Below are 125153 nucleotides of genomic sequence, written 5' to 3'. Positions count from 1 at the left end.
GTAAAATACATTATTATATAATATCAGCTATTGTTCTGATCTTCACATTAATTCAGGTGTGAAAGAGATGCATTTTCATGATTAAGAATCAAATAGGTAGTCCTCCTAAAAGAAATAACAGAGAAAGCTATATCATCTTTGATACGTAATTATTTTGACAACTAACTAACTAGAATTGCCTAATTCCATTTGAGAATTATTTAAAAGCTAAAATTATTGTGATTAAATTTAATATTTTAATTTGTTTTCTCACATAAGATTAAAAAGTAGATCTCCATAGCAGCAGGCAATTTTTTGCTTCCATTTTCAGACTGGCTAACAGTTCTGAGACACTCTTCTTGTAACCACTTTCTACTTGATGTTGTGCACAGAAAGGACAAGAAGACCTCTCCACTTTTTCTTACCATTAAAGAACAGGAAGAGGCAAAGTCAGGCACTACAGAAAAACAATGAAGGGCATAATGAGACAATATCAACTATCTCAAGCCACAAGCATCCACAGCAATTGTCATTTATCATGATCATTTTTGGGGCAAATATTATGACAAAGAAGCTTTTGAAAGATTTTTAAATTGCCTGAGGTATCTTGAGAAGACATTCAAGTGCAAGGTGAAGAACAGGAGAGAGAAGAATAGTTCCTTCTCAGAGAACTGGAAGACAAGAACTTCAGTGTGGTGGAGGAAAGGGAGCCAAGAAATATACACAGAGAAAAGAGACAATTAATACAGGCAAAGCTGTAATCTGTGTATCTGTCCCCTGAATGGGAGCAAATGTTGTTGTCTTTACTAGCAAAAGAAAAATTAAACAAAAATGCCAGTTACATAATGGATCCAATACAACCACTGAATGATGTATGTGGATAGGAGAGAACCTACACAATGCATCAGCACATTCAGATCCAGTGTGGATGCAAGAATCTATTTCCGAAGCCAGGGTGACAGAGAGGATGGATCTAAAAAATAAAAAAAAAAAAGTACATCTCTTGGAAGAATGATTAAAAGCCTTCTTTTGGTATTAACAGATATGAAACATCTGGACATCAGTGCTATTACATCAGAACTACAATTTGGTTAGAAGTAGTCTGCTTTAGCACAGAAGGATAAAAGCCTTAAATTATTAGTATGAAGGAAACAGTTGAATGTGTTCAGTAGTGCAAGACTACTGCAAAATAAACTATGAGAGAAGAAAAAGAGGAAAGCAAGAGTGGGGATAGTAATTGTAACAGATAATGTATGTGGCAAAAAGAACAAGGATATGAGAAGATAAAAGTGACATACAGCTGGTATTGTACAGCCTCCAGCCCTGTTCTAACACTGCATACCTAATGCAACTTGTACATCACTTCTGCTCTTACTGGTGGAAGAAGTGTTTTTTAGAGGTGTGCTGGAGTGCTGCTAGGGCAGAGCAGAGGCTGCTGAGTCACAGGGTCACCTGTGGTAGGGCACAAAGCACTTGTGCTCCTCCTATGACATACTGTCTGTACAGCTTTAACTCCCATCTCTGCTTTTTCAAATTTTTCAGACAAATGTTTTTCTATGAAACTTCATTAACAAAGATTGCTTAGTGGATCCATAAATGCCTCTCACCAAATAACTGATACACAAAATTAAATCCTACTTGATTTGAACTAATCGGTAGTTTCTTGATGTATATTTTTCTGTTTATCCTGTCACAGCCACACAGAATCTCTAACAATTCAGAACCAGGCCTCCTCTTGAATTCTGCCAATAGCTTTCAATAATAACAGATGTTACTGACAGCTGAAATGTATGAGGGTCTCAACACTGGGCATAGGATCCTAAACAGCATCTTACTCTGTTCCTTTGCCCATATATTCCTTAGGATCAAGGCTTAATTAATCTGTAACCTGCACAGTGAGCTTTTGGTAGAAAATGTATTTTACAGGTCTGTACCACTAAACCTTTGCACTAACACAGCAAAGCAGGAGGCGAGTGATGTAACATGACCATAAATGTCCTGAGCATCTCCATAGACATTCATAGCACTGCTGGTCACTCACCTATTAGTACTTATTTTTCTAACTCCACATATGGGACAGAGTTGAACATTTTCCTATCTTGTGCATTTTACTTTCCTAATTCCTATCTCACCATTTTCAGAATGCCATTTTTTGCTAATACCTGTGAAAACTGCCTTTATATGAAATTACGACATCTCTCCGTAACTGCTCTCAAATCATGTTAACTACTTACTCCAGAAGAAATTTGAAATGACCAGGTGTTTGCTGGGGCAGAGATGAACATGGAGTTATAACAGTTTCTCATCACAGATAAGTGCCAATTCATTCAATATTAAAAAACGGAAGAGGAAGCCAGAAAAACTTTTGAGAATTGAAACCATTTTGAAAAGTAGGAGTAATTAAGGTCTGTAATTTTCAGCCAATTGAAAAGGAGTGCTCTGAAGTAGAGATCACCCATAATCTGCAGCTGAAACAGAGACCTTTGTATTTTCTACTTATCAGAAAATTTAGAAAAACCTTTCTCTCTGCATATAAATTTCTCCCATTGAATTTATTGAAATTGATGGGATTGATGCAGCACAAACAGTGCAAGGGTAAGATGAGTATCAATTTACTTTGATGCTGTCATACAGTTCTGACTTTAAATTCTAAAGAGAGCTCATTTTAGAATTGTGGTATGTTTTAGTAAAATAAACATATATCCAGTTGGGTCTTAAAAACCCATAGGGACTGCACAATCTCTCCTCTGGGGATATGCAGAAAGGAAATAATCCTTTCCCTTGATTCACCAGCTGTGCTGCCATCACTGCAGTGTGTGGTGCTGCTGCCTTCTGGCTACCAGGGCACACTGCTGAGCAGGGCTCTGCCTTTCCAGCAGAGCTGCCCTCCAGCCCCTTCCTCCCTTCCCTCCCACTTCTGGTTCAGCAGAAGTAGCCAGTACTGCTGGCCATAAATTGGAAAGCACCACTCTCAGAACCCAGTATTACTAAAGATGGAATAATTTTGCTGTTTAATTAAGTTTGAAAATTACATTTTTCTCCCTCCTTTCAAATAACATTTATAGTTTTATTGCCCCAGAACAAGAGCTTATACTTTGCATACTGTAGGAAACGTTTATGAATGGTTAGTAGCATCAGTAATTCCAGTAAATTAAGCATGCCAAGCTACAAAGTGAAGACAAAGATGAATAGTTTTTAGGGTTTGGGGTTTTTTTTTTGTTTGTTTGGGTTTTTTTGTTGTTGGGTTGTTTTTTTTGTTGTTGTTGTTGTTTTGTTTTCTTTTTTTTCCCCTGAGAAGCATAGCACAAACTATAGGAAACACTGTAGGGAAAAAAAAGTAACCAGCTAGCAAATTTTCACTGTTTAGTCAATGTTTTGATACATTGAAGCAATAATCTGTAAAAAGGGCTAGAAGATAAGGCTGGGAAATAAAATGCCACCTCTTAGATTGGCTAACTATTTCTAGATCAGTGCTTTCATTGCCCTGCCTGCCAAAGAGGTTTCTGCGTGCAGGAAGTCCCAAGAACAGCTGAGCTGCAGTCAGACCAGGCCTATATTTAGCCTAGAACACCTTGGATAGCAGCTAAAAATGAAAATAATTTGCAAAATAGCTCTGGGGAAAACTGCAGTACATCTTTCTCTACAGCCTGAACCTGCCTTGGCAACCAGAGTATAAGGTTACATTTCACAAAGGGAAACCTCTTCCTTTCACTTCTTCCTGTTCTCAGGCAAGAGGGCAGGGTGGTTGCTGTCCCACACTGCCCCAGGCTTATCTCCTTCTGTCTTTTATGGGGGTTTGGCAATCCTAATTCTAAAAGGAGGGGAAACACGACAGAGGCAGACAAGGCCAAACCCACAGTCCATGTGCTGCTTTACCCCAACACACTGCTTCCAGCTTGAACTGCTCAGTGTTCTCCATATGGGAAAAGATCATAGGACTTAGGAACTCCTCCCTCCTTTGTGGAAGGTGGGTGGGAGAGGAGCTTTCATGTCTGCTGTTATGACGTTTAGGGTAGTTTGGGGTTTTAAGTTTGTGTAGCATTTTGCTCTTTTTTCAGAAGCTGCTGCCAAACTAGATCTGGAGCCGTAAGAATCTTTAAGCTAGGGCCTTGAAAATACTAGATGTGTCTTAACTATTCTCCCTCTGCTTAGTTCTGCTTACAGCCCAAGATATCACTAGTCCCCAGAGGCACACAGGAAGAGACCAAGGATCTGTTCCTCCCTTGCCCACAAAGCAGCTTCATACCTGATCAATACAGGCACATTTCAGTACCGGGAGACAAGGACACGGTATTCCTCTAGCGGCATCAGTCATTCCTTGAGCCATTTACTGTCAGTCACAGGCAGCAGAGTATGCAATGCTCCCCATTCTGCTGTACCAACAGGCATCAACCTTCTGATCAAGCACTGCCTGTGCAGCTTGTGCTGCAGCACTGGGCTGGGGTGACCACTCCTACTCTTGGGGCAACCACATAGACTCCCCTGAGAAAAGCTCCTAAAAACACAACACCCTGGGGGAGATATGGCACACTGGGAACACAGAGTGGGAAGTTCCTGCAGGATCACAGGAAGAAGTCACATAGCACAGATGTCTTCCAGATCAAGCAACCAAGAGACCAGCAAAGGAAAGTAGGAGAAAGACAGGGCATACCCTTAAAAAGCTCAACTATTGGCAGGTAACTCCCCCTTCAAATTTCAGCATTTCCAGAATCCATTTCAGGAAAGGCTTTTCATTTTTCTCCATTCTGCCAACATCTTAAGCTATAGTAAAGTTTCAGCGTGGGAATTCATATTGGAACCATGGCACTCTATCATGTCAGGTATGCCCATATTTGCTGCCCCTGCAGAGTAAAGGCTGCTCAGGGCATGGGAACTGGCACTACTCATGTGAAAGATAGGGGGGCCAGGGCCCAGAAACTCCACAGATGACAGACCTACCTCCAGCAGGGGCCAGAAGAGAGAGCACAAGTGTCACAGGCACCCAGAATGTCACCAGTCCCTGCCCTTAGGCACCCATCTTCTCACAGAGGAGAGCTCAGTAAGGGAAAGGAGATAGAAGAAAATAAAACACACGGTTGAAGGGAAAGAAGGACAAAACCTGGACAATTCAATTATGCAGTCTGCATATGGAAATATGAGTATCTGATTAAGCTTGTCAGTGGCCATGGGGGCTTCACACATCATCAGAATTGTTGTGCACCTTCCTAGAGGACATGAAGAAACACTGTAACTAATTCATGGCAGATGGAATGCTAAAGTGTTCCCTAAACAAGAGATTTTGGTAAAAAGCCAACATCTAACAACAACAACAATATTGCACAGGTTCCATCGCAGTTATCAGTGCCTGGATGGCCCTTTCATTCATGAATGATTTTTTTGCTGCTCTTGTTAATACAGAAGGACATGAAACTCATCCAAAACAGTAACTGGTGTTATCTAAAACCCATTGAACTTGCCCTATTAAAAAAAGGACCTATTTTAAAAGGTAAGACTTCTGGTTGTACCTTTTATTATACCTTATAAAGGTATACAAAGCAGTGCAGTAATATGATGACTACAAACACCCATGGATTGATTTTGGTAAACTTTTTTCTTAATCCAAAATTCCTGAAAATGAGGAATCCTTAAGATGTCACACCACCCCTCCACTCTTTCTGAACTACACTTAGCTAAACATACTTGTTCACAGGTCAGTACCGCAGTCATGCAAAATGTGACTTTTCCATTTACTCTTGCAATTTACTATCTTTACCTTTTAAGCCAGACTGCTCTTTTAATATGCTAAAAGCTGCCCTTGGTAGGAAAGAAGGAAGTGTCACACAAAAGGGTTTATTTTGCTTTTCAGGCAAACTAAAATCTTAGTCTGTGCTGAAAATGACAGCCAGAAAAACCAAAATCACATCACCACAGGTACTTGTTTTCGCCTTCCTTTTTAAACAGGCAACCAACCTACTTTCCCACTGAAACAGTTACACAAACAGTTACACTATCAAATCTGAAAGCTCCTCAAAATTTCCAAGTCAATGAAAGCCAGATTCTAGAGGGAGACAACATGGGTAAAAAAAGTATCAATACACATGATATTTTAATACAAAATATTAGCTTTTTTCTTTTTTTTTTTACACAAGTCAGTTTTTTTAAAATATAGAACCTTAAAAAATGAACAAATTGCTATCCACACACTATAAACACTTGTTTGTGCTCAGTTTGATCAAGTTATCAGAACAATTTAAACACCAGTCCATAGTTTAAACACTGCCTTGAAGTTGGACGCAAACTATGCCGCACTGCGCGCTACCATTATTGTATGTACAGGGTGAAGCGCCTTCGGTCGGGTTTAATACGGTAATAAAAAACTGTTCAGTTATCAGGTTCTTTGTGCAAGGATTTCACATTCTACTCATGCTCATGACAGGTCTGTATTACATTTCAGTGGCACTGGTCTGAGCAAGCACAGGAATTCTGTGAATGTTCACCGGAAGAATGTCCGTTACGTGTTCTGGAAGTACGAGTTCTTCAGCTGGATGAAAAGAAAACTTGTTAGTTTAGGGGAAATACCTAGCCTGATTGGCCAGAATTTAACAGTTTAACTGAAAGGTATTTTGATTTCTCAAAGTTGAATAAAAGTAATTATCGTATTTTCATAAAGATTATCTATGTAGCAGGTACATCTCAGGAATATCTGTAATTGCCCGTTTTTTGAACGCATAGAAAAGAAAAAAATTTCCCTCAAAGTTGGAGGTGTTAAAGGTCTTGTTTTAGTAGTAAATCATCCACAAGTTGCAGGTTGTTAGCCAAGTAGATTTAGGATGATTTACTTGCATTACAGTAATTTACACAATTGAGCTTTAGGCATACAGTACAAAACTATGAACAAAAAGGTGAAGCAAACTTTTTTATTTATATTCAGGTAAAAACATTAACCTGATGAAGTAAATTATTGCAGATTTGAGAAATCAGCACATAAAACAATTGGACAGAGCATTGCTTACAGGTGCTTTATCTGTGTCAAAAGACAAAGGCTGAACTGCTTGTTCCAAGCTAGCACTGGGGGAAAGGAAAAAAAAAAAAAGGAGAAAAAACCTACAAAATTAGCCAGGAACTTAGATCAAGAACAGGAAAACTGTTTACTCAAACAGGGAATGAAACGACTAATTTGTCTTTTAAAAAACTTTACATCAATTCAAAATGCTCTGGGCCTTACCACAATACACACTGGCCAGCCCAAGCTGTTGGACTTCAACTGGATGAAAGAAATAATTCGTCCTTGCCTCCAGTAGGAGGCTGTTGCTGCCTGAATCACTGTGTAAACAGCTCTGGAGATCTCTGGTAACGACTGTCGCCATTATATCCTACCACTACAGTAAAACTATGCTATAAGAAAGGTTCTACCTAGTTACAAAGGCTGAATTATATTGACAATATATATTTGATTTCAGTAAAATTTAAATTATCTTAATCAGAGAAAGAGGCATGGAGCAGTTAAATGTCCATGCTAACCAAAACATAACAATTGTTGAATGTTGCACACAAAAAGAACCAAGTGAATTGCACATCAGACAATACATGAGGATGGGCAAAATTAGAGGCAGGTGAGGGTACACAGAACTAGTCTACTAAACTAGATTTGTCAAATACATGGTGTATTTTAATTTCTGTACTTATGTACAAAAGTTGTCTTTGGAGGAAAAACTTCAGACTTAGCTAGATGGATACACACAGCCCGGTATTAAACTGCACAGCGACATTTATTGTTCCAGCCTGGAAAAACATCCCTTTTTAAATTTCACACAGCAAAGCAAGTTAAAAACTTCACTCATCAAATAAATGATAATTTAAACAAGAACTTGCTAAAGAAACCTTGTCACAACAACTTTTAGGGCCTGATCACTTTAAGTCCATAGGGGCTTTTAATGAATATCAACCAAGTGTCTTTGTTTATAATCTGCAAGCCGTTTTTCTACAACAAGAAGGCGTAACACGTTTCCTTGACTCAGGTGATATATTTAGAAAAGAATCATGAGTTTCTCTTTTGCTGTAACAGGCAGACATTGCATTTTTCATTGTGATCAGGAAAGATGGAATGACTGCTGCCCTTCTCTTGCAGCTATCAAGAGTTTTTCACGCATTATCTCAATAGTTGAATAGTCCGGCAATTTGAGATAGTTCACACAAGTCATTACTGAGGGTAAGAAATCATCAGGATTCTCTGTGGACTCAAATGTCTTCCGTACAATCGTCAAGGGAGGATTCAAACTTCGAAAACCTAGTAATGAGAAAAGACACTCAGAATAAGGCTGCTCCTCCTGAACACCCACAGCTGACTGCAGACATGCCCAGTGACAGAAGCACGCATCACACAGCTGACTTCTTGGACACCTCCAGAAGTTCAGAACATGGCTTTATAAAGGTTGTATGTGTAACAATTCTATTCCAATCATAAGAATTTTAAGTTTGTTGGCTTCACACATTTTGTAAGATTCTCAGGAATAATCTATGATGCTAGACCTGATTATTCTTACTCCAGCTATTGATTCTATACTCCTAACACTCAAGTGTGTCCACACCATGTCTCCTTAGAAGAGCTCCCCAAATATGCTTAGAAAAGAATAATCAAGTCTTTCCCCCAAATCCCAAAGAATGTAGATATTGTAACAGGTGCATGAATTCTGTTTTGACCTGCAAAGGACTCAGCTGAGAATACAGCAAAATGTATTCTACAGTAGTCCCTAGCAAAGACAGCAACTTTCTGTTTACTGCCCTGTCTCTAAAGGCTGAAATTCAGAAGGGGGAGAAATTAAAGATGAATACTATCTTAAGTATTGTCTCATTTCTAGAAAGGAGACTACTGTTTTCAGATTACAATGCATCATTTTGTTGCCATAACTTAATGCACCTTTAGCTAAAAAACACAGTGTTAGGAGCTTTCAGTTTTATTTAGATTTTGAACTCTTGCCCTCTGACAGATTTTCTGGCAAAAACTCAAACCTGGAGAGTCAACTTTAGGAAGTGTCATGAGATCAACATAAAGGTTATGAGAATTATACCTGAAGTCTGCCCAGCCACCTCTGAAATTAGAAATGTAAAACTAGCATGAACCTCTCAAATACACAAATTCAGGAATTTCTTCCTATGCTGAAGTAATAGTCTTAGTCAGAAATACATCAATAACCATGATTTCATGCACAGCAATATGCAATAAGGAAAACCTACCTCCTACAGGCAGTCTGGGGCTGCCTGTCACAAACTGAAGAAACAGTCTTTGCTGCTCACTATCAAAACTACTGAGGATTTCAAAGAGATACTTCACTGCTCGACTGAGGAAGGAAAAGAACCAAGAGAATATTATTTTCTTTATAGTTAAAATAATTGCATCAGATTCATATTCAGCATAGCATGAACACTTTCAAAGAAATGTCATGTAATTCCTTTAGCTTAAGTAACAACGTATGAAGATTTCAAGAAAGTATTTTCTACTGCTTTGGTTTTTTGCTTGTTTAACAAGACCAACATGATATTACCTGTCATGTGTGTAACCGTGATCAGGCCTGCAACATTCCATTAAAGTCTTTGCATCCCAAGTGTCTGTCTTGCTGCCACACAAGAGCTGCTCCAACTGCAAAATTAAACAAGGAATAAATGTTTCCCTTTGCCTTGCAAAGCACCAGGAACACCACAAAGGCTTGGCTAACACACTGTTCCAAAGTGTGCTTTAATATTTGTTCTTAAAGTCAAAAAGTCTGAGTTCATAAAGATGAACAAACCCCTCAAAGTACAGTCTTCAAAAAGACTCTCTCTTGAAGAATAAAACATTCTCTCTTCTGGTCCAGAGAACCGTAACTGTGACTCAATTCAGTCCACTTAAGAATGCTGAGCATTTTACAAGGAAATTGATATGGTGGTGAGAATAAAGCAAGACCAACTATCCTTATTCTTTACCCTTTCATCTGAATCTCTCCTGTCTGCAGCTTTGCTGAAGAGCTGACTACTTGTTTTATTGTTTTAACAGAAGATCCAGGTAGCATCCACATCTATCTACAGCTATTCAGAGGACTTAAGAACACAAGGAATTAAGAGTGCCCATACACCATAGAGAAATTAAACACTTCTTAGAAAAGCTGATTACACACAATTTAAAGAAAATGGAGCAGTTCATAATAAAAGCATTGAATAAGTGACTACTGAACATAGAAATCTTTAAGAGTTAAGTGTGGAATTTCAGGGACACTCAGTTTTTTACTAACTTGCACCAGAAATGCAATGTCAGACTGTTGCAAGAGTGCCCTGCTCACAGATTAAGACTGCCCATACATGCACATAAAGGTATAAAAGCAGCAGCTAAAACACTTTCACCAACCTCCTCAGGATAGAAGTACTGAAGATGACTAAGGGGGAACACCGACTCAAAACCATCTCTGAAGGAGTCAAACTGTCTGGCAACACCTTCATTTAGTGCCCAGAATATAACCAACTGCAGGGAAAGAAAAACAAAAATGAAAAAAGCAATTTGAACAAAGGAAACATGCTATCACTACTGTGCCAAACTCCAGCAGCCCAGCCATACTCTCACCGGAGTTACCACAGGGTACACCACTGATTCATGGAGCTGCTCTACAGCAGTGCCTCATTCTGCCTTAATTCATAATTAATAGATTACCCTTATCATGAACACTTTGCAGAATTTAAACAACTTATTTGCCTTTACTTTTCAACAAAGCAAATAGAACTCAGAGTAGCTCATTAAACTGAACCTATTTAAAAGACTAATTTAAAATAAATCTGAACATTTGTTATTTTTAGAAGCCCTACCTAGGTGTTCTCTCTACACCACTTAAAATGCAGCACCTGAAGCAGAAATCCACAGGGCATCATTAGCAGCATCATCTTAATTTCCCCCATGGAAATATATGGGTCCCTATTCCAATATTAAGTTTAAAAAAAGCAATTCTAGCCTGTTTGCTATATTAAGTAGATTAATACCAAAGAACACACAGGAACAAAAGAAGTAACTTCATTTCAAGTTACTGGAACATGGTTAAGAATCATAATGCAAAAGACAGTAAGACACTAATCTAGGCATTTTGAGAGTAATTTTTAGTTTGTTTTGGTTTTGTATCAACATAAGTTAACTTCCAAAGTGGGCAGCACATACTGAAACAACAGTCAGTGGGGAGGGAGGAAGGGAGTATGACCCAAATGAGACCAGAGTTCTTTTGAATAAATCTCCTGCAGCCAGTATTTCTCACTAAATTAAGGTATTTTTACATGGCAGACAGCAGGCAAAGTTCAGATTCTTTTGTCATTCAGTGCTATTGATGACTACACATGCCTTGGATATCCTGAACTCCACCTGGTTGGAAAGGATGTGTTGTCAACACAGAACCACTAGTTTAAAATGTCTTAAAAGCTCTGGCCTGTGGTGCTGATTAAAGCCATCTATGGATGCACCTGAATAGGATTAAAAAGTTCATGGGTCCTGCTGGAGTCCTGAAGCAAGTATTTAACCCTAACCAAATAACTGAAGAGTTACTAATTCCAGAAAACTCTCAGGATACAAAAGCTCATTAGGATCTGCTGATAAAGTTTTCCAAGAGAATAGTCAGGAATGGAATTTCATGTGAGATACATTGCGCTACTTTCACAAACCAGTTTTAATACTGAAGAGGAAGGTAGCAAGCACCAGCAGCACAAAAAACTCTTCTACAACACAATAGTCTATGGCTACTCCAGAGCTGCTTACCTACAATTGTGATTACTTTTTATCATCAAGAGCATGTGGCATAATTGAGCTGCACTGTGTTCTTGCAGATTCAAAGAGAAGATCAAATTGCTAGAAAAAAATCTACACTACTGAACCTTTTTGTTCACAAATTTAGACTAAGTAAGGTGGCCTCTTTATAACACAGGGGAGAAGAGCAAAAAAACAAAAAGAGTCTTTCACTGGTAATTGAAGCAGTTCTACTTTCTGATAAAGGTAGCTCCTGTGGGAACAGTCTTTGGGGGGAAAACAGGGAGGTAGAGGGAAGAATGACGATAGCAGAAGAGGCATGAAAAGCAACAGCAGGATATTCCAGCTTTATAAACTACTTTTAATGTTAATCCTCACACAAGATTTTAATGAAAATAACATGTTCAAGAGCTGGGTAGCTGACCAAAGAGGTGCTGTACAAGCCAGCTGATCAATTAAACATTGTTTCTGAAATGCAATTCATCATACTTGTGATGGAGAACATTCCAAAATCTTCTCTATTTCTTTCATATCAAGTCTATAAAGCTATAAAGACAAAGATAAGAAAAACTGCACAGAGATCCTTTAAGAAAATAGTTCCAAAAGTTTTTAGAAGGACAACAGCAAGTCTTCTGTTGTCATCTCCTTTTCCTTTACAATGCCAGCAGCCTGCAGCAAGACAGCTACAGGACATCTGAGCCATTACTCAGTAAACAGAGACTGCAAATACAATTTCTAATGTACTGTAAAGTTTGTATTGCTCCTCTGTTAGGTTTAAAAGAGCTTTAAATCCACATATATTTAATTCTGTAAGTGATTCTTGATTAGCAGAATTTACTTTTAACAAATAAATACATGAGAAATGGATAGGTAACAGTTTGGCACTACAAGGTGAATAGAAACTGCTCAGTATTCACTTCTAAGGATTATGGAACACCTTTGCAAAATTTTTCAGTTGACAGGCAGGGATTTAAATGACCCTTATTAAATTGTTTCTACCAAAACATCAGATGTGTTTCTCATCAGTGCTTCAAAACTTAATACTCAGAGTGAAACTGGCAGTACCTAACCTGTCAGGAAATGCATTATTTGGTAACTGGAACAGAGTGATCCTCCCCTCCATCCCACTCAACTTCATGTGATATTGCATTCTTCCTTTCATCCTCTCTTTTCCAGGCTGTTTTTAAGCAATTCCCTTTATCAATTCTGTAGACAGAAACAGCTTCCCACCTTCGTTCAGCAATATCAACCTTCTGTTTTCCTATGTCCCTTTTGACATAGCAATGAATCAATACACAGGTGTACTGTCAATTTATTCTGGCAATGTTTTATCTTTTCCTTCTTTATTCTTTTTAAGGTTTGGGGGTTTTCCCCATGTGTTTGCGGTTCTTTGGTTGACCAGCTTGGTTTTCCTTGGGTTTTTTGTTGGTTTGGTTTTGGCTTTCTGGACAAAAAAAACCCCTAATGTCTTAATTTTGACTTAACTGCTGATATTTTTCTTAAGTCTGAGTCCAAAAAAATTACGCTACTCTGAGAGCAGGTTAAAGGCCACAGGGTAGCAGATGCTGTATCAGTATTGCTAAATGATCTGCTGAATCACTTCCTAAAAAATTCATTATCATAACAACTTACAATATTTTTTCTCCAAGAAGCCAAGATTCTGATGATTTCATTACATATGAACCAGACTTTCTGCAGCATACAATTTTCAAGTCAGGTGTAATTAAATTCTAACAGTTTTACTGCAGTAACAAACTAGTAGAGATGAGAAGTCGTAAGTAGAAAAATGGTCTTGCCTAGCTCATTAGAATGAACTGAAATCAATAGAGAAATGAACTACATGGGAGCAAGAAAAAAGAATTTTAGTCATAGGTTTGCTTTTACATACTCTGAGATACTCCTCTAAATTGTGGATAGTGACCGGTGTATCTTTTCCCCCTTTTTTCAGCTCTATATTGGGAAACCCAGGAAGTGTGAAGTCCAGCCCTAGATCTTCCACTGAGCAGCCATTCATAGTCAGAGCCTCCAATGCATACTGTAGACTTTCTTTGGTCTAAAAAATTGGAAGTGAAAACCAATGAGAACAATTAATTCAAATAAACTTATCCATAAGTTATGACTTCTAAAGCAGCTTTGACTAATCAGACATTTCTGTAAGAGTATCACCATTCAAACTGTTACAGCTCTCCTTGCTTCCCTTCTGGAGTTTTCATACATAACAGAAAACCAAGAGAAAGCAGATAAAGAAGCTCAATGGATAAACTGGAAAGATCACAAGTCTACAGTTTTTTTCTAGCAGTTTTGGAATTGCGTAATATACCAGAAGACAAACTACCTAGAAAGTACTACTGCAAGAAAAGGAAATGTGAAATATGCTATGGCTCAGAGGCAGTTTTTTTTCCTTAGAACATTTAACAGCATTCATAACTGGCATGCATACTGACATTTTTCAGCTTTTATCCACCAGGTTTTTCAAATTCTTGGGAAATTAAAAGCTGTGACCAAGGAGAGAGAGACAATAAGGCAAAGAGGAACAAAGACCCATAAGCTTGCAATACTTTCACTCATAACAAAGCAGATGTATTAAGAGCATAAATTAGGTTACTACTTCCTGCCATCTATTAACATTGGATGTTAGAAAAATCATGTGTGCCAAAGACCTTTTATCACTAGTGCCACAGTAAACTGTGGTATTTTCAGCTAAGAGTAGATATCCTTGAAAAACTAATGTATGTCTGAAAGAACCTGTATGCTCATGCATGATGACAGTCCACCTCAATTCTGTGTACAGCTCTAAAGGCACTTCCAAAATAAAAGGCACTTCCATGCAAATATCTAATTTTGATTAAACCAACTAGTAAAAAAGCCAAATTTTTGACTATTCAAGAAGCAAGGATAGATATTTTTTCCCTCTGATATTTAAATCGGTTTGCCTAACTACATTTGGTTCACTTTAAAAAGACTAACATCTGGCCGTTTTAGACATTCCTAGACTGTGTTTAATCACACAGAAGAATCCCATAAGGAATTTCTCGTGCTAGACTTCAAAAAGACTATTTTATAATTACCAGCCACTGATCTAATAACATTAAAACTACTTTGTGTGAGAACAAAGCAATTAACACTACTGCATTCAATTTCTAGCCCTACGATACGTTTTGAATTACTGCGATTTCAAAAAATCCAAACATGTAAAGATGCACTCTTACGTTCTTAGGGTTACTTTCCCACCTGAGTTTTATCCTGTTCAAGTCTTTTCTTTTGTCTTACAATATCTTCAAGGTGATATATTGATTTGGCTACTACTGGGTCAATACTGAACAAGTCATGTGATGTCAAGGAAGTTTCCTGTCGTAGCATCCACTTATAAAAAGGAAGTCCAAGAGGAAGGTCCACCTGGAAACCAAAGCATTGAACTGTTTAGTACTGAACTGTCTTCCAAAAGTATCTCTTACTACTTCATCTCTTGACCAGACCTACGGTACTATCTCAGAGTTCTGGCACACACCAAAACACCATGTCCTAGTGTTTTTGCCTCAAACTTACAGTCAAGAAAACCCAAGTGACTGCCTAGTGCATATACATTAAAGCAATCAGCAAGTGGAGGAACAATGAGCCCAAAACATTCTTGAAAGAACAGTGGAAAGAGATTGCAACACATAGAAGATAATTGCTTTTCTTTTCTACTCGACGGTCTCAAAAGCCACTGTAAAGATCCTGAACATCTATTATCCTTTTCCCCCATGGAAGTTCAGCTGCATGCTTATCCTCCTCCGTACCCTGCCTCAGACTTCCCTTACTTCTAGAGCTGAAAGTAATACCAACACCATTTAACTCTTAATGCTTTTGTCCCAACAGTCAGAATTAGTATTTTTATGTAACCCCTCCAGAATAGATTTTCTACTTCATTCTCACCAGTCTGAAGTCCATGATTGCCTTGGCCATTAGTTTTCCCAGAAAGCGGAACTTCATTTTAACTTTTGCAATGTGAGCTGGCTTGGCTGTTCTTCCAAAAGGAAGTGCAAAAAGGCCTTGAAGGTTATGAATGTACTTGGTACCTTCCTGGCTTCCTGTTGAGGAAGAAAGAAGGAAAAAAGAATGAGTTCAGTATTTATTCTGCTAGTTTCTTGCACTATGCAAGTGGCATTCAGATAACCTTAACCTAAGCTTCTTAAAAAAAAAATTAAAAAACCACAAAAAAACACACAACCAAATCACACACAGACAAAAACCCCAACAAAACCCATGAAGATCCACACATCACACACATCATCCACACCATCAGACACATTATCAGAACACAAACTGAGGTGCTCTTTACATAACTAAAGTCAACTTAGAATCAAATTAACCTTTATAGATTAGGTAGTAGAGCAATTACCTTTTGGATTGGCTAAAGTCACTTCTTCTCCCCTCCAAAGGCCTAAGTCTGCTCTCTGTAGTTCCTGAGATACAAGTGCATAGAACTCTAGTGTAGGACCTAGGCCTGTGCCAACCTTCAGGGGATGGAGGGTGAGGGGAGAAGAGGGAGAATGGGATAGATAAGTCCATTAGATCAGTATGAATATAAAAATCTTGACTTAGTCTGAGAAATATTATACATTATTTTCTATCAAAAAAAAAGACTGCATGGCAAAAAGCATCTAGGGAACCTAACTACAGGAACATTTACAACGTGACAGGGGCAGCCTGGAAAGACCACATAGCAGAGGAAGTAACAGTGGAGCAAAAGTATTAACCACCCAATGACCATATCATAGGGGAAACACATACAGCTGTTTGCTTAAGAGAAAAAAAAATGAGCTCTGCTTACTACAATTGCTTATGAAATTGAGATCAGAAACAGCTTCTCTTAGCAACTAAAAATCACTACCAAGTGGATTAGGGATAATTAAAGGATATAATTCTTCAGCACCAAGCAATGTGAAAGACAAAAGGTCTGATCAAGACATTTTAGGAAAGCTGCAGCTATTTTGCATTAATCTCCAGTAAAAAGGGGTTAAATTAAGACTGCATTGATATTACTTACTTCATTCTCATACTGGATTTCCAACATGGCTCTTGAACTGCCTAGATCCTGCATCACAGATTCTGCCTGTTTCAACAGCTCATCTCTGTTCACAGTGCGCTACACATTAGAAAAGTTTTATGTAGTGAAATTACAGCTTTAAGTTACGGCTCCCAAAGCAGTTACAAGAGATAAAAATCAGTTATGCATGTTTTTCCACCCCATGGCAATAGTTCCACAGTTTGGATCAACAATTTGTAAGCTTATGCTTTGATATAGTAATTCTTGCTTCCATATGAAAACTGTTTAGAATGAATGTGTTCAATATAAAATGAAAAAACAATGCCTTACATTTACATCTGTAGAACTAATAAGTACTATTCTTGCCAAGAATATGGCAATAGGACTATGATATAGCAAAGTACTGTCATGTGACATTACATAGCTCAAACTAATGTGTAGAGAAGAAAATAAAGATGCTGAAGCCCAAACAAAAACCCCAAATGCACTGGGATTCCTACATGTGGGCAGTCATATTCTTTTTGAACTTGATTCTCACTGCTGTCTCCTGCTGGTTTTTCCCACAGGTATTCAAGATCATATAGTGTATACAAGAGATCTTATTTTAAGAAAATATATCTCCAGATTAAAGGCAGACATTGAAGACTCCGCCAAATTTAAAACAGTCACAGCTTACTTTTATTGTGTTGTGACAGATGATTTACCTTCCCCAAAGACAAGGACAGTATTTTTGTTTATTAAGGGTCTAAATCCCATTACCTGAATTCTTCTGAGAATAAAGCAAACAGTTCTCTAAGGCAGTATGTGGAAATACCACTAATGCTGCCTGAAACTCTTGTGTTCACTGCTGGAGTTTAGTTTCAGTAATTATGTCAGGGTGCCCCTCCTGCCCTCATGTGGCCAGCATGGAGAAGGCACTGTACTTTCTGCTGGGGGACACAGCAGGAACAAAACCCACCTCCCCTTCTTCACTACACCATCAAAACACCAAGTTCTACAAATAAGCCTTACCCACAGTGATACTCTTAAAGACAATATAAAAAAAAAAAATAGATCCTTCATTCCATTTTAAACAACATGTACTTACTTTTTTCCTGTCCAGCCGTGGTGCCACTCTGCTATCCTGAGAATCTGACTGATTGATTTCTGGATTAGTATCCAGCAGCCTTTGCATGGCTCGATCACGATCAAAGGCCGTTACATAAAACAGCATTTGGCGGGTATCAAACGGAAAGAAAAACGGGCTGGAAGAGCATTGGATTAGTCAGCTGTGTTCCAAGCAGCATCTCTGACTTGCATTTGGTTTCAAACACAACAAATACAGTGTATCTGAAAACAGTGCTTTATTACATTCTGTGGTGAAAGCAGCCTCCAAAGCAAGCCCTCCAGAACACACTTCAGTTTCAGTTACAGTGCTTAGGACCAAGAGTTTGAGAAATGCAATGTATGAAGGAGACAAAAACTTCCAGAAACTTTTGACACTTCTTGAAAAGCAACTCAAAACACTTGAATGCCTTGACTGTGCAAAGTCTACATCAGAAAATAAAATTCCTTGTTCACTACTGTTCTACAATTAATAAATCCAACAGACTGAAGATTTAAGCTCAAGATCCCATATCTGACAGCAGAAATATACGAGAACCTGCCTAGAGCAGCACCACTATTCTACCTTCCACCATTTGCAAAAAATACTTTAAATAATCTGTGAAAAACTACCAGAGAAACTCTTTAATTTATCACTTCCACTATTCTCAAAGGCATTTGTATGTTAACAGTGTGGTCCTCCATTGGCATTAAGTGAAAAGGCAGTTATACTGAGCAAATAATGCTACAGATGTTTAAGAATATACATTTGTGCTCATCATCTGTTATTTGGACTGATTATGAAGTTAGAGATCTTATTTTTAAAATGAGAAGCCAGAGTTCCTCAGAGTATGCATTTCTGTAGTCATCACCAGTATTGCTGCAATTAACACACCTGAAAAATCCAATCAACTCTGATTTCTCATTCTTTCAGGTGCAAGAGCTTTACAGCTTGTACTCTGTATCAAGATGCTACAAAGTACTATGTATAAAGCTTCATAAAAATTATCAGTATAGTTTATAAAGGTATCCTTTGTATCATACAGAATATGGCAAGATAAATACAGTGATATGGTAAGAATGCTATTAAGCAGTTTAACCTGAATAATCAAAGTATCAATGGAAAACCTTCAGATTGCTCAGCAATTCCTGTAAGAAGTGGTTCAAGCTCTGCACACAATCTACCCCTCAGACTGCGATTTAAATGAAGCAATGTAGGTGTGAACATCCATTCAAGTGTCACTATGTAACTTGGCAAGACCTCTGTGACCACCTTTTGCACTCCCAAGAGCCCTGTAAGGATGATGCACTGTGCTGCCCAGCCAAGATTCCTACTGAACTGGAATTAGAAACACTAAACAGCAAATTGCTCATACCATGTTTTTCCAAGTTCTGTCAGCCAAGTCGGGATGTTTCCTGTCATAATTACCAAAGGATCCTGAAGCTGCCTGTTTGCTTTTGCTGTCAGTTTACTGTTGATAAACTCCGAGGTTGGAATTATCTCCTTACAGACTGCATTCTGTGTTAAATAAAAGCAATGTGTGTCTAGTTAGAGAAATGCTGAAAGAAACAAAGTTTTTGTTAAAAAAGATTTTTAATGCTTCTAATTTGCTTATCATGGAAAGTAAAAAAAATTTCAGTGCCATTTTGTTCATCCAGAGTCCCAGACATGAAAGAAGGATTGAGTAGATGTTTACTACCGATTTCCTTTTCAGGAATAGCACTGGTCTTTGAACTTAAGGAAGGACAAAGCACGGATATTGTGTTCAACACAGTACAAAGAAAATATTACTGACTGACTAAGAATATACAGCCTTCATCTTCTCAGAAGTTAGAGAAACATGTAGGGGAAGATGGCAGTATTTGCATTATTCTGTCTTCTTGAGGGGCAGTGGACAGGGGGAAAATGTTATTTAAAATGTTACAGATGGTTCTGTCCCAAACCAAGTATCAGATTAATTTTAAAAGTGCTCTACTCACATCATACAAGTAATACCAGTATCGACTGATAGCATGTAAAACTCTCAAAAGAAGAATAACATCTAATGAGGGGTCTTCAAATGTTATATTTTCAGGTGGAGTAGATATGAGGTAAATTTCCAGAGGATTTAACACCGAAGGGCATACACCATCTAGCAGGGGAAAAAAAACATGTTAGCAAAACAATTCAATTAGAAGTTTTCTCAAGTTTTAATTATTAGGCAGTATTAGCCATGGCATTCACTTAACTGTAACAGTTCAGTTAAACAATTCAGTAAGTATCTTACTTTTGGTTTTAACATACACCTAAAAATACAGGCTTACTATTTTTATACTATGCCTGCTTTTACAGAAACACCAGTAGCAGTAAACACTGTGAAAGTTCTGAAATGACTGAGAAGAAATCTAACACTACGGCAAAGCACCATACTCACCATGCCACAATTCATCATGTTTTTTAGAATTTCTAGGGGAGGTTTTGGTGGGAGCAGTTTGTGCTCTTCCTCTTTTACCCCCAACACAGTCCTTATTACCATCTTCATCCTCTCGCACAGGTTTGTACCTAAAAAGTAAACAGAAGTGAAAAATATGTTTTGAAATGCTAACTTACAGGGAAACAAAAGCACTTTTAAAGGTGGTATTTCTCAGATTTCCAGAACTTTACTTGAATGACAGTTAAAAGCAGAAAGACAGAACACTGTACTGGGATATGGTCCAGCCTCTGAAGCAAAGTGTTTCACAGGGGAGAAAAAACAGGGACCTTCAGCTCCATGAACTGGAAGGAGAGAAAGTGAATGGATATAAACAAAACACCAAAGTGATTGAAGTTAACGTTAGGTTTAGGTTTTGGCATTTTCTGGTTGTCGTTTTATGGGTTTTTATTTGCTTGTTTTTTCTTTAGCATATTTAAGTGTTAAAAAAGAAAGTCTACTGAACATTAAGATGTTCAGCATAGTCACGTGTCAATGTTTCTTGCCAAGTATGGCCAAAGAACATATTTGCTTTCACAGCAATCAACTGGGGAAATTAGTATGAAGTTGACCATTAGTTGTATACTGCACATTCTGTTTGTGGTTAGCTACCTAACACTAAGAATGGTTTCTCCCCATCTAGCAGGTGTCATTTACAATTCCCCATTTCCTGTTCACCAGCTTTATTTAAGTGCTAGCAATGAATTCTTACTAAATATCTCAAGCACATCAGGGAAGTCAAAGCTCCACAGTTTTCGAGGGGATGGAAAGTAGACAGACATATAGTCCAAATTTCCTGATGTATATACATTTGGTAAACTGGAGAAGCTATTTCTGGATTTCTCTAGGAAACTTACCAAATAGTGTGCGTTTTTGTCCAAATCCCTGCTCTTCCCAGTGGGTTGCTTTCATCATCTGTAGACTCCCTCTCTTCCTCAGCTTGTAAACTGTACTGCCTGACTGCTTGGTACACAGTCATATTGTATGGCAGCAAGTGATCTCCAATGTAAAACTGCAATCTATGTCTCACATTCCCTGAATTTAAGAATTGAGCAGCCTGAACAAAAAATAAACACAACCATACAAGTTAGGAAACTTGCAGCATAGCTTTTCTTTAAGGCCCTCCCCACACTCCCATAGCAAAAGCTTACCAAAGATTCATCTATTTCTTCATCTGACCCATCATCATCACTATCTTCATCATCTTCTCTAACTCTTCCATAGCCTGAGGCAAGAGAGAAGTAAGACATACTAATTTGTTGGTTTGGTTTTGTTTTGTTTTTCACCAAAGGTAACAATGCTTTGGTACTCTGTAACTACTTAAACTTTAAAACCCTTCCAAAATGTATCAATTAAAAACAGTAAGATTCAGAACTACTAGAACAAATTTCAGTATCAACATCTAGCATCAAAACTGCCAAGCTACAGCCAGTGTGAAAGTAAAGCAGTAATACTTCTGTTAGTATTTTGACTGAACTGTTTATCACAGGAAACTGTCTGACCCAGAAAAGGAAGATTTTCTACAGCTTTAACATCCTCCTTTGTGAGCAAGGTATCTTCACAGGTACCTTCCATTTGTCTTCAGCATAATCCTCACAGGTTTTTACAGACTGACAGCAGGAACTATTCAAAAAAAGAAAACAAGTGACTGTATAATATATAAATACCTCTAACTACAAGGTATCTTTCAATGGCTTGTACCAAAGCCAGAGGATCAATCTTCACAGGTCCACCTTTCCACTGTTTCACATTAGCACAGTCTGGATGTCTTTGCAGTTGGCATTTTAATTGATGTGTATTGAAGAATTTTAAAGCTTGGGATCCTCTGTTAAGAGAAAAACTCAAAATAATTTGTGAAAAAAGTTGCTACACAAAGAATCTAATAACCATAATTGCATTAGAAATGCAGTAAAATAGGCTTATACATGCATTTACTATTTCACTTGTTCAGAGTATTATTTGTCAGACTATTTCTCTAAAAATAAGCTACTATGGTTTGGATAAATAGATTAGCAGTTTTCTTCTAGAAGAACACCAGAACCCAAGATGAACAAGATCTGGAAGCTACATGAATTGAGAGAAAGCCCAGTCTGAGGTCTGTTTACAACATGGCCTATACTGACCATCTTTGAAATATGAACAAGTTCAGTGGTCAGCTGATGGCACAGGAGATTTAGAGCTGTGTTTATGTGCAGTGCAACAAGGATCAGAAATGCGCATGGAAAACACAAATATTCATTTAAATGGGTTTTTTTCCAGTAAGGACCTAAAGAAAACCTGAAAGCTCCATTTTTTTCTTGCCAAGAATAGCTTATATATACATTCCACCTCACTAAACTATCAATACTCAAGCCAACTGGTTTTATACAGCAAGCCTCTTATCTTGGGCTGCTTCTATTTCCAGGTGCTAGTAAAAGACTACCAAAACTTAATGCCTCAAAATCCTCATTGACATAATCCACAGTAAAACTTGCAGTCAAACAATGCTACATGACTCTGGCTTCCTGTGTTGCATTTGCTATCAAAAAGAACAGCAGGATTTTGCTCCTATAATTAGCAGCCTTTTAGTTTTGGTAGTCATCCCACTTTTTACAAATATAATATAGGTAGAGGAAGCATTCTGAAATTACAGAGCTCATACTATTTGCAAAACCCAGTATAGAGACACTAATTTCTTCTAATAAGAAATCTGTGTACTGCATTAATTCCCACTGATTTTAAGTTTCATAAAAAACAAGCACTGAATTTTAATGTTGGTTAGCTTAATGCTATAATGTGACACTCCAATACAGCAAATTAAATGGATGTTGTGTCACCATTAATGAAAAAAAAACCCTCTCCTCACTACCTGGCATTTCTAACTTTAAAGAAAAGTCTTCAAAAATTCACTTCTAATGCTCCTCCTCTCATGCTGAGCTTTTAGTCAGCACCAAAAAAATACTTTCAAAACATATGCAGCACTACTGAAACAGATTCACTGCTATATAATAAATAAAAACTAGTGTTGATTTTTCAAAGTATAGAAAATAAATTGTAGAAACAGGTCTTTAGTCACTTAGATTTTCTTATTTTAAACACAACTAACAAGTTGGACTCCAAGTTTATTCTGTATCTTAAGACTCAGGGCAGGTCTACAGCTATTTTAAACCCTACTGACAGGCAAGACTTTCCACTTAATCCACTATCGTCCTAGAGAACAGAACGTATATGAATAACCAAGATGAGCACTGTAATACATTCTCTGAAATTTAATTACTCTGCTAAAAAACATCAGTATCCAAGCAATAAATAGATTGCTTCCTTCCAGTGTTTGTTACATTGGGACAAGGAAGACATTTGGACTTTTAAAGGGTAAACTTAGAGACTGTGTTTAAAGTTTATCACTCCCAATTTAAGTGAGACAAGTTTTAAGATGGCAAGCAAACATTTAGTAAAAAACTTAATCTTCCACTGACTAAAAAAAAAAAAAAAAAAAAAAAAAAAAAAACACAACCAAAAAAAAACCAAAACACCCTGCAATTGCTTTTGTCTTTAACATGGTCAGAAGTTTCCACTACCTCTTCTTGTAATTCTACTTCTACTTTTAGTGTAGTTTGAAACAAGTTTCAGAAAACAAAAGCTTCCAACAAAACTGTTACCTGAGCATTAATCCTTACCTGCTCCCTGTTCCATTTCCACTAGGAAAGTCATGCACTTTAACAGGAAACTGTTCCATCTGACTGAGGCAGTTGTTCATTTTATGGACTAATGCCAACAAAGGTGCATTTTCTAATGGCTCTAATCTTCCAAGGGGCTCTTCTCCAGGAAGCTGAAATACAGTCCAGTCTTTAGTTGCCTGCTTGAATTAAACCATGCTGAACAAGTTAAACCATAAATTAACAATCCCTGCTCTCACTGAAAGTAGCAGCAGTATCAGGATGAGTAAACGACACAGGTTTATGACAGACTTGTTTCAAAGAATGTACTTTTCTGTCCTGGTTTCAACTGAATAGTCCAACAGATTTTAAGCATTCACCCTTAACCATGAGCAACAAGCTTTTTGGAACTTTTAGTTATCTGCTTTCCTCTCTTCCACTTCTAACTTCTTCCTTTAAATAGAGCACTAGTTTCTTGCAGTGTTTAGTCCTAAGTGATAATAGTACTATCCAAACTCTTTCCGTATCAACTTCTAAAAAGACAGAAATAACTTTTAAGTTGTTCAAGACTCAGACAATTGGCCATTGCAGCATTTTTCCACTGCTGTGTGGAATTTCCTATAATTACACGGTATTCAAAAAAGCTCATGACCTATAAAGAAATGGAACAATGTGAAACATGCAGCATTACACAACTTCGACATAAACATTTTTTTCTGTATTTCACCTTTAAGATAAGGTAAATACAGAACCTCCCAGATGGTTTTTTGAGAAAGAAAATTTGAGAGAAAGACAACTAAGAATGCCGAAAAAATAAACAAGAAAACTTACTGGAGAAGAAAAAAATACATGAAGAAATCTTTTCAATCTGATATCCCTGCTTACAGCATCTTTTTCACTTTTAGATGTCAAATAGAGCAGCAGTTGTTTAACAAATCCACTATGCTGGATTTCAAATGAGGAGACGTCAGATTCCGAGACAATGCTACGGATTTCTACAAGGCACTCTGTTCCACCATCCACCTGAAAAACAGGAAGAGAGTGCTTTACTACCCAGAGATTAAGGGCTTCAGAAATTCTAGTTTTATTTCCAGTGCATGGAATAGCTCTAAAGGAAGGGTGGGAAAAAAAGGGAAAGTTTGGAATGTCTAGTAACTCAACAGAAGCAGCAACACGGGGCAAGTAGTGTGAGGATAAGCATGTCTCTGTTCAAGCGAAGACATTAGACAACTTCCACATTTCCTCTACTTTGAGAAATACAAGGTCCCATTTCTGTCTTATGCAAGGTAAAGATAAGCTCCAAGCAGGAGTGCTTTCTGTTTAAAAAAAAAAAAAAAAAAAAAAAAACACTAACAAAACCCCCACAACTCAGATTGATGTATGTTTTACGTGACCTCTGTGTGGGAGTAAGGAGGAGAGGAAGTTTCATATTTTAATGGTTGCTCAGATCAAAGCATTCAATACAGGCTCAGCTCTTGTGCTGGTTTACAAGTCACATGTTTGGACTACGTATCAAGGACCACAACTGTCTAAAAAGCAAAGCTGGAGTTCTTGACATGCTACCACATTTACCCCGATCTGCATTTCTTCTATCATTTTAACAAAATGCTGCTTCCCTCTCATTCTCCCTCCAGTCTCAAAGTTCTCACTACAAAAGGCATTGCTCTTTAAGAAGAAAGTCAAACCCTGACACTTAACTGTTGAACTTCTGAATTTGAATTAAAATGCAATGCAAATGACATATTACTAGGAGTGGTCTTTTATCGTAAGTGGTGTGTGTCAGACTCATTCTAAAAAATTACTCCAAGTCATAATGACTCATAAGTCAAGCCAAGAAATTACTCCCCCTCCCCTCCCCAACCCCACCATAAGTTTGTCACTTCTAACCTGGAGGTTGAGTTGTTCAGTTGCAGTGCAAAGTCTCTGTAATACATTTAGTGCAGGATTGCTTCCGTCCATGTTTTCAGAACTAAAGTAATGTTCTACAAATTTATGGGCTTGCTCCTTAATCCAGCCCTTAATTTTTTCTCTGTAAAGAAGCACACAAAAGGCATTTAGCATTTGCATACACCAATACTGCAAGTAAATACAACCTGAGTATAATTCTCTCCAGGTTAAACAGCAGTCACAGAAAACCCTTTGCTTTTATTCCAACACAGACAAGTACTTTTCCCTACAGATCACTTCCTGCGGTTTTACTCAGTCCAATTTTTCCCTACCAATCAACTTTAAGCTACTCAGGTATTTTCTCTACCTTAATTTCTTGATTCTTTTTCCCGATTTTTTTTTAACTGTAGTTAAGCTCCAACTCCTCTGTAGCTGCTATTTAATCACCAGATCATAGTCAACATCATGTTACAAGTATTGTGATTTTTCTCTGCGTGTACCTGTTATTGGAAATGGTATCCTTGGAAGCAGCCCTTGCAAGACCACTTACTCCTGCTGTTCGTGCTGGTTCAATATTATTACTGTTGGACTGTGTGCTTAATCTTCCCCATGTTTTAGGATTTAAACTTGCCAAGAAAGAAGATTTAGGAGACTGAGTAGTTGTAGGGCTTTTAGCTGGAGGAAGTAAAGACAAAATTTAAGAGAATCAACAGGTTTATTACAGCTAGCTATTTCTGCAGTTTATAAGCTTATTTCAAGAGGAGATAAAAGCATCATACTTTAAGAATTATTTACCTTGATTGTCTACTTTGTCATCATCTCTTGGAGGGGAGTACTTTGGTCTCCTTGGCCCTCGTTTTGGCAGTCTTTTTCTCTTCAGAACATCACTCAGTCGTCTGTCCAATTTTAAAATTAAAGTTATTTATTTCCACCCATGAATATATACTCATGCACACACCCCTCCCTCAGTTTAAGATGCATCTGCCAACTACTTCCTTGAGAATTAAAGAACAGGTTCCATCCCATAACAAGGGTATTCCCTGATCTAGGAGGAGGGTCCTCAACTCTATAATTGACAGGACAAACCCCATCCAAAAAGAAAGGGCTTTTATGGCTGTCATCTTTCTATTATGAGCAGCCAAATACAGCCAGAGGTGACACTAAACAGAGGTTTCTCATGATTTTCATGCTTTAATTTGTCTAACTATTTGTTCACTCATTCATTTGAATACACTTTAAATGAAAAAAAAAAAAAATTCCACAAATTTCTACTGAATGAACACCATCCAACACTGGATATTTGACATGCCTCCCCTACAAAAGCCCAGAAAACACTTCTTCAACCATTCGTGGCATTTCTACTCATCAATCACTACACTTCACAAGTTCATATATTTCAAATCTTGTTTAAGGTGACAAATATTTGACCTTTAAAGTAAGAGTAAACTAGTAATTTATTCCTACACTGTATTTTAATTCTACAAGTGTTCAAAATTACTGCCTTCCAACAAAACTTGAAGGATAATTTCTTTTTTCTCCAGTCTCCAGCAGAAAGGAACCATGCCCCATAGCTCTGAAAGAATCACTGTCCTCAACATTTAGATGAGACTACAGGCTGTTGCTCTCTACATTCTCCCAAAATGGAAAATTATTTAATATGATTATGACCTAACTATCAGAACACTGCTTTTATTCCTCTTTTAAACATTTAATACAAAATGAATCAAAGTTACCCATTAAAAAATTCAACACCATTCCAATTTAGTTCTTTAGAGAATACCACAGCAAAATGCAGATGATAATGTGGGCAGCCCATGTCACTCTAGACTTTTTTTCCAAAAAAATAAGATTAAAAAACCCAAAACCCCACAAGAAAGCAGCACAGCCAGAACAAACAGATGATTTTTCAAGAAGTGCACTTACCCCTGTGGGCTCAGATCCAAGGAATCCTCCCGGCTGTGCTGTAAGCTGGGAGAGCCCAAATCTGCAGTGGCGTTGCTGGCAGCAGTGGCTGTCCCAGTACTTATGGTTGTAGTGGTTCCCAGCATTCCTGAACCATTAGTGCATACTTTTGGGGGGCTTGTTAGCAAAGCCTCAGACTCTGCCAAGTTTTTCACTTGGTGCATCACTCCTTCGAGAAAGAAGAGATCTTTGTTTGGTGGGTTGGTCTGGGGCAGGGGGAGATGAGGGGGTGGTAGAATGTGGTGGCAGGAACAAGGGTGTTTGAAAATGCAGAACTGAGTGTTACTTGAACCTCTGCTTTGACTATGGCAGTATTTGCTCACCCCACCCATCAATACTAAGCTTTAAAAGCAGTTCAACCTTTTCTTCAAAAAGTTAACCTACGAAGTTTAAAAACAAAGTATTTGAGCAGTATGAACAGTAGCTAAAGAAACCCCCAAGCACAAAGACTTCCTGCCAAAGATTCATCAGTTTCATCAGTCTCACTAAGAATTCCCACATAATTTCAGTGGGCCCTCTTCAGCCTAAGTGAGTTCACTAGTATCTAATAAACCCCTACAAACTTGCTTCAGATTCTGAAAACACAAGCTCATTCTCCTCCAGAGTGTGGGTCAGCTCCTCCCTAGTAATATAAGGACAGCTTGCATAGATCTGCCTTTATTATTCAAGAACAATATTCAATTTTACACCTCGGGGAGAGTGGATACACATCTTCAAAACACTACATAAAGAGGTGAAGAGATTAAAAAAAAAGAAATCAGGATTTACCTTCTCTTCTGAAGTAAACACTAAAAATGTCAGGTAACTTTTGCATTAAAATCTCTGCCATCTGCAGGGCTCCAACTACTATCTTAAGGTCTTGACTCGACAGCATGGAGGCAATATGACTAAAACAGATAATTTATTAGAATTAGCTTTCTGGATTTTTTGTTTGTTTTTTTTTTTTTTAATCAAGTCAGTTCATCTTGCACACAGCACTGGAGACTGAAAACAAAAATTCTGTAGCGCTTTTATAGAGCTATGAATAAAAGGACAAACAGCTCTCCTCCTACCTATATTACTTTTACCACGTTTTAACATGGCTTAAAGGAGAGAGTCATTTATAAACACAGTGTTCTGGAACTCTGATGTCACAGAAAAACTATTTGGTTTATTTTCCAGTTGCATCCTCAGATCCCCAACTTTATGTGTAACATGTAGGAGAGGTTTCATGAATAAAACTTGCCAGTTGAATACTATTAGTGTCTGCTATTGTTCACATTGTATTACCTCAAAAGTCATCTTGCCCTCAGAGAATTTCATAGGCAAGTTTTAGAAATCAAAAAAAAAAAAAATCAATAAAGGGCAATATTAGACACTCCTAGTAGACACAGCCAGAGGCCACCTAAATTTCCAGTAAGAATATCTAGCATTGGCAACTACTGCAAAATCTATGATGCAAATAAATTCCTGCAGAGCTGGCAGCCTCAGAGTCTGGAAAATAAGTAAGACTTTAAAAGTATCATTTTGCCCCGGAAAAGATGATTCAAAAAACGTAATCACAAGTTTGAGCTGTAAGCTCAGAATTAATTAAATCTGCAGTAGTTAATGAGCCCACCTTGAAACAGCATGGTTTTTCAGCACATCCTTCAGAAGTTCAGCATCAGCAAAATAAATTATCCTAAGAATTGCTCTAAGGCACTTGTGTCTAACAGCAGGTCCAGCTGAAGAACTATATACTTCATAAAGAACACCAAACAGTGTTTTGATAAAGGATTTTGCCAGTTCTGGGTCCTCTTTCATTAACTGTGCTCGAGCATCATCCTTCTTCAATTCCGAATGTCCACCTGTGAGAAAGCACACAAGAAATCACTGGGCAGATCTTTGCATCTCTGCTCTGATGTTTACTTTCTTCTGTTAAAATTGATTTAATTCAGCTCTCAAATTGAAGATATAAAATTCGAGAACCACAAATCAAAGTAAGTAGGTAAAAAAATCTCCTCCTTCGGGAAATTTAGGGTTTTTTCTTCAGTTTTCTTACACATTTCTGCACAATAATAAGAAGTCCTCACAGAGTCTTTGTTAAATAAAAGAGCTATATGAATAGAACTATTTCAGAAATCCCAAGCCAGGAACACCCCCAGCTCCCTCCCAGTTCAATACACTTTCAGGTCCCAGGAGGAGTTCACACATTAAAAGGCATACAGTAAAATGTCAACAGTACGAGTTTTGTTATGAAGCTTTCTTCATTCATGTACATCAGAACACTGATGTTCCACAGAAGCCTTAAGAAATTTATTAGTTAAGCAGTAAACTGCTGCACAACCCAGCATAAATTAGCCACAGCTGGAGAGCCCAGGTGTTTCCTGAGCTGTACTTACTAGTGTTTGTATTGGCTAAAGGGTTTGGTTTTCGCTGAATGGCACGAGCTGTTCCAGTATCCTCATTTATTTGCTGCATAGAGTTAAAATCAATAGTATAGACACGCCCAAGCGTAGACAGGCTTATCTCATCCTCACCAACCTGATGAGCTGCCTAAAATCAAAGAAGAGTTTGAAGTTAAGAAAACCCTAACAAAGAGAAAACTAAATGACAGGTGAAGAGAGGGGTAACACAGCAGGAAAAACAGTGACAGAAACAGAGTAAAGAACAGTGATTATATCATTTGGTATGGCTGAACACCAAAACAGTGCAGTATTACAGCAGGATGTTTGAGAAAACTTGTGTTTCTTACTCAGAAAGATAAAGAGTGATATTTTTAAAGACAGAGAAAGCACTCAATTCCCTATACAACCGCACGCAGATTTGAAAAGCATCACCACACAAATGTGTGGAATTACTACCTCTATTATTCGACTATCAATCCTGTTATAGGGATGCCAGAGACCCCTGTCATCTCGCCATTGCCATATTGCACCATCTGTATTTTGTGCATTTCCTTTCTTTAGCATAGTATCAACAGCAAAGATTCCCTCTTTTGGCAGGCAAGGCATCAGTTCACTGTAAAGAACATTAAAACAGTATTTTACTAGAAGTATACAATCAAGTCCATCTAAGCTGAAAACTGTTTGCCTTATTCTAGTGAACTTAAGGATTTTAACATACCAATCATGCCCAAAATCCACGACTTCAAGACTTACCAGATAAGAGAAGTAAGTTCATAAAGTTCTTGAGGACTTCGTGGAACAAGGTCAATTTGTTCTTGACAACCCCCATTTGAGGCTCCACAAAGGAGGAAGTGAAGCGTTTCTGCAATATCTATAAAAATTATTATTCATGAGACTGCCTGTATCAGAGATGGATTCCATTTTCTGTTGAACACCACACAGAAGAGATAACTACTGCCTAAAGCAAACAGAGTGTGGACTGTAGGACAAAAGTGTTTCTTTGAACACTAAGAAATGTGCTTGTTCTCAGATCTGGAGTTCGTGGCTTTTGTGGGTTTGTGGTTTTTTTCCTTTAAGAGACAACTAGGGGAGAGATACCATTAAATATACAAGACACAGAAGAAAACCGAGAAAGATACAGTGGAAGCAGTCAGTCAAAATTTGTGAGATGGAACAAAGAAAACAAGTGACAACTAAGACAGCTCTATAGCAGTTACTTTTGTTAATGTTTTCCCATAGAAGTAGTAGTTAAAGCACAGGGTTCCCCCACAGGGAAAAAACTAGAAAAATAGTTATTCAGCTTGTATTGGAATGAAGGTAGCTTGTGCAGCCAATACAGATTCAAAATTAAGTGAGTACTGCAATGACAACAGCTGGAACTAGGAAAAAGAATAAAAACCCCTCTGGATAAAAGCTTTCAACAAGTTTACTTAAAACTTTTTATCCCAGGGGAAAATAGCAAGAGAAAAAATAGAAGAACAGAATATTTATATAATCAAGTGCAGAGATCCATACTGACTGTAGGCATTAATGTGAACAGTGCCCCTAGAACATGGAAGAGTAAGAACTCACTTTGCTTCATCAGCTGGACTGCAAGTGTGGGGCAGTTGGAGCACATCAGGGAGAACATGCGCACCACCATGATGAACATTCCTGAGCTCAGGATAGGAGGTGTCACAACCAAGAGCTGCTGGATATTTGTTAACAAGTCCTTGGAAGCAACCTGCTGCAGTAAGTTCTTCAGGAGGGAATAACAAAATGGGAAACGTTAGTCTTTCAAAGGTGAGCCCTCAAGAGAAACGGGGTGGGTGGAAAAGAAAGTAAAAATGCACCCCCCATCCACACTCTCACCTCTTCATGCTGGAAGTTGTCCACTAGCCGTGCAAAACACAGACAAGTGCTTTCAACAGACTTTTTGTCCTGTTATGAAAAAAGTTGTGTTTAAATTGAAATATTTTAACTTGCATTAGAACATCCTGTCATTTTGAGGTGTTCATAAAATTCCTGCAGAAGGGCCAGTCTAATCACATTTTACAGAGCACCACACCTCTTAAATTCACTGACAGTCTAAACTGACCTAACGATACAGCTGTGCATCCTACATATTCCCTGGGAAACACCCCCCCACTTGCAACACAAATACTTTCAGGGACCTTTAGAGATTAATAAATTGATCTCTAGTATTCTTTTTGGATTCTGCAAGGAGGAAACAATAGGGAAGAAAGCTACAAAACCAAAGTAACAGGAGTCATAGACAATAAGCAGGAGTGAAAGCTAGTGTTCTACAAACTACATGAAAACTGACTTTGGTATTATGCAGTACAGACAACACAGCAAATTCAAAGACACAAGTAAAGACTGCCCTGAAATTAGCTCTAGTTAAAAGTTGAATTAAATGCTCAAAAAATTTCACCTGAACACAATCAAACATTAACTGTAAGGATGGCTGAGCACTGGAAGAGGTTAGCCTGAGAGATTAACTCTTCATCCTTGGAGATATGTAAAAACAGAGAAAAACCCAAAACATCTGGATATGCTCCTGAGCAATCTGCTCTAGCTCACCTTGCAAGGGAGTTAGGACTAGGTAAGAGTTCTCTTCCAACCTCAACTATTCTGTAAAGAGCTAACTCAAGATTCTTTTCCAGAAAACTTCCACTTCCAACTTTCTTGAAATCTTACTTTGGTGGGATGTAGCTTCTCTTCCAAGATCAGGATCAGTACTTGTCCCTACTATTGGTGAGAATGTACTCTAGAAACAGGAAGTACCAATCTAAAGCTGTCATTTGGCTTCTTAGAAGCTGCCTCAAAGATTCAAGTAGTCTTTCAGCAAGATGATGTAGGCAAAATTAAGAATAGCACAAGAGTACACAAAACCATGACCTGGAAGCTTCCAGCTAGTTGCATTTGTTAACAAACAAAATATTTCTCCTTTTACATCTTTTTAACAGGGATCTGCCAGCTGAGCAGATCACGAAAAAATCTCTTGGGTGCACCAGTAATTGTAAGTGCTCATTTATGAACACAGTCGCACTGCAGGATATGTAGCCCTTAGGAGCCCCTTGATTTCAGATTCATCACTTCAAACTATAGTACAAAACCAGGAAATTTTTTAAAATGCCATGACCCCCCAACCCCCCCAAAAAAATAGCTAAAGCACAAAAAACCCTCAAAGATTGGAACTGAGTGTGTTCTGAATTTAAAGGGGGAGAGAATGTTGCAATCATCTGTTAAGAAAAAAATAAAACCAGTAATGCTACTGGACTTCCTCTTACTGATGCCTTTATTCTTACAAGGACTACGGTACTATTACTCTTGCTTTAAGTACCTTACTTGTCTTGTTTTATAAAATGTCACGTTTACAGAACCACAAAAGGTCCATATGTACATTGGTATATCAACTTGACAGTATAGAAACTTCAAGTCAATTATCACCCTGCAAAGGCAAATAACACACAGCAAAGAACCAGGTATCTGGAGACATCTTTGAGCTGCTTTTAAAATCAAAAGCTTTCATTTCTTGACAACTTCTTACCTGATGGGTTAACCTTTGTGTTAGCAGTGGCAAAGAGTCTGCCACAAAGTGAAACTCATCAGGTGTTATACTCTGGCAGCAGTTGGCAGCAATAGCTAGTGCATTCCTTTGTGCATTTATACTGAAGAATTCCAGATATAGCAAACAGTCTGCCAACCCACCCTGTAACAAAACAAATGAATATTTTTACTCGCAGCACTGCTGAAGTTGCAGAAAGTTGTTTTCTTGTTTCATCTTGACAGAGGATCACCAAGATGTAGAGCTGGCAGAGGCAAACTGCCTTTTCTTGGATTTACTTACTGCCTGCAGAATGGCTTTACTGTGCCTGCGTGACAACATCTCCAGGGCTGTAAGTGCCTGCTCTGCCACATCAATGCACTGGATAACTTGCAGCTACAAGAAAAGAAAAAACCTCGTACATCAATTTCTAAACTGATCTGCAAAAATAATCATCTTGATTAACACTCGGACATACAGCCTCTACTAAGACAAATATGCTAATGAAGCCAGCTCTGACCAAGCCTGCCAGTTTAAAGCTACCTCAGCCATGGAGCTCCTCCAAGAGGCAACAGCTTACTTAATTACACATTTTGTATGTTTGCAACACCAATCCAACAAAAAGTTCTCAGTGAAGGAGAGCACTTTCCAGTAAGGGTGGGAACCTGGCTTTAGAAGATTCTCACAGATTTTATATTATCTTGTAAGCCATGGAAAGAAGCCACCATCTTAATGTCATTTCCTAAAGCTAAAACAAAAGACAAAATCCCCTCAAGATAAAATCCCCTCATGCTGATTTATCACTGTTTTGATTTCGTTTTACCTTTTCCAAGAAGACAGGAATTGCATCTACCACTACAGCAGATGATCTGGGAAGTGCTTCCATCATGTATGTTAAGGCCCGACATGCATGATTCATCTATTAAACATACAGATATTTGATTTTAAGTTCAGATAGCATTTTTATATTTCAAAAGCTTCTTAAATATTACAAACTACTTACAATGTCAAAGTTGTGCTCCATCTGCAGCAGTGTTATCTGTTTAAAAAAAAAGTATTGTTTGTTTAGAAGAATCTATCTAGATATCATCATAAAAAGGGTACAAATCACTACTGGTAGCTTTTGACTCAGGATTCTGAAAGTTAGCAAGAACTCCAAAAGAATCACTACCTATCCTTCAGCTATTAAAAAGCTAATTGGACTATCAAAATTTAGCAAAACATCCTCTCAAAGCCAAATAATAAGGAAGATACACATACACACACTTAGAAGTGAGACAATATAAATTATGATGATTTAATTTAAGCAAGACATTGTGTGAAATATTATATCCTCCAATAGAAATCTGAGACTAAAACTTTACCAAAGCTGGTACAACACTCTTGACTGGAAATCCTCCTAATGTTTCTTCATTTCCCATAACCAACAGCTGGCACATCTCAATCACTGCCTGTAGTTGCTGACTTTCATCAGTGGCTTGGAGACCTTGTAAAAGCTGTTGAGCTTTAGAACCTAGATATCCAGAAAAAAATTCAGGAGAAAAGGTATTAGAAAGTGTTCAAGGGAACTGTTGTGATATACTTCTGCCAGAGTGGAAGACCAGAGATAGTTTGTTTTCCTCTGTATTTGTAGTTTCATTTCCTTTCCCTGTCATAAAAAGGGGAAATAGGGACGGGAGACAAAATCTCACTCTTGGCTGCCTTTCCAGTGCAGACTGGTCAGCACAGGGAGTCCGCCACACTGCTCAGCACAGCCATCTTGCCAACCTACAGCAGGTGCCAGAACCCAAACCATCCCACCTCTGTGCAGTAAAGGACTTGGCAACACCCCCCAGATAATACAGCACATAGAGCACCCATGAGACCCCATCCTCTTCTTGACATGCAGTGTAGCAGGCTGCCTCTGGCTCTCCTGGGAAGCCAGACTTGGACTGAAAGGTGCACATCTCATCTGGCTGCATAGTGCAGACTTGGTGCAACAAGTCTAAGAACCCACATCCTCACTGACACAACATCTAAAGGAAATTCATTCTGTCCAAAACCTAAGACACTTTTGAAACTAAAACCAACATAACTTAGAACTGACATCTACTAATTGTTTTAAAGCTAGCTTAAGCATTTGTTTAAAGCTAGCAAAAAACCCAATGGGGTTGGAGAGGTATTTCGTTAAGCAGCCCATCATGCAAAAGAAAAAGATAAGGAGGGGTGAAAAGGCAAGAACCCTCCCTTCCCCACCTAGAAGGGAACACTAAGATGCCCCAAAAAAGAAAAGCAAAGAAATACAGCTAAGGCAAATTTTTCTTCCTTAAAGGAAGACAAATTAAAATTGTTGACAAGTAGTCTAGCACTACCACGACATACAAGTCTCCAACACGTAAAATACTATATTAAACTATGACGCTAATACAAATATTAGGTTTACTATTGGCTGAATTCTACTAGTCTGGAAGTGGAAAGAATTAAGTCAAATTAGACAAACTTTGCTTACTAGCTCCACTTCCAATTGTCCTGTGGAAGAGCTGCGACATCCGAGGACCAAGAGGGCCAAACAGGTGAGGAGGAAGACCCCTAGCCTCTAATAGAGCTAAAAGCAAACAGAGGATAACAGCCATTGTCAAAGCTTCTATGTATATTTTTAAAAGCTTAAATTCCGTGATGTTATCATTTAAGACTACTAGAATTTTGATACTTTAAGAGTTAGGATTAGATGATTGCAGCTACCTCAATTTTGAAAAAACACCAAAAAGATGACCTTAAAGGAACAAGTAACTAAACTAACTTTTGTTTCTATCAGAGCATTAAGGTCCTTTACAAAGTCACCCGCTGAGTTTCCACAGCTGTGTATTTCACAAAAGTAATCTAACCTATTAAACTCTTAGAAGCCTAGAGCCAGAGGAACAGATGTATCAGGCTGCAATTTCAAATCTGAACTCAAACTGTACAGGATAGGCTAAGCTTATCTTCATGTTTCCAGGACCTGCAGGCACTACTCTGAAAAAAATGACACTGAAAAACAGGTTCAACAGCTTCATTTGCTGATGAGCAGGAGAGGGAAGAACTCTGCTACATTTTAGCGGGTTTATTTTTTGATTGATTTCCAACACTTTACAGTACTGTTACTTAAGCTAAACTAAGTGGGTGATTCTGATTTTTATCATAGCAACCATGACTAGTCCTGATCAATAAAACAATCATAATAGTGAAAACCAAATTAGCCCAATATTTCTAATGCATACCTATACTTACTGAAAACTCTAAAGCAAGTGAACTGATACCGACAGCACTCACTTCCACAGTAAATACCCAGATTAACAAAAAGCTGTCATTTGCAGGGAGATCATGATCTCAGAACTCCCCGCAATGTAGTAGCAAAATCATTAGACCAGTTGCAGAACATGTAAACTGAGTTTATACCTGTCATACTCTCTGGTTTTGAGAAACCAGACTCCTTTAGCCCAAGCACAAAAGCAAGCTTTTTAAGAACTTTCAGATTTTTTTTGTCAAAGCTTACAGCAACATGGGTATCAATGACAAGCACAAAAAAAAAAAAAAAAAAAATGTTATCCAGAAGCAGGCAGATTATAGTAGGCCTAACCTGGCCTCTAACCTTAAAACATGCTTGCAAAGAATATTTTCATAATTGAGTTTACACACTTAATAGGACTGAGTTCTCAGGTCTCCCTCCCCCCCACCTCAACCTTGAAAAACATTAGCAGGGTATTACACAGTATTTAAACAAATGAAGTCACTAACCCACCCTCCTAAAGACATCCTTGCACCTTTTCTGAATTAAGGCTTGTAAATCCCTACTTCAGAATTACTGTAAGCAAAACCACATTCACAGACAGTGAAACAAAATACAGACTTCGCAGTTGAATGTCATACAGAATTTGTGTAGGTATGGTGATTTATAGGCTGCTAACAACCAAAAAGGTGAATTAGTAACAACTTTTATACCTTGTAGTCTTCCCATCTCAGAATCATCTGACTCACTTTCTCCAGAAGTTGTCATACCTACAGCTCCAGCAACAGAACTAGAAGCTAAAGAAGCAATAAGAGATTAATACAAGTTAGTGTCTTTAAAGCCACAAAACTCACATAAAAAAAAGGCTCTGCCATCAAAAGCATGCTTGGCATTTAACACTGCCAGCAGCAAACTCCTGTAAACCTTCAATTTCAAAACAGACCAGTCTAGAGGACTAATACTTTCCAAAAGCTGAAGAGAATAGCTTTATCAGCATAAGATAATGAAAAAAAAATACAGCTAAGTCCATAAAATTATGTTTCAGACAGATTTACCTGTATCCTTAATATATACTTTTCTTAATTAAGAATTATGTAGTACTTAATTTCCATTATTTCTTTTTGCACTGATGTAGCCAGCTCTAAGCATAGAATGTTCAATGCTTTCTACCATTCAACATAACTACTGCACAGCCCCTTTGAGCTCACTAGGACCAGACAGTAAAATTACCATCTAATAGAACTGTGCAAGTAACAGTGCTCAACTTGGCCACAAATTTCTCCAGTACAGACATGCTTGCAATTTCAACAGAAAATCCGTAGAATATTTACGAGTAGTTTTAGCAGAGCTTTTACAGGTAATGCATGCTTTCTGTATTCTGAGCACTTTGATGTCTTTTCAGTTGGTGGTATTTATGTAGTATCAGCTGAAGTTACTCTTTTGAAAGTAGCAGAAGCTTACAAACTAGCATCTGCATTACAAGATATAGTTTGGCTACTACAAAAAAAAGCAAAACTGAAACATGCCAAATAGCCAAAGAATCATAATCAAATGTAAGGGTCCCTCTCACTCACAAACCTTCCAGCATTATTTTCCAGCTTAAATAATTTCTCTCCATAACTTAATCGATTTAGCTGTTTTTAAATGCAAAGAATTTTATAGTAACAACCATGCTAAAAACTCTTCAGCTGGAATTCCTTCTTACCTGCTGCCCCCTGGGGAGGGTCATCTGTCCGTGCAGCTGAAGAGTTAACTCCATCCTGGTTGTTGTCAGGATCAGCCATCTTCTCCTGTCGGCGAGCTTCAGCTGCTCCTCTTTTGCCCAGGCCAGAGCCTCGCCGACTAAAGGTTCAAAAAACATAATTTCAGACCTTATTAAATAAGGTAAGAGATTTAGTAATGTAAGCCTACTCAAGGCTACATAATATTTATGCAACATCACTGCCACAGCACTGCACAAACGAGTGACTTGTAGGAGAATCAATCTCCCCCAAATTATCCAATCCCTCTGTACACTCCCTGCCCTGCATCATGGCAGTGATTTGTTTCCACTAAGGCATCACAGACAGGTCCTTACATTATACATTTCAATACCAGGCAGTCTACTAAAATATAACAGCAAAAATGAGCAAGCGTAAAGTAACTAAGTTATAAATCATATTTGAGAAGGCCAATGATAGAGTAATCATCTTCAGAGGAAGTTCTGAACTACTGAAAGCAGGAAGAGAACTCTGACATTCATCTTGGTTTTCAGTGTCAGAACAAGTTTGAAAGGATGAGCCTATTTAGATTTGCAGTTTTAAACACTACAGCCTTCACCACTACAAATACATAAGCCTTCAAAGTAAACAGTAAAATTCAAATACACACTTAGCAAAATAAAGACTTCAGAAGTGTTTTTTTAATGGTGTGGAATAAGAAGAGGATGTGCTAGAAGTGCTACGCAGTCTAGGCATAAGAACAAAAATAAACCTTGTTAAGCTTTCTACGTTTAGTCCCACAAAATATGCAACTACAGAAGTTGATTGCATCACAGGATACATTAACTGTCCCTTCCCACTTAATCTACCAGCTGTTTAAAATTACTAAATCAGGACTACTTCTCCTCTGCACCAGGAAGTACATTCAATACAGTTCAGATGAAATTGCTGACAAGCTGAGTCAGGTTAACAGTGCCCCCTATTAAAACCGACTGTAGCACAAAGTCTTATTTTTCAAAACAATTACCTATTTCACTATTCATGATGGACAGTAATTAAACACTACCATCTGTCTTCTCAAACACCTTTCTAAGGACATGATTACTTAAGTTGGTGATACTGGCTTTGGCGGTTTCTCTTCCTTCACCGCCACAGCTGAGGGACTTACTGTAAGTCTGATGGTGACAAATCCTGTGTGCTATCCATGACACCCCTGTACAGAGTAATCCAGCAGGCCTGAAAAGCTACAGCTACTTTTACAACAGCCAAGTCAGAGATAGACAAGGCCAATTTTCATGCATGAAATGACATGAATACCAATTCACAGTAGCAATCAAGTTTCATTTCCCTAAGTTTTACCTGGTGCTAGCACAGGAGCCCGTGGTCTTTTGCCGTGTGCTCCGCCGTAAGCTGGGGAGCTCAGCAGGTGGTGATTCACTGCGCTTCTTCGTAGATTTTCTTAGACCTATGCAATATGTAAAGAATCGAGAGTAAATCAGTCTTTAAATACACAGCAGTTCTATGAAGAAATTAAGATTTTTGTGTACAGGAAACCTCCACGTAGAACGGCTCCTACATAAGAACCACAATAAGCCCATATCAATTTTAGTCAGCTTATACTGAACTGCTGTACCCGTAAAAGAAAGGTCCAGACATTTACTTGACTCACTGAGTTAAGTAATACTGAACTAAACCAAGTTTTTATGCAGGCACCTTCTACTAAACTATAACTATATGCTACAGCTACAGCTGATCTTTCTCATGCTAAACAGGTATCAGAACATGGGATACAAGTGTATTCTATGTTCAAACAATTAAAAGAAGCTGCTTCAGCCTTAAACAAACAAAAAAAAAAGTAATTACATTTCAAGAGAGAAGGCAGTGGTGGTTGCAATCTCAACTTTTAGTCAGTTTTACTCACATTAATATGGCTAAAAAGTAACTGTCTTCAATCAGAACCACACTCAGCCCTCCAGGAGCCAAGCACTCTCAGTGCTGAGACTTATCCCATGTATTATTTGTGCTCCTATTTGAACTTCAGCCCCTCTTACTGTCATAAGGCCATCTTAGATGTAAATAAGCATCCTCACAGCTTTGAAAACAGAGTTCCAGTGTTTAATTCACAAGTACTTGCACTGCTGAAAACTGACCCAATTGATAACAATTTGCTCTAAGTGACAAAGCCATTGTTCAAGTAACATCCCACCACAGAACCAGGTTAAACACACAAAAACCCCATGCAATATAACATTCTCAGATAATTCTCAGCAAGCTTACAATCAGGTTGAACTATCCAGTGGCAGCTTCCAAAGCAAAAACCCTGATAATTTAGGATAAAAATCAAAAATTTTTATCAGGCCCAGTTTGACATTGCAGTGACCCCATCCACACCCCTCCAAAAAATAAATATAATAGAAGAGAACATCAAAACACTGAATTCTGACATTTTACTAGAATAGATGAAAACAATTCTGAAAAGTAAGTTAGATCACTGCTCCCTCTTCTGGCAACAAAGGAGAAATAGAACTTAAACATGCAATGCATTTGAGTTCAGAAGTTATCAAACTAGCTCCTATTTCCTTAATCCTAAAACATTCCAGGAATGCAGAGCTGTGGTACTGAGGGATGAAATGACAACTATGCAGCTTCTCACTGAGTATTTAACAGAGAAGGAAAAGTGATCTATGAAACTACTACTCATCCGCCCAGAGCGTGTCCTTTCAAACACCACAGCATATTTGACCCAGAAACACAATGCCATGTGCAGTTGAGGTCTATGCAGATGAAGGTTAACCTAATATTCATGTTTTTACCACACACTTGGCTTAGCAACTCGAGAAATTTGGCAACCTTAAGAACAACAACATTCTATATTTAAAAGCCACCAAGCACTGAACTGAAGCAGGCACTTGAATGTCCACATGGTTTGTACATATAGAACACACATAACTTTTTTGAATATTCAAAAAGTAGTGGCATTTTTACTTCATATGCTTTGAAACCAAAACTGTAAGTTGAAGTTCCCACAACACAATGACTCAAACCCTACTTACATACATTATATGTAATACTTGGGGGGGGACAGGTGTGACAGGAGAAAACATATCATGAGGTAGAGATTCAAGACAAAACTCATTTGAATGGTTGCAGCAGGATCCCATGCCATAGCTACACTTCTCAAGTAGTCAGAAGTACAATGAAACATCAAAATTTCCCTCAGAGCTGGTTGTAGAAAATGCATTCTTCAACAGGCACTAGATACTACTCCACAGGTAACATGTGTTTGCCCCACAGAGTTTAGATACACTTTCTCATATATAACACATATAGAAAACTAGGTTACTCAGTACCTATAACACCATGGTGAAATTATAAGTGAAATGCCCTTTTGCTTTACATTAGAAGAATAAATTCATCACCTTCAAACAGTAGAGTTCACTCAGGGAAAAAAAGGCACATTTTCATCCTATATGTCAGCACACCATTTACTACTTCAAATCTGTGGGTAGTCATTTTCAAGTAGTCAAACCTAAATTAGGTAACTTCATATCAGCTTAGTAATAGGCTATCGATGAGACACCACACATCCACTGTAAGTGAAGACTGACTTAATTTGTATCAAAACAGGATTTCTGCTAAGAGCAAGAGTTTAACAAAGCAGAAGAGCCAGTTTAACAGCTTACTGTTGTTTAGAAGTATGGCTCATCCATCTCTTCTTTTCCACAAATCAATCCCAAGACGTGCAAAGTACACATCTGACACACACTTTCCTGTTTTAGTATTCTGCCAGCTTGGTGAGCTAAGATTGCTTAGGGGTCAGATGAGCACAGACACCATCAAGCAGTAGGGCAAAGATGCATTATATAAAATGGCTTGTCCTTTTCCACAAGTGGCATTAAATTAACTGAGCCATCTCTTTAAACTGAATTACCTCAGAGGGTTGTAGAGAATGTACAGTTACCCAGTTACTGCTTGGTGGTGAGCTGCCAAATACACCACACCCTGAGCACCCAGAAGAGCTGAGCACATTTTCTCCTGATGCTCAAGAACATTCTATTTGTCAGGTCTTTCTATGTGCTTTTTTTCCGTCTCTGAGCATCTACTGGGGTACAATTAAGCTTCAACCTCCTTCTATTAATTCTGAAGGCTAAAAGAGAAAGTGAAGAAAGTCTTCTCACAGCATGTTCCCTTCCTGCTGGTCAATGCCACTATGCCCTTAAGCCTTCTTAATCAACCTTAAGTCTATCTTACCACCTGCATCTTTTGCACATCTGCCAAGTCTTCCCAACACACGAACTTCAGGACTGCTCATTTTTTCAGACTGAGCCTTCTTCCTTTCACTCACATTGTCATTAAAATTTGGGATAGCCAGCACAGCCTCCAAATTGAAGGTTAGTCCTGTGTATTTAGGAGTTGCAGGAGGCTGAAAGTGGCAAACATTCACCAGTAAATAGAGCACAGCCAGTGTTCAGGAAAATGAGATTAAAGATGCCCTGTGTATGCCTGATGGAGGAAAACACCAGTCACACTGTCACAGACAGACAGCAAGGGCTCTCAGAGGAATTGGTCTGATGTTCATCCCCTGGAGTTGTTTATTCAGCACTATTTCTGTAATACACAGAGCAATTGTCACAGACTCAAAGAAAGGTTGAAGCTGAAACGACCTTCAGAGATCACCCAACCCCTCTGCTACAGCAGGTTCACTGGTCATGTCCAGGCATGTTTGGAGTAACTCCAGAAAAGCAGATAGCACTGTCTCTCTAGGCAGCCTGTTCTACTGCTCTGCCACCCTCAAAGAGGTTTTTCTTCTTATTCAGTGGAACTTCCTGTATTCAGTCCGTGTCCTCTGCTGCTTGTCACCATTGGGGGGGAAAAAAAAAAAAAAAGAAAGAAAAAAAAAAAAGAAAAAAAAGAGTCTGGCCCCAGTCTCTCAACAACCAGCCCTGAAATATTTGTATGCACTGGTAAGTAATCTTTTCTCCAGGCTAAAAAGGCACAGATGTCTCAGCCTTTCCTCATGTGAGATGCTCCAGTCCCCTCATTACCTTCACAGCCCTCCACTGGACTTTTTCAGTGTTTCCTGGTCTTCCTTGAACTGGGGAGACCAGAATTGGATGCAGCACTCCAGGTGGGGCCTCACCAAGGCAGAGTAGAGGAGCAGGATCAACTCCATTGATCTGGTAGCAGTGCTCTTCCCAATGCACCCCAGGATTTTGTTGGTGTACTTAGCCACAAGGGCTCTGCTGGCTCATGCACCACCTGTTCTTCACCAGGGCCCCCAGGTCCTTCTCCACAGAGCTGCTTTCCAGCAGATCAGCTCCTAACCTGGACCAGTGTGTGAAATTATACCTCTCCAGGTGCAGGACCCTGCACTTGCCTTTGAACATCATTAGGTTCCTCTCCACCCAACTCTGCAGCTTGTCCAGGTGTAACTGAATGGCAGCACAGCCTCTGCTGTATCAGCCACACCTCTCACTTCTGTATTATCAGACTTGCCAAGGGTGCACTCTGTCCCTTAATCCAGGTCATTGATGAACCAGTAGAACAGGACTGAGTCCAGTACTGACTGCTGGGGAACTCTGCCAGCTACAGGCCTCCAAACTGGACACTGTGTTGCTGATAACCTCTGAACTCTACCACTCAGTCAGTTCTCAACCCAGCCCATTGACATTCACCTCACCCACACTTCCTGAGCTGTGAGGATGCTACAGGAGACAGAGACAAAAGCCTTGCTGAAGTCAAGACAGACAACATCCACTGCTCTCCCCTCATCTACTCAGCCAGCCATTCCATCACAGGAGACTATCAGCCTAGACAAGCATTATTTCCCCTCACTGCATCCATGCTGACTATTACTGATAATCTTTTACTTCACATGCTTAGAGATAACAATGCAGCCTAAGTTCTTCCATCATCTTTCCAGGGATGGAGGTGAGACTGACCAGCCTGTAGTTCCCTGGGTCCTCTTCCCTGCCCTTTCTGAAGTGACACTGGCTTTCCTCAGGCATCTCTGCTGTTCTTCATGAGCCTTCAAAGATGATGGAGAGTGGCTTAGCAGTAACATCTGCCAGCTCCCTCAACACCTGTAGGTTCATCCCATCAGGGCCCACAGATTTGTGGATGTCAAACTTACCTAAATGATCTCTAATTCAAAGCCCTCAAAGACAATCAGGTTTAAGCATCTTATTTGCACCTGCAAAAACTTCAGAAGTAAATTTCAGAATAAAGCAGAAGCACAGGCTTTCTTTCTTATGGCAAACATATATTGCTTATGCCCTGACATCATCCTATTTTGCATGCCAAGCACTCATGTTTATGAGTCAGAAGGAAAATACATCCAAACAGGCTAAACCTGATATAGCACAGCCTAACAAATCAAACTTAAAAAAAAAATCTTAACTTCACATGTAAGTGTGTTTGTCAGCATTTTTTAAGGAAGATGTTGTGCAAAAAAAAGTTTTGAATGCAGCTGTACTGCAATCACTTATTAAGTCTGAATGTATTAGCCAAGTCAAAACAAAGTTAGACAAACTTTCACAGTTCATAACCTAGAAGGCCCTTCATCTGCAGTTCAGAAAGGCAACCAGGAGTGATTGACTTGTTAGGAGTGGAATTTCAGACTTCATATTGGCTCCTGTGTGAAGCTGCTCTTCTCACTAATTAGAAAGATAGGGTAAAAAGAGCTGTAGCAGGGGAAGGCAAGATAGCTTCATGTCATTCTAATATTCCACTATTACCCTCCCTCAGTACCAAGCCAGACATCCCCAGATCCTATTAGAGCCCCAAACAGTCTGTCACCACAACTAAACATCTCCAAGCTAGCCATCTTATACCTCAATCCCAAGTCTCCAACGACCATCACCCAAGTCAGCACTGTACCCACAATCCCAAATAAACTAGTTCAGAGTTATTTTCTGACTTTTCTCCCTCACCTATGCAAATTCCCTCAAAGCCAAGAGCTACATACCATTCACACTCCATCTTTAAGTCCACATGGGTTTTCAGTGCATAAACCAATAACCTCCCTAATCCCCCAAATCTCCAAGTAGAGACTTCCCAGGCAGGGACAGCTATCCTAAGTCACCCTGCTCTCAGCACTGTCCCAGCCACTGTTGCCAGTTTCTTCCTACTTAAGGGTCACAAGGTAATACACAAAGGACAGCAAAGATTTCCCCAATAATGGAACCATAATTAAGCTTGATTTTATACTGTTATACAATCAGTAACACGACCTGATTTGCAATGCTTAAAAGGCCCCTACAACAGATACAGCCTGAAGGGGATGTGAAAATACTCAAATCACAAGAAAATGAGAAACCTGCTTTCTCTTCTTCTCTTCCCCTTTTCCCCTGTGAAGAAATATTAAACTAATCAAGTAGATGTGAAGAACTTTAGTCTAGCCTGTTTTTATTAATCCAGCATATTCCTGAGTTGCTATTCAGTGATGTCACTGCTCTGTTACGGAGACTGCTGTGTAGAGCTTAACATTCTCAAAGTCACCTGGACTGGATTTAACACCCAATTTAGCTACCCAGGAGGACCGAACAAGAAACCTCAGGGTATTCTCATTCTCCCTCCAGCACATGAAAAACGTCTGCAAAGATGGCAGCCATGTTTCTTCCCATTCTTCTCTTCAGTAGAGTAAGTCAGATCAGCTGCTCTTATTTTTTATTCAAAGATCACAACCCCTAACAATGATTCTTGTACTCCTTAGGAGTGCATCATCTCCAAAAGGGAACAGCATTGCATTTATATAGATGTGACCGACCAGATGGGGCTCTGAGAACCTGGTGTGAAAGGTGGCCCTGCCTGTGGCAGAGGGTTTAGAATGAGATGATCTTTAAGTTCCCTTGCAACCATACCATTCTATGATTTTATGTTAGCCTAAATAATGGCCCCTCTCCTCCTACCTGTTTTCCCAGAACCACTTCCACCTATCATTTTCCTGAAGTTTTTGCAGTTATGTTCGCTTTTTTGTTTATCTCCCACTAATTCCATAAGCCCTATTTCAGACTTCTCTAAATGTGTTTCGTAATATACACCTGTATAAAAGCCTACCAAGTTTAATTTTCTAGTTTCTACACAAAATGACTCCTAAGGACTTGTTTCCAGGTAGAAGGGTGTACACCTCAATTTCATCTAGATCACTCTGCCTTCCTGCTTTAGAAAGACCCAGGGTGCTAATATTTGTATAAGACATCACTTTCTTCTGCTCCCTTATCCTCTAAGGCTACTGGTCTGCTACAGAAAAAAATTTGAACTTACCCTGGTGGTTTATTTTCTTCGTATTTTCATAAGACTTCTCAGCATTATGCAAAATGTGCGTCTTGTTAAAATACTTCATATTTGTCCAAACAGTTTGGAAATGTATGTCACACAACCTTTCCCTTTTTCAAAAGCTAAGCTAACAGTAGATATTATTGATTCCAAGATCCCCTCAACCTGTTGTCTGAGAGCACTATTAGAAAGGCTGAGACTGAAAATATCATAGTTTAAGACTTCTGTTCTAAGTTGGGCTCTTATAGTGATACTTGGTGATCAATGATATTTATTGGAATAAATTTTGCTATAACCTACTGTAAAGAGGCATTAGACATTTTAGACTTCCTACTATTACCTGTTAGTACTTTCAAATTGAAATGTCATCCATAGAATATAACTTTGCTCTCTATCACATGTAGAAACATCTCTCACCTTTGTGCCTCTTAGCAGTGACGTTTTATACACACGCCTACAGTTCCTACCAACTTGTTTTTGTCACATATATTTGAGCATCACATTTTCTATCAAAAGACCTTTAGCTCTTCTACAACCTGAAAGTTTAATCAAAGTATCTTAGTTCAGTCTTCACAATAACAGTTTAGGCTCATATTCTCAATGCTGTTTTTCAAAGTACACATACACAGCCCTTTACATTGCGCTATTCCACCCTTCCCCTTCTCAATCCTTCAAGAAGTTTTGTAACTTATCACATGAATTACTCTCTGCCTTCATCTTCTTGTGCACTTGGAGGTAAATCTCTTTGCTCTTCCTGTTGCCTTTCTTCATTGCCTGTAGCCTGACTTATCTCAGATTTTGCTGGTCATTCCCATTGTTCCCTGACTGCTACTCACTTCCCCCTCCTTCCACCCCATGTAAATTCAGCATTTTGATTCTGGAGTTCATCATCTGGTAGCCTTGACTCACAGAGCAGATAGGAAAAAAATTTTGCTGTAAAGCAAGTAACTCCTCTCTCCTTTCCAAATCCCATTCTTCTGTTAGATTAGGTATTTCCAGAATCAGTATTCCAGTCCTGCACGTTAGCCATAACACCTGTTGAATTTAATTGACCCATTTGATCATACAGAAAGATACCCAGTTGCTTTTGATTACTTCACCTATTTCCAGCATTAGTATAAGCCATGGATGTGTCCCAGTTGGGACAAGCTACTCATTATCATGCCTAAGTAAAGGAATAACAGTAAGCAAGTTTAGGAATCCAACCTCTTACATCCAGTTTTAGAGAATGCATGCAGTAAATAAATCATTCAGTACACAAAGGCAGCAAAACACATTTAAAAAAACGTTCAAGACAACAGAGTTACAAGTATATCTGCATACTAGCAAGCAGGTATTCTGCTTGGAAATGGCCTACATTTCTCAGTGATCATGTTCAGGAACAGTAGCTGCTACTCAAACTCAGCACCAGACAGTTTCAGTCACAGCTCTACTTAACTGAGCAGAAAATACTAAGTTAATTTTTCTAGAAAGACCACAAGCAGATTGAAAAAAACTGAAATATTTGTTCAGAAGGCTTGATTTTAAAACATATGTATTTATTCTTCCAGAAAATGATTACTTACTTGCTAGCTTAGCCTGTAGTCCTGAAGGTCCAGGTTTTGATGTCTCTGACTTGGAAGAGCCTGGTAGAGACAGTTTTGTTTTAGGGAGACTGACTTTTGGGCTGAATCGAGCAGCCCAGTCAAACTTTGAAGAGCCACCTGTTTTACTCGGTTCTTTGTCCCTGCTACTCCTTCTTGGACTGGGGCTTGATGCAGAACGGGAACGTCTAGCCTTACTCTGGTCCTTTCCCTGTTTCACTCTGGCACCCTGAGGAACAGTAGAAGAAGCGGAGGCAACAGCAGAAGAGGAGGAGGAGGTGGAAGCTGAAGAAGAAGAATCGGTGATGGTGCTACACCCAGCTTTGGCTGAGGTCACCGATTTTGAAGCCAGCTTGGATACTTTTGCTGACTTTTCTTCAGTGCCAGTTGATTCAACTGATGACCCACTCTTTACACAAGACAGATTCTCTGTCCTTTTCCTTTTCTGACTTCTGGAGCTACCAGCAGCTCCACCCTTTCTGGTGTGAGCCTTGCTTGTTGATGGCAATTGTGTAGACTTGGGCTGCTCTTGGTCTGAGTGTCTTCTCTTAGATTTAGTATGTGGCTTGCTAGTTTCTGAGGAAGTTTCAGTGTGTTGAAGTGCTTTGGGTTTTTTAGCAGAGCTAGGAGAATTGGTCCTCCTGTAATCTGGACTAGCACTGCGTTTAACTCCTCGAGAATTGTCTTTCTTAGGCACTTGCCCCGTTTTTTGCTTTTCTGAAGTACTGACTCTCTCTGGATCTTCTTGTTGTGGTACTAGAACAGCAGATGAACTACAGCCTCTGTAGAAGTAAGCAGGAATAGCATTAGAGTCGAATTCAAGATGCCTCACAGTTGTAAGAGCTTTGAATGATAAATGTCAGAATTCTTTAATAATAAAGGATACTGCATATAAGAAACATTGTTAAGTTTACACTGAAGCAAACACCCCCACATGCTTGTATGACAACAGTCATATCACACATATTTGCTAGCATAAAACCTAAGTAGGTTGTAAAATAAAAGCTTAATATACTACTTCTTTAAAAAGGAAGTTTAACTTTAATTGATTTTACTTACACACATACATATATAGGTCAAATTCATTAAAAACAAACAAAAAAAAAAAATCAAGCCATGAAGCTATTAACTGAATATTTGAGAATTTAAGTTCCACAAGAGAGTAAGGAGTGTTCAGTAATGCATAACTAGTCATAACTGGATTCTCATTCAAGAAAGGCTCTTAAAGAAAGGATAGTTTCTCATCAATCTTTAAATTGATGTAGTGAAACACATATGAAAATGGCAAAATTCCCTTCTATGTGACAGAAAACTGTTCCAGTGTATATATAGCAGAAGCATACAATGAGCAGAAAAGCAGTATCAAGATGATTATCCTGAACATAGGCCTATTTTAGATTATTGCACATTTCAATTCATATTGGACATTGCTCTAAACTCCTTGGACAATCTTCCCCCAACATGAAGCAGATGAAGGGGACAAAGACCTTGCAAGTATTCCAGGACTAGTTATGCAGAAATCATTTCCTCCCCACCACTGATGGAATGCTCTTAGTTGGTGAATTAGAAAAAGAAAAAACAAAGAATTGGAAACACTGAAATATATCCAGTGAATGCAATACCTAGATTAGTTAAATATCCATTAGTCGGACATTTTATTAGAACTCTGTATAACTCAATAATTATACAAATGTTTGAAGTGCAGATAACACTGGTTAACACATGAATATGAAGCACAATTACCTTTTAGAAAAGTGTCCCTTGGACTGCTCAGAAGTAGTATTAGACTGCACTTTGGGTGTCTTTGAAATAGATTTTCTACTCTCAGGAGGGCTATGTGCCTTATGTTTTGCCTGCCCTAAATGTGACCTGTCAGTAGAAAGTCAAAACAGAAAGCTATCAGGATTTCAAGATACAGATACAGACCTGTAGGAATATTGTTTATTTTTGGAGCATTTACACATAGTAATGTACAGCTACAAGTTTTCCCATATCAGCTCCTAATATTAAAGCAGCATTTCAAAAGAACCACCTGATGCAGTTACAAATCACTACCAGTGTAACTGTTTGGCAAAGCACACAATTATTTAGTCATTTTAAATGAATAAAACATCTTACATTTGAGTTTTGCAGGTAAGTACAGATCTTTCTGGTGTGCAAGATTACTGAATTATTCACTTAAGCATTAAGCTAGCACAGTAAAGCACAAGACTAGAGCATCTGTCAAAGATCTCTTCTCAAAAATGGATACATACTCATCTACCTCCAGATTCCAGGCATTAGGACTTCATACAGTTATGATTATTTACATCTTCGCTCTTCAGTTTAAAAAATCTCAAGTGCCCAGAATGGGAATGCAGCCAGTTCCACTTGGTAGGAAAGCTCAACCATACCAGTTATTTTCTGGCTGCAAGATCTACCAGTTCAAAGGATTGAGAGCAGTTTGGTAACAGCTGAAGTAAGAGAAATGAAGAAATGCACACCACCAATGAAGGCAGTCAAATGAGACAGGAAACTTGTGATGCCAGAGACAGGAATGAGTTTCACATAGATAAGCTGTAAGAGGTCTTCTAAGCAGTTTTCAGCTGCATAAAAAAATTGTTTTTTGTATGAGCTGTGACTGAAGGACAAAGACAAATTTTATCCATGGTGTATAGTATTAAGACTTAAGTTACATCATATATTCCACATTTACTTTGAAACACACTCAGAATTACCATCTGCAAGACTCAGAAGAGAGTGCTCATCAGCATTTAAAACAGGACAGTATAAATAATTGCTAAGGCAAGAGACATCTCACTTGCCTGGATAAAATGCACTTTGGACTCAGCTGGCACCAGGAAAACTGCTGCACATATCCTACCTATACAGAAGCCCCAAGAACCAGTAACCTTTGCAAAACCTCAAACTAGTCTAGTATTAATGGTGAAAGAAGCAATGTTTCAAAGTTGAAGAACTGCTGATTACATGGTCATATGCTTTTAACCCAGGCCTAGACAGCTTTCAATTTGAGCTCTGCAAACATCCATGGAGGATGGGGAGGGATATGGACTTTCCATTTAAGTGTCCTGCTTCAACCCATGACTCAGATATCACAAAGTTTAGGCCAACAGACTAAGTGGAAGTGGTAAGAGCTCCATAAGCTTTAAAAAACAGCTTCTTCCAATGAAATGTCAGAAGTCTAGTAGTAAAGGCAGAGCTAAGTATAGTACCAGAAAGCTTCCCCATCCTCTTCAGGATTTCAACACATACTTGAATCTCAGTAGAAAACAAGTACCAAGTCTAACTATCCAGATGATAACCAAATGCTAATTTGCCTAGAGTCAAAACAGTAAACCTTCAGTAATATGACTTTACTTGATAACTTTCCTCTTTCTGCTTTCTTCTGAATTATTCTCATTTAAGCACTTACTCAGATGAATGCACATAGACAGTACATATTCAACACTTGCTGTGCCCCAACTAGGAGCGTGACAGTCTGAAAAGATTAAATGAAGAGTGCCTTCTCCATACTCCAGTAATTAATTTTTATTTATCATACTCTAAGAAATACTGTTTGCTATCAAAAGCAAGTGAAATAAGTCAGATCTTAAGGTCACAATAGCAAGCTCCATCAAGGTAAACTTGGGAATGTTTCACCTAATCTTGAGTGTTTGGATTTTCCTTTTCCCAACAAAATATTAAGGCGTGAAATTTAATTTTCCCCATGAAATGTTTTTATTATGGGAGTAACAGACATTATTACATAATTTATACTTGGCAGGAATCTCAAGTTTTATGTAAGCTAAACCAATCAGGGTTCATTTATTCTGAAGTATATTTTAAAAGGTTATTTCCCTGTAAAGATTTTTGTTTTGCTTTAGATATTCACAAAGCACAATAATTGAAGAACTTTTCAGCTAAAATACTACTAAAGCAATAGATGCAAAACATGCACTGAAGAGTTTCCACTTGTTTCTGGCTCCTCCCCCTTCACACTTAAATCCAGTTCTTAAAAGTTTTACAAATACACTTTCACACCAATGTCCAATTTGTGTGGACTATTAAAGCTACAGCCATATCCTAGGGATCATGAATACATGCAAAGTATTAGTATTTGTTTTGCTTTATCCATTAAGCTATCAGTACAAACAGCCTTCTGAGCAGAAAGGTTACTCTAGAAACAGCACAAACGGGGACTCACAACTGAGGAGAATTTTAAGAGAAATTTTATTTTAAAACAACAACTGTGCTCTCACTTCTCACTCTGAGTTTAATCACTCACCTTGCATATAATGCAAAGAGAAGGTCCACAACACAATAGCAACTGTGCATGCAGTAGCATGTCAGTCAATAGGAACATGACAAGAACTCTCCTCTCAGGTTTATACAAGAACACTGAGAATTTGATTACAGGATTAAGGTAAAAACTTGAAGCATATACCAACAAGTATCATTGTCCAAAATTATATTTAAGTTATGAGTTTACTTAAGGTCTCCTTAAAATTAACTCACACACAAAGGTAGTTAGAATAGTCTGCAAAGCTCAGAATGAACAATGTTTGCAGAGCAATAGAGTGCTATAAAAGATACATGCACAGGTGAAGGCTGATTTTAAGGTTGTAAGCTACATGTACTTTTGTCTGTAATCCAAGGCTTTTCACTTGTAACTTACCATTACAAGTTCTTCAGTCTTTCCATTACAGTGTCATTCATTAAGAATCACCATTCCAGCAGCAAGTGTTTTGAGAGACTAAAGTTCCCCACTAATGACTAAAAATGATGAGCTAACGATGAGCTTGTGTTCATCCATTTCTACTCTCAGGGACAGCTCCAGAAAGACTGAGCTCCTGCTGCACCTTCAAGTTGTGTTTTGTAGGGGGATTTTGCTTTCCTTCCCTCCAAGACTTAAAGACAGTTTCACAAACAACTCCAAGGCTTCATTCAGCTGGGCAAAGGTGACTGCTGATACACATTTTAACTCACAAGCAGACATTCAAGTTTAGAATAACACACACACAAGTTGACAAGCCAACCATTTAGCTGGCTGTGTTATATAAACAATATGGTGGAAAATGCCAGCCCTGAGCAAAACCATAATAAAGAACCACCTAGAACCTGTTCTCAGAGTTACTCTGTGCATATTAAAAAAAACCCTAAACATACCTTTTGAAGTTAGTTAATAAACAAAGTGTTTAATCTAAGTCATGTTCCTCAGCAGCTGAGTGTGAGCTATTAAATGCTTCCAAACAAAGTCTGCAAAAATATTCCTTTACTTCTGTCAAAAATGAGATTAAAAAGAATAGTACAGATGAAAAAACCCTTGGAAAAACACATACTTTCTCTCCTCAAATACTCCAAATGTCTTCCCCACCAACTCAATCATTATATTTAGGTTTTCACAGGTCTCTTAAGTTTTTACCAGTTCACATATCACCAAGGCTGGTCAAAAAAGAAATCCTGTTTAGAACAAAAGCAATATAACTGACAAAAGCACTCTTTCTGCTTGTATCAAAGTCCTACACACAGTCAACAAGGATCTCATTTATCATTTAGCTTTCAATTCCAAATACACATGAACATGTATATACTTTATTCCAAAACCTTAAAAATTGCTTATTAAGTATCCTACTTTCATCTAAAACAACAGTATAGCAGTCATTTATGTCAAAGTGATATGCTACTTAAATGCTATTCCTAAAGATGCCTTAAGACTAACAACATGCAAAAAGATAAACACCACTGTCATTTAATGCCACTAATAGAAAAACAGTAATTTTGCAGCACTGGTAAAAAAAGTTCTAGTACATGGGACCACTTCTATTACTCTATACCAACACAGTGAAACACTGCTCACAGCTGAAAGGAACAATCAACTGCTCCGTGTCCAGAAAAGATCTTATTGTGTGCCTCACAATACCACTTCCCAACTGCTCCCATTCAAAGTAAATCCTATGGCATCACTGGGAACTAAGCCAGGAGGGCACAATTCCTCAATACACACTCGGTAACAATGTGTGTTAATACAGTTAAGAAAATGGCAGTAAGTACCTTCCACCCCCTCCTCACTATGAAAAGAAAGCTTCATTAACACATCTGCTTCAGTCTACTGCTGCAAAGGGAAACTTTAGCATCATTATTGCTTCCTTAAACACCTGCCAAGAGTCACTCTTCAGTGGAGAGTGCTCCAAGAGATGCTTCAGACAGGGCTCATGCTGTACCATTACAAAGCTACCAACAGTAATTCTAAATTTGGAGGTAAATGCTAAATACTTTTCAAAATGGTAGTAAAACCACTAAGAACTGTAATACCCACAAGAGCTGAAATTCATCCAAAGCACAGTTATTGTAACACCACTACTGACAAGAAAGTGAAGAATCACATTAGTCCAAGTTCACCAAGGCCAATTTGCTTACATGCATACATTTGCTTGCAATCATACACCAGTTCACACACCTCTTCAAATACAGACCCCTTTCTTCTCTTAGAGAAAAGCCCACGACTGGTGCAGCATAAACTGCAAATAAATACATATGTCTTTCTACACTTCCTTGAGCCTAGTATCATTGTTTGTACCTTTAAACAACGCACCTCAAAATCAAACTCTCAAAGCTCCTATCAGGCATCTCCTGCTCACAGTGACTCAAGTATTGATGTTACAGGGACATCAAACAAGCCCAGTCTAGAGGAAAATGAGTTTGCATTGTTGCTTCCAGGTTAAGCCAGTCTGTCAATACTCAAACGTAACAGCAGGGAGATTCTGCATTTAGAACAGACCAGAGAGGTTTAGAATTTCCAAGGTCTTCATACAAGTGAACCTCCTGCAGCTCAGGAAGTTAAACTGGCCGGCTTACAGCAAAAGATCTTTAAGATGTAGAAGTGTCCAAGATTATAGAAAGACAAACATCAGCACTTCAGCTTGGCATTCTCCTATCATTCTCCTCTCTCAACACCTTTATCAACTGAAGTCTCTTGCATTCACTCACCCAGCCAGAGCATGAAAGAGATCGAGGCAATTCTAAGGCTATTACAAGGCCATCTGGCCATACCACACGCTTACCTTGGATTACTGGCCTTCAAATCCAAGTCTGAAATTATGAGTGACAAACTGCAGAAACTCTCCAAGCTTTCGTCGCTTAATTTGTATTTTGAAAATGCACACCTCAGCCACAAAAAAGCTTTAAGAAAAAAGCTGCTGCATTTCCAACACTAAGAAAGCTATTTATACAAAGCAGAAATGCAATCAAGTACACAAGTTCAGACAGTATCGAAACCTGTCCTTGCTCGAAGGGTTATGATTGCATATCTATGACCAAAGTGAAGTAACCTCCAACACTTCAGAAGGTGTGGCCCTTAAATCTGCTTACAAACTTTGTGGCTAATTTTAGGCATGAAGCAACAACCCTCTACACAGAGTCACATTACTGTCTAATTCCCTCTTTTTTATTGGAAAGGGGGGGGTGTTGGGAGTTTTTAAATCTTTGTGTATTGGTTTGTTGTTTACTGGGGAAGGGTAAGAAATATGTGGATCTAATAAAGTGGCTGAATAAAATCTCACACTGTCTGTACAACAGCATCAATAAGTAGTAGGGATCAACAGATGAAAATCTATAAAGCAAGACAGTTGCCATTAAGGATCAGTGTCCACCATCTCTGCATTTCAATGATTTCTACTTCAAAGCATACCGGATTACAACCACGAGTGACCAGCATACACAAACTGCTCTCAGAGAGCACAACTTTCAGTTCAGTTTCATCCAAAAAGATTCCAGTTCAAGTGCTCCAACACCATTACACTTTAGCCAAAACACAGCAGGTGAGGATGACTGGCTTCAAAAGAACGTTCCAAGTCACAACTGAAATACTAACAGATATATCCAAAATTCAATTATTTGCACAATTAAGAACATACTATTGAAACTAGTCTTTCCACAGTTTGTTTATTCTAAGTGATTTTACAGCTGAAACTAGAGAGTTTGATTTTACGACAAATGCAAGAAAGACTGAAAATAAATTGTCTCAGGCATCCCCAAAAAAACCTTAACATTAAGAAAAGGTGTGTTGTTTTTTGCTCAGTATTTGTTTGGGGGTTTGTTGTGTTTGGTTTGTTTTTTTTTTTAACATAGCAGCCAAAGCAGGCTTATCACTGGAGTGCAGCAAGGCATAACAAGACACATCGAGCTGTGAACTCCAGACCCTCCTGTATACTGCACAGCAGCAGAACTGAAACATACTATATACCACTGCATACTAGATACATGGAAGGGTGAGTTCTGTCAGGTTTGTGCCCAAAGACAGGCACTAGCTAAAAACCTACCAGAGAGCCTGTCTCTTTCCATGTCATCTACAAATTTTTAAAGGACCTGACAGATCTACCTTACATTGGTCCTTGTACAATAGCCATTTTTGCCCAGAAATTTACTTGAAAGGAAATACTGAGGACACTAAAAGACAAATTACTTTTAAATTTTATATTAACCATCATGCTTTAACCAGGCCTTTTTACAGGCTTTGGCAGCTCAAAATGCTTGCTTAAAATGCAAAGGCAGGGGATGTCCAGTTCTAAAGAGACCCAGATTCAAGTAAGACTGTAAGCTTCTTCCATCCTCTTTACTTTAACAAGGAGCTCTGGTTCTGATAAAGGTCTAAGTTTAAGAGCGAAATACACTCTTATTCATGGAAGTCTGGCATAGATCTGGTGAGGGGTAGAAGTCCAGTCATTTCAGACAAGTGAATCTTCAATCACTGTATGACAACATAAGAGATCACAATACCCCAAAAACAACAGATGAGAGACTTTCTTAAAAGTAAACACTGCTGCCCTCAAAATTCTTCAGTTTGTCTGACTCACTCACTGTGGAGCTTCTCCCTGGAATTCTGCTGTAAAATTTGAACTAACAGTGAAGAAGAATCCCCCATCTCATCTCTAAAGAACATGCCTCCAATTCTTTATTCTAGAAGAACTTTATTCACCCCAGGTGAAGTTCAGCGTAAAAGGAAAGAGTTGGTAGCACAGTACCTAATTTAAATATCCACTGAGATGCAGAGGTACCACAGAATGCACAGAAGGGAATGAAGGGCTCACTATGCCTCTGTTAAAACAGCTATTCTCTAAAACCAATTCTAGCTTACAAAATAACCAGCTACATAAGGCAGCAACTTCCCTTTCCTTATGCCACACTGAGGGGAGAAGCCTTGTGTTTATCATCTGTTCTTCCACTTGTAGACTAGTTTAAAGGAAGTGAAGCTGCATTTTTCAGATTGAATTAATTCTCCTCAAAGCTCCTTAGAAGTTGGCATTCTTCACCCATTCAACAGTAGTTCCACTTGTTCTCAGTTAGACTTGACACTAATAAGTCTACTACTACTTACACTAGCACACCTCATCTTCATTAGTTTCTTCATAGTAAAAAACTATTGTGCAACTGACCTGTAATATTTTAATACTCATCGCAAAAAAAAAATTCAAGCCCAAGGTACACATATTCAACAACTGCACCAGTAATGTATCTGAGGGAGTAGACTGTAGACAGATTTGCCCACCATTACACTATAACCTTTCTCCATTAGACTGATCTTTTAAGAAATTTAAAGAAATACTTATATCCATACAGGCTTCATTCATGGCAGTAACAATACAGACATCCACAGAAAAGTTTTAAGGATCTTCATTGTTCTGCACTGCAGAGGCAATCACAGAGCAAATACAATCTGGTCCACTTGCCCGCTATATCAGGCATATTAAATTATGGCAAACCTTTTTTTTGTTGAATTATTCAACAGCTGCACAGGATTTATATGCAGTACAAAGGTAACAGAGTACCAGTTATTCTGTCTTCTCCGAGAGGAACACATTTTTCCAGATTCCCAGTAACAGACTCACCCTGCCATCCCCCTCCCATATTTTTAATATCAAGGAAGAAAGAGAGGGAAAGAATTTGTTACTACCTGTGATTTACGGAAAACAGCTTTCTCCCCCTACAGCTCTGCTATTGGTATTCCAGCTGAGCATGCATGCTAGTGAGTTATCCACAGGTTTACCCCATGCAGCAACAGTACAGGTAGCATTTCGGGGCAAAAAGATATGCAAGTTTCAACGCTTGGATTGCAGGGTGAAAAACATTCTCTAAATAACATCCATGTCACTGCTACACATTTGAACACTCACAGACAGCAGTCATACCTTCCTCCTACTGCGTCGTCTTGTGGCTGGGCCCCGGCAGTGTTCCTCTGTGAACGTCGCAGTGACCCCCCTGGATTGTTATTAGGCCGGTTGGACATTGGCACCTCTCTCCTGAAGGGACATACCCTTTCTAGACACTATCATTCACTGAAAGACAAGAGAGAGGAAGAGCCATAAGATATATGGCACGAAGACTCACCGCCACACCTCCAGAGGCAAATCTAAAATGCTATCGTCTAAACAAAAACTGAAGACAAAACTCTCAAACAATTTTTAGTTAAAAGACACATGGACAAGGTTCTTCTCAAGAACATTTACAATATTAATACAGAGCAACCAGGTTTTGGTATATATAGCATGCAGATGATGCACTGAACTAAATGACTTTTAAAGAGCCGTTCCAATGCAAACTACAAACTCCTCTATGATTTTGTGATGACACACTTCTTTTGTAGCAGGCTTCTCTAATTATAAGGAGAGAGGACAAATGCAATTTAGGAGAATCTGTGTTTATACACGTAAAAAAAAAATTAGAGCTTGATAGCAATATTCAAGTATTTTAATTTTCATTGTAGGAGATTACAAAGCCCCTTTCAGGAATAAACAGCAGTATTCACAACATAACTACAGTGCTTTCCAAACAGCTTCTTTCTCTAGTCTGATTTATGCAACTTTCATTTGCACAAAGCAAGACATATAGCCATTCAGGAAAAAAGATCTAGCTTTATAATCAGCAAATTCTGCTCATGAGAGCTAAATTAAAGGGAAAAGGTATTTGAGATAGAAGGATTAATGAGTGCATACAATTATCTTTTTTTAATAATCTATGATGGCTTTGTAGTACTACTTTTGGTATTGCTTTGTGACTGTTAGAGGTCTACAGATACTATTTTGGTAGTTATTTATAGAAGACTACCATAACACCCAGCCACAGTCCTCAGAGACAGACATGTCAAGAACAAGCCTTGGTTAATTCCTCAGTGAAGAGAGGTGACTTCTGTATCCTGTGCTAAATTGGTATTTCCATGTAGAGCATAGCAACAGGACCACAACCAGCAAATCCAGTTTTACTGTTTCTAATTCTGTGGAAACTGGTAAAAAAGGTATTTGCAGGTGAAAAAAAAAGCTGTAAGAAGGAAATAACCCAAGTTTAAGAACTCAGTCGATATGCTGATTTGGTACCTATTATATCCAAGGCACAGTTACCAAGAAGTCTATCACGAAAAAGTTTAAAACACTGCAGCTTCAGATTCAAATTCAAGTATCTCCAATGAAATAATTTTCAAGATCTGGCACTGTCAGTAAAAACAGTGAATAGCTGAACATAATTGTCTATTCTTCTGAAAAGGGTCTATAGAAGTGAACAAGGGTGACAGGAGGGGAAGGGGGGACACAAAGAATCCTAAATGATGCCATTTTACTGCAGGCCATAAGAAAGTAGGCACATAAACTCGTATTATGCAAACCATTACCTCACACATGATACTAAAAGGAACATATATATCATCCATACGCCTGCACAGCACAGGAAATTATTGATCAGGCTTCTGCTAGCTCACATTGAGTCTTATTACACTAGAATAATAAAACCTAATATTGAAGGGTCACACTTGGCATGCCAGAAATACTTTAAGTATTTCCAAGAATTGAATAAGAATACAAGTTAGGCAGAAGAATTGCTCTCCATCCTAATCCACACATCACAGTAGTCAAAAGCATCTTTTGAAAGTTTTTCATGTTCTTTCTACTATGAGGTCCAGCATAGCAGCAAACTGCAAACACAGAAAGTGGACTTAATTAACAAATCACTTAACCCTAACCAAAATGAATGAAGGTACAATTTTTTACCTTATGCTTAGGAACTTGAAAGAATCTAAATAAAGCACAAAATACACAATGCCACGAAGTACAGTTGTTTGATGAAACTCTTAGATTGAGGTCCTGATGACTAAGCTGAGAAAGCAATGAACACTGTTACTCAAAAGGTGAACTTTCCCTCTTCACAATTGTTTCTTCTTATTCTAACTCCTTAATCAAAGACAGTATTCCCACTAACAAAGTTTTAAAGCTTTTCAGTAATATGCAACACCATCAATCTACAACTTCTTACACTTTAGAGCACAAAAAGATTTACAATGAAACAGAAAAAGCTTGCAACTGCTGGAAATCATTTGGGCTTGCTGGTGTAGCCAGATCAGTCAAGTTGAGATCATAAGTTGTAGCATTCTCTTCAAAATAGCAATGCAAAAAATAAAGCATAGCATTAACCAGGTTGAAAGCTGAGCAAGGGCTCAGCACTAACAGAGCATCCAGCTGAAGCCAGTCATGGGCACTGTCAAATGTTGTGCATTCTCCATTTCCTTGCATTCAAACACGAAATGGGGGGGGGGGGGGGGGATAAAAATAAAAAAAAAAAAACAACTCTACCATCAGAAATGAAGCATTTTGTGCATTTTCTAAAAGGAAGGAGTAAGTCCCCTCCTGCACAAAGGTCAGCTGGCACTGAAACTTCACTAATGTCAAACTTTCAGTCATACTACAAAATGGTTGCCACAGAGCTACTGATTAAAATATGCATTCTAGCAGGTTTCATTCTGCAAGGAGTAGTGCTCACTTAGCCCTCTGCTACGCACTTTAGCCATGCACTTTCCCACCTAGGGCCTGAACATGGGCTTCTCCACACACCACCACCAGAGCCAGCTGAAGAAAACATCTCACAGGCAATCCTGGCCTTCACTAGGGAAACTTTAACACTGATGTGCCTGGGTGTATTGGTTTTGTATCTGACAGACATGAATTTACTCAAAGTGGCTGGTACAAGGCTGTGCTTTGGATTACTGTTGAACACAGCATTGATAATACAGATGTTTGTTATTGGTGAAAAGTGCTTAGACAGAGCCAAGGACTTCTCTGCTTTTGGTACTGTTAGTCATGCTGGTGAGAAGACTTGAGGTGCATGGGAGGCTGGGACAAGAACCAGCGAGGAGAGCTGACCCAAACTGACCAAAGAGGTATTTCAGACCATATGACTTCATCATACAAGTGCAAAGGGGGAGGAAGGGAAGGACATTTAGAGAGATGGTGTTTGTCTCTCCTGGGGAAGGCTGAACACCTGCCCAACCATGGGAAGCAGTTAATTCTGTTTTGTTCATATGCGTGGCTTCTGCTTTTCCTATTAAACTGTCTTTATCTCAACCCACATGTTTTCCAGTTTTTACCCTTCCAATTCCTTTTCCAATCCCACTGGTGGGGGAGTGAGCAAGCAGATGCCTGATGCTTGATTGCTGGCCAGGATTCAACCACGAGACAGGGTCAGCTATAGGCACTTGAAGTAGTCTGTGCTTAGAAATTATGCAGCACATGTTGTCATACACACTGTATTTTCAGCTGTGTAGAAGAATGAAATGACAACTGCTTTATCCTGTAAGGCATCTGTCAAGTCAAGATGATGCCCAGTTATCTTCTATATTGATACCTCTTGACTTAACTGCAATTCTTATTGTGTACTTGTTGCCATATGACTCCCAGTTTGCTTTTAAATATAATGCAGCTTCATTATTCAGCTATGGCCTTTCACTGAAACACCAACTTAAGTCTCACTGCAAGCCACACAATACCATGTGCCCAGTTAGTCCAGTACAGTAATGAAGAGATATTTGCACAACTGCACCTTCCACATACTAAAACAAGAGAAGAGCCCAGAGGTTCCTAAATCTCAACTGTTCTCATTCAGACTCGTCCCTCTGAGCTCACTCCAAGCACTCGGCTTCTTTCCCATTATCAGACACCTACACTCAAAAGAAAAGTGCAACTCAGTAGAGACCAGCTGAATGTGCCAGTGCACTCCTGCCAGATTTTAAGACTGTTTCCTCAACTATACTGCTACTTCCTCACACCCACAATAACAGAAAGCTATAACCATCCATCAGACCTCCATACTTCCACAAAAGACAATACTATTCAGGAAACCTTAAGCTCAGGTCTCGTTCTAGCATGAAGTTATCTGCACACAAGCCTTTTTAGTTAATGTTTTATAACTCCTTATTCCTAGCTATGATGATGCCAAAGCATGGACCTGCAGAGGCTCTCATTGTAAGCAGACTCTTTAAAATGAGGATGAATTCCAAAAGCCAGCTTTTCATATAAACCCACAACGTATCTTCTGAAGCCATGTAACAACACTGCTATCTAGCAGTTATTATGCTGCATAGTATTTCTGAGTTTTAGCAAACACTCTGATTACTATTAAGAACCATCTTTGTTACTGTACAGGAAAGCAACTAGAATTCATTTCTGTAGACATACCCACTGCAAACACTATAGCTAATGTATGGTCAGCATATTGCTTGGAGAGGTTCTACAGGAACACAAGACAAAATCTACCTGGCACCTTGCAGTGAAGCCTTGACCTTTCTTCTTGTGGAAAAGCCAACAGGAAACAACTAACATGCTTCCCTGTTCTTGAAGCAAACTGGAAAAACAGAACTACACAACAAGCCTGCATCAGCCTTTGCTCAGCATCCAAATGACTCCATGAAGGACAGAATGAACTAATGTAGCTACACTGACATAAGCTACTGAGAGAAAAACAATGAGTAAACTGAACAACTCCACCATGCTCTAGGGTAACTAACAGGGTAACAAGGCAAATTAATAACAATACCTGTAAAAAAATGAACTGAACTCTTCCACAAGGGCCTACTTAGTTCACTTGCACGAGCTCTGAAACTTGTTTGGGGTGCTTGTTCTGTTTGGATTTGTTCTGTTGTTTTGGCTGGTAGTTTGGTTTGGGGATTTAAGTTCTTTGCACGAATCTTGGTAATGCAAAAGGGTTTGTGTTTTTTTTTTCAGACTCTTGCACTCTCCTGAATATTCAGGATATGCTTAGCAACTTTGCCTATAATGCTCCATTATAATACCTGTTACCTGCTTGAAACTGAGCTAAGTACACTGGCCAGCACCCTTCCTCTCTCACAGCTTAGCCCAAAAAACCTGGTGCCTTATTTAATGTTGCTGCAGCAATCCAGCTCCTCAAAACTGTACAGACTTACTGCCCTGAATTCAGTATTAGACAAAAGGAGGCGGGGAAGAAGGAAAAGACAGAAGGATGTTTATACATCTTGCAAGTTCAGAACATTCTCCTCCTGCAAGGTGCACATCTTGCCAGCCAGAACCCAGAGTTCAGCATACATATCAGAAAATACTAAGCCTAAGACTTCAGATTTGCATTCCTTTACTTCAATGTAGACATTAATTTACTTGATCAGCTGTTTCTGTGATAAATCTTGTCATTTAAGACAGAAACAACACTAAAATATATAAGCATAGAACACATCTCAGACTTCAATTGTGACTAAACTGAAGAAATTACTGCCTACAGTTTAGTAACTGCTGAATTGTTTCAGATTTACATCATTTTCAACTGAGATCAGCTGCAACTCATTTTTGCTCACTGTTTACAAGGTTCTCCTCATTTACCTGCAGACATACACACCTCTTTACTTGCCTTACAAGCAAGCATTTTTAAGTACTCAATTACTACTTCTACTTCAATAGCTGACTTAAATTGACTTTTTAGTCCAGGGAGTTGCTTTAAACTCAGCCTTCTGCAGCTAGTTTTGACACAATATTCTCCCTCTCTATACCCTCCAAATTCAAGAGTTATCCACTCATTGTCATTCTTTTTCCACTGAGGGCCTCACCTTTGACAGATTTTAAAGACTGAGGAAGGCTGAAGTCTGTATTTTCAGTTTAGCAGCCTCTTGTCCCTTCTGCTTGTAGATGTGGCTCATGGAAGAATTTCAGGGAGTGGATACAATATCATACTGAATATTTCCTAGAAAAATTTTCTGCCACGTGTCCTAAATTCTCATCATCCCTCCCTTCTTCCTAAAAGTAAATGTCTATACACAAACAAGGGGAAAATACATTCTCTCATGAGCTGCAAGGTGCTGTAAGGCACACTAAGGTACATGCATTTCATCTGCATTTATGCAAATCCCGAGTTACACAGCTGCATGAAACCACTGAGCCTCAATAAAATGACAAACTTTTCTTCTTTCACCATAGGAAGACCAAGCTAACACTTAATTTCCCTACCTGCTCCCATTTTTGCCTTATCCCCATGAATAGCCATAAGCTGTCTTCATGACTGAAAGATGCCAGAGCACAGAGGCTTTCCTGCTGCACTGCATCTAATGACGTAGAACTCACATAGTGACTTTTATCAGAATAACTTCATTTGATACAAAAAACACACGAAATCATATTGAATCGCGTATTAGGCTGCACCGTATTCTTTTTGCATTTTTCTTCTCCAATGCTAGAGGAGAACTAGAGAACTATACACACAGAACTGCATGCACAGACACCCAAACTACAGCAAATTTAGTACACATATGTAAATCTCCAGGATAAACAAGACTCTACAGCCTTCTAATGATGTAACATTACCTCACTGCCAAAAAGACAGACACGTGGGTATCAAGGAAGTTTCTTCTGGAAACAAGCATGTACAGTTGCAAGGAAATAGATTTCTACAACTCTGGCATAGATTTTCTACAGATTTATATAGCTGCATCACTTTTGTCACTTCTCTTTGAAGACATTAATAAGGTATCAATGGGAAGACAAGCAGAGTTTAACAGCATTCGGAGGCAAACTCCTCTTCAGACCAGATGTCTTCTTGATGCAGAGTTCAACTACGTACAAGAGTTAAATCAGAATTATTAAAATAAAGCCTTGGCTAGAAACAATCTCTTGAGATTATATGGTCCAACCATCTGCTGAAAGTAGGATCTTAAATTACACTACACAGCTCTCATTCTGAGAGGTGACAACTGCTAAACATGTTGACAAAATACACTGAGTCCTGAGCAGGAGGTGAATCACAAGAGTTACCCTGAACAAAGGGAAAAGGGGAAAAAAAAAAAAAAAAAAAAAAAAAAAAAAAAAAAAAGGTAAATTAAGGGATCAAAGCATTGCCATACATAAAAGCATGCAAAGAACACACTACCAGAATATCAGAAACTTTAAAAATGCATGCCATAACTATCAGTTCAAGTAACCTGAGATCTCAAATCCATGCAAGAGGTACACATACCCCAAGACACTCCCCTATCCCTTACGAGGACAACTGCTCTGAAAAAAAGAGCCAACTATGGCCCAGTTCCTCATTTCATTCACACAAAGCTCAGAAAGACCTCCCTCCCCTTTGGTTCCTCTAAAGCACAATCCAGTAACCTGGACTAAAAGGAAGAAATAAGAAAAATGGGCACATAAGATACAAACTTCAAAGGAGTCCAGTCTCTGAAGATATTACAGATTAGGACCAGCTCATATGCCCATTTTTACACTGAGTAACTTCAGACAATACGTAAGCTTTTAGCCAGAGAATAATTTTCCAAGTTGCCAACAAAAAAGAGAAACTTCAGCAAAATAATTCTTCCTGGATTCATTTAGAGTGGAAGAGCTCTTTTTAATTTAATCACTGGAATGACTTCAGCATAAAGAAAAAAGTAAATAAATCGGTCAAGGAACAGAAGTTACTTCCTGTTCCACTGACTTTACAATAAACAGCCATCAGAAAATTAAGGCAAACTCTGGGCCTTGCTACATCACGAAGTAAGTGTTCCCTTTCCCAGGCTTTCAAGAGCTCAGCCCTTGCCTAGCCCTCTAGCCAAGAGAGCAGCAGTGCTGAATGCCACCTTGGGAGAAAAGCAAAATGAGCAGCTAAGAGCCTGAAAGGATGCAACCATTAGCTAAGTTTTCAGACTGCATTTATGTATATATGTCTCTGTCTAATGACAGAGACAACTGGGAAGAGAAAGTCTTCATATGAAAGAGGAAGAGAGAAGAGCAAAAAAGTCTACATTTGTGATCTCCTACTGCTAGCTAGCAGTTTAAATACTCATTATCTGCAACCAGAAGATTTAGAAGTTCCCACAGGTGATAAGAACACTGAGAACACCTCTGAAAAGACGCACAGCACTACTTGCTAGAGGAATGCCCAAGCTCTCAGGATTATGTGATCCAAAAGGTCATCCATGCCATGACCCCAAGCAAGCAAAGCACATTCACCTACTGACTTCTGTCCTTCTGAGGACAGGAATATATGAGAAGTCAAGTACTGTTTTATAATTGAATCTGAAGTCTAAGACTGCACAGTCCTTCCATTGAACCTGGTACAGAAAAGAAAACTAAAGACTTCTTCAGGGACCTTGAATAAACAAAAATTTCTTCCATTAAATTAGAGAGAACTGACAACCATCATTCCTTTAGAAATAAAACAATAGGTTGGCCTTTATGCCACAGTGTGAACCTCAGTAAGTCCTTCTGGGCTTTGGAAAAGTCAAATTGGAACAGCAAATGGGGCAATACAAATACTCAAAATTAACAAGAACCAAGAGAAACCTATGGATGGAGGGGAGGGCCATAAGTTAGCTAAAAAGACTTAATTAAGCACCTGCAGAAGTTAAGACAGCAGAACATTCCCAGTCATCTGAACAGTTTAAAGGAACAAAGGAAAAATAAAACCTGTACAGGATACAAGGGCAAGTTAAGGTGTATCAGGTCTGATTGTACAACTGGTGTTCCCAGTTCGTGGTACACAAGAATTAAGAGCTTAATTTCATTACTGAAGAAAAAAAAAAGAAAAAAAGAGAAAAAAAATCACTGCATTTGTGCACTGAGAAATCAAAACCAGGTCTAAATCTTAACTGCAATCTTTCAAGGTGGTTGAGAGGGTTACCTAACATCACAACAGTAAAAGCCTCTACTCCGAAAGTCCTTTTTTTTCCTCCAGAAAAACAAACTGCGGTCTGAGGAAAAAAATTAAGGAAGCTGCATGAAACAAATATAATAGTCTCTTGAGGGCATCCCTCTACAGTTCTGCCACATCACTGCTTTCTATCTCTTACGTTCATCAAGGACTGAAATATTACAACTTGTGTCACTCTTTGCACTGCACTTTGGTTCCCAAAACAACACACACGTCAGTCAGATCCTTGATCCTCATCCAAAGGAGAAACAGGGAAAAACAGAAAGCATTTCTTTCTTTTTTTCTTGCTTCTCTGTAGTTTTACATTATGTATTGAAAGTGCTGTCAACAGCAACTATTCCTGTTGATTTTGAGTGCACAAGTACTAAAGAGTTAACTATAAAAATAATCTCCTAGAACATTTACTCACTACTTTACTCAAAGAATTTGCCCTTGTTAAAAAAAAATATTGAAGTTGTTCTTCTCCAAATAAACCAAATTTGATACCTCTCCATGTCACTGTTCATAACATGTCCTAACTAGTTCAGTGACAAGTTTTTCTCTAGTACATGGTTTGACTTGAATTAATTAACAAAAGGAAGGGAATGCTCTCACTGTGGCAGAGAGCCAGGACTCACAGCTTCAACAAAATATTTTCGTGTTTACAGCACCTGTAGTTTCTCAGTCTAAATTCAGTGATCTATATTACTGTGGCTTTTTAACCAGCTAAATGTTAAATTCTGTTGCATAATTCAGTCAACTTTGCAGCAGTTAAGTTTTTTACTACAGAGAAAAAGAGACTATCAAAATCTTAAGAACTAAGAAACTCCTGAGTGAATCTCTATCAAGGAAAAGAATAGTCTGATCTGGATAGCTGCAAGCCAGCCAGCAACAGCTCAGCTTAAGCAGCAACCCAGAGGTATTTAAGCCACGTCAGTAACAAAGATTTGTTAGAACACACAGAGAACAGGCACACACAAACACAGCAAATGTTTGCTGCAAAATAACAAACCAGGTGTCCATCTTTGTTGACAGATCTTTTTCCCCTTTAGCACAGCAATGGGAAACAAAGGAAAAGGGAGGAATAAATACATTCAAAGTTTCATCTTCTGTACACTTGTGTCTCAGAGCAAAATTTTTCTGCCAAATCAGTCCTACAGCAAAAGTTTGACTTCACGTCTACAGGACCTTTAAAACTACTGTTATTTACTGACAAAGTCAACACTATGAGAGCCTCAGGATGCAATTCTGCTACGAGGTGTTTATAGAAGTATAGTTTCAACTTGTAATAACAACGAAAATAATAGTTATTTTCCTTTTTAAAAATCAAACAAAATCAGCTCTCTCCAACAGAAAAGAACACTTTCTCCAACAGCCAAATTCTGACCAAAACCACACTGCATGTACATAAAGTGAACTGATGTAAACTCTTCTTTCTTGCAGACTTTTAACTAAACATCATAAGCAATAGAAGTAAAATCTTACCTGATCTTCATTTTCAGATTCTCTAGAAACTCTTGTTTAGCAGGGGCCAAAAATCACTATCTGAACAGTGGTTAAAGCTTTCACTAACAGTATAATAAGATTTTAAAACCCAAAACAAACAAAACCACATTGTCTGGAATTCATTTGAATGAAGAGCTTTATCTTCTGTGAGACAATATGAACCAAAGAACAGAATCCTTCACGAAGTACAGATCAGCAATACTGCCAGAAAAGAAGGCAAGCCAGAAGCAGGTGGTCAAGCTAAGACCAAGTAAAAGAGGTGTGGCAAAGTTGGGAAAGGGGGCATTTATTACCAGAGGGGAGGGGGAAAAAAATCAGCTGAGTGATTTGTACAAATTTCCATTTAGTAGCTTATTTCAGTACTTTCATGCAAGTGAACCAAGTGGTACTCAAAATCATCACCCACTCTATGTCTGCCTGACCAATGCTTAATGGCCAGCTGCCTTTGAGCTGCATAGCTGTACTTTCTTACAACACTGAATCTGAATGTAGAACCTACTGCTCAAGCACCAAGCCTCTTCCCTATTCTAATACCATAGACCAGATGGTGCCTTATTTGCAGTTTGCCATTCACCTGCATCTGGCACACACAGCCCTTAAGCAAAACCAAGTGCAACAGCACGAGACAAACAGTGATACGGTGCACAGCCACGTCCTACCTGCAGAGCCTGTTAGACAATACATGCCCCAGGTCCCAGCATGGAAGGTTTTCTGAGAGCTGCCAAATTCCTAATCAACTTTTGCCAAGCTGTCTTAAATTACTGAGATACCTATGGAGCTCAGTGGCTGGTAAAACGTGGTTTGGTCACCTGAAGTCTAAATTAACACAAGACTATTTCTGCCATCTCCTACACAACTAAAAGGGTAAAGGAAAAAAAAAAAAACTAAAAGCAAAGAACTTTAATCAGCCACTAGACTGAAGAAATTCAGAGACTAGATGTCACAGAAGTTACTGCTGGAAAAGGAAACACGAAAGCCAGTTGACTTGTAGATGTGCATTAGAAAAGTGCCACAGATGAACTCAAGACCACAGGTCTAAGGGTATGATAAAAACAAGGTAAAGAAGCAGAAGACTGGGTCTTCATTCTGGTAATACTCAGCTCCAGCTCTAAACTAGTCTACAAAATTGTTCATTAATAGCAGCATGCCTTAAAGATAAAAACTACAAAGATAAAAAAAGCAAAATTTTCAAAAAATAACTTGTGTTTCCAAGGCCAGATAGAAAGTATTCATCTGTTTTCTACTCACCTAGAATGGGTCCTCAGATTTTTGCATCTTCAAAATGCAATTTAGACAAGCTTGGGACAAATCAGGAGGAATTCAGGAGTTTGTGTTGTTTTTCTCATCACTGATGTCTAGCACTGATTCAGACTAATGCCTGTTGACACTTCCTTTCCCACACTGGCTCAAGCAGGTTATGCTGTTCTAAACAGAGACTTCATCCAAATGCTACACAGAAAAGGTTACAGGCCTAATGCATAGCAAGACTCCTACACCACATGACACAATCTGGGAAATGGTTTAATTGCAGTCATTGAGGAAGAAATCCAATTAAAACAGGTTAAGTTTCCGGCTTCCTCAGCACTGGATCTGCATATGGATCTTTTGCTATCACAAGAACACTGTAACAACAAACAAGGGGATTAAAACACATTGAAGTTTTCGAAACTGGGCAATGCTCAAGCCAGCAGCATCTTGCAATTATATTCCACAGACACATTTCTTGTCCTCAGAAAAATTAATACATTTACATTATATCTTAGAGTGATGTAATTAGGAGCAAGCTCCAATACACATACCAAATTACTGACACAGGCGTAATTAAAGACATTTACCTTGTATGAAATCATGAACCAAACTGCCTACCAGATATCTGTATTAACAGACAAATTTCTGTGTAAAGCTCAGCAAAAATGAAGTTACAACCCAAGAAACACCTGTTAAACACTAAGGATTAAGCTGACTTTAAACTGATTCTATGAATTGTAAAATCATGACTTTACAGTGTTCAGAGCTATTCTTTCATGTTATATAGATAGAACAACACACAATATTATCTTCCACAATTGCATTTAAGGAAGGTTCAAACTTTTACAGACATGGAAGAAGCTGTCAGAAGCCAGAGCTTTTATGAAGGAATTAAACAACTTTATGGCACACTTTTTTTGACAAGTGTCTACTCCACTTCTACACCTTCTCAGTGCTCCATAAATAAAACAAGGGAATGTTGTGGGAACATGGCATTGTACATGCTGAACTTGAACAAAACTAAATATTAGAGCTCTTTGAAGTGCTATTAAGCAGGATGCCAGATTAAGCCTTAGTTTTAAGCTAGACAAGCTTAAACATCACTGAATATACACAAAGTCTAATACAAATTCCTCTCTTCCTTCTCGTATGTGCAAGTGCCACTTTTTCTGCTTTACCTCACCAATGATTTTTACCACATTTTTCCCAGGCTACCCACACACTTTCCTTGAACAAGAACTGTAACTATGCCCATATGTTATAGCTCACAAGACTAACAAGTTAACACTAATGAGGCATTTTTCCTGGGGCCCCAGCATGGCCAGGTTTGTCAAAGTCTGAATTTCTTGTCAATAGTCAATCACTTTGGAGCTGGAAGAAAGGCTCCTCACTTTCTGCCAACAAAATGTTCCAGTAGGTACTGCCAAAGTCTGTTCATGGCTTTTTGTTACCTTCCAGCTAAACTGCTGCTCTCTGATGAACACAGAACAACATCAGAAGAACACAATCTCTTCACCACCCTGAGACACTCATAAAAGAACAAGCAGAGCTGTAAGTTTTGTAGAGCTTGATCAAAATGATTATTTAAGGAGTAGATATTACAATAGCTGGTTTGATAAGCCTTTGCTCTTGCAATTTGCTCTGAGACCCAATCAGAATACTCAGAGCTGTCTCCTATACTGGCGACCTTTCATCCAACACTAATGATTAACTATGCTTTATGAGCAAACCTACAACCTACTGCCCCCCAAAACAACACATTACTTTTGGCCTTCTCTAGGACTGAAAAAGAATACAGTGAGGAAGAGAGGAAAGGAAGACAGTGTTTAAATGTTTTGTGTATACATCAATTATATAATACCTTGAAGCAAAGTAATGCATCCATCTTGCTACACTCCTAAAATACATTTTTGCAAACATGAAAATAACCCCATACTGCTAATATGACACTGAATTGGAGTTAACTCCCATGCAAGATTTGTCCTTCTAGTTTGTTTTCATGGCTTGGGTTTTTTCTTTAAATATCCATAAGACACTCCAGAACTACTCCTCATCATCCTCTTTACTCTCATCCTATTATAAGCCATTTAATAAAATGCACTAGTAAGAAAGACAAACAAAAAGGTACTTAACTGGAGAGGGCAGCTTCATCATGGTGCATGATAAAATAATTCTTTACAACACTTCAGTAAAAAAAAAAAAAAAAAAAGAATAGAGTGGCTTCAGGAAAAGATGAAGAATATGAAGTAGACAGGCTCGTAAAGAAAGGCAGAAAATAGAAAAGGCCCAGAAGTGAGCCAAGTTTCTTCCCTCCCCTCTGCACAGTATCCTACATATCAAAGGTAAAATGTACATTATCTCCTAAAGGCTGCAGCCTCTCTTACTCTTCACCTGCTTTGAAAACAAAAGACACTCAGCTGGGAGCATGCACATCCCCATCCCACATATGATTAATGAGCAAAAAATGCCTTCTAGTAATCCCAGTATCTTTACACCTCCATTTCCCCACATCAAGTCTTGAAAATACAGCTTTTCTCCCATCAACTACTGGGATGAGGTGCTAGGAAAGCACTCAACCCCCACTAGCTACCAAAGATGCCAAATTAATTGCACTGACTTTGGATTTTTATTTTATGCTTTTCAAAATTTATCTGTATGTTTACTTTGAATTTAAAGGCTCCCCTGACAGACCAGTTTTGGGTCAGAGACATCATGAACTGCTATTTGAAAACAGCCTGATCTGTCCAACCCAAACTTCTTCCACAGAATTGAAAGCTGATGAAAACACGACTTTCCAAACATGCAATTACCTGTGAAAAACCAACTGAAACTATTTCCTATTAAATGTCTCTTTTGCTAGAAAGTGGAAGAGATAAAGCATCTAACATTGAATTTTCAAAACAGAAGTCTAGAGTTGTTTTTTTCTTATATCAAGGGCGGAATATGCCATTAGCATATTACCAACATGGTAGTATTTATTATATTAAACAGTTGCATGATAAGAGCCTAGGAGTTTCAGAAATACTTTTTCATTTTCAAGAAAAACACTTCAAATGTAGCATCACAGCCTATGTTTTATAATGGATACTTTTTTAATTGACAGCATAAACATTCTGTACATATTCAAGTATGACAAACATTCTGAGCTAAACACCTATCTGTTTTTTTGGGGTTTTTTTTGTAACTCCATTAATTCTAAGCTTCCTGGTGATGACACTGCCTTACACTTATCATACAATATGTAACTCACTACTGAAGTTACAGCACAGAATAAGGAGGGTAAACAAACAGGCCAGCCTTGAGGGCATCAGAGCCATGAGTCTGCACTATGCAGTTGCTCAGCTGAACTCTATCTCCCAGAGAATACCAAGCCTCCACTGACAGAAGCTAGAATTCCCAACTACATTTCTTGCGATATATCCTAGTGAGTATGGTCACCTAGATAAAACAGGAAGGCAAGTTAGTTGCTCTAATCCAAACCTACATGGAAGTCTGTGTACTACACAGAAGGTAGTTTCCAACTACTTCACATATTTATCCCAAGCTCCACACACCTCAGAGGGTATGGGGATAGAGTACAATCATTAGCTTCACTATTATGCCAGTGCAGACCATTTTCATGCTAAAATTCAGCACATGAAATTTAGGGAGTTGGTCAAAAACACAGATTGCATCTGTACAAGTTGACACAGACAGTTCAGAACCTGACACTTTGATCTATCACCAACAGACACAAGTTAAACTTTTCAAATTCTGATGAAGCAACTTAAAATTGTATCAGTTTCTTCCCCACTCTCCCATCACAAACACTACTCCAGTCTATTCAAGTACAAAGAATGGAACTGTTTAAATGACAGCCAGTCACAAATTTGTATTTTCAAATATTAGTCCCACTTCAAAGCTGAGCCACCAACCTTCCCAACAATAGAGCAAACACACCCCAAGAATAAATACAATTCTAGTTTGTTGTCATAACCTGGAATACTACTGAGTAGTAATAAACTACCTTGCTTTTGGATGCATCGAAGCTAAACTTAGACATTTAAATCACTAAATTCTGCCATAGGTTGAGCTGCTGCTTCTTGCTGCCACAGGTCTGGGCTTGCACTAGTCACATCCTGCATCTGATGTTGTCAACAGAAAGCCCAAACCCTTCTGAAGTAGGCTTTTTAACCAGATAGAGCATATACACAAAGCAAGGGTAGGGGTTCACAAGCCTCAACTCAGCTATGTCTTATAGCTAGATGAAAATTTGAGGAAATACAGTAGCTTGCATCTCCTCTACTTGTCACACTCTGACTCTGAGCAGCATACCTGAATCCATAGGCACAAAACTCTGGGTTCTTGAATTCCTTGACTCAGTTTTTCAAAGCTTAGGTATGGCACGTTAACATCTTTAGAATGCCTTCCCTAAAGGGACAGAAGCACACAGATTCCCACAGGAGCAAGTACCTTTCCTAGTACAGCTGTAACATTTATGACAACACAGCTAGAATCAGTGGTAAGAAAACTGAACACTTGTACATACTCTTGCACTTTTTCTCCTCCTTAAGCTGGCAACTAGGTATTTTACACAAAAATCAGGCATTTAAAGTCCTCCAACCTAAAGCAGTACAAAAAGTACAATAAGGAAGTACTGTCTCTTTGCTTTAAAAGAATTACTGTTTAAAGAGATTCTCTCAGTGCTGACTGTATTTCCAGGAATGGGCCTTCTCCTTTCCTGAGAAACAAATTCTGTTTTTTCAAGTACTTTTCACAGGACAGCCTACCTTCCTTCCCTATGCCAGCAGCGCCATGACATTATGTAGACAGTCTCATTGAAGCAAAGTTCCAAAGTTTAGCAAGAAAGTACTCTTTGATAGGACTACAGCTTTCACCCACGGGCTTCAAAGCTGTGTAACAGCAAGCACACTCGAGTAAGAATGTTCTACCATTCAGACATAGCTGGATTTAAAATACTCACAGCTACTCTGAATGTGCAGTCAAAGGCTCAAGTTTTTGAGAAACAACTGAAAAATAGTGTCTGTAAGCTGTGGGGAACTGTTAAAAATGTTAAACATTTTTAACACTTGAAGGCAGCCAATAATGTTTAACTTGTAATGATATTAAATCTTGAAATCTTATTTCAGTAATGACAGGACATCAACAGATTCCAGAAGCAGATGATTTTGGTTTTTGACAGAAACTCTGAACACTTGTTACTATTTCCTGGCTCACAGAAGAGAGGTCATTCATTATTTTGTTTTGTTAAACCCAACTATTTAAATTGCTGTTAAGAACCATCCAAACAGATTGCATCACTGCTTAAGTTTAACAGAAAGTGTTTGTAATAATGGAAGACTATTACCTGTAAAAGAAAACTACAAACTAAGATGAAAGCTTTATTATTATTACACCCTTGCTAATTTCCAAATAACTACACAGATAATATGGTTATCTAAACACACAGTTGTTTCCTCAAAACCCCCCTTTTTCCAAAACTATCAAGTCCCTTTTCTCTCCTCTGTCCCTTGCCCAAAATAATAAGGATATGTCAAAATATGGAACAGTAAGTTATTCTAAAGAGACACTTTCAGTGCTGTGAAGTACAATATTACCACTCAATATGGAGATGCTGTACTTCAGTACTGAACACCAAAAGCACTACTGTAAGCCAAACCCTGTCAGTTGACCTAAGCATTAGAGCCTGTATGTTCCAGTTCCTCCCAGAGTGATGCTGGAAGGGAATAGGAGAGGAGGAGTGGAAGAGGATCCAATGCTTAGGTGTATACACCATTAGAAAACTGAGAATTCTCAGTGCTTTTGTACAGTGTTTATCTGGAATATTCTATCCCATCACAGTGGGCCTTGGTCAAGAGATATGAATTCCAGCTGAAAATTAGAAGGGTGATCTTAAAGAAGTTAACTAAAAATCTGGATTATTTAGCCTGGCAACAAGGTTGTAAATACCTTCAGTAAGTGCTAAGAGTAAAACATGAACAGAAGAAAATCAAGAAAGGATAGTATTGATACAGTTAGCAGGCAAACAACTAAGAGAAACTTTCAGGCTGGAAATTAGATGATCCTAAATTTTGAAAAACTATCCCAAGAGGACTGAAGAATTAAAAAGTCAAGTATGAAGTTTCTTACTAAGCCTAGTCCTCTAGAGTCTTCATTGTCCTTACAGACAACTAACACACTCTGTTGTCCTACTATGCCCACCAGAGAGGGGAGATGCTCATGCTGCCCAGGTACAAAAATCTCTTTAAAGCCTCAGTTTCTACAAAAAACTAGTCCCTCTTTTGGATCTTTTGGCTAAGGAGGTAACCACAACACCATTCTTGCTACTATAACAGCCATTCTCTTTCTCAGAAGGTGCAGGAAGTCAGAGAAGACACTGCAAAGAAGCCAACACTTATCTACAATTTACAAAGCTTTTCCTGTCCTTCTTGTCCCATGGTACCTACCACTGAAGCTCTGTTATGACTGAAGAGAGAACTTGTCCCCACACCTTCTCCTGGGAAAGAGGAGGAGAGGCAGAAGACAGCCCTCCACAAAGCAAGTTATTGCAGTAAGCAGCAAGCTCTAAGATTTAAAAATAAAAAACCACAAACCAGTACCACACTTTTGGATAGGGTTAGTCTGTGCAGAGGTTGTTTATCCAGCTTGATCCTTCTACTGCTGTGTCACTCCGTGCCCATATGTTCATGTTTGATATCTACCACATGGGGGGGGGGGGGGGGGGGAGACAGGCAGTGGGGGAGCAGAGGGCAGAGGGAGGAAACTTGCCAAAGTTAATATGTTCCAAAAACCAAACCAGTTATTCCATTTGTGGAAAGAGCTCCATGTAGAACTAGCAGCCTAAATCACAGGAGTCCTATGAAAGTGCAACAGAGAAATTTTGTAATTGAGTTGTTAACCTTCAATTCAATTGATGTTTCAGAAAGGGTTACAGAACAGAGAAAGTCAAAATACTACTTGAACTCTGCTGTTACATCAGTCAGCACCATCACCTGCTATCTGGTTTTGATTTGCCATCTTACTGAGCTTACTTTCCAAATAGCCTGATATCATTTTGGTGAAGGAAAACAATATTGCAAATCTGTGAGTCTAACAAAGAAACCATTTCTTAGCTGAAGAGGAACAGCTTTTAATTTAAAACACAGTATACAACTGATGATGCAGAGTGATCTACGTGGCTTACTTCCGATAAAAGTTTAAGATGCTCCAACACCACTAAAATAGGATTAAAATTAATTAATTAAAATAGTAGTACAAATGAGTCCTAAAAGGGTTTCCGGTAACTGCAATGTAGATGTGAAACTGCAACAAACAGATGCCACAAACAGAAGCAACCCTAGTTTAGCACAGACAGACAGATTGCTGGGAACAACTGAGGGAGTTGACAGCGTTCCTCTTAACACTACAGGTACTACCAGCAAGAATCACAGCTAGCATTCAAGTGGAAACTCTCAAACTGATATAAACCCAAGATTTCATCTGAATAAAATACACGAACTAAGAAGTTTTTAAAAACTTCATAAGAAGTTACAACTATTTATCCATTGACTCGTTATTTAATAGGAATATATTTAGATTAATTAAATTTAAAACTACTTTATTTTAAAAATAGTTTTAACAGCTTTTGGCTAAGTCTGCAACAGAGGAAAAGCACAGAAAAAAACCACTTTACTCCAGGCAACCTCTGAAAGCCATGAAGTACAGCAACAAGTATGGTCATTGCATTGTATTTTGAAAGTGACACATCGAGATTATTTTGCCTGTCACTTCAGTGGAGTCTCACAGGCAACTTTACAATTACTTTAAGTATATTCCCAAAAATTAACTCATCACTACATTTATATTTACCTCAAGTTTTTAAATATAAAGTTCTCGGGTTCTAGCTTGAGTTCTCCATAAAACACAATAAAGCTGGAATTTTTAGTGCCCATTCTGTTTCAACTCCAATTTGATTTGGACAGTATGTCAAGAACCTCTAAACTATTTTAAAAAGTATGGTCATAGTGCTATGTGTCTGAACATTAACAGAAGGCAATAAAGTGGTACCATTCCTTCACACTGTAAATTTCACAAAACTCATCTTTCCTCTTCACAGCTAATCTGAAGAGTGCTCAGTTTCCACCCTCTCCATGGAGATTTAAATGTGCAGACTGAAGTGTGCAATGGCATTTCCCTTAACACACTTCTTCCAATTCTAGTTACAAGGTGCTGGTGAAAGTTCTGAGGGGCTGTCAAGAGTCAGGTATCCAGCAAGGCCACATTCATTTACAAGTCCACAAATACACAGCAGAACTGTATCAACTTAAAAGCTGCCAAACTTCAACAAACGCAGATTTCCTATCTTACTTTTGGCAAAGGAATCTATCTGTTCTTCTACCAAGCTTCTTGTAACTCAGGGAGCGAAACCAACTTCTTTAATCCTCAGTCTTATGGTATAATGCAAGTCTTAATTTTTATTACCAGTCTTTTATTGCAGAATATTATCTGCTAAATACAACAGACAGAATACTACCAGAGTAAGATACAGCAGCATCCACTTCCATCACAAACTTGAAAAACGCTGTGGAACAGACTGCAGCACATCTTCAAAGCACAAGCTGTAGCACTTGGAATTGTGGCTTAAAGTTTGCTGAAGTTATGCAGCTTCCACCCCTTTCATTAAATGATATTCAGCCGAAAATGTGTTTCCTCCAGTTGTTTAACATAAAGATCTCATATGTACCTACCTAGCTATGTAGCTGCTTCTCAGCTGCTGTTCACTCAGGCTTATTGACACAGCTTATGTCTGCTGTCCTTGCTCAGCTGAGCTATTTCCTACCTTCCCCTCACCCCTGTACAGTGGGCAAGCTCATCAAGTCATCACACCTGAAACAACTGCAAAGCTCAAGACAAGTAAAGTTTTAAGAAGAAATTACAGTTTGCAGTCAGTAAGTTGATTATAAATAAAGTATATACTCAAAGAGGAAGAAAACACTCTCTAAGGAAGGCAGAGTTGCAAGTTTAAATTCAGCATACAGTCTATTAATATGCACCCTCAGTTACTTTCATTTGTTCTCTTTAAATGCACAGCCACATCTCACCTGTGATCAGAAGATTCAGTTACACTGCACACACCTTCCAGGACAGGACACTCCCTACACTGAATAAGCTAATTACATAAGGGATTTGACATTAGAAGACAGAGCATTATTAACTTGTATAAGATGCCATCCTCTAGCCCTCACATTAACCACATCTTACACTATTACCTTGTCCAAAAAAACACATCTACCACATATTCCACAAAGGCATATATAATGTAAAGAGAGCTTCTCCTCACTAACTGCAGGAGTTAAGGCAAGCAACTAATCATTATACCAGTATCAAGGATATGTAATTCAAGTCCCTTGATGAATGGGGTGGGATGCAGGTGTGTCTTCTTCCTTTTCTTTAGTGCTGGAGGAAAGGGGGAGGAAGGTAGACGTGGGGGGGATATCAAGAGTCCACCCTGACTAGTGTTACTATGCATTGTTTCCATCTTTCCTTTTTTGGTGCCTCAACTCATTTATGCTGCAACTTAGCCTAAAAAACTCAATGTTTTCAACACAGAAGATACTATGCTACAGCTTATTTTTGATTTCCACACTTATTTGCCTGTACTTTTACATCTAAGCACTCTTGGGCTAGAGCAGAGGTACAGAACAGACCTCAAGTAATAAAGCCCACATACAGAGAGAGAACATTTCTCCTACCCAGGGCTGGTAAGACAAACTATCATAAGCTCAAATTAACGTGAGTAAGACAGATATAGAGAAAAATTAAAGAGAACAAAACAGCATACATGCTTTCTAAATGTAAACATAGCTAAATCTACACCTAGTGACCTTGGGGCATGAGTTTGTCACAGACCTATTTTTCCTAATAGTTTTACTATTAAAAGCTAAACCTGAAAATTAAGGTAAAAAATTAGTTACTGCTCTGCATTAAAAAAAATTGGTATTAACCACACTTCAAACAGCCAGCCACAAAACTGAAGGAGGTTCATGCACAGTGCTAGTATTGAGTCTAATGCCCATCTCAGGGATTGGCAGCCTCTTGAAAGTTTAACACTTCTTTCCCCAGAAAAACATACATCAGAAAATTAAAAACATGTTTGTATGCTTTATTACCAGCTTTACAAAAGTCTACCAACTATTGGCCCTTCTTTACACTAAGTCTAGTTATTTTGACTTCACACAATACAACACAAGCTGTCAGCAACAAGTTGCTCTGAGAGCAGAATAAATGTGAACTATACCTTGCCTTTCAGATCTCAAAAAAAAGCCATCTTATTCAAGAAGTATCAAGGACCTCAGCTTCCATTTTGGAACACCAAATTGCTCCTTACAACTCAAGGTTCACATTCCAGAAGATGACTCAGACCCGTTCATACCTTTTATGAAGGTCAGGTCTTCGCAGTTCAGCATGTGCACTTGATCATGGACACTATCAAAGCAAATCATTCAGCAAACACTCGAGAAAATAGGATTTCATTCCCAGTCCACAAGCCAGCATAGTATTACTACAAACTGATAGACTCATTCCAGTTTCTTCTCCACAAATACCTTTGTATGTTTGTAAGGTTTGGGGGTTTTTTTCTCCTTTCTTATCACTCAAGAAAATGGAGCTCTTTATCAGATTGCAATCAATGAAAAACTGTTCCAGGGCAGAAGAAGTCAAATGTGAGAAGGGCCAAGTAACCTCCTGACATCCTTACTGTATGAATTCTAACAAGAGAGGTTTTTCTGGGGCCACCAAGGCTTGAACATCATTGCTAGTATTTCTCATGTATCTTCAATATTGAAGTCCAGTATTTAACTACCATGATTAACTTTTTTGATAATACATCTAAGTTTTCCACTTCTCCTATATGAAAATAATAGTTCCATTTTTCCTTCCAGAGTTGATCGCCTACTGTTCTCAGGGCAGTTTGTTGCCACATTTGTACCAAGTACCTTCAGCAGTAAAGTCAGACTGGGAATAGTCGGTACCTTGCAAGACAAGCCCCATAATAGACAAGGAGAGTAAACAGATTGGTTCTGTGTGCTCGAACCCTGGCTGCCAGACAGAATTGAAGGGGTATATGACTACATATTTACACAGTTGGACTCTACCAGCTTGATGGCAGGATTAGGAGAACAATTGCTCCTCAAACTGAACTTCATACTAAAACAACCATTTCTAGTATCCAAAAGCAGGTAGGAGAACCCAGCTGATACAGCCCTGTCCTCCACAGACACTGTACACTTGATAAAATTTCTTTATTTACAGAAGATAGATTTAAAGCATGAATTCAGAAACTGTTTTGTTGAAAAAAGCAGTCCTGAGATAAGCTACATACAAGCATTTTTTTCATTACTGCTCACCAAGAACTCTGAAAGTAGTTTTACTCCTTGAGAAACATTTTATTTCAAATAAATTTTAAAAGTATCAGTATGAAAAATATCAATATGACTTTGCTTTGCAGTTACCAACATGATGTCCTGAGTTGAAACTGAGCTATGGAAACTCTCAGCAATAGGTTGCTTCATATACTGCCATAAATCTGTTGAGATACTATGTAGCGATTAAAATATTAAGAGAACACTTAAAATATTACTTTAAAAAATTAAGCATACTCACCCAAAGCTCATATGTTACTCTGCCAAAACAACAAAAATAAAAAAAAAAATTAAATAAATAAATAAATAAATAAATCCAAGGTACTACCTTCAGAGTCAGTACTGAATGGGGCAGTGACACTTTGATGAAAAGAACATAACAGAGTCAAAGTGCTTTTTAGGGAATGTTACTAATTTGGCAGGTGATGAACAGGACACTGATCATCCAACAGGCCAAAGGGAAATCCCAGAAACATTATGGGTTAAGTTTTGCCAATGCCATAGCTCACCATGTTGTACAACTTTGGAATTTGACTATACTTTGCACAATAATTTAACCTCAGTATGACAAAAGATAGGTCCATGATCAAAAGTGTTCGACATGATGCTTACCAGTTAGTTTGTTAGAAAACATAGCATGGCCTATAAATACAAGATCAACACAGACAGCTGTGAGATTCATTCAGCTGCAAATTAGGTACAAACACGTAGTCTTACTTACTAACTTTTCTACTTCTAGCTCAGCTTCATCATTTGGAAACAAAAGGAATTTAGTCAGGTTAGGTTTCTGGACTGCTGCAGAGTAAGTAACTGTACTTATCAGGGATGTAAGGGTCCTCATCAAAATCGATCGTGTCTCCACTGATGGCATTAAAGACAAATGCATTTTATTTTTACTACACTGCTGCAGAAGGAATAGTGTTGTTGTCACCTATAGCTTTAGGCCTCAAATTTCGGAATTATTTTATAAGAACAAGTTTCCATTAGGTTTTGTTTTTTTTTCTGTAATATTTACACTCTGGGTTTGAAGACAGTCAAAGTACAATACAAAAAGGAAAATTAAAATTAAAAAAAAAACAAACAACTTGTGCATGAGTCCTGATTAGGAATGACAGCTTTGATTATTCACTTACTGTGAAGATGAAGAATATTTCCCCTAATGGTCATACTGACCTGAAAAACTTTTGCAAGACATCAAAAGCCTCCATTTTCATAAGCTCTTACTCAACAGGTTGGCACTCCTACTGAAGTAGATCTGCCATATTAACAAGCAGTAGTGTCACACCGTGGATGACCTACAATCTTTCTACTAACAGCTAAGACATGTTTAGGTTCCTACCTATGAAACCCCCTGGAGACTGAAGACTTAAAGGCTGTAAATTCAAGTTTACTACTCATATTTTTCTCAGAAAGACCCTAAGAATGGGGAAAAAAATCTGATTACTTATATTTCTAACACAATAATAAGATCCACCAAACAATAAGAATTAAAAATACCTTTGCATTTGAGATCAAAAGAACTGAGCTACTCACAATCAGCTGCATTTTACAAATATAGAAACTATTACAAGTTAGAAACATGTATATTGTCAAAACCTTAAAGCATTATTTTCAGAATTTATTCACCAGACCACTGTTTTTAAACTTCTTAGTTCAAATACAACATATTTTGTTAAAATATCAGCTGCAAAAACTGAAATGCTAATATTTTCATAAATACATTTAACACCTATTTATATTTATTAAGTAGGCTACCAAACAACAGAAATCTATAGTTATTGTTCCAGTGCTTTCAAGTCCATTACATACAGCTTTACATACATAAAATAAAACTTGCTCAAGAACTTTCAGCTTAATGAAAACCTTTAATAAATCTCAGAAACCCCAGAAATCAAATTTTAAAAACTACCAAAAAACAACACAAACCAAAACCCCAACCCTGTATAATTAGAACTCTAGTTCTGGGAGTGGAAGAGGGAAAACTGAAAAGAGACTACACCAGAGATAAACAGAAGTAATCACAGCAATGCTTTCTAGCTTTTAAAGTCTTACTAAAGTATATCCACAGTGTCAGCTCCCACAAGAAAATCTTGAAAAATTAATTTAAGTGCTCAGAATTCCACTTCTTTCTCATTATGATAGATGTACTTCAAATTTATCAGCTGGTAACTATTCAGCTCCTCTTTATGGCAGCCTTTAAAGCACCAGGAAGCTCAAAATTCATATTACACACAACATAAACTGTGGAAGTTACTCTGTTTGAGTAAAGTTTTGCATTACAGTGTTAGAAGCTCTGAATCAATGTTATTTCTGCTGAACAAGGCAGGAAGAACAAAAAAGAAAAATAACCTGAACAGTCTTTTAAGGGAAAAAAATGATTTAAAATAAAAATTATTACTGGATTGCTATACATAATAAAAACACTCTCAAAACAAACTACACACTCTCTAAAAGCGTTCCTAAGTTCCACGCCAGACTTAAGAGAATAAATTTAGGCCAGTACCAAGCACTCATTTCTTCCCCGTGTGTAAATGCGACACAATCAGGCCTCACATGCAGGCCTCTCTCTCCAGCACAGGCAGGACCTTTGTTCGATACGTCGATGTTTTTCCCCCAAAGCCCTTGACATAACTTTCCATTCTTCCCCCTATTATTTTCCGGTTCCCCGTCTAGACTTTGGGACTCCCGAGCCGTGCAAACCCCCGCCTGCCGGAGAGCCCGTGCACTCGGAAGGGGGAAGGGGGAACAATAAAAAAGTTGGACACAGGAAGACGGGCCTGCAGGTCTGGCGAGAGCCCCGGCCTCGGTTCCTTCCCTTCCCCGGATCACCGGGGCAGCAGCCGGGAGCCCCAGTGCCACCAGCCCCCCCCCGAACTTGTCCCACTACCCAGCCCCCCGGGAATAGAGAAGGAGGAAGAACCAGGCAGGAAAGGCAGAACCCAGCGTTTGATCAGCCTCCAAGTACGACGCATTATGCAAGCAAACGCAAGGACTAGGCAACTTGCTTCTTGACTGAAAACAAGAAAAACATCAGCACGAAAACATTTAGGTGCGAAAATAATCCCTTTCGTGGGCAGCCGGCTTTGTGACTCCGACCCCACGGGCGCCTCCGTTTTCTGCCCACCTTCTTCCTCCCCCCAAAAAAGCTTGTGAAATATGGACGTCGGCCGATTGTTTAGCATTTTTACCGAGCTGGGCAGGAGAGAAAGAAAGAAATCGCTATTTTTTTTTTCCTTTAAGATATTCCCGAGCTTCTTTAGAGGGAGAAAAATAAACATAAAAGGGGGTGGGAAAGAAAGGACCACTCAGGAAAAGGGGGCCAAGCGGAGTGGGGGAAGGGAAGACGGGGAAGGGCATCGAAATCGGCACAGCAGTGTCAACACTGACACTGCCCTTTTGTATCAGCAGCCACACAGGGCCCGCGGAGGGCCGGCCGCGCTGCCACCCCTCTCCCCGCCGGGCGGCCCGGGAGAGGCGAGGGTCCCCGGTACCCCTCCCTGGGGTGTGTGGGGGCGAGCGATGTGCCTACAGCGGGCTAGGCGGACCGCCTGGCCATTTTGTCGGCTCCATTTCCACCACTTCCCTCTACGGCGAGGGCCCCATTCCACCCCTCCGGGCCGCCCCACACACTCACCAGCTCGGCGCCGTGTCGTTCCCGGCTCCCCTTCGCCCCCCCACCCCCATCTGCAACAATGCTCCGGGATGGCGCCGTTCCCCTCCCCCTGCCCCGGGCCGCCAGGAAGGGCAGCTCGGCTAACGCCAGGATGACACAACAGGCCCGGCCCGGAGTCGCCGAAGGGCCCGGCGAGCACCCCGCCGCCCCGCGCCCGCCCCCCCGGCGCCCCCCCGACCGAGCGGAGGGGCCCCGGGTACCTAGTTTGTCCCGGTGCGGCCTCCGCAGACGCTCCGTGCCTCCCTCCTCCCGGCAGCAGCCGCCTCGCTTCCCTTCAATTATCAGCTGAAGCCGCAGCACCGAGCGACGCCTCGTCCGCCGCCTCCGCCGCCGAACCCCTTCCAGCGGCGCGAGGGGGAGGCCGCGGGACTACTTTCTCCTGGCGCCGGGGCCCCACCGGGGCCCGCGCGCGCCCCGGGCCGGCGGGCGGCCCCTGCCCCGGCTGCCGCCCCCCGCGCAGCCCCCGCCGCGGCCCGCAGCGCGGCCCGCTCGCTGCGCTCGGCGGAGCCGCTGGCGGCGGTCGGTATCCCTCCGCCGGGGTCGTCACCTCGGGTCCGCGGGAATGTTCCCCCTCGGAGCGGCCGGGGCGCGGCCGGGGCGCGGGTCGCTGGTGGCACCGGTAGCGGGGGTCAGACCCTGCCCGGCACCGCGGGGCCGCCGCGGCTGCTCCTTTAAGAGGGGGCCGGGCTAGCGGTGACCTCGCGCGATGTCCGCCCCTTCCTGGTTACCATGGAGACCGCCCGCCAGCGTCCCAAAATGGCGGCGGTGGAACCGCGCGGGGCCGCTGCTCTCTCCGCCGCCCAGGAAGGAAGGAAGGAAGGCAGGCAGGCAGACCCGTAGCCTGAGGCGGCAGCGGCTTTAGCGAGGGGCTTGTCTTTGGGGAAAGAGCCCCTCCGTGCCGGGGGCAGGACAAGGGGCCCCGTTAACGCCGCCAGGAAGCGACCCGGCAGGCGCCACCAGTAAGTGCCGCTGGCCTGGCCTCATGAGGGCTGGGAACGCCTGGCCGCGTGAGGGCTGGCTACAAAATGGTATTTCCAGGCATGGCCGAAAGTGCGTCTAGACGAGGAGCCTCAGTATGTGGAGATTCCTTCTACCTGGATTTACCCGAGCCTGTGGGATGGGGCTCTGGGTTAGGAATCAGAGGAAAAGAGAAAATATAAATGTTTCCAAATGGTGAGTTAGTAGTCTTGCGAAGTAATATATGCACATCATTGTTTTTTACCCTTAGAACAGACATAAGTGTACTCTCAGAAATGCCCCACAAATAAATGTGGCGTGACATCTAACGCAAATAAACAATCCTTAAGTATTCCTTCTAAAGAAAGATATGTTTAGCTGCATTTCAGAGTAATCAGACTTAAGGCAGAGGGGTAAGCAATAATTTAATATTTCATTCCAAGAACATAAAATTAACATCTGGGAATGGGAAGGCTGTATATATTTATCACATTGTACCTGGAGGTGTTATGTGTCCTGCCTTTCACCACTGTAGAACATTGGTTTTTCAAACAGGGAAATAAGCAATGCTAAATATCCTGGCAGAGTTTTTTGAACCTTTGTTTTAAAATATCCTGCAAAATGTGCAATATGAGTATTTTTCAGAGTAATCTAATAGAATCATCAATGAGAAATGTTGGACGCTAAACAAATGAAATTTAACAAATCTGATTGAGTTTATAAGATTATGAAGTAAAAATGCAAATATACTATAATCTGTTTCATTTTGACACATATATTACTTAGTTTACGTACTTTATATTTATTGGAGAGGCAAACACAAATGTTTTTCTCAAGCTGGACATACTGATTTAGAAGATGTAAAGTTTCAGAAACTTTTCTGAGAAAGTTTTTTAAATGTCTCACTGGAACCAAAAAGAAACACAACATATTTTTAAACTAGGAGGAAGTCTTCAGTTTGTTTCCATAAAGTAAGCCAAAATAATAAACATAAGTTCTTTCAGGGAAGAACTGCTGCACAATAACTGGAAAATATGTGCTTTTGAGTAGCTGAAGTCTTGTAGTGGGCCTGTCCCACTGACCCCATAATAATCCTACTAGTGCTCTGCTTGTCTGTGGTATGTGACTGAGTGTTCTGGGGTCTTTGCTGTTCATTTTTGCACTCAGATGATAAAAATAAGATGGTTCTTATTATTACTGTCTTCAGGTTTTTTGGTTCCCATATCTGTTTCCTGTCACACACTTCAGGTATCTATTCTTGGGTTGGTTTTCTGCTGCCCAAATATATCCTGAAAATGGACCAAAGTCAGTTAACATTAACCATGAAAAAAAAGCTTCATAACTGTCATTGTAAGTAAGTTTAAATTGTTCTGCAAATGTTCGTTGTACAAAGCCAGGAAGTTGGTGTCATTGAAATATAACTGGTTTGCACTATTTGAAAAAGTCAGCTTTGATTTTATGGCAATAAGATAATTTGAGTATTGTGCAATGAATGGATGTATTTGAATATATCTGTATATTTTCTGAAGCTAATGTATCTGATTCCAGCAAAACTTCCCAATTCACTCAAATTTTAATTTTAATTCCTCCTCAAAACACCTTCACATAAGTTGTGTCTCCAGTTTTAACTTCTATACATGTAAAACTTCTGGATGCTAGTTAACCTTTCTACAGGCTATGGAATCTTCTGAGGAGAGACCTGTGTCAAAAATAGCAGTTGAAGGTATGTGCATCACTGATGTTCCAAGTTGTGTCTCATGTAACATATATTTAGCCATCCTGGGTTAGCATGGAGGAGGCCTGGGAGTGTTGGTTCACACTCCCAGTGTGCTATTTTGCAGTCTCCTAATAAATAACAGTCTTTGCCTGAAAGGCCTCACAGTCTAAGCCTCCAACCTGGCACAGGGTTACATGAATGCTGAAACCTGCTACTTTGAATAGCCCCATTCTTGCAAATGTGTGGTTTCAGAACTGTCTGTTGTTTTTCTTTAAAAGCAGAAAGGGGAGTTTGTGGCTGCATAGTGGATTTGTATGAAAGCTCCCATAATTCTGTCCAGTGTTAACTTTCTTTGAATGGTCTGCTTGGGCTTTACATGAGCAGTAAAGTCAGCTCATTCAGCTATCAATTTACTGGGCATGTCTTGTAAAGCTCCAAGGCTGTGGTCATGGCCAGGATTTCCAGGTATCAGCTGACTATAAAGTCAAACTGTCACAGAAATCCTGGACAAATACAGAAGAATGTCTTAGGGCAAGAAGCTTAGTTGCATAAATGAGCTTTCACAGAATATAGTTCATCCATCTGGATTGTGTGGAAGGAGAGATCTTCCAAGCCATCAGTGAACATTTTTTTTTTTTTGAGTAGCTATTTTAAGTCAACAATCATAATTTTACAAATGCACAGAAACTATTCCACATATTTCCCCTGTGTGAGCATCTGCCAGTTTCACTGCAGAAATTTAAGACTGAAAGACACAACTTCAGGTCATCCAGTCCCAGTGCCTGCTGTTTTATCCAGCTACATAATAGATCTTCATAGCATAAACGGGATTTGATGTGAACCAAAGGTAACAAAGCTTTTTTTCCTTTGCTACTTCTCACAGAACAACTGCTCCAGATCATCACTTCTCTGATGGTTAGAAGTGCAGTTATGCAAATTAATTTACATTTATTTTGTTTGGATATATTGTGTGTAGGCAACAATACTGTATATATGTGTGTATATATATATATATATGATGTATATATTTAATAAATACACTCTCTGGATAGGGTTTGTTTTGTTTTTTCAGTCTCCACTTGTGAAAGAAGTGCTCTGTGCTTCTTGGTCACTCTCATCTTTTCATTGCACTTATTCCCATTAATACTTTTGTTCTTAGTAATAATAAGCTTAACAAGTACCATGTGCAATGGCATTGTTACTTCCCCATGTCTTCTGGAAAATCCTGGGTGATTTAAATTTTAGGATTGTATTTAACTTTCTCTACCAAAATCACATTAGTGACTCTCGAGCATCCTTCAATTAGTTATTATTCCAATGTCTTTCTCCTCTGTCAACTTTCAACTTATAACCTTTTGGTTTATGGCAGAAATTATTTCCGAATGAATGACTTTGCCATTTGTACTTTTCAAATTTTATTTTTTTGTTTTCTTTTTTCCTCTCCAGGACTGCTCTGAGTTGTTATGAAGGAGAAGTTGGTGTACATGTCCGAATAAATAAAAGATATAAATAAAATATACTCAATAAATAAAAAATCATTCTTGGCCATAAAATGTATTCTAGGAATCCTGCTAGTATTCATGGGAACGGTGAATAGTTTTCATTTTGTTTGAGTGCATGTACTATTACATAGAATGGGAATCTTTTTGTTCAAGACTGACATGAGAAATGGCAACTTGTTTCACATATACCTTTCACTATACATGTTTTTCAATCTTGTAATGCCACATTCACATTTGATATGCCAGTTATAATTTGGCAAGGTTTATCACAAAAAACAATGCATGTTACCTGTTTGAACAAGGCAAGTGAATAATCCTCTGTCTTCCAACATTAAATGTAAGATGGCTTGAGAGAGCCACACAAAGATCCTTACAAAATAGCATTTCTTATAAATTGTCTAACAGATGATAAGTGCAGGTTTTGAAAAGTGCAAGAGAGGAATCCAGATGGTGGGGTAGTGTAGGAAAGATCCGTCACTCATTTTGGTCAAACAAGGAATATAGACACACATCCCCCACCCTCAAAAAAGTCTGGTGCTTAATCTGCTTAGAGGGCAGGCTGATAACTGGAATGATGAGGCTGGTAACAAAAGAAATGTAATGGGAAAATGATCCGCTCAACATGTAATTAATACTAGCATCTGTCACCATTTAATGAATGCTACACTAATCAGAAGATTTTGTCATGTTAGTGAAATGTTCAGCTACTTACCCACAAAAGACCGGCATGGTGCATCCACAAGGCTGCCGTGGTTCTGTACAATATTCCACACGTGATCTGCTCGTGTAACAACCAGGATAACTGAACTGCCTCAAATATGCAACTGCAGAATTGTGTGTTTTGCCAGAATCAACTGGGTTCTCTAAAAGATATACACAGGACATGTAGATGAGCAAACAGTGTAAGTAACTGGGCAAACAGTTCTGATGAATGTTCCTGTTCTTTACCCCTCATTGCTCCTATTGTTTAGTGTTTGCCTCTACGTCTTCAATCAGTTTCTGATTAAATCAATACATTCTGAGCACAGCATGTTATTTTGGATATTGAGTACTACAGTATTTACTTAAAAGACCCTATAATTAGTTGTTTCAGTTTTAAAAATACAGGGTTTTTTCTGGCTTTTTTAGTTGTAAACAAAAATTCGGAACCTACAGCACTTAAATCTTTAAGAAGCATTTTTTTAAAAAAATAATTTTTTCAATAAACAACCCAACTGTGTAACTGATCTCTGAGTCCTGCACTACAAAAACCCAAACAAACAAAAAACCACCACCTCACCACGAACAACATAACCCAAACAAAAATTAAACAAAACAAAACATGCCAGCAACTTTTAATTTTCAATAAAATTTCCATTTTAGGGTGCATTAATAAAGGATCCTTGTCATGGTGGGCTGGCTGATTTTCAGTTTTGAGAACCTTCATGATTTATTAAACCTGCAAGGATAGCTCCTCCATTTGTAAAAAAGATACTATACAGTTAACTTTTACATCTTGGACTTGTTTTTAAGCCTTTGTGATGACATTTGATATGTAACCTATTTGATTGACAGCAGATGCCATTTGAAGTACTTAAGCCAGATGGATGGGGGGGGGGGAACTAACAGATGTTCGAGTAGTAATTGAGCTGAAATTAATTTCATATTAGACAAAACAATTTTTGGAAAGATAAGTCTTATTCTAAGTAAAGAGCTGTGGGAGATGAACCTTTTTCAAAATTCTACTATTTTATTTGCATTTTAAACCTGAGGGATGAGATACCAGTTACTACCTAGCTGGATTCTATCCAAGTGTCTTCTTTGACTTTTCAGAGATTTGTGTCCTTAGCAAACAAAAGAGTACAGAAATTTCTCGAGAGGGAGTTAAAAAAATTATGTTTTTATTATGAGCTATTTGTACAGAGGCCTTCAAATGCATAAAATAGGAACTTCTTGTTATAAATTAGAAACATTTCAAGTACAGTTTGTTGAGACCGGGAGACAGCAGCCATTTTGTCCCAGCGCAGGAAATGCTCTGCTATGCTGAAAAGGTCTATTTCCAAAATAATCAAACATTTTCATGGTAATGGTATCACACAGTATTAAGCAGTTATTATCAGGAGAATGTTTGTTAAGCCTAAAATACATAGGGAAATCACCTTTGCTTTTTTGCTGTCTCTAATTCAGACATCAAAGTAAATAGTAGAGCTGCTTGGAGAAAAAGGAGACAGTTTCTCGGGGGAAATAATGCTGCCCTGGAAAAACATGAATATTGTTGTCAGGTGTTTCTGTCCAAAGCTAAAATAAGTTGGTTTAGCAGTGTTGTGATGTGTTATGGTTTGGATGCCTGATGGTACCTCTCACTTCTTCCATGATGTGCCACCTCTGGGTGTACTCAGTTGCTAGATCTTCTCCATAAGGTTTTGGGAAAGATTTGGGAATTCTTTGGTCATGCTGCAATATCGAAGATGCAATACAACAGAAGAACTGACATAGGAAATCTTGGGCTTTTAAGAACAGAAATGCAATTTCTGGTGTGTTGCACTGTCAATGTTGGAATTGCAGGGCTTTTGTTATTAGTGGAGCAAGATTTCTTTACAGAGGACATTACATACAGCAGTGTACGTGGTGGGGTTTTACCTTCCCAGGAGACTCAATTCTCTTTTTTGGAAGGTGGTTGTTTTGAAGTTTTTTTCCCCACAAACACCGCCAAATGCTTAACCCTGTGAAACATTCACTTACTGATTTGAAATTAGATATATTGTGAAGTTGAGTTCTTAGTGAGCCTGTGATAATGCAGTGCTGTCATGTGGGCTTATAAAATTCTTTTTCAGTAGTGGTTGAGCTGTTATTTTAAGGTGCATTGGAATATTCTCATATCAGTTTCAATTAAGGTATGTTAAAGAAGATAAAGTAATCTTAGTTGATTCACTATTAATCTGGTTTTACTGTATCACTGGTAGCCTAGAGATGTATTTTTTACTTTTGTCTCAGCTGGGTTTTGTCTACTTATAACTAGTCTTTAATATACAGACAGCAGGATCTCACAGAATTGCAATGTTTAAGCTCCCATTTTAAGTTTTATGCATAGTTTTAATATTTGTGGCTTTCTTTAAAAGTACCATATCTGATCTACTCCTACCTGACAAGGATGATTTTCAAGTCATGAGGGTGTAATAGTTTCTCAGTGTAAGCAATCCCAACTACTTTCTGCTTAATAATGTAAACATTCCTTTGTGTAGCCAAGTCATGTTCACGTGTTCCTTATTGACAGTCCTTGTTCTTTAGAAACAAAGAAAGATTTAGTTATCTTTTTCACTTGCATTACTTAGGTAGTAAATCCTTATCAATCTTGTTCTCTCTCTTGGGATACCTCAGCAGTAATTCTACTTCCGTGTTACCAAAGGTAAGTTTGTGTTCTTTCCTGTTGTCTTGTTTTTCCTGCTTCAAGTTAGAAAAATAATTATTTATTTTTTCTTTCACTTTGTTAACCAGGAGCAGTTTACATTATTTTGTTTTCCATATACACTGTAGCATTCATGATGAACTGTCAGATATATTTACTTGACTAGGCAGACCATATATTTATACTTTTTTTTCACTTACCAAAAGTAATTAAATGCACTCAGCAAAGTATTCAAGAGAAAGAAGAAGGCAAGAAGTGTAGAAGGCAAAGCTAGAAAAGGTTCAGAAATTTTATCTCAAAGTGAGACAGGCTATGAAAGGTCTTATCTAAAGATGCACCAGTGGAACATGAAAATTATTATTAAATGAAGTTGCTGGTCTAATCTGCTGTATGGAGTTTTAGTCTAAAGATTTGCTTGATTTTGATTAGGTACAAACTAAATCAGTTTGTGTTAAACTGAAATAAGTCTAAATAAAACCAAAGTAAAAGTGCTTGCAGCTTTTGGATGGACTTCACAAAATTAGATTTAAATTGCACACACAAGGTACAACCAGCGTAAATGTCATTTGTTGTCTGAAACCTGAATGAACACTAGTGCATGGTAAAATTATAGAAATAATTTGTTGAAAAACTCAAAATAATACTGCAGAAGCAGAAGCCTGGGAGAGTGTCTGAAGCCAGAGTTCTAAATAACATAATAGGATGATAGTGAGCAATAGAGTGAAAGGAATGACAACAGATGGGGATTGCAGGCAAGAGAAGCTGTGTAGCTGGAAAGCATCAAAAAAGCAAGCAGATACTCGTGACAGAAAATGCAGTGTATGTTTTAGTACAGGTGCACATCGAATTATGACAAATGTTAATGAGAGACTTCAGCTTTTGCTAAGTTGCTGCTACAGCTGAGTTGTACAGTTGATTCCTCCTATGCAGTTTACAATGAGACTGAAACCTAAAGGAAACAAATGTTACATTTCATGTAAAATGAGTAATTAAAAATTGGACTGAAAAGTCCTAGTGTTTGAAGAAACAGGGAAAAAATCACCCAACATGCTACCTGTAGTACTGGGCTGATAACTCATGGAGAGAAAGGGCCCACATGTTAACACAGCTTTTTCTAAAAACTGGAGATATGCGTAGGAGTCGAGTACATCGGAATGCCTGCACCTGGTGAAAGATTCTGTAGTGTCCATGTCTTCTGATGTGAGGTGGAATTAAAGCTGTAAATAGACAGCCAGGGAACTTTGAAAAACACACTGACAGTGTTAGTTTGTTCTTTAAAAATTTGATGAGATTTTAGGGGCCAGTGCAATAAATGTTTCTCAAAATTTAGAGTAGGAGATGTCAGTGCTGAAAGTGAGCTGCCCACATAAGAATATAGGAAAACAGTTTTCAGCAGATAGTAGATTAAACTGGTGGCAGATATATGCAAATCAGGAAGATAAGAAGTATTCAGGAAGAGAGTAATGGGATGATTCAACTAAGATTTCGTCTGTAATAAAAAGGATTGCCAGTTATATATACAGACCCTGCTAAAAGAGGTGCAGATTCACTAAAAATTACTTTGCACTGTAACACTGCTCTACTTCAGGGCATCTTATACAGATAGCAAAAGTCTGACTGCTCTGTTCTGTTGTTTGGAGTTTTTTACTCTAATAAAGAAGAAACAAAATCAAACTCAAACACAAAAAAAAGAAAAAATAATTAAAATAAATTCAAAGCATTGAATAGACCTGAAATTTTAATAGGGAGACCTTAAAACTGAATTAAGGAGGGCAAAACTAAAAGAAACAGTTTTAAATTAAGCCTGTCAGTGTCTTATCCATCTAGAAAGGAATGTTATGTCTTGCACTTAGCTTGCATGCTTTGTTCTGTTAAGTAGTGGAATAATCTCTTTGTGGCGGTCTGATCTAGGTCTGCCTGTTTAATCACATTAATAGATGGCAAGTATCATGCTCATAATTGAAGACTCTGATCCTCTAGGAGTAATATTTTATTCCCCCTGATAGTTTTGCTTTCCCTTCACATATCCCCTCCCTTCTGCTTTGCCACTCACTCTTTGTTCCACTGTTTTCTTTCTCTGATCTGTGTGCACGTCCATACAAAGGTAGACCTTAGCTTCCAAAGCACCTGTGCTGTAAGCAGCTGTGATAAACAGCTTTACTTACTCTCTTTATTTTCTTACTTTCTTCACTTTTTATTTATTCCCTTCCACCCACAAGCTCTGGGAAAATCAAGGAAGAAAGGCACTAAAATAGGAATAAAGCAGGTATGTAACTGAGACAAAGGGAAGAGACCATGGCAAGAAACAGATTTTGTGCTCAGATATAACTACTGCATTCCCCAAAGGAAAAGACAATTATTATTTCCAAAGCTTTTTATTATATCCTCCTCCTGTATTTTAATAAAATGTTTTTCAGATGCTCTCAATGGGAGCTTTTGGGAGTCATGCACACACACATGCAAAGCTAATCCCTTGTTTTAAGTGGGTTGATGTTTCCAAGTGTGAGTGAAGTGAGGGAAAAATTATCAGCTTCATAGTTGCTACATGTGAAATTTTGGCACTGAGACATTTCTCTTCATGCACTTGAAATATTTGTTAAAAGCATGGCACAAAGCAGTTTGCCTTGACACCAGAAGTTATCTTCTTTCCATGTGTCATTCTCTTTTACCTCTGAACTCTGCTACAGTCGCTGTTATATTTTTTGTTTGCTAACCAAACTGTTTTAGTTTTCCTTGCTATTATTAGTAAAACTTATTTTTCTACAAAACCAAAGCAGACATAGGGTAGGGAAGTATGTGGGTTTCCATGATGACTAATGTGGTCCTGAGAAGAATCTGTACAAACTTTCAAGTGCACAGTGTTGTCCAGAATTTCAGCTCAATTATGTGTATGGAATTGTCTTGTAGAACAGTTACTTTAGGACAGCTGGGTATTAGGTTTTACACTTTAGAATCCTTGCCTTATATGAAGTAGATACCTCTTAGAAAGAGTGAAAAATGGACTATGTCTAGTAAATGCCAAATAAACCTACTTTTTCTTCTCATGAGTGCACATCAGAAGGAAACTATTATTTTGTAGAGATGTAATCCTGTCAGTGTAGACAAAATAGTAATTTGTATCATTTCCTATACTACAGCAAATGCAGATGTTGAGGTCTTGCATCAGTTGTGAAATGAAGCAGGGACCTTGTAAGCCCTACCTTAAATTTGAGAAGAAAGTCAATACATTGCCAAAAGAACAAAAAGCATCTGATTTCACAGACATAACAGGCAACAACTAGTACCGGTTTGATTTCATATTGTTCATCCCTGAAATGTGGAATGGCACCAGTGCATGGCTTGAGTTTAATTTCAGTTTGGTGTCCTCTTGCGCTGTTGCACCCAGGTGTGTTTCATTTTTTGTGTTTACTCCTAAAAAGTCTTCCTTCAAAGACTTCTGAGAACCCCAAATAAATTAGGACTTCATTAACTGCAACCTCTTGAAAGTCCATTTTACTTTCTTTTTCAGTCAAACCCTGACAGTAATTTTGAGCTACATACCAGCACCAGTCCTAAACCAGTGTAGTTCCTTCTTCCAGGCTGCATTTGCTAGTGTTCCCATTATTGCATATGAACCGAATCAGGACTCTCAAAATAATCTGCTTTTACCAGTCATGTATTTTCATTACCAAGAGTCTAACTGGTTTTGGAGGCAGGAAGGAAAAATGGAGACTTAACAGATTGTTCAGCTCCACAAGATCTGCATTCTTGCTTTAAAGTTAATCACAATATACCACTGCATGAAACAATTGCCCATGTGTGTTATCGTTCCACAGCAGCTTATCCCACAGGGATCAAAATAGCATTGCCTTGAGCTGGGTCAGTATCCATGCCTAAGGATAGTCTGACTTCATCTCTTTGTAAAGTTATGAACATTTTCTTTTAGTTGCTTTGCAAATACCTATCCATTGTCAGTGCTAGCTGCTTCCATAATTTAGACACAAGACATGGTTTCCTCTTCTTGGTGAAAATCGAGTAAAATGTTAAGGTACTTGTTTTACATTTTTTAAAGTGACCTAGAAGCCTAGCTTCATTTACTTGCAGAGCTTTGTCTAAGCCTAAAGACTTCTGTTGTCCAACTCAAATTTTCCTTTATTATGCAGTCAAAGCTGCAGTGTGGATGTAAATGCAACTGTGTGAAAAACTTCACTATAAAGTAATAAAAACATCTACTATGGTGTCAACTAGATGCAACTATGTTAGAGTAAGAGTAGAAAAACTATAACAAGAGGGTGCCTTTTCATAAGTATAAATTTTAGCAATATCTAATTTATAGTTAATCTCCTTTAAGGTATTTCAGTAATGCTGGTATTTATTCCACTTTTATTTTTTAAGGTTAGACGTGAGGGTGAAATGGGCAATTTCTTAACCAAAATACATGGAAGCAAATTGATTTAAAACAGATTAATTTGAAATTGTAGTCAAAATGCAACAATACTGTGCAAGAGAAAATAAGATAAAATTATAAAATTAATGACAGAAGCATTTGAATAATCTAATTTTGAAATCAAGTTTTTATGGTCTTCTCCAATCTACAAAACGCAACCAAAAGCACAGGTTGTTTTTTTTTTTTAAAAAACACGATGGAGAAGTAATATAATATGGGATAAAATAGTCTGGGAAGAGGGATTTAGTAGAGATCAAGTCTCTAAAACTAACTGCGAATGTGACATTTTCTCTGTAGAAGACACAATGCCTCCTTCACTGCACAGTGGAATGAGATCTTGGACTGTAGTAACAAATCTAAGGCTAAAAACCAAGACTGGGAATTTAGGCCATTCACGTGGGACAGAGGAAAATGTTTGAATCTAGATCTGTATCTCAACAACATTATTTTCTAGATTCTGTAGTCACCTTCCTTCTCCAATGAATGTTTAACTTTTTAGAGGAGAATAATTTGAGTGAAAAATTAACCTCCATATAGCCTGTAATCTGAGAAATTGTATTTGAGTTACTAGTTTTAGGCAAAGCAAAAACTGAATTTGAAGTTTGAAATCCTAAAAATGTACTGGGGAAGGAGAAAGTTTCTCATATTTGCCTTTGTACAGGGTTTCACAATTCACACCGTCTGTCTCAACTTCCCCCAGAAGTTTCTTATTATACAGTATGAGTCTGACGTGTGAGACTTGTCTTTGCTTCTATAGCTTCCGAATGAGATTAAAGGGAGAGTGAGACCCACATCCTTAAAAGCTGGCTCACCATATGACAAATTTCAAATATTACTTTGTCATACAATGTGAAAAGTTCTATGCTTCTGGTAATCTCCAGTTCAGATTCATTTTGACAACAGATACTTCCTAAATAGTTGTTTGGTTTTTTTTTCTAATTTTCACTTAAATATTTAGTGGTTCTATTTGTTAAAAAAATTGCAATGACTTTTTACCTGAAGCCTTGTTTGGTTGCTGCTGTTTAGATTTGGGTTTGCTCATCCTTTCCTCTTCTCTCTTTTTTAATGAAGAAAATGGCAATGGAATAAGCAGTGGTGGTAGTGAATTCCTTTACCACTTGCACCTCCAAATAACATCGAGAATGGATTGTGTCCATGGTAACCAGGATGCACTCATAACACTTTCCATTATTCATCTTTTAATCTATGCAAATAGTATAGTATTATAAAATCTATGCAATATTTTTATTTGAAATAACCACATGCTAAGAAATTACCAAGGTAACTGCAATTTTTCCTGGGTATTTGTACATAAAGAAGTTTTTGAATGGAGTGGTGCTATTGACAGTTTGTTCCACTGTAAATTAAAGAATAATATTTCAAAAAATCCCAGTTGTGTTCAATAAAATTACTTGAATATTTTACTTTTCCTGTGCCTCTGCATGTTGCCCTGACCCTTCCATTTTGGTACAGTTCTATGGCAGTTTGATTCCTGGTACAGCAATTAAGAGGAGGCGATGTTATGGAAGTATGTATTTCTGTAGGTTTTTTTTAAATTCCTATTAAAATGCCTTGGAATTTATACAACAATAATTTGGAATTGTATGACAATACTGCAAGAAAGTAAATTTTTATACCCATATTAAAACACGTACTGTAATGGACGAGGATATTTCATTTGCAGAGTATTGACTTATATTCCATTTTAGATGCTGTGAAGATAAAAATCTTTTACAAGAGTCTAAACACACATATTCCCACTCTAGTGTTTGGAATAAATATGTTCTTGGGCACTTGCATATATTTAAGATCACATTATACTTAAATTCACTTATACACAAAATAATAAACAAAAAGTATATTGAATATTTACTATGGAAAGTTTGTCTTGCTTACAGCAGTGCAGACTTTGAGCATCTGCAATCTGTATACTTTGTTTTATTGTACTGTATATCCCAGGCTGAAAAGTACTGATTAATGTATTTGATAACAGATCCCAATGCACTGTAATCTGTGGTGCGACGTAGCCCTGCTTTTTTTAAGAATCAGATTTCTAAAATTGTGTATAGTTACTTTTCTGTGTAGACATATAGATTTAATCTGTACAACATTGTTAGGTATGCAAGTTCAAAAGTTTAAAAGCAACAGTTATTAATGGGTTTTGGTAAGTGGTTTTGGGGGCAGGTAGCTATTTTCTTTTTCAATTCGATTTGGCATTTTCATGCTGAGAAATGGGTTTGTTTGGTTGGGGTTTTTTTGAAGAAATGTCGCCTCCAACAGCAACATGAAAAGACCAGGAGAAAGCCTATTAACCATGTTCCTTTTCTTCTTTAACAATGAGGTTTTTCTCATATATACTGTGGACCATGTTGAAGGGTATGCAAGCTGAGGAACATGTTAGAGATGTCTTTTCTTTCTCTACTTGTGTATCAGTTTTGTTTTGACCTTATTCTCACCTCATGCTTTCCACAAATAAGAATGGAAGTAGCCTTGTGTGCTACTTCTTTCTACACTGCTAGAGATAAAAAGAGCTTTAGGAAGTACAGTACAGCATTCAGTGTCCTATTATTCCTGTGCTGGGCTGCAAACATTCGAGTTCTGAAGCCTTCCCAGGTAGTAACATCATCTGTGAAACAGAATGACAAGGGCTTTATAATCCTTTTTGCATTGAATCCTCATTACCACTCATGTATGAAACGGTGTTATTTTAACAACACAGTAGTCTATATTGTGTATGTACATCGCAGAAATGTTAATTCCACTGTATCAAATGTTTCAGTGGTATCATTTATTTTTCATATATTAAATTCTAGAATGCAATTTGGGTGAATATGGGCTTTTTTGCCTTCAAAGATGCAACTGTTTCACTGCAAAGGGCTAGAGATTGTGTAATGTAAAATAAAATTAACTTATGTAACTGAGTAGGACTGTTTCCTTTTATTCATACAGTAAGGTTGTTTACAGAGTACTGTGGATATCTCTGAGTGTTAATCAAAGCTATTTTTTATATATGCGATCAGATATATGATTTAGCCATTATGATTACCCCATTTAATCATATATTAGCTACAATAACATCAAAATTATAAATTCTATGTGGCTATATTTGACATCCAGATAAAGGTGTTAAGCATTTATTCAAACTTATTTACTGTTGCTGTATATGAGGTATAAGGATAAAAGAAGAATTTGAAAAATACGGAAATGATTAGTGTAGGCCTGCCTTATCAGATCATCTGGAATCTGAGCTTTAATTTGAAAATTTGTGATTAAACTGAATGCAACTCACTGGGAGTTACAAATACTTAATGCTCAACTTTAAAACCTACATTTTAGCACTGAAATACTGGAAGTATCTAAAGTTAAATTTGATGTTGAGAGATGTCAATTACTGTTGTCAGAGCTAAGATTTGTAAAAGTAATTCTGTGTTTTTCAGTCAGTATATGGAAGTATTGACAGTTAATTTAAGGCTTGCTTTTAATTTTCCTTTTTGGCATGCCAGTAGAAAAATAGCCATCTATGGAGTATGTTTTTTAATATGCACATGTGTGAATGTGTTTCTAATTTTTCCCCTTACTAATATTCTCATTTGTCAGTTTTATCACTCGCGTCGGGAACCCACCTATAGATATGACTGACTGTTGTATTGCACTAAAATGTAGAGTCTTGACTTTTCTCACTTAAATGGAGGGAAATAAACCAGATTAATATTAGCAACACAGGAATATATGGGGGTTTTTAACTTTATCTACAACAGCAAGTGAATTTTACTTGTGTCTTGGAGTGTGATCTTTATGAGCAACTTGTGTGAATGATGACTTTCCTGTCATGTAGACCCAGCTGTGACAGCAACAAAAAGAAAGCCAATATTAAAAGCTGACACACTGTTCAAGCACATATGTAATGTTTTAAGAGAACTCTGGGAAAATTACTGGTAGTTAGGACCACTTATACTCCATCATTTCATAACTATCTAGTTTACTATTCACGTTAATTTTTTTGTCTCAGTTGCATGCTTTGTAATGCAGATTTTCTTTTCTTTTTCTGTCTCTGAAAATAAGTTGAATGTGTATTTCTGAAGAGCTTTTACCGGAGTTTTCAGACAGTATTAAGTGCTGAGCTTTGAACTGTCCTATTAGTTTTGATTTTTACAAAATGTTAAAATCCCAGTTTAACTTCTAAGCTGCCATGTTTGAATGCCTGAGCAGTTGGATGGGTATTTCTATGTAACCACATAATTTAACACCTGATACATTGTGATTCTATGAATAAACAAAACCAGAATATTATTAGTCTTGCCCATTGAGACATCTTTAAGTATGTGTTCATTTCTGTGAATAATTTGCATGCAGGGGTTGCTAAAACATTTTACACTTGTTGCAGATGCATTATGGGATGTTTATTGTCCCTTGAAGCCACTGGTAATGTAACTGTGGTCTGATCCTTTAAGAAAACTTTCTTTTGGGACTGTAGTAATATTTGCATAACCCAAACCCTGAATCTGGTAATATATTTATCTCATGTACTTCGTATTAAATTCTTCTGCCTTTTTTCTTTTTTTTCCTTCATGGTTGTAGATAATTTTCAGGTGGTGGAAAATTTCCCTTTGGAATGAATTTCATCATTTAAGACCTAGAGAAATTATAACATCCCAGGAGGATAATAATAAATACAAATGTTGGGTGGCATATAGTGGAATAATCTAGCAATTCTGATCTGCAACAAATTTCATGGAAGATGGGATTGCTTTGGCTAACATACTTTTTCCTATTAATTAATTAATTAATATAAATTAATGTATGAATAATGGAAAAAACAGATGTTACAGTAAACCTAAATATATGATAAAGCCTAGCAACACTGATAGTTTCATTATAAGACAATGAAAGAGATTTTAGCAACAAATATAGGCCTGGAAGCAACGTTCTTATGGCTAGTAGCTCATAATGCTCGGTGCCAGCACATTTGTTTCTATGGCCATGTTGTGAGACACACAGATTTGAATTCCCTGTCTAATTTGACACAATCAACTGCTAATGCAACAGGTGATTGAGACTATACAAGTTCAAAATTACTTCAGGAGCAGACATCCAGGAAAAGAAAAGCACTGGGGACACCATTAAATTAACCTCAGAGACAGACTAGCCACTAAAAAGATCTGAAAAAATGATGCATTTTCCCAAAGTTCCATGGAACTATGTGTCCCAGGTAGTGACTGCTTTGCATCTTCTTATAATTTTGGTACCCAGTAATGAATTAATTTAAGGGGTGTTCGTGTCACAAGGTATGGTTAATCATGGTTAACAGAAGAAACAGTCTTCTGAAAATGCTAAGCCAAAGACACCTTAATTCAGTAACTGCTGGGGATAGGTGAGGTGAGTTATGATCTAGTCTGGAAATTGAGAAGTTCATAACTGCACCTGCAGTCTCTTTTGTAGTCTGAGACCTGATAGCACAAAGAAACCTTGGATTGGTGAGAGATTTTGTATTCTGATTCTGTACAGACATTAAAAAAATATTTACAGATATGACTTCATAGTTATCCTGGTTTTATTATGAACTCGAAAAGTGTCATTTTCAAATGAAATTTTGTTTTTCTCATCAACAGCTTTTGTAGACATCATCTTATTGAATCATCATCTTATCTAATCATCATCTTACTTAAGTAAGTTCCCCAGGGAGGTGCTGCAGTTACTGTCTCTGGAGGTGTTCCAGAGGCGTCTGGATGTGACACTTGGAGAACGATTTAGGGATGATTATGGAGATGCTGGGTTGATGGTTGGACTGGATGATCTTGAAGGTCTCATCCAGCCTTGGTGATTCTGTGATTCCATGATTATTTACACCAAGTTGGAGGGGATCTGCTTTCCCAAGGAGTACGTGAATCTTGGGAAAGAGCTATGGTGGTAGGGGGAGGGCACAAATATTTATCTCTTTTCAAGAATAAGCTTGAGTGTATCTTTGCTTAGAGTCTCAGGTAATACCAACACATTCACTATGCTTTGCTTATTAAAATCTAACGCTTCCTACAGCACATTCTGAGCTCAAGGGACTGGATATATGCACAAACCGTGGAAAAAGTTTCAAACAGCACTCACAGTTCATGACAAAACCAATCTTTAATTCCAGTTATTACTGCTTGTTTTGTCAAGAAGAGGAATGAATATGTCCTGAACCAACAGAAAATGGACTGTCTGTTGAACTTGGCTCAGTCTCAGAGACTCTTTAAATATGCTGGGGTTTTGCAGAAGTTCCTAATTGCTCCATTAATTGAAGCAAAATGTTGTATCACATTTAATTAATGGCAAAATTGTTCATAATTTTTAAAAAATTGAGCTTGCAAAGATGTAATCTTCTATACCTTTTTGTTGATTTCTTATTTTTATTTACCTTGTAAAAATAGATTTGACATGTGAATATATGCTGGTGAGAAGAATTCCAGCTTTTTGGTTTTTACTCATTGCTCATAGTGTAAGGTTTTCCTGCAGCATTTGATATTAATATGATGTCACAATGAAACATCTGTTTTATGTTACGTGGGTGCAATGATTTAGATAATTAAATTATTGTTAGCAAGCAGTTTTCTGCTATTATTCTGTGGTTTTAGTAGGTTACAAATAATCCAGTAGGCTATAAATAAGATCTGCCTGCTTTTTCTTGAAAAGTCTTATTGGTGGTTCAGAGATTTCCTACCCTATAGAAAATATTGAAAGTCACAGTTGCCAGTCTTTTCTAAAATATGGTAATTTCTTTCTCCTTCTAAAAGTATCTCTAAAACTGGGGGGTTTCCCTCTATTTTTCATTAAAATTGTAAAATAAAATAAAGGGGTTTTCTTTTTAGAAAAATGCTAACATAAATAGAAGTGTAACAAGTATAAATTACTATGTTTGTGAGTTGTATTGTCATAATGATATTATTTCTGTCCATAGTTCTTGCTGTTCCACACAATCAGATGTTTTTACACCTCCTCACCTCCTGTTAAGAGCTTGGCTGCTCCTAAGTATTCACGCACTATTATTTTTCTATTAATTCTCCAGAAATATATATATATATATATACATAAACATATACACTGGAAGAATATATATATATGTATTCTGGAATAATATTCTAGTTATCCATACTGATTTATTTGCCAGCTGAGGGTTTGAATAAATATTTTTCACCAGATCCATGGTTTGATGCTAAATGTCTGGTACACTCCTGCCACTAAAATGTTTTCCTGTTAAGTCTTGGTATTTCCTGTCATTATCTCCTGGTTTTCATTCCCATGATTTTATCTCTTTACACATGACTGGGATTTTATAGAACTTTTTTTTTACAAGGTGTCTGAACTATTAACATTACCATTTTTCTAAATTTATAAGAACTACCATACAAGTGTAAACATCCACATTTGTTTTGAGATGTTTTCTGTTCTTTTTGGCCAGTTAAATAATATATCATTACACTTCTTTTCATAATTTCATGAAGCCAAGAGGATAGGGAAAGGTTTTGTATTTGGTTTTGCAATGATGAAAAAATAATTTATGATAGTGTTGAGCAAGAGAAGAGAGGTCTACTTATATTTCTGGACGAGTGAACAATTAGTACAAGTCATCAAATATTATCCAGCACTATCAAAATGAAAATTTTATAGAAAACTTAAAATTCAATAGATTGCCACCGTTAGTTAATTGTTAGCTTCACATACATAAAAAAAGCCCCTAAATATATTTTAGAATAACCAAACCAATCAGATTGTTTACCAGATCTATTTTTCTAGAAATAAATAATTTCTAATAAAGAAAAACTCAAGTATTCGTGTGGTAGCCTGCTTGATCATTCAACATTAAAGAGATGTACAGTGAAAATATTATTTAAATTCATCATTCCCAGGATGAGAAGATTTGGAGCATTCTCCCATATCAGCTGAAATTAGATCAGCCTGACCATTTTTAGTTGACTGTGTAGATCATTTTGTACTTGCATAAGGAATTTGAGGGAAATTACCAACTATATAGAACTGAGATGCTTGGAATGCAAAAAGCAAAGGAGAACTGAGAGCAAACTGATTCTGCAGTGTGATACAGCATGGAAAAGAGAGCTGCAGAATATCGGGCAACCTTTGGGTCATGCCAAAGACAGGAAGGAAGCTAAGATGATAGCCTCCCCCCATATAGTTACCTAAGGAATATTTGGAGGGGAAAAAAGAAGAAAAAAAAATATTAACAGTAAAATTGTGTCATTTTTCAAAGCTCTTTCAAAGGTATTCACATAAGCTTGGGTTTTGTAATTTATCTTACAAAATACTTTGGAAGGAAAACTGAATCAAAATAGTCCTATAGTCAGTATAGTTTCAATTTCTGTGAAATATAAGGGAAAAAAAATATTGTGCAAATCTGGATGGCTGCATTCATTTTGTTAGGAAAGAATATTCAGCTTCAAAATGTACCACTAGCTGTTCATTAAAAGTGTAGCAAATTGAATTCAGGATTCTCTTTTACAGTGAACCAGTAACTTTATTACAGAAATTTGATAAAATAGATAAGTGATCTGAAGAAAGAGTAAAAAAATGCCACATCCCTGTAGAAGGGAACTGCTTTCAATTTCATGTCGGTTTAACTGCACCTATGTAAGATAAGAAGCAGAACTGCAGAGCCTTGTGATGTCAGAGCTATCATTATTTTCCCCAAAGCATAAGACTGAAGTACTTTTTTCAGTTGTTTTACTAACGTCCCTCTGAGTAAATAGCACAATCTTTACATAAAAATCTGTATGTGTGTGGAAAAGTTGATCCAAAAAATAATCTGAACATTCATTAATATTATAATAATTAATAATGTCAAATAATATAATAAATAAATAATAATGTTAAATAATATTTTGTCTAGAAAAACATAGAAAAAATAAGCTTTTTGTGGGGTTGTTTTTGGTTTGTTGTTGCTTTTTGGGTTTTTTTAAAGATGTACCTGTATAACTTGAGATTATTGGAAAGGAATTTCAGGTTTTCACAAATCTGTTGTCTCTTGGATTTGGTTTCATTTTTCCCCAGTTCAGATTGCTGTAGTGTTCGGTGCCAGAGTTCTGGAACGTCCTCAATCTGTGCTGAGGTTAACTGTGACTTCCTGGAACAGCTTCCTGTCCCATTGCTCCTGTACATCATTTCCTTTCTGGAGCTTGACGATATTGCCAGACTTTCTCAAGTTTCACACAGATTTGAAACAGTAAAAATTTAAAACCCCACAAATTCAAATTGGAATTGTTAGCTTTGCTGAGCAGCCTGTTGGCTTTGATTCATCTCATTGGTTTAACATAATCATCAATCTGTCTGTGTTACTTAAGACAACAAGTAAATAAGGATTGTCCTTTTTTTGAGACAATAAATGAATCAAGCTGAATGGCTACAGTAAAAACCAGATCTTAGAAAGGCTGTGTTTATCCTGTAAGCTTTTGTTTTGTAATAAACACAGTGATCTAGGTAATTCCATTGTAACCCATGGCTGGGTGTTGCACACTACTTCCAGGATTAAGTATTAGAAATGTGAAAGCTTTGCTTTGTGTTATGATTTGTATTATTTAGTGTCTAGAAACTTCACCCACAGGCTAGGATCCCTTTATACTGGACTCATCACCAAACAAAAATTCCTTAAGTTTATGTCTTTGACAAAAGACATGAGCACAAGGAAAGAGATGGGTTTTTTTTCAATATTTTTTGTAGACTTTGCATCAAGGAACTGTTAGAAACACAGAAGGAGAAAGAGGTGAATTTTGCTTACTTGCTAGGAAGTTCCCAGCTCTCAGGAAATTACGGGAAATAGTATGTACATGTTTAATTGAAACTTTAAAGAGTGAATAACAGAAGTTGTCATTATTGGACAACTGGAGCTAAGGGCAACCTCTCCATGCCAAATGAGGGGTAAGGGCTTGGAAGGATAGTCTAGAAGCTGCAGGAGAATGAGGGGAATTCTGTTGGTGCAAAAGAGAAGATGTATTGGAAAGGCCTTTAGGAGGTCAACTGTTCCAGCTTCCTGGTCTGTGTAGGGTCAGGAAATTGGGATGGAAAGCTAAAACATTCAGAGCTGTCATGTAGGAAGCTTATTTTTGTGGGTCTGAATACCTCAAAATTGTATCTTCTATCCTTGGCAGAGCCTGAAGAAAGGCTGCTGCAGTAATTCAGGTTGGAGAGAAGAAGATTTTAGCTTGTGGAAAATAGGAAGAGAACTATTTTAAAGAGAAAATATTTTATGCTTATCCCAAGGGTGCTGTGTAGGCCTAGAATGAAGCCTATCAGTTTTTAGGTGGCATAATTAATGAGAACATCGGCAACAGTGAGACCTTATGAGGAAGTTAAAAACAGGTTTAGTTCTCTTGATTCTGCCATGAAAATTGGATATGCTGTGAAAGACTTCAGAGAGCCAGATCAAACTTGTAGTATGGACAGTGGGACATGTCTGGTGCATAGTACATCCCAATCAGAATGAGGTTACTCACAGGGTTTGTATTATTTTGAGGCTATGTGGGACAAGATTTCAAGAAAAATTCTGTGTCCACCTGGCAGTTCCAGAGGACGTGGCTGTGCTGCTGTTCCTGTTGTGTGGCTGCCAAGGCATTACAGATGCTTTAGTGAGAGTGAGTTCAAGTGAGCACAAGAAAAAGGGGACGGGGCAAAGAAAGCACAGGAGGAAATGGCAAGACAGGAAAATAGAGCGTGTCATTAATTTAGAGATGAAGGCCAGATGGGAGTAGATAAGCTTGCTGAAGTTCTGGGCTTTATTTCAGTTTGAAGATAAATCAGTTGATATTGTGACTAGGGAACAACTGAATGGAGAATAAGGGAGTAAAAATAACTAAAGGAGAGGAAGAGAATAGATTGGAGAGAGACCAGGAAATTATTTGTCACTATATTTGGAATTCATCTGTCATTTGAAGAGTGTGAGTGGAGTAGGATAAGGTGTTGTGTGGAGGGCAGTAAACTTTTCATTAGTTTAACACAAAACCTTGGATATTTCTGAATTAAATAAATCCTAGAAAGAATTAAGAATGCATAATAATAAAAATATTATTTTGGTATAATGCAGTAATCTATCAGAACAAGTAAAGCCATGCTCAATTTCTCTCAATTTCAGCAGTATATTTAGGGAATTAAAAATTTGCCCAAATAATATGAGTTTTTATTTCCAGACTAATTTATGCATAAGATGGAATGCTGCTTTCTATGGAATTACAGAGTAGCATATTCAGATTTCTAAAGAGAGGAAACAGAACAGTCTCTCCACTCAAGACTGGGAAGTGGAGTGTGGGAGCTCTGTGTGTCCATCCGGTGCTGTGCATCCTTGTAGGCTGAACTCAGCAGGTATCTGTATTGTTACAGCATGACATTTCTCTGACTGAGGTTCTGAGTATAAATCCTGCTCTCCAAGAGGTCCAGACGCTTTCAATGTGCATTTCAGAGGATTTTAGGTTGTTCACTTGGTGCTATTGTTACTTCCTGTAAAAGAAGCTCCACGTCAAAAGAAACAATGAACAGAAGTCCTAACGTGGACACCACCGTGTGAGCATTGCGCGTGTTTTCCCGACACTTTCCCAGCGAGCTGCTCTCCTGTGCGGTGTCCCGGCCACAGTCCCGGTGGGATTCGTGTCGGATGCTCCGCACGATCCCGTCCTCCGGTTCCGGGCGCTGCGGGGCGGGTCGGCCGCCAGAGGGAGCCCGGGGCAGGGCCGCGGTCACCGCGCCTCGGGACAGCCGGGGAACGGCTGGGATAAAACACAGCCAGGGAATGGATGGGATAAAACAGCCAGGGAACGGCTGGGATAAAACACAGCCAGGGAATGGATGGGATAAAACAGCCAGGGAATGCCTTGGATAAAACAGTCAGGGAATGGATGGGATAAAACAGCCAGGGAACGGCTGGGATAAAACACAGTCAGGGAATGGATGGGATAAAACAGCCAGGGAATGGATGGGATAAAACACAGCCAGGGAATGGATGGGATAAAACAGCCAGGGAATGGATGGGATAAAACACAGTCAGGGAATGGATGGGATAAAACAGCCAGGGAACGGCTGGGATAAAACACAGCCAGGGAATGGATGGGATAAAACAGCCAGGGAATGGATGGGATAAAACACAGCCAGGGAATGGATGGGATAAAACAGCCAGGGAATGGATGGGATAAAACACAGTCAGGGAATGCCTGGGGTAAAACACAATCAGGGAATGCCTGGGATTAAACAGCCAGGGAATGTAGGGGATAAAACACATCCAGGGAATGGATGGGATAAAACACATCCAGGGAATGCCTTGGATAAAACAGTCAGGGAATGGATGGGATAAAACACAGCCTGGGAATGGATGGGATAAAACACATCCAGGGAATGGATGGGATAATTGGTTTTGCTTTTTTTCCTGCATGTTTTTCTCTTTATAGAGCACTGTGTTTGGAAATAAATATATGCAATAGTAAAAAACAGTCTATATTGTTTTTAACATTAAGATGTCCTTTTTTCATAGGCAAAACAGATTGTCGAGTGGCAGAGAGTAAGCAGAAATGTAAAGAGAACTTTGAAAAGGTTCATACATTTTCATTTCAGCACTTTTACATATTTTTCCCCCAATAATCCCTGGTTTTGCTCTCCTAGAATGTGCCAGGATGTTGTCCATGCCTGCATAAGAACAACTAGGACCACACATATTGTGAGACAGCTTTGCTGTAGGCAATGGATGAAGCAGTTCAAGGTATCCAGCTACATCTGCAGTGTGTAACACAAGTTATACCAGGATTTTTGCTTTTCTATTTCTGTTACCGCTTGCATTGAGTACAGCTGCACTTAGGCTCCTGCAACTGCACCTGTAGAAAAGTGGAACATTTGGGGGAAAAAAATCAATGTTTCTGTGTCCTCATATAATTTACAATGAGTAGATAATATATGACACAAAGTATCTTCCTAGATTTTTTTTCCTTATATTGTATCCACCTGATTCTGTTTATGGGGTCATTCTGAAGGAGGAAAAGCATCTCATGAGAAACAGGCTTAATTCTTACAGTATATCTGAAAGGTTTCTAAACTTGCATTTTTATTCAAACCCCCTTTTACTTACCTTGAAAACAGATTTGTATTTCTGATGTGATTTCTACATCCTGACAGGTTTTTTGGTGTCAGCTTACACAGATTGGTTGATTTCAGAGCAGCTGTATGAATTACACACCAGGAAAATACATGGCATTACAGCTGCTTTTTTTTTTTGCTTTTATTTGCCTTTTTTTTTTTTTTTTACAGTGGCAGAAAGGCTTTGTGTATTATACCAAAAATAGCTCCTTGGAATTTTCACAGAAGAACGTGCGATATCTTGCACTGGCAACTCTGGGCAAAACTCCTGCTGATCTCCTGTGAGTTTTAATTACCACTGCATCTTTCAAAATGTGTGGACAGCTTGCACTGCAAGTGACCTTCATCCAAGGTCTCTGTGCTGTCTAAACACATTTTGTGGAGTAGAATAATCTGCAATGAGTAAGCCAAATGATGATTTCAGGCCTCTACTTTCTCTAACGAGTAGCTGTGTGACAGTAATGTGATCTGGGAAGCTCTTGTGCAGAGCTTGCATGACACAGCCACACCTGAAATGAAAGAGACCCCCACAGCAAGTGGGCTGGGAACCTTCACACACACAAATGTCACCTGCAGCTCCAAAAGAGGCAGGAGCAATGTGTTCTTTGTTAGGTCAGACACATGGACTTTTCTTCCTTACTAGGGAAAAGAGACTTTTTAAGGACTGAAAGATGAAAAAAGGTATCTTACCAGGAGCAACATGTAAATAATTAAATGTTTAATAGATTGGGTATCCTGAAATTGTGTTTTAAACAGCATCAGAGCAGTTACTGCAATAGAATGGGTTGTGCTATTTTGTATTTCTTCATTCTGATTTCTGTGTTTTGTAGCGGTGCTACACGTGCTCCATGGCTTATAGCAGATGCTGTGGCATTGTCATTTATAGAGGCTGATTAATACCTAATTTACCATTTACTAGATTTAGGACCCAAGTATTAAAAACAGTGATTTCAGTATTTGGATATAAGAGTTTCATATTTGAAGAGTTTAAGGAGTTGGCAATTTTTTAACATGACAAGTACTAAACTTGAATTTTATAAATTGATTAAAAACTGTGAATACAGGGTTCTTGTATAATTCTGTTTCTTTATAAACCAGTACTTTAATACTTAAATATTTGCTGATTTAGATTAAGGATTTTTTGTTCTACAACTGTATACCAATATGCTGGAAACATTATCTTTAGGTAAAAGAACCACTTCCATATATATTCTTTCCTCTTTGTGATTATTTCATTTTAGGATAATGAGGAATACGAATTTCATTATGTGGCCAAAATACTATACTAATTTAATAAATGAACAGAAAGTGTATTTTTGGCTAATGTAAGTTTATTCCCAAGATATGGCCCTGTAAGTACCTCTATAGAAAGATCTATTGCAGATATCACAAGTGAACAACATATTTTTTATTACTATAATATGCAAATAAAGTTGCTTTTGACAAAAGAAAAAGTGAAGATCTATGTATGAAGAATACATATCTTTCAAAAAAAAAGGCAAATGAGGGAAATCATCACTACAATATATATTTCACCAATAAAAGATAGCTCAGTTCAAATGAGCCACCAGCAGCATTCCCACCAAGACATTTAACATGTAACAAAGAACTGATGTGGAAATTTACGTGCAAATTTTCTCCAATAAAAAAAGCTGATTTTAAGAAGTTACTGACTGTGTTTTAACACCATGTGTTGCAGTTCGGTGCCACCTCAGTTGTCTTACATGAGTTTTAAAGTCCATACATAACTACCCTATATGATTGCACTGATGTAAATCTTAAAGTAATTCAGGGTTTCTTAATGTTTTATTTTTTAGCTTTGCTCATTTTAGTGATCTTTAAAGTATATCCCTGCAAAAAGTTGTAGAAGTGCAACATTAAGAAGCTGGTGACTTGCAATATAGAACAACAACATTCAGAACTTTTAGTTAACCAACCTTGCAGCTATAAAGAAGATAAGGATATTGATATTGTTGCATACTGAACTGTTTCCTAATAGTTCTTCAGTATAATTGAATAGTTTCAACTGCTTTTTAAGGAATTCCAGCAGCACGTAGCAATATTAAACTAAGAACCTGATTTGTCATGCAAAGAACTTTCATAAAGCTAAGAGGATGAAAACTTACAGTGGTTTTTATTTGATAGGAAACTTAACTTCAGACTCACCTCTCATAGCTGAAAAAATATGCCCTGTATCACCATATATCACCTTCTGCATTGGTTTCCAGATCCTTAATGTTAAGAAAATTTATTTGAATATTTTAAATGCTCTTTAGCTATTCCATGCTTTGCAGTATCTAATTTTCTAGTGAATAAGCTTCTCAAACATCAATCTTAGTTCATGGTGTACATTACAAGCAGCGACATGACTGCTCATTTGTAACAGAGTTTGTGAACAATTAAATTAAAATTAATTATAACAAAATTTAGTGTGCTGTAGTAAAGTTCATTCCCATGGAAGGAGTCAGTGGCAATGCTACTAATTTCTACAATAGCTCTAATTAGGTAAAGGGGTCAGAGAATTCAAACTGTCTCTGGAAACATTTTCCAGCCACGATACTTTCCATATGTTTCCTGTTTCTGCATTCATGGGGTTTTTAGTTCAGGTGCATTAAGTGTCACAGTATTTAAAATGCAGCCTATGTATTGAAGATGGCTACTTTAGATGCAGTTTATACTTTAAAAAAAAAAAAAATCACTGAAGTAGAATCACAGAATATACTGGGCTGATGGGGACCTATTGTGTCCAAGTGAATCACTTCAGAAATAGATGAGAACTTTTCTTCAGATTTGCATTGCAGAAATAGTAATTTTATGCTGAATTAATGGAATTACTATAATAACATTTCAACAATACTTGACTAGCCGGGCAAGAAATACAATCATTTTCTTATACTCAGTAACTAATCTTTCATCAAATTGATTACATAGTAGAAAGGAGTTTTATAAATCATTCATGTCCTGACCAAATTCTCTCATAGGACTAGTGTAAATCAGAGTAACTGCACTGCAGTCAATGGATTTTCACCAATGCTTAATGGTGAAAAGTTAAAAGAAAAGCAAGAGTAAGGGTTCCTAGCATTGTTCTAATATTAAAATACTTGCAGTGTGCTTTTAATCATTGTATTTGGTAGCTCTGAAGTAAAATACCTTAACTAATTTCAAAAGCATGTTTCCAATAATTTATAAGCATTATGGAGCACATTTGCTTTTCACTTAAGTGCAGCTAAATGTGGTTGTTTCTAAGAAAAACATCTTCATACTGTCACACAAGAGAAACATGAAAACAAAAAAGTTCTGTTAAAAAAGGTTCTGGAATTTGTTCTATACTTGTGCTTCTTCTGTAGGTTTTTCTCTTGGCTGTTTCATTTGAATACAAGGTTGTATAAGTAAAAATATTATTCCCACCATGTACAGCAATCCAGCTATGTAAAAAGAAAAATCATATTTTTGTGTGATGTCATAGATCCAACCTGGAAAATAAGGACAAAATATATTTGTTACAAAGCTTGACAGAAAAGTACATTTTGAGAGAAAATACAAAAAATACTTCACATTTCTTTCATGACATTTATGCCAAATCCACAGAAGCTTTGTGGAAAAAAATATTTTTCAAAGAAGTTGTCACAGGTCTGATTTTAAAATTGGTATTTTGTAATCCCAAACCAATTAGTTCCTCCTCCCTGACACTGCCTTTGTAAAATGCCCAATATTGGTTAGTTCAAATGCCATGCCTTGTACAAGCAAACACATTCCCCATAGCTGTTTCCAAGCCTCACATACCAATAAAAGATTGTTCAAGAGATACAATTTCCATACTGCAATGACCCTCATTCCAGCCTCAATTCCTTTGCAGAAACACATTAAAGTTACTTCTTCATTAAAGTTATTCCTTCAATACTTTAGGAAGGTTTGAGAACCCAAATGAGCAAAACTCCCTCACGCCACGCTGGCTGCATTGCAATGTACTCACAAGATCAGAAGCTCTCTTTACATCAGCTACTTCCATCCAATTTGCTTCATAACTAAAGCCCAAGTACAGAGACAGGTTTAGCACAGACTGGGAGGAGCTGAGGGAACTCTGAGGTGGCAGAGTAAAACACTGCTGCTTTCAAGGGGCACTGAGCGAGCTTTCTTCTCACTCGTGCTGCTCACCCAGTGGTGGGGAGAGAAGGGCTCTCTCTTCCTGGGCTGCTCATGCTGCTGCTGGCTTCCCTTCAGCCTAGAGCTGCCCCTGGCTGACCTTGGCCATGACTCCCTAGACTTCTCACAGCTTTATTCTCAGCAGCACCTCTGTAAAAGAGAGCTGGAGTCTGATACAGTACTGACAATCAGTACCTATATCTCTTCTGTACTCCCCCACCTCTTTCTATGAGGAAATTCATAATGAATGTCTGTTTAAACCTAAGTAGCTCTAGGGATAGCATACATACACTTCTCCCTTCTGCTGGGCTTGGCAGTAAAGAGGCTATAAGCACTGCAGTCCCCAAAGTAGGTATTTCTGGCTGAAGGAAGGCAAAGCAAAGTTAGTTAAATCAACACATCGGTTGGCAGTTTGGAGTGGAGACACCCAAAACAGCACAGTTCCTGGGGTAATGCTGTGGTATAAACAACTGCCTACCCTGAGAACTAATCACCATTTCTTCATGTGGGTAAAGGAATGAATAGTGCATATAGCATATAAAACATGCTATAAAATAGGTTACACCTTTCTCATTTAAAAAAGTGCATGATAACTATTTTAAGGAAACATGTCATTGTAAGGATAGGTTGTAATAGATTTGGGGTTATGTCCAAGAACTGCTATTTGTGATGTGAGGGCAGTGAGCTGGAACCCAGCAGATGTGACCTGTAAATCTGTACAATATAAAGCTCAATGTGCTGTCCATTCTGGAGTAGCTGTGATTTTGTTAACTACACATAGTCATAACATCAGAAGGTTTTATAATATAGTCACACGGTCATTACACAAACATCTGTTCATTAGCAATTTGAACTTTTTACCTGCAAAGGGTGGTCCAAACAAAGCAGATATTCCATTGGCACAAATGATGATGCCATAGGCATTTGCAAGGTGTTTAGTTCCAACTAAATCTTCAGTCACAACAGGCATTAGAGAAAAATAGCCACTAGAAAATCCTATTAGAGCACAAACCACAGCCAGGCCAACGTATGTCTGCATTAGTGGCAAAGTAAGAATGCAGGTGACCAGGGTAAAGTTAGCCATGAGGAAGACATTCCATGTGCTGATGCATGGGAGATCAGAGACGATTCCAAGGATCACTTTACCAAAAATATGAACAATGGCTATAATGGATGTCAAAGGAAATACATTGTCCTGCCTAGATAAGTTGTACTGCTTGACTATTTCTGGAAGGTGAATAAAGGGAATGACAAAGCTGCTATAGGCAAACAAAGCCCAAATGATAAAGGCCACAAATACTCTATTGGTAAACAGTGATGCAGCTCCAAAGTAGCTGGAGTACCAGAGTGCAAAGCCCTTCCTGACTGTAACTGTCAGCTGGCTCACTGTCTTGAAGAGGCGCAGTCCATACATGCTCCTTCCACTTCCCGATTTACCTCCAATTTCTGCGTGCTGCACACTGACAGGCACTTCTTCATTTGCTGCCTCTTCTTTTTTCTCTGGTTCTTCACCGAGGACTCCATTGGATTTTATAGTCTCTGTAGAATGGGACTGAGCTTTTGCCCGGTTTTCTTCACTATCACTTCTCACCACATATTTTTCACGGAGGTCTTTGGGAGGGAGTGGTCTCATAAGTGCTCCACAGACGCAAAGGTTCAGGGAGATGGCCCCCTGGATGAACATGGCATTCCTCCACCCAAATTCAGAGCAGAGGTACTTCAGTAAGGCAGTCATTAGGAAAGTTCCAAATCCTGTTCCTGTGGTACTGAGCCCTTGTGCAAGTGCTCTTCTCTTCTGAAAATACTGCCCTACCATGACCACTGCAGGCAGATAAACCATGCCACTTCCAATGCCTATTAAAAAAATAAATAAATAAACCTGGACTTTTTGCCAACAACATAAAAAGCAGTGTAAAAATAATCAGTTTTATTCCTAACTTTTGTGTAAGCATAGAAGTAAAACCAATAATAAATATTCATTTCTGATGTTAGCTTTCATTTCTGTCTTGTACTGTTTTCCAAAACCTGCAATACTCATTCCAATGAGAATGCAATACTGATATTTATTGTTGGAAAAACTAAACACATGGAGTATAAAACCTTTATCTCAGGTCAGCAGGACAACACTGGAAAGTTACAAATGCCCCAGAACTAATCAGTGACAGTTACTATGGGGACAAACATAGACACAGCCTATTTTGAAATATCTGCAATTATAATACCCACATCTGATGGTATCAGTGACCAGAACTGCTTAGTGAGCACATCTTGTTGCTTTCACCTAAGTTCCCCAGCAATGAAGATTCACACGGAGTTCCTGTCCTCGTTCCTTAACTGCTGAGCCACAGTGACTGTGACATGTATTTGAGGAGTCAGCAAATGGGGTTTTTGCACTGCTGGGACCTCAGGTGGCTTCCAGGTTGGTTCTCTTTGGGCAGTCCAGGGAGGGCCACACAGCAATTGCTCAGTCTTACAAGGCAAATCTCTAACTCTGTTGAAAACCCCTCACCTGTAGTTAAAAACCAAGGTGGGTATTCATGGCATTTCCTTTGAGCAGATAGTGATGAGTTGTGCAAACATATCATTAGAGGTAACAGTTCACCATTTTTCTCCAGCAAATTCTTCATAGATGAATTTGGATTGGAACAGGTGCATGCAGAAGATGCTTCCCAACTCACTGCGATTTTAATTCACAAGTGTTTTGCAACTTAGAAGTTTTCCTAAATAAGCGCTAATGTAGCTGCATGCAGCTACAGCATGACCTAGCTGCAGCTGGGCCAGAGAAAAAAGCCCTTCAACATCACTGCAGTGACCCCGGCTTCAGCTGACTCATTTTGCTTCTTAGAAGTATTTCTTTCTTTCCTAGGCAAAGACGCAATCGAGCTTTTCTTTTGCACCGGTGTCCCTCCCCACACGCAGCCACAGGCTCGGGCAGGGCTCTCTGTCCCCCAGGAAAGCTCCAGCTCCCGGGGCTGCCGTGAGGAGCCAGCCCAGGGCAGCTGAGGGCTCCCAGCTGTGGGCAGCCCTGACGGGAGGGTGGCTTCAGATGGGGACATGAGGCTGGGATGGGAGGGATGAACTGAAGGCAGCAGCCATGAGCAGGCCCACAGGGCCCAGAGGTGGTGGCAGCAAGGGGTGGCCACTGCAGGGGAACAGCAACTTTACAGGAGCAGCCAGGAGAGCATGGAGAGACTTCCCTGGGCAGGCTGGGACTGAGGGGATGGGATGGGATGGGATGGGATGGGATGGGATGGGATGGGATGGGATGGGATGGGATGGGATGGGATGGGATGGGATGGGATGGGATGGGATGGGATGGGAGTGAGGGACAGGGACTGAGGGTGAGTGAGGAGATCATCAGGGAGGGGACAGTGAGCAGAGATCTCAAGGAGCTGGAAGGAACCTCTCAGGTACCTCTACACTGTTTTTCTGGACAGAATTACTCCTGCAACATCTTGCTTCTCCACCTCACATGAAAGTTTGTCTCTGATTTTTTTTTCCCATTAAGTGTGGTTTTCATCCCTCTTTAAATTCTCTATTTAGCTCTGCCGTTTGTTGTTTTGTGAGTGCTCTTTCTGAAAAGAGTCAGGGACTGAAGAAGAACCGTGTAGATTCCTGCCTGGTTGATTATATTCAATATATATGGAAACAGAAATTCTGAAGAAGGGAGGATCTGCTCTGTGATCATGCTCTTTGTTCAAGAATTTGCACTACTGAAGTCTATGGTATGGTGGTAATAAAGGGTCATCACAGTGATCTTTGCTAGTCTCAGTATTTCTCCACCCAAAAGCTAGATAAAAATTAGTGTATAGAAATTCTGTAGATTTCTATGAAACTCTATGAAAGGACAGTTTAGAAGAATGCAGAGTACTGAAGCTATTACTAGTATTGCAAACAATCCCTTTTTCTCATGTTTCCCTCTGGCAAATGTAACATAGATTGCAAATGTAACAAATGTAGATTTACAAATGGCAAATGTAACATACATTTGCAAACATAACTTATCTGTGGAGTGTGTAACATTTCAAAGCGCCTTGAACTGCTCAATGTTGCTCAGAGAGTAATTAAAGCCCAAATTTTGTATTTCTTACATGGATAACTTTCCCCTTTTTGTTTCATATCTATTAGCAGCGTCTCTTTTCAGAAATGAACAGCAGATAAAATGGAGTAGTGTTTTAAGTACTTAATACTGAGCTCCTCTACATAACTTACTTCAAGTAACTGAATTTTTTCACAAGAAACATATTGCTAGCAACTGAGAGTTCGGGCACTAAGGATCTGTTGGTTTTCAAGGAAGATGCCTAAACCCACATGCCTTTTTGTATTTTGATTGGGTTCTTACACATGCAAAAGGTTTTCTAGACACCTATTTTCGTTAAAAGGACAAAACATTACTTCAGTCATTTTGATGTTAAAATCTGTAGCAATATTAGTTGCTCTAAGTGGTTGTTGATACAATATGAATAACTACTATTAGAGAATAGTATGAAATTCAGCCCCATGCGTTATCCTAAGTGAGGCTGGGGTGCAGTTAATTTGCTTCCTAGCAGCTCACGTGGTGCTGTGTTTTGGATTTGTGACCCAAGCACTGCTGTTACCACAGGCATGGTTTAGCTGGTGTTGGACAGTGCTTACACAGTATCAAGCCCCTTCCTGTCTCTCACCCCCCGTCAGTGGGGAGCACCAGAAGCTGGGAGGGGATGCAGTGGGACAGGGGACCCCAGCTGACTGAGGGGACATCCCATACCATGAGATGTTGTACTCAGCAATAAAACTGGGGGAAGGGAGAAGGAAGGGAGGTACTTGGAGTTGTGGCAATGTCTTCCCAGGTAATAGTTACACATGACCAAGCCCTGCTTTATTGGAAACAGCTGAATGCCTGCCTGCCCATGGGAAGCAGCGAATTAATTCCTTATCTTTGCTTTGCTTGTGCATTCAGCTTTTTCTTTATCTACTGAACTCTCTTTATCTCATTTTTACCTTTCTGATTCTCTCCTCTCTACTGTGGGAGAGTGAGTGAGGAGATGTGTGCAGCTTAGCTGCCTACCAGCTGCAACCCACTTCACCCTGTAAAATGGGTTTTGAAGCAGTACAGAATTACCATAATCCAGTATTTTATTAATGTGGAGCAACTTCTGGAGAAAATATTAGTTATTCTTCCCTGTGACAATGCGAGGAGTTAGCTAGATATGAAATTAATCTTTAAATTTTACTTGTCAGAGTTTGGGTTACAATAATTCCCCTAGTTAAATATGTCCTCGAATGTATTCACTTGGGTAAAACTGATAAAAGTACCACCTTCACATGGCAAATTTAAATTACAAAAGAAGTCACTGGGCCCAATCCACTGAATAAATAAGTTTCATAAAAAGATAACAGGATGTAAAAAGTGTAAAAGCAGGGCTGGAATAACTTTACAATCTACCTTCCCTATTTACTCACTCAGACAAGCTTCAAAGAAACCAAAAATAATTGAAAGAACCTTCAAACATTAGTGCAGCTCTCACCAGCTGTCACTCCAAAGGTGAGGAAGAGGTAGTGCACACTTGAGGCATAAGCACTCAGTATCCAACCCAAGGCATTCAGTACCCCTCCAATTATGGCTGTCATGCGGCACCCACACATGCTGATGAATAAACCAATAAAAGGACCTGTTAAAAAACATGAAAGAAATGGTAAATTATTTATTTAATTCTTTATGCTCTAATAATTTTTCTCCTTCAATTTCTTAATGTTTTAAATAAAATGTTAAAATATCAGGCAACTAGTGCAACTCAGTTTATTTTTCATATTAATTCTTAAAATTGTGGAAAGAGAAAGACAACCAATTGATTCAATACTTAGCAAATACCTGCAAGACCTACAATCAAAATTGCCCCATGAAGAAGAGACAGTTTAAACAAAGGAATAAGCCAAAACTCTTGTTCCCTATGCTGATGCTCTGTGAGTGCAAGACTTTTTTCACAAGTAACCAGAAGTTAAGAATTTTATCTCGTTTTTCAGTAGAATATTTTAGGCAGATCTTAACACAACTTTTTCAGTCTTAATTTAGGGAGTCGTGGGTGTGCATGTACATATACACACAAACATTTCCTCCACATATTATTTTGGGTTGATCCAACTACATCTAAAAAAATACATTTTCATTCAGCTACCAAACTGAAATAAAAACTGTGAAAATTCAACATTTTCTCCTCACAGATAGAGTATGGGGAGGAATCTAAGCTTCACAGATCATGTTTTCTTAATTCTAGCCAGACCTGAAAGTCACAAGCTTCCTTTCTCTGTCTAGATTGTAAAATTTGTCCTGGTGACATTAAAATGTCAATTTGGGACAGCCATAAGAAAATACTTTAGGGATGAATGGTAAATGTATTCTTGAAATCTATGTAGTTTTAAAATATGTGATGCTGGTACATACCTACAATAAGCGTGATGCCCATGCTGAGGGAGCTAACCCATGCTGTTAAGCCACGACTTTGATTAAACTCTTCAAGCCATTCCATGTTGAGTATTCCAAGGGCCATTTGGGAACCCATGATGAGTATGTGCACAAGGAAAGAGGAAAGTACAATCATCCAAGCCCATCCTCCATCGATGTTTGGATTACGTTTAGCTGGCTTACTTCCAACTTTTGAGTCCTCTCCAAAATCATATCCAATATCCTCTCGACTAGCATACATTTTCTCCACAGTATTCTGAAGCAAATGTAGTAAATACCTAAGAATATATACAGAATAATCACATTTTGTAGTTTTGTTATAGTGAATGCCATAAATCACTATCATATTTCACCACCATAATTAGTGCAGTTGTAGTGAATACTGTGACTTCATTGTTCAAATCTAAAATGCTTAGAAAAAATGTCCAATTATTTTTTTTTTGGTGCAACTTGTTATCATGGCTGTTTATGCAGGAGTGTTTACAGTCTGAGAGTAGGCTGCATTATTTCCACTACTATATATTTTACTTACTTTTAGATGGCTGAGAGCCCTCACTCCTCATGGGTTGACTGTGGTCACAGAAAAAGACTGGTCTCTCTGTATATTACTTCTCCGTGTCACCTTCTGCTGTGCCAGTAAGATAATGTGTGTTTTCAAGTTCATAAAGCTTGGAGCAAAGAAGCAAAATCCTGAAGCAGCAGGCAGATGAAGTTACCCCATCTTCTCAAAGGAAACCAGTTTGGGGATGTATTTCTTCCTTAGCAGTGGAAGAACAAGAATGAAGATAGTAAAAGATAAGGAATTAAGGAAGTAAGATTCTTGATTTTCATCATGTTTTGCTTACATAAATCACAATGAGGTGACTGTTACTACATCTCTGGGAAGCTTTTTATTAGAGTCAATGCAGCAACAGTTTTTTATTATGCTTTCAGTTTCCGTAGTATTAATCCTTATAATCCTACTTAAAAAAAAAAAAAATTCTTCCAAATTAACGACAGTGCCTATCAGAATCAAACTGAGTGGCAGAATTACATGCATTGGTGTACATAAGATCAGGCCACAAAAGCTTAATTTGATTACTTTGATTTATTCTATTGTTACTCTAAGTGAAGATTGCAACACAAGGTGAAAATAATTTCAAAACCACTTTTAACTGATTAACAGTCAGGGTGCAGAATCCAGTCTCCCCTTCATCAGATTTGTGCTGCAACAGATTAAAATCTTACCCAACTGCGGAGCACCACATAGGTTTCCATGGACACTAGAAATGCAATGATACAAATTACCAGAGACGGTAATTTTTTGACTTTTCTTCTCCAGAGCAGTAAAAAGGAACATCAGCTTCACGACAGTGGAAAGGGGAAAAAAATATAAAAAAATATTTTTATAAGCTCCTTCTGTCTCCTGTGAGCCCTCAGAATGAGTGCCTCTGGGCTGGCCCCTCACTGCTGCAAACAGGTAGTGAGCAGACAAATCCAGATTCTGTACCAACTGAAAATCTGTCTTTAAATACGTGAGTACATTTTGCTTCTCAAGTTACTACCTATTCAAACTGTTTTACCTTTTTCCTTTCTGCTAGATAAACACACAGAGAGAGCCCTGGGGCATTCTGCAGTGCTCCATAGCTGGAGTCAGAGCTGGCCAGCCCCAGATGCCAGTGAACCCCTGTTGATATGTGCAGCCTCTCCAGCCTGGCTGCTGCCTAAGTTCCCTTTGTAGTCAAGTGCCACCTGACCCTTCCTTGCAGTGCAGGTAATCATGTGTAACTAAGGGCAGCTTGAGCATGTAGGTTCTTCCAAGAGCACACTGATTTGCCTCATAAGTGAGCTGCAGCTAAAATATGTTGCTCTCCCGGTAGCAAATCTTTCATAAATGGATGTTCTTTAATGACTAAGTTGTCAATATCCCTAACTTGGCCCTGGGAGGTATTGGTGACACAGTGAGGAAGAACAAGAACTGTGCACATTTAGCACTTGCTGCACAGGCAGATGAGCTGGGATCAATTGGTGGGTTGCCAGTGGAAATGGATACTGAAATGCTTTCCAGGCTTTTCCTTTCCAAACTGGGCAATGGAGAATGGGGAGAGTGCTTGGTGGTCCTCCTAGAGGTCCTGCAGGGTGTTTGGAGCAGGACAGGCAGCAGGGGAACAAGTCAGAGCCATGCGGTGGTGCAGACTGGTTTTTTAAAAGGACAGTCACAACTATTAGATTATATTATTAATTAAATTAAAGAGGACAACCTTAGTCATAATTATACCTTGCCCTTCCTCTGTAGAAGGTAGGTCTTAAAGATGACATTTCAACCCTTTCCTAATAAAGTAGTTGGAGCCAGATCCTCTGTTGCTGTAGGTTACAGGACTACTTACAGGGGATTCAGCCCCCTCACAAGGCAAAGAGAGACTAGGAGCAAAAAGGTGATAAACACAGCAAATAATCATACTAATGGGAAATAATGAGAAGAGGCAGAATGAAGGAAAATCGCAAGGTGTTGCACATGCTCTGCATAAGATTAATGAAAATGTATGAGGAATATTACAGTGCATCTTAGATAATGGAATACAAAATTATGTAACTGAAGATTCAGAGTCAAGATTAAATTTAAAACCTCACTTTTCTCTCATATACTTTTGTCTGGTTTTGTGCATAATGCACCTGAATCCTGATACTGGATACAAAAAAAGTTCTTTGGACAGGAAATAGGCACATCTTTTACATATTTTAAATTATTTGAAGAAAAATAATTGATATTTAGTGTGAAGTTATGACACTCCTCTTTGCAGTCTTGCTGACAGAACTGGCTTAGGTTGAGTGGGTTCAAGTTAATGTCATGCTTGTATCAACGCCCACAATCTTCAGAAAATGCATATATTTTCCATTTGAACTGATTTCTTGCTTATTATTACTTTCATAGTAGTAACTTTTCACTAAGGTCACAAGTTCAGAGTGAATATACTCAAAAGCAGGGGAGGTCATCTCCAATAACTGCACAAGCTCTCGGTCTCTGGATAAAGCAAGGATTTGATGCCTGGATCCCCTCCCCAGGACTGCCTGATTGTCCCATGGCCTGTTGCACCCAGCAGACAGGCACTTACCTGCCACATGGCACTGCCAAGAACAGGCCCATGAAATGCAGAGGAGCCAAATGAACTCTTTGCAGTTGTGAAATCCTAGAGAAACTGTAATGAAAATGACAGCAGCTGATTTGTGAAGTCAGCCAGTTTGCCCAACAAGCAAGACAGGGAAGACCCACTCATAGTATCAGTGTTTGAATACAGCCCCTCAGAAAGAATTTCGTTTAAAGGCAGGAGAATCTGGGCTCTTATTTGGTCACCTGGAAAAGAACATGATGATTTTTTTTCCCAGAAAAGCTTTTTAGACTATATCCACACAAAATATGCAGACCTCTTAGAAAAATGGCCCAAGCATTAGTGCCTGCAAAGATGCTGAGCATTTTTTAAAACCTGACTCATGAGCTATTTTAGGGACAAATGCAGGTGCTGTAATAAGACCTAAGTTAGCAGCAAAACACCCAGTTCCATGTACCATCAGTGGAGCTATGGCTCTCTAGCTTGTGGTTCAACTAGATCACTGAAAAACATCTGCTCTTGCTATAAAAAGTCCGTATGATGAATAATTTACATATATTTGACCAAATTCTTCCAGCATTTGACTGCCTCCATGTTAAAAACTATAGAATGAAATTGTACTTTGGAGGCAGTTCCAACAGATAAGTCATAAATGCATTATAACTAGTAATTAGATTTACTTTGTAATTTTCCCAGTAAACATAACACGTGAAATTATTTGGTTGCTGAAGACATACAGAGGAAACATTGCTAAAAACATGGTTTATTTTGGTTGTCATTAGTTCCAGCAGTGTGACTTCACTTTGCTAACATGCCGAACACTTCAGCTGTCAGCAACCTCACAGATATGTGGACATTTGTCACCTCTGCCAGTCAGAACCCCAGTGCATAAAAACGCGTGCCCGGAAAGGAACACTAAATCAGGGAAATTAAATGTTTAAAAGGCTTAGCTAACTTCCAGGGTCACAAGTTTGCAGAAAGCCGGCAGCGGTTCCGTTTCCAGAGCGGGGGTGCTGCCCTGCTGCCCCTGTGTGAGGGATGCTTCCCAAGCCCTGCTCAGGCGGCCTCCCCGGAGACCCCTCGGTGCTGCCGTGCCCCGGTGTGACCCACGCGTGGTGCCCCGTCCCCGGGGACCGCGGAATTGGCTCACACAGCGGACACTTATCCCCCCTTGGTACTAACTGAAGGGGCAGCTTGCATCAAG

At 38.6% G+C, this 125153-nt stretch overlaps 2 protein-coding genes across 7 annotated transcripts; both read right to left on the bottom strand.

Moving 5' to 3' along the window:
* Positions 1 to 5792: 5792 nt before the first annotated feature.
* Positions 5793 to 76787, bottom strand: TRIP12 (thyroid hormone receptor interactor 12). Of its 6 annotated transcripts, XM_062499630.1 has the most exons (43): positions 76727 to 76783; positions 58616 to 58762; positions 50196 to 50321; positions 48582 to 49234; positions 48435 to 48494; positions 39952 to 40057; positions 38598 to 38734; positions 37606 to 37689; positions 36137 to 36232; positions 35013 to 35161; positions 34652 to 34687; positions 34472 to 34567; positions 33952 to 34044; positions 33652 to 33813; positions 31971 to 32039; positions 31692 to 31857; positions 30873 to 30990; positions 30576 to 30732; positions 30114 to 30267; positions 29351 to 29579; positions 28522 to 28640; positions 27715 to 27922; positions 26587 to 26687; positions 26292 to 26466; positions 25792 to 25933; positions 24736 to 24927; positions 23926 to 24077; positions 21937 to 22094; positions 21421 to 21494; positions 21127 to 21326; positions 20234 to 20361; positions 19800 to 19951; positions 19196 to 19338; positions 17824 to 17980; positions 16737 to 16835; positions 16089 to 16203; positions 15623 to 15777; positions 14939 to 15103; positions 13596 to 13760; positions 10337 to 10450; positions 9501 to 9595; positions 9193 to 9296; positions 5793 to 8245 (listed from the first exon to the last, which is right to left on the bottom strand). In XM_062499630.1, exons 2-43 carry the CDS (start codon positions 58711 to 58713, stop codon positions 8049 to 8051), a joined length of 6099 nt encoding a protein of 2032 aa, XP_062355614.1. In that variant the 5' UTR covers positions 58714 to 58762; positions 76727 to 76783; the 3' UTR covers positions 5793 to 8048. The 6 variants fall into 6 exon arrangements, with proteins under 6 accessions (XP_062355614.1, XP_062355615.1, XP_062355613.1 ...); XM_062499631.1 differs by lacking the exon at positions 36137 to 36232 and having other exon boundaries at positions 21937 to 22109; positions 48573 to 49234; XM_062499629.1 differs by lacking the exon at positions 36137 to 36232 and having other exon boundaries at positions 21937 to 22109; positions 48435 to 49234.
* A 36815-nt stretch (positions 76788 to 113602) lies between these two features.
* SLC16A14 (solute carrier family 16 member 14) lies at positions 113603 to 121104 on the bottom strand. The gene is made up of 4 exons (XM_062499524.1): positions 120843 to 121104; positions 119929 to 120072; positions 115283 to 116275; positions 113603 to 113751 (listed from the first exon to the last, which is right to left on the bottom strand). The coding sequence occupies exons 1-4, from the start codon at positions 121102 to 121104 to the stop codon at positions 113603 to 113605; spliced, it is 1548 nt and encodes a 515-aa protein (XP_062355508.1).
* Between the last annotated feature and the right edge of the window lie 4049 nt (positions 121105 to 125153).

The sequence above is a fragment of the Cinclus cinclus genome, chromosome 10 (genome assembly GCF_963662255.1).
Source record: "Cinclus cinclus chromosome 10, bCinCin1.1, whole genome shotgun sequence".
Lineage (NCBI taxonomy): Eukaryota > Metazoa > Chordata > Aves > Passeriformes > Cinclidae > Cinclus > Cinclus cinclus.
Note: the sequence above shows the minus strand (reverse complement) of the source record. Positions and strands in the feature narration are given on the sequence as shown.

Bases quoted from the DNA above. Each gene is read 5' to 3' on its own strand.
- TRIP12 (XM_062499629.1), bottom strand. From the start codon at position 58,713: ATGTCCAACCGGCCTAATAACAATCCAGGGGGGTCACTGCGACGTTCA. The intron at 16,836-17,823 runs GTAAGTACATGT...TCTAATGTGTAG, and splicing joins CACGGCTGGACAGGAAAAAA to CGCACTGTGAACAGAGATGA. The intron at 10,451-13,595 runs GTATGTAAAAGC...CTTTCCCTGCAG, and splicing joins ATTTAGAGGAGTATCTCAGA to TTGGTTATATTCTGGGCACT.
- SLC16A14 (XM_062499524.1), bottom strand. From the start codon at position 121,104: ATGTATGCTAGTCGAGAGGATATTGGATATGATTTTGGAGAGGACTCA. The intron at 120,073-120,842 runs GTATGTACCAGC...GTTTTTTAACAG, and splicing joins GGGCATCACGCTTATTGTAG to GTCCTTTTATTGGTTTATTC. The intron at 113,752-115,282 runs GTAAAAAGTTCA...CTTATTTTCCAG, and splicing joins GTTTGGACCACCCTTTGCAG to GTTGGATCTATGACATCACA.